The following is a 123,000-nucleotide window of genomic DNA, read 5'->3' as shown; positions in this document are numbered from 1 at the left end:
TGGGCTGCATAGGCTAGAAAAATTCTGATGGCTTCAAGTCTTGCAACAGGAGCATATGTCTCATCAAAATCTATTCCCTCTTGCTGAGAATAGCCTTTAGCAACCAATCTGGCTTTATTCCTTATGATAATGCCATTTTCATCCATCTTGTTTCTGAATACCCACTTTGTGTCAATAGGACTCTTGTTCTTTGGTTTGGGTACCAGCTTCCAAACTTGGTTTCTCTCAAATTGGTTCAGCTCTTCCTGCATAGCTAATATCCAATCTGGATCCAATAAGGCTTCTTCCACTTTCTTAGGTTCCTCCTGAGATAGAAAACTACTATATAGACATTCATCTTGAGTAGCTCTTCTTGTTTGCACTTTAGATGATACATCACCAATGATCAGTTCAAAGGGATGATTCTTGGTCCATTTCCTTTGAGGTGGAAGATATGCTCTAGATGAGGTGGTCTCAGTATTGTCATGATGTGAGACATAGTGTTGATTAGTTGAAACTCCCCCTGAGTTGTTGGTCCTTTGCAGGGAACTTGGAGTTCTATCAACTGATGATGTAGATCGATTATCCGTTGATGAACTATGATCAACGGATGCTTCATTTTGTACTTCAACGGATGATGCACTATGTCTTTCAACGGATACTGCATTGCATCTATCAACGGATGCAGAATTCTGACTTTCAACGGATGCAGTATTTTGTGCATTATCCAAGGGCATGTCTTGAATCCCTTTTGAAGTGTCATCTCCATCAGTCTCCTCTTCACTATCATCACAATATATCTCAATGTTGTCAAATTTGAGTCTCTCATGATGTCCCTCATCTGTTAGTCCATCAATCTTTTTATCATCAAACACAACATGCACAGATTCCATAACAATGTTGGTTCTTAGATTGTAGACCCTATAAGATTTTCCAGCTGAATAACCAACAAATATCCCTTCATCAGCCTTTGCATCAAACTTCCCTTTATGGTCATATTGATTCCTCAGTATAAAACATTTACATCCAAAGACATGAAGAAAGTTTAGAGTTGGTTTTCTTCTCTTGAACAACTGATAAGGAGTCATGCCTTTAGCTTGATTGATCAAAGAAATATTCTGAGTGAAACAGGCACAATTAACAGCTTCAGCCCAGAAATATGTTGGTAACTTTGATTCTTCAAGCATTGTTCTGGCAGCCTCAATTAAAGATCTGTTCTTTCTTTCAACTACCCCATTTTGCTGAGGTGTTCTTGGAGCTGAGAACGCATGCATGATTCCATTTTCTTCACAGAATAGCCTCATTGACAAATTCTTGAACTCAGTTCCATTGTCACTCCTGATATTCCTAACCTTCAAGTCAGGATGATTATTGATTTGCCTGATGTGATTGATAATGATTTCACTTGCTTCATCCTTTGATCCAAGAAAATAGACCCATGAAAACTTTGATAAATTATCTACAATCACTAAGCAATATCTCTTTCTTGCAATTGACAATACATTGACTAGTCCAAACAAATCCATATGTAGCAGCTGTAATGGTTCATCAATTGTTGTTTCAAGCTTCTTTTTGAATGATGCTTTCCTTTGTTTGCCTTTCTGACAAGCATCACACAGACCATCCCTTGAGAATTCAACAAGAGGAATTCCTCTTACTAAGTCCTTTTTGACTAGATCATTCATTGTCTTGAAATTCAAATGGGATAGCTTCTTGTGCCATAGCCAACTTTCAACTGGACTTGCCTTGCTGAAGAGACAAGTAATAGATTCTGCATCTGTAGAGTTGAAGTCAGCTAAGTACACATTTCCTTTTCTAACTCCAGTTAGAACCACTTTGTTGTCTTTCTTACTGGTGACAACACAGGCTTCAGAATTGAAGGAAACTGTATTCCCTCTATCACATAGTTGACTGATGCTCAGTAAGTTATGCTTGAGACCATCAACTAATGCAACTTCATCAATGATGACATTCCTTGTTGAAATCAAGCCATATCCCATAGTAAACCCTTTGCTGTCATCTCCAAAGGTTATTCTAGGGCCAGCTCTCTCCTTAAACTCTGTGAGCAGGGTGAAATCTCCTGTCATGTGTCTTGAACAGCCACTGTCCAAGTACCATAGATTTCTTCTTTTTCCCTGCACACCACCAAATCAATCAAGTTGATTTTGGTACCCAAGTTTCCTTGGGTCCATTCTTGTTAGCCTTTCTCCTAGACTTCATTCCTCCTGCATCTTTAGACTTAGGTAACTTTGAGTCAACCTTGGTCTTAGATGTAGTTGGTTGAGGTATAGGGTTAGTCACAGAATCATTTAGCACATTTGGAATATGATAAGGCATGGATTGTGCAAACATGTTATTCCACATAGGCATATTGTATGGCATTTGAGGCATACTAAATGCAGTAAGATAAGGATTGTTAAAATATGGCATGTTTGCAAAATGTGCATAAGGATTCTGTTGAGACATAGTAGGCATAGCATGTAGAGGTGATACAGACATGTTAGGCATGGAAGAGGGTACAGGCATGGGAGTTTTCTTAATAGACTTGTAATTAGCAGATAGATGATTAACACTACTACAATGCACACAGATTTTTCTAGGAGCATACTTGTCAGGTGTGTAATTGTTATGTTTGTTAACCCCTACCTTCCCATTTCTATTAGATTTCCTTTTAGTTTCCTTTTTATCCTCAACCACTTTGAGCCTATTCTTTAACTGTTCTAAGGTCATGTGCCCTATATTCACCTTACTGACATCTTTGGATGTGCTTGCTTCTTCTTTGACAAAGTTCTTGGAAGTTGAACCAAACTTTTTGTTGAGTTTCTTTAGATTTTCACTTTTAGAAACATCTGCATGTTTTAATTGAGGAACCTTCAACGGATGCTCCTTTTCTTCCTTCAACGGATAACTTTCATCATCCGTTGATTCCACATCCGTTGACAGCCCATCAATTAATTCCAGTTTCTTTTTTTTTATCCCAGGCAGTCTCACAGAATGATTCAATTCCTTGAACCTTGGCAATTTGAGCACTAACATCCCTAGATGTCTTCCAGGCTTTAATCACCTCTTGCTCTCTCTCTAATTGACTAGAAAGTATTTCTACTTTCTTAATAGATTCAGCTAGTTCATTTTCAACAGATATACAATGCAGCTTAGTTTTCTCTAGGTCAATCAACTTATCTTCTAACACAACATTTCTATTACTTAAAAACAGATTGTTCTCTTTAATCCTACTATTTTCTTTAGCAAGAGATTTAAGAGATACACGCAAATGATACAATTCAGTAGACATATCATTAAAAGCATCATTGCACTCTTCTTTAGTAAGCTGTGTTACATCAGTAGTAATTACCTGGTTGCTTGATGAACTAACTTCATTCTCCTCAGAATCAGCCATGAGAGCCAAGTTGACATATTCCACATCTTCATCCTCTTCTTCTCTATCAGCTGCCCAGTCTTTTTCTTGAGTTATGAAAGCCCTCTCCTTTTGCTTGAGCAGATCAAAATATTTCTTTTTGTAATCTACTTGGTCAAATTTTTTCTTTTCAGAAGTTGGCTTTCTGCACTCACTTGTAAAGTGTCCACTTGTACCACAATTGTAACACTTGAACTTGGATTTGTCCACCATGTTCTTATGAGGTTTAGTGGCTCTAGTGTTTTTCCTAAATTTCATCTTTGCAAATCTCCTGGACAGAAATGCAAGATGCTCATCAATACTATCAGAGTCATCTTGACTGGAGTTGTCTTCATTCTCAGCAACTTGCTCTTTACCCTTGCTTGATTCCAGATTTCTTATACCATCTTTGGAGTTTGATGTAGATCTCTCAGTTTCTTGTCTGCATTCTCTCTCATTTTCAGCTACCAATGCAAAACTGAACCTCCTTTCTTTCTCCCCTTCTCCAATACCTCATCCTGTTCCATCTCTAGTTCATAAGTCTTCAAGATTCCATATAATCTTTCAAGAGTGAAGTCCTTATAATCCTGAGAGTTTCTCAAGGAGACAGTCATGGGTTTCCATTCCTTTGGCAAGGATCTTAAGAATTTAAGATTTGAATCCTTCACCTGGTACACTCTACCATACAGCTTCAGTCCATTCAACAGCTTTTGGAATCTGTTGAATGTGTCATTTAAAGATTCATTTTCTTCAAAATGAAAATACTCATACTGTTGAATGAGAAGCTACATTTTGTTCTCTTTTACTTGTTCTGTACCTTCACACAGCAGCTGAACTGTGTCCCAAACCTCTTTGGCAGTTGAGCAATTTATCACATTATCAAACATATCCTTGTCAAGACCATTAAACAAAATGTTCATAGCCTTCTTATCCTTGTGGACTTCTTCTGTGTCTTCCATTGTCCATTCTGCTCTAGGTTTTGGAATGGATTGACCAACAGCAATTGTGGCCGTAGCAACTGTGACTACTTTGTGGGGAATGTGAGGACCATTCTCAATACAGTTTACATAACCTTCATCTTGGGAGAGTAGATGAAGGTGCATTTTCACCTTCCAGTGGTGATAACTGTCTTTGTCAAGAACTGGGATTTTTACTCCAATATCCTTCTTACTCATCTTTGTTAGTTTCCAAGATCTTTAAACTCTTTGTTTGTCAAGAGCTTGCTCTGATACCAATTGTTATTCCTAGTGGACTAACAATGAGATTTACAGAAGGGGGGTTGAATGTAAATCTCAAAACTTTTTCAAGTTTTGAGCAGTTTTAAAGGCTAAGTGTTCAAGATAAACAAGTGTGTGAATTGCTTTAAGCTAATACAGACAGATATATATTCAAACACTAATGAAAAGAACACAACAGACCTTAAAAACTTTTCTGGTGGATTGTTGTTCCACCAGAGATGGTATTTCAGAAATTCCGTGATCTAAGAATTTGATCACAGCTGCGTCCTAGTACAAACTAGATAATTTTTCTCTCAAGATTTTTCTAAACAGCTCTGGAAAAATTCTATTCTAATTACTAGCTGCTACTTGGTTTATATACCACCAAGTTTACAAGTGAAGACAAGGATAGAATAAAATAATAAAATAAGTTCTCCACTTGTTTCTTCTCCAGTTCACTCCAATACATTGTTGACTATTGCCTCTTTATACTAGAGTAGAACGGCTGCTTTTTCTGATGTTCCTGAAATTAGGCTGCCACATCTCAGTTGTCTCTATTCACCCATGTGCCTCTGTCTGCAGTTACAACTACCACTTATCAACTGCTATTTAACAGAACATCCGTTGAAGCCTTCATCCGTTGATGGCTTTATCCGTTGATGTGTTAGCAGTTGAAGCTCTATCCGTTGATGCACTCATCCGTTGAAGGATGTTATCCGTTGAAGCTTTAGAGACATCCGTTGAAGCTTTGTTTCTCATCCGTTGAAGGTCTTTAAGTTATCCGTTGACACCACTTCATTTATACAAATTTACAAGGCATGAAATATTTACAATTGGCCTTCCTATCTGCATATCCTCTAGTAGTCAACATGACTTATAATTTCCCTTAACTTCTAAGAATAATAACTTAAATACAGAGACTGAAATGTGCTACAACACTAGACTTATTTCTAAGTAAAGCTACACCATGAACGGATAACCAAAGTGGTCTTATCCGTTGAGGCTACAAACACTAGACTTCTACTTAAGTGTTTTGTTAAACATATCATCAAACTAATGCACATATATTCCTAACAAGTTTTAACTCGTGTTCCGCTCGTGGGACTACCCGAATAGTGCCGAATATTGAACCGGCACATTACGACGCGAGTCAGACGAATATTTGGCGAGCCGAGTTACGTCTGTGCCGTGCCAAACCGCTCGTTTGGCCGGCTCTACCTCCAACTGATGGATGCTCATGATGATAAGATGCGTTTTGTCAACATGTCTATTGGTTGAAATAGAAGTGTCAAAGATATTCATGGCTTGTATCCAGATGTAGTTGATCCAAACCTCTTTACTGTTAGGGATTCAGGCATGTAAAACGCAACGGAAAACAAATATTTTGAATCCCTGCCGCAGGATCTATGTATAATGACTAGATAATTATGGAGAATAGGATCGTGTACCTTAAATAAAGCTTTTCTTCTGATTATAATGGTAGTCTTGATCTTGATGAACCACAACAACCCTCCTTTCGAAAATCTGCTCTCCAAGGTATCCACACGAACGCCCGATCGTCTAACGATCACCGGAGCCGGTACTAGCCGATTGGTTGCCTCTTCCTCTCTCTCTCTTTCTCTCTAGTCTCTCTCAGATATAGAGCTGCTAGGGTTTTTCTCAAAAACTTAATCTTATCCTAAAAGATATCTTCGATATATTATTTATTTTGATATTTGTACGATTAAATATAAAATTAAGAACACGTAGATCCTCTCCATTAGGAAATGAATTTAATTGATCCAAATCAAAGTCAAAAAGTCAAACTAGCAAAATCATGTCTTTTAAACAGATAAAGGAGATATTCCATTCTTGCAAAATATCAAAACTATATCATTATGGAATATATCTCTAAGGCAATATGATCAAAGAAGAAATATCAAGATATGATATTTCTTAGATCTGTTTTGCAACAGGAATATGGCAACAAGCTCGAATAAGAAATATATCTGAAATATTCTTTAGAGGTATCGTGCTATATCAAAAATATTTAACTCTTCGCTCCAAAATATATATCTACATATATCAAAAGAGTTTTTATTCAAAGTTTATTAATATCCAGTCTGTAAATCATTTATGTATACTTACAGTAATTTTCTCCTGGTTCGTAAAATCAGCATTTTTCGGAGAAAATTATTCAAAAATACTAAAACACATTTTCTATCATCAAAATATATTTTAAGTATTTATTCAAGTCAAAACTTTGGTCAAAAGATCCATCTCCTTTATTTCAAGACCAATGATATTTTCACTCGGAAGAAAGACTGACAAAACAGTTTTATTTTTAGATAAAATACTTCCACATGCTAGAATGACTTGAAATTTGGTATGGGTCATTTAGAATGACTTCAAATTCTGTATATTTATTCAAATATATCAGCTGAGTTTTTGAACCCATAAAATTGTTTGTCTTATATGGCTATGTCAAAGAAACACAATCTACTTGCCAAGTCATCAATCCAAGTGACATACACCATCCACCATTCATTTTCCTCAAATCTCCACCATTCAATCCACCAAACTTCTCCTATAAACAAACCTCCACCCCAACTCATTTTCTTCAATCTAAAGAGCCACAAAGTTGCTGGGATTTTTTCAAGAAGTGTCTCTCTTCATCTCTTTCAAATTCTATACACACACTTATTCTCAAAAACCTTCTCTTTCTTCTATATACTTACATGTATACATGGTTTTTGAAACTCAAGCTTAGCTTCACCCAACCAAACTTTATACCACCAAGTGAGCTCATCCACTACCACTTTCCGGCCTCCCAAAGGGCTGCCCAAGTTCGACCAAAGTGCCAAAATCCGGCCGAACCTCCGGCGAATTTTTCCGGCCGTTCTTCAAAAGTGGTAACTTTTAGCTTCTTATTTGAGTTCTTTTTATCTGAGCTTTGTACTTAATTTCTCTACTTTGTCTTAAGCTCTAATATAAGATCTCTTATAAACAAAGTTCTCAAGAGAACTAAGATTCGAACTCGGAATTCGAATAAGTACTTGATCTTCATATAAATCATCTCAAGAAGAACATCTATAAACAAAAGTACTTCATCTCCAAAAGGGAGATTATATTTGACCCAAGTTCACGAGTTAGCCAATTATTTTTATTATTGGATCTTGGCTAACAATTATTCATGCACATAAAATATTACGAACTAAAATTTTAATCCCTTCTAACATCTTTCGTGTTCCGGGGGATTATAACTCGATCTATAAACACTTCGTAACTTGTCAATTATCAAAACGGATTAAGTTCACGAGTTAGCCAATTACTTGCACTTTATTTAATTGGATCTTGGTTAACACATTTCGTGCACATAAATTATTACGAAGCATAGTTTTAATCCCTTCTAACATCTTTAGTGTTCCGGGGGGTTATAACTCGATCTATAAACACTTCGTAATCATCCGTTAAATTAAGGACGAATCAAATCCACAAGTTAGCCAATTAATTTCACGCTATTTAATTGGATCTTGACTAACACATATCGTGTATATAAACAATTACGAGTCATATCGTATAAGCCCTTTCTAACATCTTTCAGTGTTCCGTGGGGTTATACTACGATATCTATAAAATACTCGTAATTATTCGTCCAAACTTCGAAAGCACAATCTTAAGCCAATTACTTGCACTTAACTTATTTGGATCTTGGCTAAGACTCATAAATCTTATAAACTTGCTTGAAGTTAAAAGAGTATACTTTGACCTTATAATCGTCAATATACAAGTATACCTTAAAATCTTAAGTTGATATACTTAAAGGTAAAATTACAACTCTGAGATTGTAATTAAAGTATTCTTTGATCTGTAAATATATAATCGAAAGAAGAAGAATACTAAAGAAGTCATAAGCCATAAGTGCTTAATATAAAAGACTTCTCATATTACTCCACCTATCTATTTAATCTATAAAGGAGTAATCATAAAAATACTTGGACTACTATTTATTATCTTAAGTCAAGTATTCTTATTTAGTTTTAATATTCTTATTTGAATATTATACTATTTGTGGGCTAGTACAGTAACGCACTAGTTCAAACCATCTTTTCTATATTTGGTTTGTTTCGTGGATTGTCTTATTAGTTTTGTAGTGAGGTGAAGTGACGTGAGGTGATTCTCGTTCTAAGACCCAAGTCCTACACGTACTAACGTGGAGTTAGTAGTCTTCGCACCGTGAAGAGGAAAGACCCAAGACCGGATCACTAAAATCCAAGACCGACAAAAGCTAAGAAAGCCAATGTAATATCCCAAATTTTTAAATATTATTATTATTATTATTATTTGGGAGTGTTTATGTGATTTTTTATGTGAATTTGAGTGAATTATAGGATAAGTAAATTGATGTTTGGATGTTTATATGTGATATATTTTGAATATTTTAATTTTTATATGTGTGCAGAATAAAATATAGATAATTGTGATATTTTTATGGTAATTTTTGGATTGTTATATGATTTTATAATAATTTATGGATTTATTAATTATTTTCTGAATAATAATAAAACTATTTTAAAAAGCCGGGAATCGTTCAACTTCAACTGTTTTTGCGTTTTTACAACCCGAAACTCTTCCGAAAACTCCTTCTAAACCTAATATGGTAATTCCGGACATTTTCCGTATTTTGACTTTTTCAATCCGGATTACGGTTTGACCCGTACGAGTCCCGGCGTGAAATTTTCGATACGCTAATCATTTTATAGATCGATAAAAATCCGAATTCTCGGAAGATGAGATATTATTACTTTATTTCTGTATAAATTATTTTATAGGAAGTCCGGTTTTGATAATTATCCATATCGGGTATTAAATTATATCGTTATATAGTAACTTAGCGACTAAGTAATCTATTTTCAGATCCAATATGTAAATGTGATTCTGAATTATTAAATAAAATATGTGTATGAGTTCAGTTAGCTGGATATTATTTCATTACTAATCATATGTGATTATTGGTGTTCGAGGTTAATTTGTGTAATTAGTTGTGAAGCTGGGTTGTTTTGTTTTTGTATTTAAAGGTGGTTCTATTCAAGATTTATTTTCATAAATATGGGGATTATCTCTAAAATAATTTTTATGGCTTCATAATTTTATTAATTATTTTAGGAGTTTTTAAAATTGAGAAATCAATATTTCACCAATTATTTAGCCATATATGATTTTCTGATTGCAATTATTTGTTAAATCCGTATTTAATTCCAAAGTTCCTCAAAAATTATGAAACTCGTATTTATTTAAGTTTGGAATATTCCGAGAATTTTAAAATTATTTTGGTAATTTTGGGATAAATTTCACATGCGCGTTATTTCGTTTCATTGTAAAAATGCGGATCCAATGTACGTTCTAAAAATAATTTAAAAATCTTGAAGATTTCGTTTAGTTAATTTTTAATTATTGCGATAATTTTTAAAGTTATTCTGGTAACTAGTTCGAATTGTTTTATTCGCAGAAAGTATCGTTTAAATTACAACTCAGTGTTAAAAGTGGTATTATCGTATTAAAATAGATAAAATATCCCCAAATTTTAATTCTTTTTCCTTCCTTATCTCTCCATTCTCTCTCATCCCTTCCACCACATCTCCCCCGTCTCTTTCCCTCCTTCCTCCGCCGCCACCATCGTTTCTCCGGTATACCACCCCTCCCCCTCTTCTTTCCCCTCTGTCTCGACTCCTTTCCCGTGTTCTCTCTCTACTTCCCTCTATCCTCTCTCATTTTATTTCTTCTTCTTCTGTGATGTTCGATTTCGGTTGTGTATGGGTGCGTGAGTGGTTCGTGTGTGTATAATCGCTGTAATACTAATCGTGGCTGTGTTATTCCCTGTTACCGTTGCCCACGCCGTTTTCCGGCGAGGATGGTGGCGCGTGGCGGTTAACTCGCCGCGTTTCCGACCTATTTTAATCAATATGCATGTGTGTGTTTTTATGTTGTGGCGTGTGTCTTGTTGTGTTTCTATGTTCTGCCGTTGCCATGTTTCCGGCGAGTACTTCATTTCCCGGTTATTTTCCGGGCTGTTGTGCTTGAGTTCGGTTGTGGCTTTACTGTTTGTTATTTTCCCAAATTAATATTCGAATATTAACTTGGGTTTATTGAATTTAGTTGTTTCGCCGGAAAATATTTGAGTATATTTGTGATAGAAATAAATAATTTATCATGCGGAAGCAATTATAATTAATCGATGGAATTTATGTAGGATGCCCGGTATAAACGGGAACCCGTGAATTTTATCGCCGTCGGCTATGAGTTTCGGCGAGCCGACGGTGGACTATGATGATTCGATCTGAGTCCTACGATTTAAAAATACAAAATACGATTTAAATTATAAAATACGAATAAAAATATAAAAATGTGAATAAAATTGTAAAATACGGATTAAAACATAAAAACACGACTAACAATTAATAAGTGTATTTAAGTGATATTTGTGAATTTGCGATTTTTCGTGTTGACTGAAATCGGTGGTTGGAATTTGGATTGGGTTGGATTGTGGTTGTGATTGATTTGACGTTGGGACGTTCGACGGGTAGGTCGATAAACAAAGGAGACGCTGCCCGATTTTCGGAAAATTAATTCCAAAAATACGGGAACGTAACATATAATTATCGGAGACGTCAAACGAGGATATATTATTAAATTTTACGAAACCTAATTATGTGTTGGGGCAAAATAATTTATAAATAAACCGTTCGTCCGTTTAATACGAAACGAACGCCTCTAGACACAAAAAAATATTCTGATTTCAATAAAAATACTTTTGAGACCTAGTTTCTTTTGTATTGAAAGGTCATTTGATTTTTGAATCTTTCTGAGTCGATTTTTTTATCGATAAATACTATTATTGACCCGATTTTAGTTTTAAACGTACCCAGTCGAACCTTTTGATGAACCGAGTCATATCTGATATAAATTATGTGATACGTGAATTACGTGTTTACATGCTATGTAAATTATGTGCATATGTGGGTCAAAAGTCTTGTGTTTGACTGTTTTCTTTATGTGTGGGCTATCGTATGGGTAGACGATAGGGTTTTGACGCGCAGTTCGTCGAGTAATTATCGATTAGACGATTAAAGTTGTATCTCTTAATTATAGATGCGGATCATTCGAGTTGATCAGGATAAGACGTTGGATAAAGAGTAAGACGGAATGGTATTAGGTATCTGGATTCTAGCAATCGCAGGAGCAGCATATCAGTAAAGTGTTGAAAAGAAAGACGAAGATGTTTTGAGACAGAATGTCAGAATAGATGCGTCTTTGCGAGTGTGACTAACTGCTAAAAACCCAAAGGCAAGTATTCCTATCATCACTTATTGTTCAAGTGATATTTATTTTAAATCTTTTCATGCAAGTATTGCTTTCCTTATTCAGTTCGTAATAGATAAATATTTTACATATCGCTGAATTAAATGATTCTGTTTATGCAAGTACTCTTCTGCTATTCTATGTTTAGAATAGCTAAGTGATTTTACTTATCAAAGTACTGGATTTATAAATATTTTGGATTTTGAGAAAGATGATTTGGTTGCGAATATTCCTACCCAAGTAAATGGGGGAATAAAATTATTTTGGGTGTCTATTATTATGACCCCTTTTCAATAAAAGGTTTTGAGATTGGATCAAATTACGTAAGTGACCGGGACAGACGGTCCAGCGGAGGGCTATTTCTAAGTGTCATATGAAATATTATGACACAATTTTGCCACCAGCAGGTATATTGCCTTTTTATTTGAGTACTCGTGTTTTTGGGGACATGTTTCTACGAATCATGACCCAGTGCTATCACACGGGCTGATCAGCATGTGATAGTACGTCCGTCGGAGAATGATCCCAATCTAAATTATCATGTCGTTTTTGATATTCATAGAATAAATGATTTATCAAGTGTTCTAGTTTTGAATAAAAGGTAAAATGCAGTTTTGATTCAGTTTCTTATTTATGCTGGTACTTACTTTGTTGTTAAATATCAAATGTGGTATTAGTATAGATGATTGATGTTGACTTCAGTATGGAATGTGGCGAGCATCAAAGTTCGTATTGATATCTAATTTGATATGACGATAAAATAAGTATTAATTTCAAGAGTTCGGTTTTGAATAAAGTTTATGATTCAATTCCATAATCATTGGTTCATGTTATTGTTGTTTACGATATTTCCGTCAACACAGTTTTACGAGTTTTATTCTCGTCAGGATTCAAAGTATTGCTGAAGCATTTCGCTCGAAAATATCACAAAGAGTTTTTAATAGTGTGAGAAACAATTATCCGATTCTTTAATAAATTTTCAGTTCTAGCAATTATGATTTTAAAATGTTATGCGCTATTGCAGATGTCGGTTTTATATCAAAATGACCATATATATATTATAATGATCTTGTTGAGCATTTCTTTTGCTCATACTTGCCTGTTTTTAAATCTAACCTCCAGTGAGGATTAGCTTGCGTTGTTTAACCGCGTAATTCGAGAAAGCAAAGAAGAAGCTCTTGGAAGGTGGTTGATCCCGGGATTGCGAACTACTGTAAGTTCTATTATGTAAAGTTGTTTATATTATATTATATTATAATTGTGTTATTATAGTTGGGCCTAGTATACTCCTTTTCGAAGTTATACTAGTGGGTTAAGTTTTGAGTTTGGGAATGTGTTGAAAAGAGTTTTAAAAGAAAGTGAGAAATTATTTATGAAATTTGGAATTCTTGTTTCTGGAGCTGTAACCTTAAAAGATCTTGAATAAGTTTGGGGGTCATAGATGCTAAATATCTTCCGCTGGCATTTGCATTTTGATTAAACAGGTTAATTTGGATTGAGATTTTATAGTGACGACCAAATCCTCTGACCCCGGATTTGGGGGGCGTTACAGCAAAGTCCACACAAAGGCCCTACAACAACTTTGAAGAAATAGCGGAGAGTTATTGTCTAAGACAAGTTGTGTAGGTATTACATTTATTTTGAGGTGGTGACCCTTGTGTTACGCACCAAGACAAATACTTGTAAGGGTGTAAAGGCTTCTCCGCCTACTAAAGGAGTGAATTTATTATAAGGGAAAATCCCTAGTCCGAGAGAGAAGCTTGGGGACTGAAGTAGGGGTGAACGAATCTATTAGAGGTTGGCCATCGCGAACCAGGATAAAATCACCTTGTGGTATTTTCTTTCCTTGTACTTTATTTTCCGCACCTATAAACTGCATAACCACTCGGTAAAATTTTAAAAAGGGATAAATTATTTTAAAATGCCATAACAATTTTTAAATTGGAATTAAGCTATTTAACCCCCCTTATAACTTAAAATAGCCCTCATACGGGACCTTACATACCCGTAACCCTAAAAATATACTTCTTAATATATATATAGGGGAGAGAGTATTAAGGCCTAACATTAAACCTAATGGGCTTCTGAAAAAGACCCATTCTGATTTCGGGTTTATATTATTATTAAATTCAAATTCTAATATATATATATATATATAATTAATCAAGTCTCACTTAATTAATTAAATTTGAATTAATAATAATAAAATTTTAAATTCATAATTTAAATAATATTTTATTTTAAACGTTCTTTGTGTGTGACACTTTAGGTTATTATTACATTGACAATAATTTTATTATCTAATAATAAAATTATAAACAATGAGTGACATCTAGTAATACATCATTGCTCCCCAAATAATAATAATTGGTGATTCAATTAAATCTTTTATGAATAATGTACAATGTAATATAATCCCTTCAACCAAATATTATAGATTAAACTAGAGGCATGTAATGTGTCATCCTCGTCATAGTTTAATCCAAATTTCCTTGATCAATGAGTAGACTATCATATCAAATCAACATTTGAGTGTGGCCACATATTTCATAGTCTAGCTCACACAAGAGGTCAATAATATCACTCATAAAACAGGAGGGTTAAATCTCATCTAGATCATTCATATTTCTCGTGCGAATCATAATATACCCAATGTCCATTTTATCATTACTCGGTCAAGGATAACTTTTAATGGGATCAATGTATATTAATTCTCGTATAAAAATATAATGACTTCAGGTCTAAGCATGCCAAGTACGAGGCACTTCGTCGTCGTTCAGGGTTTCCAACTTGTAGGATTGTCGTCCTAGTGTCTTCCTGAACTTGTAAGGTCCTTCACAATTAGGGGCTAACTTTAATTTCTCACCAACTCCTGATGCCTTTATCTTTCTCAGGACCAAGTCTCCATATCGAAAGAACTTTATGTTAACCTTTTATTGTAATAGATGGAGGTCCTCATTGATGCTCTACATTACGGGTGTTAAATTCGTCTCTAACCTCGTCGATGAGGTCGAGGGTGAGCCTAATGCCTTTTTTATTGGTCTCTGGTTTATAGGCTTCGACCCTTGGCGATCCATGGGTGATTTTTAGGGGCACCACTGCCTCGACTCAATAAGCCAACATGAATATGGTAGCTTCAGTTGTAACTTTGCAAGTGGTATGATATGCCTATAGTATAGATAGTAACTCATCCACCCGACATTCATCCATCTTCTTATGTCGATCAAGGATAATTCGGTTAGCAACTTTTGCTTGCCCCGTTTGCTTGTGGATGAGCAACCGAGGTGAAGTGAAGTTCTATGTTGTTATCATTACAATATGCCTTGAATTTTTCATTATTATATTGTCGCCCATTATTAGTGACAAGGATGTGTGGGGTCCAAATCGGCATATCACATTTTTCCAAGAGAATTGGGAAATCTGTTTGGTGGTTATCTTGGCTGTTGGGTAATGAATACAACACAGAGGGGGTGAATGTGTTTTCTTGATTTTTAGGCCTTTTAAAACTATTTATAATGGTGAACAAGGTTGTCTAATTTGTAGAGATATTGTGTTTAACTGAATAAACAAAGCACGCACATTAAACACAATATTTTCAAAACTCACTTAAATTTGTATTAAAATTAAGTATATTTTGATACAAATTTCTGGGTTCTTTGTAAGTAAAGAACTCAGCTTCTATCTCGAGAGAGTTACAAGAAAAACTAGATCTGTTTGTTACATCTAAAAACAAAGGACCAATATTTACTTTATAGATTAGTAAACACAGGTTTACACAGCATGCGATAAGATGTACTAAACCTTACTTTAAGTTATCTCCAAAGCTTTCCATTTATGTCTTAGTGAATCTTTGCAAGTCATGTAAGTCTGAGACCTTCCTTTGTCAGTTAATTTTGGTCTTTGATTTTGCACTCAAGCTGCTTTTGTAGACTTTTCAATCTAAGTGATTAGATCGTTTGTTGATTGATAATCTTGAATATTTAACTTGTCTGCATTTTATATTTGAAAAGCATATCGAGATCTCCAGTTTGATCTATAGAGATGTGACATCTCGATAAGTATAATGACTTATCGAGATCTTTGAGTTCTCTATAGCAATGCTTGACTTGTCGAGGTCTCTGAATACTTACACTTGTATTGACTTGTCGATATGTTTGAGATCTCTACATGTGGAACTAACTTGTCGATATCTCAGAGATCTCTATATACATTTTGACTTGTCGATATCTCTGAGATCTCTATGTGATAAATTGACTTGGCGATATCTCTAATCTTCGTGTCTTCGTTTTGACTTGTCGATATCTTCTAATTCTCGATATGTAGAAATAACTTGTCGATATCTCCAATCTTCATGTCTTCATTTGCCTTGTCGATATCTCCTAGACTTCTTGAAAAACCATTAATGACTTCTCGATAAGTTATTATGGACTTCTCGAATAACTTCTCTAGATGACTTGATATATGACTTGTCGATATCTTGACTTAGCATATTTTCCATAAAACAGATTTATTCAACTCCAAGCTTCTGTATCATTTCTCTGAGGCATGATCTGTCTTGATCTTCTTCCAAGGTTTATTCCTTAGGCATTGATTGTTTACAAGAAAATACTCCAGTCTGATCTTTTAACCATTTTACAAACTCAAGTAAAACAATACAAAATACATATTTAGACTATCATACAACTAAATCTTAGGGTTGTCAATATGACTTAGTCTTGTTATAGTACATGTATGTCTTGCACAACAATCTCCCCCAATTTGTGAGAAGATTGATTATCACAAATTCATGCCTGGTAACAAGGCTAACCCCAAATTACAATAAGACAGTAAAGGTTACAAAAAAAATTGACAAAAATACAAGTACAACTTTTATGCATTGAGTGATTGCATGAGTTTGATAAGTACATTCATTACATGAAATCCTCATAGTCTGACTTCTTTCTAATAAGGTCCTTAAGATTTACAAGCACTTAAAGTTCCTCTATGATTTTAGTTCCTCTTAGAGCTTCCATAATCTTGAGCCACTCATCCAATGAATAACCATTCTAGTAACCAACTTTGAATCTTGAGAATCTGCCAACCTTTATGTTCAGAAAGTGTCCATCCTTGGAAATTCTGCTCATCCCCTTTGCCTTGAACTCGTTTGATCTTTGTTCAAGTCTTGCAATTTTTTCTACATACTTTCTATCTTTTTCTTCCTTTTCATCCCTTACTTTTGTATTTCTTTCATCCTTTTCTCTCACCCATACACACAACACACCCTTCCAAGCCCTTGAAATTGTGTCATTACCCTTAATCAAGCTAATCACTCTTTTCAATTATGTGGTTGAAAGTATATCCATTAAGTTACTACCAAGTAGAGTGAAGGTACCATCCTGATAATATATTCTAATTTCTATATAAGATACAACCCAGACTTTGACTATTTCTTCAACTAATTATATAAAGTAGTCATCATCTGTGATGCACCAATTTAGTGGCAGAAAATCAGTTTGATCAAAACAGTTCTAGATAGCCCTCTCAGTAACTTGCAATGATTTTGGTTTTCTTCCAACATATTTGAAATGAATTTTGATTGGTGGCTTGAATGAGGGTAGGTTTGTGATTTTCTTCAAGGTGGGTTGGCTAGATGTGATTGATATTTTGAGTAGGGTATTTGCAGTTGGCTTGTACAAAAAACTTGGGCTTATGGGTCAAAGATAGTTGTTGAGTCTATAATTAGACTTAGTTGGGAGATTTGGTGGACAAGTTTTCAACTTATGATGCAATTAGGACTCTTGTAAGACAACGAATTCTGGATCCTTCCTTGTAAGAGTTAGTTCTCATGTTGGACGTCATGTCTCTACTCTCTAGCCGTATTGGGCCTTGACCACGAACAACCTCCTTCGTGGACGTTGTGGGCCTATGCCATTTTTAAATCGTGACAGGCCTCGAACGACATGGTTTGTATTTAGATTTTGACATAAAATTCAAGTATAATTAATGCAAAATTATTATGTCTATAGGGTTTATTTTCGACCCATATCACCTACTGATAAATGGTCCTCTCTAGTAGACCTAAACATATTCATAGTATTAACATATTTACATTTATATTTTTTAGTCGGAATGAGTTGGCCACGAACAACCTCGTTCGTGGACATTGTGGAGCTAGGTCGTTTTTAGCCCGTGAAAGGCCTGGAACGACATGGTTGTATTGAGATTTGGACATAAAATTTAAGTTAACTAATGCAACATTTATTATGTCTTTAGAGTTTATTTTCGACCTATATCACCTGCCGAAAAATGGGCCTCTCTAGTGGACCTAAACATATCCATAGTATTAACAGATTAACATGTATATTTTTTAGTCGGGTTGAGTTGGATCAATATATAAATATTGAACATGTCTTCAACTTAATTAAATCGGGTTAACATTTTCTCAACCCAAATATGCATCGAATTGAAAAAAAATGATTTGAATCAGCCAAAATATGGTCGGTTTGGAGCGGCATGATCGGGACACATGTATACAACCCTACCCTTAGGGGTGATAAAATATAGGGAAAATCAATTTTTTATCCCTCAACTATTTAGTTCTTTAGAAACCTACCACCCAACTTACATCTTTATTTTTTTCTCACTAACGTTACATTTCCTTTTCATTTTAAACCATTTCGTTAACTCTATCTAAAAAACGCTAATTTTAGTATTTTATTTTGGTTAATCGTTCACTAATTTTAAAGTTATGAATGTATATATTGTTCGATTTTGAATTTGCATGTGCTTATATTGTGATTTTTGGGTTATAATTTTGTGTTCGTCGAAAAAGTAGACGACACTTGTCTTCTTCAATTTTTTGACTGATTAAGTGATTATTTGTTAGTATAAGTTGGTGTAAAGTCTTGTAGGAGTGTATTGGTTCATATATATTAAGTTTTATTGAGTTTTGAATCAATTTTACTATTACCGGATTTTAAACTCGCCGGAATTTTTTGTTAGAACCGACAGAATCATCGAGAAACACTTTGGTTGTGATTGTTGTTACTAGATATGAATTGTTGAGTTTGTATAAAGTGATTTGGACTGAAAAATTATATAAAATAGCCGATTTGTTGGAGTGTATTGGTCGCCGGAACGGTGCCGGTTTCTATACTGCCCAGATTCCGACATTTATTTTTTTCATTTTTCCGGTTGTTTTAACGGAAAGAAGTCAACCTTAACAGAATGAGGTAGAATTCAATACAAAAGTAACGTTAGTGATAAAAAAATAAAAATGTAAGTTGAGTGGTAGATTTCTAAAAAAATAAATAGTTGAGTGATAAAAAAATTATTTTTTCGTGAAATATAAAGGAAATAAAGTAGAGGGATCATTTTAGCAAAAAACCAAAAGCAGATTGTGCGAGTGAAGAGCACCACTGAAGTTGAAGGACTGTCCTGTTTGTTGGTTGAAGATGGAGCTCTCTGTCCAAACTCATTTATCATCTCCACTTTCATCTTCGTCTCGGACTCATTTCTTATATAAACACCACCCCACTATTAAGCCCAACAGTTTGCTCTTCAAATCTTCCACCAACTCATCTTCAATTCAGTTTTTTAAGAGCTGCTCAACAACTGCGTTTAAAAGACAAAACAAGACTCTTTTCATCAGGGTATGCTATTACCCTTTTAATTTCATCTGGGTTTGTTTTAATTCTTGAAATTAATGTTGAAATGCTGGACCAAACAATTGTACTTTTTTAGCCTGCTGTGAACCCTTGCTTATTTATATTCACATTTTGTTATTTTTACACTTATGCCTGCAAGCGTGGAGATTGTTTTTTTGGGTATATGCATATAAGTGTTAGTTAATCGAATATGTTAATTTGTTTTCGGAACCTGCTAGTGCTTTGAGGCCATAGTTTATGTCATGTTATGAGGTCTTGCTACTCAACATTGGTGGAGATGCTCAATTTATGCTCCTTTTTTGTACATTTAATACATGCTTGTCATAATTTATTGGATGGCCTAATGTATTATATATTCTACCTAGCTTGGATAGACAATGTGATTAGTCTAATTCTATACTATACGACTAACTTTGAATAATCTTCATCTCATATAAATTGAACACTCATTTATCTTATTTATAACATGTGGTATGTTAAACTATAAGTACTCAGTTTATATGTTTTACATTAAAGTGAATATATCCAGGCCTGCACTCAAGTTGGTGCTGCTAGCTCTGGTCCTGCGTCGAACAAAATTTCAGAGTTTGCGGATGCATTTTGGAGATTTCTAAGGCCCCACACAATACGTGGAACAGCTTTAGGATCAATGTAAAAAACATTCGTGTTTAACAACATTTTTTAATGTACAAATTTTGTTTAGGATCATGTATCAGTTACATTTACATTGTTTTATTATCTGTAATGTTGACAGTTCTTTGGTTACAAGAGCTTTGATAGAAAACCCAAATCTGATAAGGTGGTCATTATTATTGAAGGCGGTTTCTGGGCTTCTTGCTCTGATATGCGGAAATGGCTATATTGTTGGAATTAATCAGATCTATGATATCGGGATTGACAAGTAAGCAAAACATATACAAACACGCTATCGACTTGCCTTTAATATATTTTTGTCCCTCAAGTATAGCAACAAAAATGTGTTATCAGTTGTCTCTATGTAGGTAGAATAGAAACATTAATCTGCAGTTGGGCTTAACAAATCGCATTTGGTTCCAGTAGCATTTTTTGTTCAATTTTATTTCTCCAATCTCTATATTTCAGAGCAATGTGACATAACAAAATATTTGTTAATTTTTGAAAGTGGTTTCAAGGTTCCCTAGGTTCAGGAAATCCAGTACGACAGTTTGTGAATGGAAGGACTTATCAAGTAGTAAACCTGAATGAATCAAGATATAGCTTCATAAAGTCCAGGGTTCGAGTTTTCACCACAGATGAGTGATGGAGCCTAGGAGGAATAAATCTCTATGTGGATATGCATGATATCTTACCATCTTTAGACTAAAAAGTGTTTACTAATTTGTTTAAGTATTATCCATATTAAATTGTGCACTCCACCCAACAATAGGCATCTATGCCATTAAATTTTTTGATGATGGGTTAAAAATAATTCTTCTGTTGTTCTTGGTTGCAGAATAAACAAACCCTTTTTGCCTATTGCCGCGGGAGATCTTTCTGTTCAACATGCATGGATTTTAGTGCTATTTTTTGCAGTTGCTGGCCTCGTGACTGTTGGATTGAACTTTGGTCCATTTATTACAACTCTCTACAGTATCGGTCTATTTTTGGGAACAATCTATTCGGTTCCCCCTCTCCGAATGAAGAGATTTCCTATCATAGCATTTCTTATAATTGCCACAGTATGTTTCTATCCCCTACACGTCTATGTTTGGTTAAAGAATATGATAGTAATATTTGCACGGCGCATATACGATATTGATAATATAACTAAACCTTTCTTAGCATAGACTTCACAAACTTAACATATGAAGATAGCATAGCCAGCCCAACAACAATTTCTAAGATTATATATGTATATATATTTTGCAGGTGCGAGGTTTTCTTCTCAATTTTGGTGTTTATTATGCTACAAGATCTGCGCTCGGACTCCCATTTGTGTGGAGGTGAGTTATCATCAAATATTGGCTGTGTCTTTGGGAAAGAGCATTGCAAAGGAAATATCCGTCTACAAGGCATTGATGTTGCATGTCAATTGAAAGGCCTCTATCGGGTCCAAAATACTAGTAGTCTAATACGCAAATTTCAAATACATGATTGTACATTCAATAAGAAGACAGTTAATCTGTTTAACTAAAACAGTGTTAAAGTTGCTTCTTGTGTATGTCATCGTGCAAACTGAAAATTGAATTAGCACGAGGTTTCAGGATTGAGCTATGCTTGATTTAATTATCTTCCCATCCTTTTATTATTTTAAAATTTCTGATTCCTTATTATCTTCCTGCAGTTCCGCCGTGGCTTTCATCACAACTTTTGTCACGTTATTTGCATTAGTTATCGCCATTACAAAAGATCTTTCAGATGTAGAGGGGGACCGCAAGTAAGTTGCAAGTCCAATATTTTGCTATATTCCTTTTCATTTACTTGACTTTAGTAGCTTCTGCATGGGAAACTGTAGCTCTATAACTCATTTGTCTATACCCCTCTTTCTTTCATGAAACCTGAATTATAAAGTTGTTACAATCATATATGCAGCCCATAGTTAGATGTCCTGATGAAAATACTGTTTTCCAGAAGCACCAGATAGTTGTAGTCTAAGTTTAGAATATATAGAACACAATGTCACTGTTAGTGCTCACAATTTCCTTTCTAAAAATGAAATTTCAGGTTCCAAATATCTACTTTAGCTACAAAGCTTGGTGTCAGAAACATTGCCTTCCTTGGTACCGGGCTTCTGCTTATAAATTACATTGGTTCTGTATTAGCAGCAGTCTATATGCCTCAGGTGGATACACTTGAAATGCAGCTTAATTATTAATAGTTCTCCTGAGAATTTTGCTCAATTACCTTCTCATCAATAACAACAGAACATGTGTATCTGCTTTTCTGCAACTGTATGTCAATTTACCCTGACAGTCTACAGAGAGATTAAACCTTTGATTAACACATTTTTCAGGCATTCAGGGGCAGCTTAATGATACCAGCACATACCATATTGGGATCTAGTTTAATTTTCCAGGTTCATTAATATGTGTGTGTGTGTGCGTGTTTTAGGCTTTTACTTATGACATGATACCATTTTTCGCAAATCCTTTGACCATTTATTCTTTGTCAGTGTGTGGTATTGCTCCTATGTAAGTTTTTCCTTGTCAATCGTATGTTCGCTTCAGTTTATACTTCATATATGTGCTTGTTGAATATAAGGCATTCTTTTTGGATTTGATGGGTATGTTAATAGAGGAATTTTATGACAATAAATGAGTGACGTAATATCGCAAAGTGGCTCAGTAACTACCAGAATATGAGTAGTTATATAAGTTACGGCGGTATCTATAACATTTCTTATCTATTGCACTTGTTTGTCAAACTGCTAATTGTTGTTGCAAAGTTTTTGTCTTTGGTCTTTTAAGCTGGAACTCGAGTATTACTTTAATTATTGTTGTTACTGTATGTGCATTCAACATAAACATTCCTTCTTGGCTGTGTGCTAATAGATTCTCTCTTTAGTCCTGCAATTTTCTTTCATGTAATTTGACTTTATAGGGTATATAGAAACTTGAGATTGTCATTATGCACTCTCAATATTTAAATTCACACGTTGATGTTTGCAACCGGATAAATAATCTCTTTCTCTTCAATTTTCTGATTTTGACTTTGGTATTATTTGATGTTGAGTACAATCCAATCCTTAATGCTTCTTTGGTCGTATTTTTTAATATTTGATTGAATGAAATGGTATTATTTGATACAGGCATGGTTACTGGAACAAGCAAACTATAGTAAGGTAATATATCAACGTAGATTGCAAGGATATATAGGAATGAGCTAGTAGTTAATTTTAAAACAAATTAAGTGCTTGTAATATTAACTCTTTATTTGTTGTCTCCAAATTATCAGGAGGCAATCGCGGGGTTCTATCGGTTTATATGGAATCTCTTCTACATTGAGTACATCATATTTCCTCTAATCTAATGAGTAATAATAAATCATGTACAAGAACTTCCACCAGTATTACATGGGATGGGAGTCATTCTGACCTGAAAATATGGGTTCTAGGAGTCTAAATGACTAAGCTGAAAGGTCCCATATTGGTAAACCTGCTCGAGATTATAGAGAATACAGCATTTTACTATTTTTTTTGACAAAAGCGGCAAGGAGGCAGAAAGAAGAGTAAATGATGTAGTTGTGGTAATTTGAAGTATCGCCCTTTATATATATATATTTTTTTCCCATTCTGAAATTATTAGCTAAACCCTAAAATCATGTAATTAAGAGGTGCTCCAGTCAATACAAGGTTCTAGTTTTACTTTATATACCTGTCTCAGAAATATTAAGTAGATAGATCTGCTGGTTGGCATTATATGGCCTAAGAGTATCAGTTCTAGTCTTGAAATTTTTTTTCCTCGTATTTTAAATGTAAAAATATGTAGTTTCTGATTACTGCATGCTTATAATTGATGGTAAATGGAGTTTATAAATTAGACAAAGTGTGGACATTCAAATGTTCAGAATAACAAAACCTTCTATGCCAAAAAAATCAAACTGCCTTGTTTCTGTCTCTCTATGCTCAGAACACGTAAAGCGATAAGCTATAAAGAAGTTCCATTCTGTCTCACTCGTAGATTTTAGCATAAAGCTCTATTCTGTCTAAGAAGTACACTTCCTGTTTGAAGGAATAGTTGCTTCAAAGATAAGGTGTTCTTCGGGAGACTCACTCTGAAGCAAGATGACTTTTGCCTGGAGTTGTTTCTCCCCGGGTGTTGGTCGGAGTCGGAAGCCTGGCACTATAAGGCGATTTTCGTGGAGAGTAATGACTGGCTCTTGGAGATAAGCTCACATCCTCCAGAACTCTGAATTGAAGTTCTGAAGGATAGTCCCTCATGCATCCAATCCGAGGACCAGCTCCTGTTGTCCATCTGCATGATACCTGTTGTGCAAACTGGTAAGACATCATTCCTTTGTGGGAAGCTATTCTTTCCATGATCTTCTCTCTGGGAACGGGTTCTTCATATTCCTCTACCTCTTCGTCTTCATCAAATAGATTACGCTTAGAAACTGTAAACTCATCATCAGTTTCCTCTGTTGCTTCATTGTCATCCTCGTCCGACGAACAGTCTACAGGGTGAGGGCAATATCGAGCTCTTTGCTGTTGTCCTTCCTTCTTAAACACCTCGATCAGTCTCTCCTTTTTGGGTATTTCAAGGGTCGTTAATGTTAATGAGATTCCTCGTGAGCGCCTTGCCAAAGTAGAACTCGTGTTGTTATCCTCTTCTTCTCTCATTTGACGAAGATCTGATTCCGATTTGCTGCTATGCAAACCAGTTTCCTTCCGAGGAGGGCCTTCATCATCGTCACTGCAGTTTTTCTGCAGAATCACAAGTAAAAACAAGGAGTTGATCAACCTGTGGCCCCAAATAGTTTTGTTCCTCCACAAGTACCGGAACATATAAAAATATATACCGGAGCATTGTTATTGTACCTGGACTGTATCAAGATCTACATCGTTTTCCAAGAGGAATAACATAAGTGCCTGGAAATTTTCTTCTGTTGGGAGGTAATGTCCACTGTGAGGCCAAACCGCCTGTTGATAGCAAACTATGAATTAGTAACCAAACCATCATGTCAAATACATTCTATGGAGACGTTATAAAGAGAGCAAGCCTTAGATCAGTACCTTTAGAACACCGTTTTCCACCACCAATCTCCCAGCAGATAGTGTTGCACCACCAGCCAAGAAGCTTGAATGTTGAAATTTGCCTTTCTTCTTCGTTCCAACATACAAGGTCTTAGAAGCGCTGAGAACAAATATCCACTTAACATCTGCAGGTCCTTCAGTGGTATGTATAACCTTTCCGCTCTGTTTATAGATGAAACGTCCATTTACCACTTCAACTTCATAATGCTTCCTTTCTGTCTGTAAACGAAGTTGGCTTTATTAGGTTTATAACACTACATACTTCACAGATATCAGAACAGTTTTAGGTTCTACAAGGTTGTGGGTTGTTATTAATGTAATTTTGGTCTTGTCCAAGACTTGTACATTGAGCTGAAATAAAATGTGATGCTCACCGGACCAAGATACTTTATACATTGTTGCAGCAGCTTTGATCTAGAGCATCTTTCATGGTTCACCTCTCTTCCTTCTCCTACATCAAGCCTGAAAATTAAGCGGTAACGATTAAGAGCACTTGAAGTGATTGTTCTCAGGGAGCAGGTAAAGGTCTTTTCTTTGTTCTTTAGTCAAGTAAATGTTACCAATAGAAAAAGGGTTGTTTGCTCGCACAATGCAGCCAACTGACATAGTAGAAATGAAGATTATGTCCATAGCGATGTCGGGGATCAATCTACATAACATAATAGAGTATCAGCAAGTGTCCACACCTATAACTAATGGTAATAGAAAATATAGATCTGTGCAGCAGTAATGCGAAAGCAATATCCTTGAAATGAGGACTTACTGCTTCTAGCCAATGCTGCAAGGCAAGTTTGCGTGCCTTCTCATCCTGTGACAAACCTTTCCCCACCTGCCAATCAAGAGGGAGGCAAAAGTTTATAACTAGAAGAACAGACCATAAAATAGTATGCCTTTAGGACTCAGAACCTACCTTAGCTACTCTGGTACTTGCTCGGGACCAACGTGAAACAGCAGTTTCTGGTTTCTCAACCTCAAAGAATGATACAGAAGTGCGCTCTAGTTGAGCAAAATCCAATAACTTCCACCTGAAAACCACATTAGCATTTAGCATGTTCAAGCTCAAAACATAGACATGTGAAGAATGAGAAAGGATTACAGTATTAGAACACCTTGCTCCTTTCCTTCGTGAGCATATAGTATCCAATAAACTGATAGTCTATACCACTAGTCAGAACTACCTCAAGTACGAGTTCTGACTAGATGGTATACGAATTGAGTGTAAAAATAGCTAATTATACGAGTAACTTGTAGATCTTTCAAAAAACAATAGAAATAAGTTAACTAGACCAACCATCTCTGTTCGGCAAGAACTGCACAATCTGCAAGTTGTCTTCTGATTCGGAAGCTTTTATATGTTTTCTGTAACCTCAGTGCTGCCAGATATTCTGGGTCAATTAACCTAGGCGGTAGTTTAAGGTCATTATCCGCCATGTTCATACTTGGCAGATCATCACAAATTTGTACGGCTCTCCTGCCAACTTTCTCAAGAGCTACATTGTCTTCAGCATGCGCTGGAGGACTTCTGCTAGCTATCGCGATATCCAGATCCACTCCTTTAAAGCTAACAGTTCTTTTAAGTGCTATCTTTTGGGGATCAACTGATTTCATAATGCCAGTCTCAGAATCCAAACCTTTAAAACTAATAGATTGCAGTGCAGTCTTTACGCCATCACGCTCAAAGCTTAGTGATCTAGCTAAAAACGATTCCGTGATGGTCATGAAATAATAAGCCTGTACACTCTAAAACCAGAATATCCAAGATCAATGTGATTACTGTACCTGACAATTGGAGCAAAACTAAACAATTTAATCCCTTGTTTTAAAAATACATAACCTGCTATACTTTTAAAAATACAATTGCACGGTGTATGAACAGAGAAGTTGAATGGTTCTACAGAAAACCATAATTTTTTAGCCTTGTTCCTATTATTACATGTTTTTCGTGTAAGATGAAACCAGATTAAATACAATGGCAGCAATCGCCTATTACCAGAACAATGTAACATTAGGAAAGTCGAAATTTATTGCCAATATCTGAATCAACATTGTATACAATGCCACAATTAGACATAGAAAATAAAAGTAACATAAGCAACTAGGGAGGTTTCTTGATTAAACATAATAGATGCCTGGTTTGAAATCATCTGTTTCAACAACAGAGACAAAGATGATACCTTAATTACATAAATGAACAATGTAGGTTAAATCTTCGAACCAAACAGCTCAAATCATAAACATTGTACAACATAAAGAACTCCAAATTCAAGAAATGAGCAACCCCATTTCTTAATAAGCAAAAAATAGCACCATTATGCATAAAATTGAAGAAAAATCAATATATATTTTCTATAAAACAATATTTGAACAAATCATAGTAGCATGAGACAAGGAGTGATGGTACCTTATTGTAGGAGCTTCACAAGGAGAGTGGAAAATAGAGGAGAGTGAAAATAGGGGGAAAATGGAATGAGAGAGGGAGAGGGAGAGGGAGAGGGAGAGGGAGAGGGAGAGAGAGAGAGAGAGAGAGAGAGAGAGAGAGGGAGAGAGAGAGGGAGAGAGAGAGGGAGAGAGAGAGAGAGAGAGTAAAAAGGGAAAATACGTGTGATGTGATTGTTAGGCACAAAACTGAGAGAGAGCGGATAAAGTGGTGTGATTTCAAGAGGTGTTTAGAGGCCAACCAACAAGTTTGTAGACAGAGAGGGGCTCTCCTTCTTTCTTCACAATGCCATTGCCTATCAAATACTACACACACATTTATAAGTGTAGTAGTCGAGATTTGTCAAAGAAGTGAGGAAGTTTCCATCTAAATCACTTCCATAATCATGTACTCCTAGTATACTACTGTCATTCTTGACATAAATAAATCAATCCTCGTGTTCCAAAAAGAATGAGCTGTTTTTTCAGCACTTCTATCTACTCTTAAGCAGCGGTGGTAAAATACATTTAACCCATTTTTGGAATGAAAGTTTTGGAGCGAAATTTTGTTAAATTTGCATTCATTATAACTTGTTTTCGCTCATTTTAAAAACTAGGTAGCACAATTATGAGTGCAAGTGAAACTAATTTACTTACCATTCACTTATTTTCATTTCACTCAGTATCAAACACCGACATGGCAAACAAACTCAGTCAGATCCTATCCTATCCGACAGCTCATGTACTGGATCCGTACCACATTTTTAACATCCCCCACCCCACGAGCGGTGGATGCTTTCGGTTCTTCGTACGAGTTAATTAATTTTACTATTATTTTGGTGTTTGTACGGCAAGTGTATTTTAGTAGCTGCCTTTGACATTTTGTCACGAACATAGAGTAGGATGGGATATGTGGAAAGCAGCAGAATCAAAACGGAAGTAGACAATGTAATGCTTTGATGTGTGTGTTCAACAACGCGTTTGATCAAAGCAAACCAGAGAAGCCGCAGCTGCTGAGCCACCCACTCTCTGCATTATTCCAAACCAGGTGATGTTCCCTCCTTCTGACAGTACTCCCTCTGTAATTCTATACATTATTTTTCGGCAAGTTTTTTAATATTTTTCGATACTTGTTTAAAACATAATTCCACAATATTTTTAAACTTTTTTTTACTGAATATAAGTTTTATGTTTAAATTTTTATTCAAAAAAAAGTTAAAAAAAAATTATGACTTTATAAAAGCCTGTAAATAGTAAACCTATACAATCTGATGGGAAGGAGGTAGTATTTTATTTATCCTATATAAATTACATATCCATCTTTATAACACTTTTGTATATTTGCTCATGGGAATATTTAGCTAAATACAATATTCTTAGATGATTTTATCAACTTAAACTTCATATTACACTCATTATATGTAATTTTGGGTTAATGGTAATTTTAAATCTATATTTTTTATTAATAAGCCAAATATGTTTTGTTGAAACACAAAAATATCAAATATCAATTTTGATACTCATCCAATAGTTATATAATTATTTTTAAAATTTTATATTATTAAATCCCTAACTACTAACATGAATTATATTAGCTATTATTGAAGTGTCGATTTACTTTTATATTGACACATATATTTTTAACAATAATTAAGTAATAATAAATAATTTTATAACTTTATTTAATTTAATTTTGAATCGAAAATCATTGGTTAGCTATTGTATTTGTTAGGAGTTATTCGAGCGTTTATTTTTTTTTAGTTAAACAATATTTTTAACAACAATGAATTAATGAGCTTGTATTCATATTTTATTAATTAATATTAATTAAGTACAATATTATCTATTTAATTTTAATTTCAAAAATATTTTTTATCAAATATTTTTTATTCATAAACATCGTATTTGTTTCATTTGACAATAATGTTTATGTCTATTTACTTTTAAGTTTAAAAATATTTTTTAATTACAACAAATTAATGAGTTTGTATTCATATTTTATTAATTAACATTAAATTAAGTAAAATATTATCTATTTAATTCTAATTTGAAAAATAATTTTGTTCATATACATTGTATTCATAGACATTGTATTAGTTTTAACTAACTACAATATTTAAGTAAATATAATATTAAATTATCAAAAATAATTATACAAGAGTATATAAATAGAACTTCCAAAATAACTTTCAGAACACACCTGACATGTTTTAACTGTTCGCTTGATCCATGGACAAATCACAAACCATCACAAATCAACATCTCCTTTTTTTCAGTGAATTTAATAGGAAATATGTTTACATATTTAAGAATTTAACTGTCACACTTTCAATTTGTCCCAGCTGAAATCAAGATTGTGCATTGAACAGACCTGTCTTTTATTAATAAATGTTTACATGCTATGCATATGCATCATCACAGTATCCACATTAGCCTGTTTGATTAGGCCTAATCACAGTATCCACATTAGCCTGTTTGATTAGGCCTTAAGTCGGTACTCCATGATTTGTTCTCCCTTGTGTTTAAGTAGGTCCATTCTTCAAAAATAGGTATTTTTTGAGCCATCTCATATCTCCTTAATTATACTTTGGCTAAGATCAATGACTGATATAATCTATCTTGCATTATTATTAGGCTCAAGACTGATCAATAGTGAATGCAGAAGGGGCGTAGTAATGATATTGTTTTCGTTGTTTGTCGATACTTGCCTGTAAGTTTAAGTTGCAACCAGTCAAGAATCATAATTTCAATGTCAGCTAATAGTAATTTAAAATCTGAAATAGTTCATAGTACTATACATTTACATGTACATAAACATCATTTAATGGAAAATATTAAAGCAAAGTGGCTATTCGACCAACCTTATGTTAGTTGGCAGCTCTCTTGTTTTTTGGGGTTTTGTAAATCGGCTTAAATTTGACATTACTAGCATTACTGTTTGGTTGAATAATGCAGAAGCCTTCTTACAGCTTAATCCCTGCAGTGTTCTTCACCCCTCTATTATTTTGCTATACCAAGACTTAATCGTCATTGCCTGACGTTAGACTACTTAAACATTATTACGTTTTTTGTTACTCTGCATATAGACTACAGTCGAGCTCAAAATAAAATTTAAGAAACACGATAATCAAATGTCACACGTTCTGAGTCTTGAACACAATGCATATTACTAAAAGCATTTGATTTTTCGATAAAAACTCAAAAACTGAAACAAATTACAGGTCTGAATCTCACGCCCTTTCTTCTGATTAAATTTCTTGAACAGTCCATGAATACAAGTTGAGTAATCAAACAAGAATAAAAAACAGGGTTCCCGCCAAATTAGACATTGATGAGAAGTGTGAGAAGGATGGCAAAAAGAGAGCCTTATTGCATATTCCTCCTAATTCTCATCTCCCTATAAAACCTCATACCAAACCATCTTTCTCTTCTCATTCTAAACTTTCTTTAAACTTTAAAGATAACAAACCAAAATATTCAACCAAACTCAACTTGTAGATTCTTGTTTGTTTACTTGTTTTCCTTAATGTTTTTTTTATCTTCTTAATTGGTGATGAATAGATAAACTTACCATCTTCCTACCTTTAACCAACCATAATCAACCTGTAAAACTTTAGTTTGTCTCTACTTCTCTTCTAAATCTTTTTTCCCCACTTTTGTTGGAATGATGGAATCTTTATCCCTATCTTCCATCCCCATTGCACCTAAAAAGCCTTCAAGATTGTCGCAAATGCAAAGCCGGTGCCTTTTAACCAAGAGAAATGGCATGATATATTGTCAAAGTGGTAAAAATGTTGTCAAGACAAGTAAGGTGTCATCTGTTTTAACAGAAAGATCAACTATAATAAGCCCGGATACTGGTTCCTCTCTCTTGGATGCAGCAGGGAGCTTGGTGTTGAATCCAAATGGTAATAGGCAGACTGACATTGTAAACAACGACTTGTTGTCTTATAATGGAACTCCTATGGATGTGCATGAGAAGGGTATTGGCATTGTCAAGTATCTCCGAGGAAAAGGTTTTCTAATAACTGGTGCAACTGGATTCTTGGCTAAAGGTGCATTCTCCAAGCAACTATATGCTTCATTATTTTACAACATATGCAACACTGTTTTGCTGAATTTCATTTTTCATATTTGTGTCTGGTCATGGATTTTACAGTTCTTATAGAAAAGATACTGCGAACAGTGCCTGATGTGGGTAAAATTTATCTCTTGATCAAGGCAAAGAATAAGGAAGCAGCAAATGAAAGAATGAAAAATGAAGTGAGCCTATTTTAAAGTCAATTTATATTTAAAAGGTAATTTCTTATTTTCAGTTCTAATTCGAGTTGTATTGCAGATTATTAATACTGAGCTTTTCAAGTGCCTCCAACAAAAACATGGAAAATCCTACCAAGCTTTCATGTTGAGCAAGCTGGTTCCTGTTGTTGGGAATGTTTGTGATTCTAATTTAGGTTTAGATGATGATATTGCAGCCGCTATTATGCATGACGTTAACATAATTGTAAACTCTGCAGCTAATACCACTTTTGATGAAAGGTTTGTATACTTCTAAATATGATATAGTGAAGCCTATATATTAGGTAAATAAATTTCAATGTTGTAATGGAATTACAGATATGATGTTTCTCTTGACATCAACACTGGTGGACCTAGCCGTGTTATGACTTTTGCTAAGAAGTGCAAGAAGCTTAAACTCTTCCTGCAAATCTCTACAGGTAAAGCCACATCCCAACTATATAATTAAAACACAATGTTAATTCTTATCTGCAAGTAAGTAAAGTATAGATTTGTAGACAGATATACAATATAGATGGTTTTAATATGTTGCATGCAGCTTATGTTAATGGACAGAGACAAGGAAGAGTCATGGAAAAGCCATTCTGTGTCGGTGATAGCATAGCAAGAGAGAGTCTCACATTTGGCACAACAGAAACATCCAGTTTCCCCATGCTGAGTGTTCAAGATGAGCTAAAGTTAGTTTTAGACCGGAAACAGGGTTTAGAAGGAAATGCATTGTCTCAAAACATGAAAGAACTGGGATCAGAGAGGTGACGATTTTGCAGACAAACTTTTTAAAGTTTAACTATAAAAGTGCATCATTCTAATTACGTTTGCTGTCTAAATTATCGATTTTTTAGAGCAAAGAAGTATGGGTGGCAAGATACCTATGTATTTACCAAGGCTATGGGGGAAATGTTGATTGATAATCTGAGAGGAGATATACCTGTTGTCATAATTCGACCTAGCGTCATTGAGAGTACGTACAAAGAACCATTTCCTGGTTGGATGGAAGGAAATAGGTCTGATTTGTTTTCTAAACTGATCACCAGCTTTTAAGGACTAAAGCACGTGTCGATTTAAACTCTCTGATCTCTCTTCTTTTATTTCTTAACTCAGGATGATGGATCCAATTGTTTTGTACTACGGGAAAGGGCAGCTCACTGGATTTCTAGTAGACCCCAATGGAGTACTTGACGTTGTAAGTGATACATTTTTCTATCGAAACTTATTATACTCGATGCTTTTGAAAAAAATAAGAACAAGATCGTGAGTTTTTGTAGGTTCCAGCAGACATGGTTGTGAATGCAACCTTGGCAGCAATTGCAAAACACGGGGCAGCAGGAAAATCAGAAAGCAATGTATACCAGATAGCTTCATCTGTTGTAAATCCATTAGTTTTTAGGAATTTGGCTAATTTGCTCTATGAACACTTCAATTCTTCGCCGTGTGTCGATGCCAAGGGAAGGCCAATACGTGTACCAACCATGAAAGTCTTCAATTCTATGGAAGATTTCTCTTCTCATCTGTGGAGAGACGCGATTCATAGAACTGGATTGGCAGACTTACCTAATCCTAAGGGGAAATATTCACGGAAACTGGAATATATTTGCAGAAAATCAGTTGAACAGGCAAAGTACTTGGCAAACATATATGCCCCATACACATTCTATGGCGGAAGGTACTTTAAGCATGCTTCAAGAACAATTACATTTAATCTGCTTTAGTAGTTACCCTCTTAAGATTAAACTTACACTGACATTTACTTCAGCAGCTACTAAATCCCATTTAATATTTTATTTCTTGACCGTGCATTTGTACAATCTTCTTAAAAAGAACAGGTTTGATAATAGCAACACAGAGAGATTAATGAGTTGCATGTCTGAAGAAGAAAAGAGGATGTTCGGGTTTGATGTGGGGAGCATAGACTGGAAAGATTACATCTCGAACGTGCATATTCCAGGACTGCGAAGGCATGTAATGAAGGGAAGAGGAATGTGAAGCTAAACATATATATTATGTCATATTAGTATGTTTCAGTTGATGTCTGTAACACAGGGATGCTGTGTTAGTCTGTTAAGCTTATTGTAATAAATTTGTGTTTAGTATTCTTCTTTTCCTGGTAATTTTATGCTCGAATGCTTTCAGATGAAGAAGCATAAATATGTAATTTGTTTCCATAACTTGAGCTTTTATGTAAGTGAAGTAATTGTTAGATATTTGGCAAACGCAGTTTCTTGCATAGTTTAGCAATCTGTAGAAACTCTCTACAAGACAACATGCTGATTACGCATAATCTGAAATCAAGATTAGGCTTATCTGAGCTAATAACTCGGCTCTGAAATCAAGATTAACTAATCTTGCTAATTAGTAGCTTCACAGATTTAGTAAAACCTCATTTCTCAAGACTTGTAAAATGTATCTGATGCAGTTACTTAGAATGGTTGCCAGGCAAGACCTCACAGACATAATATATTAAGAATGTGACATTTTTATACTTGCAATTCCCAGGGCCACACCGCTGAAGGCTGTATGATACTCGTAACTTGGAGTGGGACTCTCTGGTTTCGGATATGCTAAGAGCAACAAGAGAGTAAGTGCAGAACAAAATGATGAGACTGCAATAGATTAGACACTCTGGAGCCCAAAAGTACTGTCATAACTTGGACATTTCAGCCTCCACAAACTTCTTCCTAAACTATAAATGAATTGGGTAACAAAATTTCAAACAACTTACATAAGCCAAACCATCTATAATCTGATACGAATAGTAACTTAAGTATCAAAAAGTACTAATTTTTGGTACTTATCATTTCTCTTCTCTATTCTTTTTGTTAATTACTGGGCCAGCTTTCGCTCATCTCAACTAATCCGAAGGACTACTATCACACTTGTATCCACCGAAAATGGGTTCGAACTTGTGACATTGGGTTGACAATCCTCTAAGGTCACACTCTAAACCAACTAGAACACTTCTATTCTCTATAAATTTTGTTCTCTTAACACACTTTTATTTACTATAAACTTTATTTTACTATTCCCTCTATTTTTTAATATATGATTTTTGAATTTTTGACTCACTTTACATAGTTAGAATTATTATTTTTAAGAAATTCTTTTTTTAATAAAATATGAGATCAAAACTTTTATTTACAAAAAGAATTTTTCGAAAAAAATTATTTAAGCTATATGGTCAGACCTCTTAAATATATGTGCCACAAAGTCAACGTCCTGTATTAAAAAACAGAGGGAGTATTAGTTAGTGTCCATCCAATCCTTTATTTATTTTTATAAAATAAAAAATGTTTTTAAGCGAATTTATAAATTATATAAAAAATTTATTAAGTTACGTTAGATTAAGTAAAATAACATATATTTACTTTTTATTTGAAAAACTACTAACTACTAACACAAATTGATTTCTATTCTCTATAAATTTTATTTTCTATTAGTTAGTGTCCATTCTAGCGTCAATTTACTTTTAAATTGAATAATATTATTTTAAAAATAATAAATAATAATAAATGACTTTATTGACAATTATTAACTTTTAAACTAAAAATTATTGATTTAACGATTGTATTTGTTATTGTTCATCACAACGTTATTTACTTTTAAGTTAAAAAAAAAATTAAAATTAAGAAATTTATGAGTTGTATTTAGATTATATTAAGTAATATTTAATGAGTATAATAACATCTATTCACTTTTAATTTGATAAATAATTGTTATCAATAATTAAGTATTTTTAAAAAAAGTATATTGAAAAAAGCTTATTATAAGATTTAAAAATATAATTATCAAATAATATCGATTAATATTAAATTATCTAAAATAACAAATGTTTGGTTTATAAGATAAATATATAATTCGTTTCACAAAAACAAAATTAATATGTTAGGTATCTATATTAAGTAAATACTACAAAATTATAATTATACTAGCAAATTTTATAAATGATTCAATTCCTTTTAACCATATAACTATTCTTTAGAAGTACCAATTTAATATTGATATTAATATATTAATTTCAATTCGTGTTTCACACGGATTATGAATTCAATTCTCTAACAATACTCGGTACATTTAATCTCGGGCCCATATTTCGTACGGATTATCAACTATCTATACTAATAAGCTAAATTATATTTTTTTTAAACACAAAAGTACCAAATTGGTACTTACTAGAAAACTATACAACTAATTTTAAAATTTTATGTAAGTATTTTGAAATTTCATGTAATTAAATCTCAACTAATACAAATTAACTCATATGGTCTTTAAACTTTGGTTTCACTTCAATTTTTATTTGTTAGTGTACATTAACTAATTCATCTGTATTTCACATGAATTATGAGGTTTAATTTTATGTAAATAATAATTTGGTATTGTTTTTAATTTCGGACCGTGTTTCGCACGGGTTACCAACTAGTATACTTTAATAACCGTGATGAAATATAATTTGGTACTCCTTTTTTTACTTGGTTTGGTTATCCTCGATCATGACCGTTAGATCTTTTTAATCAATCAATAAGAACCGTTATATCTAAATACTAAAATAATGCAGAGCCGTTCTAGGTTTGAATTTCAAAAAAATTAATTTAAATTATTATCTATACAATACCCAAGTTCTCAAGTTTGAATTCCGCCAATAACAAACAAGCAAACAATTATATTTATTTATACACTACCCAAGTTCTCAAGTTCAAATTCCACCAGCAACAACCATTTATATTAATATTTAAAAAGTCATTTAACCCATTCAAACCAACCCGACCCGACCCAAACCGATATACGACGGGTAGGGTTGGGTTACGAATTTATATTTTATGGGTTGAGTTCAAAATTCTCAAACCGATTTAGTTGGGTCGTGTTATAAAAATGTCTCCAACCCGACCAACCCGACCCATGAACACCCCTAATATTATACTCCTTCCGTACCTAAAAATGTTTTCTGTTTGTGCTGGACACTGCCAATGCATTTTTTTTGATTGTTAATATCTTTAATTTCTTATTAGTATTAAATATAAAAATTTTATTGTATTAAAATACTCATAAATACGAATCCAACAAAATAATACTATGTTTGATGTTATAAATTAGACGTAAATTAGTAGTAAATCGCTTATCATAAACAGTACAAAAAATCAAAATGAGAAACACATTTTGCAGGGAGGGAACCAATTATTTACCACTAAATAGATAATAATGTAGTTACGTCAAAGTACTTTATGTGAATACAACACAAAAATTAGGTTGTTAATCTCACGAGTCACGAGTCATGACAACTATCACTAACTTAATTTTAAAAAATCTTAGAAATACATCAAAATTAATATAATAATTATTTAATATTCTAGAGCAAAGAGCTGGTTATATGTTTATTAGTCAACATGTTTTTTTTTTGAAATCATACCATTAAACATAGAATAAATTAATTATATTTTCTCTATATTATAATATATAAAATAACACATCGATGTTGAAAACTTTTTGAATATCGAAATTAACGTCAATCATACGAAAATTTATATTCGCTACTCTTAATTTAATGTGATATACTTGTTAATATAATTTGAACAAACCGGATGTTGTAACTAATAAAAATAACAACACAACTTTATAAAACTTTTTTAATTAAAAATATAAATCTCTGTTAAACTTTTTAGCTATATATGAATAAGAAAGTGAAAAAAAGAAATAAAAAATGAAAGCAAGAAAAAACCAAAATGTCATGATATAAAAAATGTAAAATTTGTCCGCAAGGTTGGCTCACTTTGTTAAAATATGTTCGAATCTACTAGAGGAGAATTTATGATTATGCTCTTTATCTTGATTCACATGATTTGCAAGTTATTGCGGCTGCGGGTTAGTATGATAAAAAAAAATGTAAAATTTGTTATAAGAAGACAGTCAGACATCTGAATATTGTTTTTCATTAATTACCTACAATTAAAATAAAAAAGCAAAAAAAGAATTATTACAAGGAGCCGAGGCAGACAAAAATCTATTAGTTCCGAAATCTCAGTAATTGTTGTTAGGGTTTGTACTTGTACTACTTCAGCTTCGTCTTGTTTCTTGCTTGTTGAGCTTCTTCTCAGATTCTTAATTTTACACTCTTTGCTCGCTAAAGGTTAGATCTTTTTGCCCCCTTTCTCTTTCTTTATATCCTTTTTCTTTATACTTATGTATGTATCTGTTTCTAATCTTTGATTAGTAGGTTCACATCGTGCTGTGTACTTTCGTATTCGTGTTTTCGATTTTATTGTAAATGGGATCCTGACACTTTTTTGGTTCTTTTTGTTATGAGAAGCTTCAGAATATATTTTCGTGTGTTTAGGATGTTGTGTTTCTTTTGTAAATTTTATGCTTATCAGTTAACTATTCATTGACAATTGATATGTATTTTATGTTTATTTTGTGCATTGATCAGGGGTTTAGTTTCTCGATTATAGACAAGCTAGGAATTTAGGGATTTCTTTAAGTTGGTAAGTTCGATGATGAAATCTTCATGGGCAGATGCTGTTGCTGAAGAGACTGCAGCTTCCGGGTCTTCTGATAGTAATGTAACTAGTGTACCTTTAGCTCCTGTCAAATCCGCCTATGTTCCGCCTCATCTACGCAATAGGCCAGTCGCTGCAGAGCCATCCGCTCCGTCTTTCACTGGCCCACCATCAGGTAATACTGGTGTTGGTTATGGTGCGGGTGGGGTTGGTCAGAGACCTGACTATGGCCGCCAAATCAACACCAGCAGCAGGGGTGGGGGTGGATGGGGCAACAGGGGTGGGAGAGAAAGGGAAGTGAATCCTTTTGGTAATGATGATGTTAATGTTGATGCTGAGAAGGCATTCAGTGAACATCAAAATAGTGGTATTAATTTTGATGCTTACGAGGATATCCCAGTAGAGACTCAAGGGAATAATGTGCCGCCTCCTGTCAATACATTTGCAGAGATTGATTTGGGTCAGGCTCTGAATTTGAATATTCAAAGGTGCAAATATGTCAGGCCTACTCCTGTGCAGAGGTACACAATCCCCATTTCCCTAGCAGGACGGGATTTGATGGCTTGTGCTCAAACTGGGTCTGGCAAGACAGCTGCTTTTTGCTTCCCCATAATTAGTGGAATTATGAGGGGGAATATTGCCCAGAGACCACGAGGGACCCGTACAGTGTTTCCACTAGCTCTCATTCTTTCCCCGACAAGGGAGCTTGCAATTCAGGTCAGTACATGAACCACAATAAGTAATCGGTCAGTTTACATTTCCGACCATATTAACTTCTCCTTTTTAATAAGAAACAACTGTCACTCTGTTGCCTCTTCACATGCAGATTAATGATGAAGCAAAGAAATTCTCTTATCAAACAGGTGTTAGAGTAGTGGTTGTTTATGGTGGAGCACCTATTAATCAACAGGTATCATTATTTTATTTGAATTCAATATGTACCCATGCAAGGACAATATTTTTTTTTCTGTCTTTCAACCCTAGTCCAAATTTTATAAAGATGTAGTGCTAGGCACATGAAAAATCTTTTAACAGTCGAACCTAGTAGGCGACACCTAGATGGGGTTTAGAAGAGCACTAGGTTGTGCAATATTTCATTTTTCTTAATGTTTTACGTAAATATCAAATCTTATGATACGGTTACAGCACACATGAACTATGAGCTGAGATCGTGTGTTTAAACTTTAGCTTAAAGTAACTATAAGGTATTATTACATCTTTTACAAAACTGAAAGCTTCCTACAGAACTGATTGTGAAACTTTTGAGTGTAAAGTGAAAAGTGGAATTTCAAGCAATGAGTATATATTTTAATGCAGATATTATTTACTTGAATTTATGTTATTATTGTAGTTCTTTTAAACAGTTAATTAACTTCCCTTTAAGAGCCGTGTCTTTTTGAAAGCCTTAGTATCATCAACCTATCGTTTTCTTGTTATGTGCTTCCTGCAGTTAAGAGAACTTGAAAGAGGAGTTGATATTCTTGTGGCAACCCCAGGGAGGCTAGTTGATTTGCTTGAGAGGGCAAAGGTCTCATTGGAAATGATTAGATATTTAGCTCTCGATGAGGCTGATCGCATGCTGGATATGGGATTTGAACCTCAAATTAGAAAGATTGTTCAACAAATGGGCATGCCTCCGCCCGGTGAAAGACAGACTATGCTGTTTAGTGCCACCTTCCCGAAAGAGATCCAGGTTTGCTGATTCCCTTCATAGTATGTCAACTTTGATTGGCTGCAACGCTCTAATTTTTTCGAAGCTTTTAAGGTGCATATAAATTATTAGAAGGCGTGTCTTCCATATTGTAATTCTACCAATCTACTTGGACTAGAATAAATTTCCACCACTATGTGAGGGGTGATGTATGTGTTGAACATTAAACATAAGAAAGGCATTTGAAGGCTTTGATAAGAGGATATTGTTTACTCAGGTTTGGTTCCTTATTGTTTTTTCTTGTTGAGAGTAGGACTGTTACAGAGGTCAGTGTATAGGAAGCATATATTAAGCAGCATCTGCTGTGCTCTGCCAAAGAATTGCTAGGTAGTGGCAAGATTTGCTCAGGCATGGTCGATGTCAAATTAGCAGATCTTGACCAAATTCTGAATGCCAATTTAATGGCTAAAATCATTTTATCTGCTGCTGGTCAATTGCTTAAAGGAAGTTAATGGGTGAGATTGAGCTCCCTCGGGGTTATTTATTTCTCCTCTTTATTTAATTGATCTACTACTTCTTCTTAAGAAATTATATTATTAGTTCTAAAGAATACATGCCACTGGTTAAACTATAATTATTACTATTATTAATAGTATAATCTCACGAAGACACGATTTTAACCAATAATTTTTTTTTTAAAACCAATTTTATTACGGAAGCTAATTAATATGACTTATATATATTGAATTTAAATTAAAACAGTTACTAAAAAGGCAGTAATATAGAAGTAATTAAAATATATAACAAGAAATATAATATATAAAAAAATCCGGTTTTAAGCTAGTAGGATATAATTTGTGCAACCATGAGAATCTGCGCCTACTGTACGTGTGTGCAAGCGCACATGTGACGCACAAAAGGATTCGATCATATATATAAATATATAATATATATATATTTATTTATTTATTTATCTAATATATATAGCATTGTAAAATTCTATAATTAATTAAATTATGCCAAATTTCTTTAAATATTTGGCACTGCCTCGATTCTTTTAATGTTGATCGGAAAATCAACATTATCTGTAGTGTTAAACCACTGAACTTTTAGGTAGAAAATCTGTATTCCTCACCACAAGTCAATAATCATGATTGCTGCTTATGTATCCCTGTTGCTATTATTGTGATAAGCACTACTTTGAATTGTTGTTTAGGCTGGTAATGTTCTGAAAAGCTAACTAGGGAGTAGATATATGCTAGAGCCTAGATATTGACTTCTTTCATTGTATGTATTTATTAATATGTTCAAATTTCTTGGCACTCGTGCAGAGATTGGCATCGGATTTTCTTTTGAACTACATATTCCTGACTGTTGGGAGAGTTGGTTCAAGTACAGATCTGATTGTTCAAAGAGTAGAGTTTGTTCAAGAGACTGACAAGAGAAGTTACCTCATGGACCTCCTCCATGCACAAAAAGATGATGGAACTCATGGAAAGGTGTGTTTATGTCATAGTCTCATAGATAGTTCAATAAGTTGAGAATTGGTATAGAGTTGGCTCTATCAATTTAACTTTATACTGCTACTTGATGCAATAATTTTGGAAATGTAAGCGTGAACCATTATTGTAGAGATATCAGCCCGAGTTGATCTGTTCTTTGCGTCAAATGGGTAATTTATTTGTCTGTTATTTACTTTTGCAGCAACCACTAACATTGGTGTTTGTGGAGACGAAGAAGGGAGCAGATTCTCTTGAACACTGGTTGTGCCGTAACGGGTTTCCTGCAACAGCTATACATGGAGATAGAACTCAACAGGTAATTCATGAGTCTTTCGAGATTTATCTTTCACTTGCAGTTGTTCGGGTTACAACATTCAGAGTTTAATATTTAAAGAAGGAAATTAGTTGAGAAAGGAATTTGAAAGGAAGTGCCTGGAGATGGAGAAAGAGGATCAAAAGTATGTTGTCAGAAAATCCTAATTATGTCAGAGAGGTCACTCTCAAGTTATGGTAGGAGTATATATAGGTATACAGTTACCTAAATGTGACGTGTCATCGAGTTTCATGATTGGTCACATGGTATGTGTCAATAGTCCCCCTGCTACTCGATGGCCCCATATTGGTTTGTTCATGCCTACTTGTCTTTCTGCATAATGGTTGATGTTCTTTATTGCAAATCATATCTAGATCAAGTTGTTTAAAAGTACATTCTCTCCCTGTTTTCCTTGTGATACTTTTTTGGCCGACTTGTTTTAATATTGTCATAATTGAAGACAATTTTGGTTAGATGTCCCATGCTTTGTCCCTTGTAAAGTTATCTTGGTTGTAAGCGAAGAGAAACTAACAAAATACCACTGTTCACAAATTGACATTGTTATTCGGTAGTATTTGTACTTAATTTGTTACTACTGAGTTTCTTGGAAATTTTAGGAAATGATAGTCTGGTTACCACATTAAAAAATTATGGATTGGGAGCCGAGGGTATAACTAAAGAACAATGTTTAATTCATAAAAAGATATTTATTGATGGATAAGAGATATAAGGAGTGACATACTTTTTCTCTCTCAATGGAAGTTGACATGATCCACATGTTCTATTATCCCCCATGCTCCTCTCCGCCCTCAGCACCAGTATATCTGACTAAGTTTTAGCAATTATGTAGAGCGTGTTTACTGCAGTTTGCATAAACACAATTCATGCAAAATAGTTCACGCATTGGATATGTGGTAGTTTCATTTATCTTGTTTTCTTTCCTTGAATATTAATGGTAAATGCAGACATCACTAGATTTTTTTGGTTGGGTATGTGCAGGAGAGAGAATATGCGTTGAGATCGTTTAAGAGTGGGAACACACCAATCTTGGTAGCAACAGATGTAGCAGCACGAGGTCTTGACATTCCAGATGTTTCTCATGTGGTCAATTTCGATATCCCAAAAGACATTGACGATTATGTCCACCGGATAGGAAGGACAGGGCGAGCTGGAAAGACAGGATTGGCGACAGCTTTTTTTAATGAGAGCAATATGTCATTAGCAAAATCGCTGTCTGATCTGATGCAAGAAGCTAAACAGGAAGTACCTACTTGGCTTACTCATTATGCTAGCAGAGCTTTTTATGGTGGCAGTAAGAACAGACGACCCGGGGGTGGACGATATGGGGGAGGGAGATTTGGGGGTCATGACTTCAGAAGGGATACTTACAATAATAGTGGTAGAGGCAGTGCTTCGGATTCCTATGGAGGAAACACTGGTGGAAGATACAGCAAAAATTATGGTGGAGGATATGGTTCCGGACCTGGAGCTAACAGCGGTGGATATGGTCCAGGACCTGGAGCAAACAGTGCATGGGACGAGTGAGTCCTGGACATGATATATTGATAGAGCTACCTGGGATCCCAAAATTTTGATAGGATCCATTTTTTAAACATTAGTACGTTTTACAGAGTTTACATAATCCTCATAACAGTCATGTATTGAAGAAGATTAAAAGTTCATTATCTATTTGAATTGGATTTTGCATTGGGAATTTGAAATTTGATCTTATAATTTGGAATGGAACATCTGCTCGGTAACCAGGATCTTGCTGAAGTCTTTGTCAAGTATTCTGATAATTCGAACTATAGAACAGTGACAAATTGACAACAAAGGCTGCAAGTGGATTTCATGACCTAACACCGCATTAAATTACAGAACTATTGCAAACACATTCTGACATTTTCTAAATCATGACCAGAAATCTTTTCAAGTTTTAGTTTTGTGAAGGCAGGCTGCAGGATTTTCACAGGGGATGATCATCGAACCGCACAAATCGTAAAAATTGCCCACACCACATCGCAAAATACAGTTTTTTTAGTGCAGTTGCTCTGTGAATTTTTGATAAACGGCATGTGTGGATTTTTGATAAACCGCATGGTGCAGTGCGGTTTAATATTTGACGTTTTAACATTATGGTTCAAACAGCACCGCTATGTTCAAACAACACCGCAGCGCATCCTGATGTCATATATTTATTTATTTATGTAAATAAGTTCATTTCTTGTTTAATATAATTTTATATTATATTAAATATTACAAATTACCGAAATGTTTTTATTGTTAATCAAATACATTACTTTTAGCCTTCGTACTAACTAATTTTTTATTAAATTTGTATATTATTATTATTATTTTTAAAATATATAAATCGCACAAACCGCATCACACCGCACCGTATTTTCGTGATGCGATTTAAGCAATTTTTGAGGTGTGTGGTGCGGTTTGAAAATTTGACCAAATTGCATGTGCTGATTGGTTTACGGTTTGAGGATAAAACCGCATCATCTGCACCGTGATCACCCCGAGACTTCACACAGACAACTGTCTGACTGAGGTTCTTCCCCTGAAATTCCGTCTTTTTGTTACAAGGGAGACCTTGTTAGAAAGAGACTAGCAGTGTATATCTTTCTTTCGATTTTTCCCCACTGAATTTTGCTAAGCCACTGGCAGGCCATAGTCATATGTGCAGAACACTCAAATTTATAACCGAATTTACCAAAGCATACATTCTTAGCAATTCCAAGATCAGTTTCTAAAGAAGAAAAACAGATAAATTTACCTCAATTTCACTTGACTTTATGAAATAAAAAGCTAGTAACTTATATCATGAAACTCTCCAATTCTACAGATTACCATTACCAAATACATCAAAAATATCACCATCAAACTCTTCTTCCGAATCCGAACAAGCATCAGCACTGCGGTCTTTCCTTGTTGTTTCATCCTTTTCTCCTTCATTGCCATTAGCTTCTCCACAATCACTACTGGATAAACCAGCAAGTTGAGGTAACATATTCAAACCTTTATTCTGATACATCAATCCAGTCCTCATTGCATGATAAAATTTCCCCCTTAACTCAGCAAGCGGACTAGGCTCAGCTAATTTACCACGACGATACCCTTCTCTCACTGCAACAGTCGTCGTCTTACACTTCATTGACAGGTAAAAAATTCCGGGATATCTAGTATAAATCCTTGTAAATCTTTCCGGAAGATTCAGTTCACTCCTCAAGCTTCCTAAGTAATTCCTTTTCGTCATCTTGTGTTCAGTCAAGCTCAAGAACTCGTGTAGTAAACCAACAATTCTCTTCTCCATTAGATCACTATTCATATCAATGCTAGTTGAATCTTCATAAGGGGAAACATAAGGCAATTTCTGAAACTCTTCCATCCAAGCTTTAACCTTCTTCTGACCACCATAGCCCTTTGGAAACCTAAGCGAAAACGCCATCGAAGATTGCCCTCTCCTAAACTTACTAAACTCTTTCTCACCACACTCCACTTTCTCATACTTTTTTTGCAAAACAGAAACAGCAAAATCATCATTCCATTTCAATAATTCCAAACAAGAAACCCCATTTTTATCCTTAACAACCCGAAAATAATCCGAATACTTAAAAATCAAAGTCCTATCGAAATCATCAGGCAAGCCCAAATCCCATTTCAAAGGATAAAGTGACTCAAAAGGCACAATCTTGTTTCTTGTCATCATCAAAACTTTACAAAGCCTTTCCACCAAATCAGGCTCACGGGCCTCCAAGATTTTCAATTCTTGATCATGTAAATTTTTCGCAATCTCCGTAAGGCGAAAACAAGGCAAAGAAGGGTACTTAGAGTGATTAAATTCTTGAAAAAGAGTAGGGTAACGACGGATAAAACGAAGAGTTGGGATTGTAAGGCCAAGAACTTTATGCGAATCAGAGATTGATTTAGAGGTAATAAAACCAGCAGAAGAACGAACAATAGTGTGTTTGAGCAGATACGCAGCTTTGAGATGAGTATGTGTCTCGATTATGTTGTCTAAAGTCTTGTTTTTGGCCCATTTGAGACGGACTTTAACTAGGGTTCTGCACTGGATGTGTGTTGCAGTTGAGTTGAGTTTCACAAGTAATAATGCTTTTCTGCTTCCCCAGTTCATCTTCTAAAGTATTTGTGTAAGTATCTTGTATCTATCTATCAGCTTTTGGGGTTATTGTACTGATCAGTGTGTTTTGTTCTGTCCCTGCTGAAAGTGTGTTTTAACCAAAATATGTTAATAATAGAAAAGTGAACTCCTGACCTATATAGGGGGTGTTTGGAAATCGGAATGGGAATGATATCGAATCCTAAGGAATGAAAAGCGTATTGATTTATCCGCCTCGAGAAAATGAGGTTTTTTTATGTTTCATATGCCGGGATTACTAATCCAAATCCTAAAACATGGAATTGAGATTCCAATTATCGTCAATCGAAATTATTGTCAACCGGACTTATTAACGATGAATCAAATGAGGCCATGGTACTACATTCATTTTATTTCTTTCAATTTTATTTACTTTCTTCTTCTTTTAATATCAATTCTTTCATATATTTTTTTCCAAGAACCTTCTAAGGAATATTTTGAACAACACAAAGAACTGCAAACATCAACTATTTGCAACTGCAAAATTCACAAGAAGTTTGTCTTCAGTATATATAAGTATCTTCTGTCATATAATATATACTGTAGGAAGAAACTTAAGACAGTTAGGTTGCATTTCATATGAAGAGGGTTTTTTCAATATTTAGTAGCTCTATCATTTACACACCATCTCAGCTAACTCAAGTTCTTGTAAAATTATGTAACAGTCACTACCAAGTAGTACCAAGTGAGAGTTGTTTAATGTTAAGTTTCCGCGAAAATGACTTGACTTGAGCATGGCGCATAAAGATTGGAAGTGGAACAACCCATGAATTCTTGACAGACCTTAAAACCAGACCAGGAGACTGTTGCAGGAAGTAAAACTAGTCCAACAATATACCTTCATTCATAGGTTTCATTTATCTCATAAAGGGCGAAATCATTGAATAATCATATAATTTAACATATTCTAAATCATGCAAAACAATATGGAAAAGACAAGAGAGAGTAAGAATCCAATAGTTGAATGCTTAAACTTACAAATGATGCGAGAAAATAAGATCTTTCCTGAATAAAAACACACACAGACACAGTACTCAAGTGCAAGACAAATTTCAAGCTTGTTGGCACTAAACATATCAACAATTGACATAACATATCATCCATGTATCAGGTATCTGAATGCTCTCATTAAATTTTGCTTGTATCAATTTAAAACGAACCGTAGGTAAGCAGCTCTTTGTCAGTTTCAAAAATTTCCATCTCTTTCTCTTCCAAACCTACGATGGCCTTGATACCATCTCCGCTCAGAGTGTCCATCATAATGATGCTATTCACCACCGGCATGTCTACAACTGTGGCTCTAACAGGCCTTCCCCATCCAAAATCCATTTCATATACCGGGAAATTGCAGAAGCTGGTAAAACCATAGTACACGTGGTTACTCTTTACGTACTTCTCCAGAATTGGTCCAGCTATATGCTCATCCATACCTTTACTTCCTCTAAGCTGCATCTTCCCTTTTCTTAATCGCTTCACCAACAAATTCAACTCTGTCTCATTCTCCGTGCTTGTTGGAACGGGATTAAAAGAAATGAAATTACCAAGACTTGTCAGTGGTAGCGGTGGATCAAGCATAGGACGCATGTTTACTGCCTGGCACAAAAAAGACTTTTTATATACCCCGGAATTTGATTTAGCTGCTGCAGCCACTGCACACCTATAAAGGAGTGCAGTCAAAAGCTCGTTTCTTGTGTAATTTTGTTCAACTTCACCCTGTAGTTTGTCTTCAAATTCAACGTTCGCCTTCAATTTTTCTATGCTTGAGTTGTGAAACACCATCTCCTTAGTGATCCAGTGCTTTTTAGGAAACGAAACATTGGCTGTAACAAAGTCATCGACATGTGACTGGGGTAGCAGGTCATACACAAAATGCGGACAAATATGTACTAATTTCTGGTGATCACAGGAATGGCGTGACAAACTTGCCCAGTAAGTTATGAACGAGAATAAAGTAAGAGCATCACCCATATGGTGTGAAAGGCTCACTGCTAAAGCTATTCCTCCACAAGTAAAATTGTTTAGTTGAATCCGCATTAGACTAGAATCCTTATCATCAGATAATGTATCCCAGATTGAGCGAGGAGGAAAGAGATTACCTAGACCTTCTTCGTCCTCCTTGGCAGGAGCTCTTTCGAGAAAACAGGATAACTTGCTTCCAATCTGTGCCTCAACAAATTGAACACCTTCGTCGTTACAGTCAACATAAGATCCGGAGGACCTTAGCCTTCCAGCAAATAGGTAGTACCTGGACAGTGTCTCGGATAGAGAGTTCTTAAGTAGATCTGAAATGGTTGATTTACGATCTGCAGAGTTGTTAATGCTGGGATAGAAAAATATAGCTGGAATGAACATAGTTGGCATCAGGCGATCATGTAAAGGAAGATTGTATCGTTTGAAGCTTTCTGGAGTTGGAGAAGCTGGTTTAATGCAGGTAATTGATCTTGAGATGACAGTAGCCATGCTTCCTGGTTCTTGCAACGCCTTACTCTATGCTGAACACTAATGTATGTAGTTCTATAACTTGAGAAATGCAACTATTGTATATGACATAAATGTCGAGGAACCAGTTACTCTAAAACCTCAAGGTGTTAGAGAATGACCCTTTCCAGGATCTTATATTATTCTAACACTCCCCCTCACTCGAAAGCCCATTTATGGGTTGAATAGTGGATCACGGACATCCATCTTTGGGGCATAAATTTGTCCTCTACCTACCTGAGCTCTGATACCATGTCAAGGAACCAGTTACTCTAAAACCTCAAGGGGTTAGAGAATGACCCTTTCCAGGATCTTATATTATTTTAACACTCCCCCCTCACTCGAAAACCCATTTATGGGTCGAATAGTGGATCACGGGTGTCCATCTTTGGGGCATAAATTTGTCCTCTGCCTACCTGAGCTCGCTCTGATACCATGTCAAGGAAGCAGTTACTCTAAAATCTCAATGTTTTAGATAATGGTCCTTTCCAGAATCTTATATTATTCTAACGAAAAATACTCGAACTACTAAAACTTACAATTATTTTATTGTAGGATGACATCTCAGAAAAAGATTCTTGTTTAAATTAAGGCCTTGTGGTGTCATGAGTAGACAATAACTATTTGTTGCTCAACTACTTGGAGTAGATTAGCTTATTTCTCCACCTGTTTCTTGTCAAACCAAACTAGATAATTGCAAACTTGATCTCCAGTGTAAAGAAAGATTGCATTGTTTGGAGTTATGTGCACTTAACACAAATAATCAAACTTAAATTGATACGAACATGATCTTTACAGTTCAAGCAAAGCACTGATGTACTTGAAAAGAAGACAAACTTTAGGATTCATGTAGAGGCATAAAGAACTGATGCACTAGAAAGAAGCGTAAATAAGCAGCTCTTTGTTAGCTTGAAAATATGTCATCTCTTGCTCTTCCAGACCAACAATAGCCTTAATCCCATCCCTGTTTGCGGTATCCATCATTGTAATGTAATTAGGCAAGGGCGTGTCCACGATTGTGGCTTTAACCGGCTTTCCCCATCCAAAATCCATTTCATACATCGGTAGATTACAGAGGCTGCTGATACCATAAAGTCTTTTGTTACCTCTCGCGCACTCCTCAAAAGATGCTAACGTCGTAGTTAAATCCATACCTTTACTTCCTCTAAGCTGCATCTTCCCTTTTCTTATTTGCTCTGCCAGGAAATTTAAGTCTGTCTCATTCTCGGTGCTTGTTGGAATGAAACTGTAATTAATAAAATTTCCTAGACTTGTCGGTGGCAGAGGCGGATCAATCATAGGTCGCATGTTCACTACCTGGCACAATACAGACTTAGCATACACCCCGGGATTCGTTGTAGCTGCCGCTGCTGATGCTGCTGCTGCTGCTGCTGCTGCACACCTGTAAATGAGCGCACTCACAACCTCATTTCTTGTGTAATTTATTTCTCCTACACCCCGCAGTTTGTCTTCGATTTCCATGTGTGCCTTCAATTTTTCTATACTTGAGTTGTGAAACATCATCTCCTTGGTTATCCAATGCTTTTTAGGGAGCGGAGCATTTGCAGTAAAGGCATTCAGATCATCATCTGACTGAAGCAGCAGCTCAGGCACGAAATAGGGACGAAGATGTAATACTTTTTGGTGATCCGGGAAGTGGTGTGACAAAGCTGCCCAATAAATTAGGAATGAGAACAAAGTGAGAGCATCTCCAATGCGGTGCGAAAGGCTCACTGCTATTGCTATTCCGCCGCAAGTGAAACGGTTTAGTTGAACAAGCATGAGACTCGAATGACCATCATCGGATAATTTATCCCAAATACCGTGAGGTGGAAAGAGATGACCTAAACCTTCTTCGTCTTCCTTAACCGGAGCTCGTTTCACCACATCATATAACTTGCATCCAATCCGTGCCTCAGAAAAATAAACACCTTCGTCATTGCAGTCGACATAAGATCCCGATGAACTTAGCCTTCCAGCAAAAGGGTAGTACTTGGATAGTGTCTGTGACAGAGAGTTCTCGAGTACATTTGCCAGTACTGATTCTGTTGAGAAACTCACTAACAAGTATAGCAACATAGAGGCAAGTGTATAAAGAATTTAACAAGTTTAGGCCAAGACCACAGTTAACAAAACAAAACATGCAGGTAAACAAAATCAGTAACTGAAATAACGAAGAGAGAAAGAGAGATGTACCCGAAACCATAGCTTTCAACAGTGACTGAAAAAAAAAAAGGTTTACAGATACAAAATGCCAAGAAAATAATCACAGCTGAGTCACCAGGCCTTGCTCGAAGTCCTGGCTGCTCTTGAAGAGATTATTGCCCCCTACCTGCTGCGTTTGGGATGTGCGCAATATCTCCACCAGGATAAAACAGCTCGGAGTTTATGTTAACAGCAGCAACAAAACCTCCACTTCGACCAGCACCTCAGTCACCGGAAAATATCAGCACTTCAGGACTTATGGGAGAGAAATGCAGAGAGGTTGAAGAGAAGAGATAAGAATGTAGTGTGTTGTATTCATTCAGTTTAGCCTCTATTTATAGGAGAGGAAAAATGAAACTGTCCACACACTTAATGTCTGAATTAAACTGCTCCATTAATGAAAAAATCAAAACTGATCAGATTTTGAATTCATAAATGAAAAAATCAAAACTGAACAGCTTTTGAATTTAAATTATTTGTAACAGCTTTTCACATTAACACCCACATTATTATCAGAACTTAAGTTAAATTCTGATTTGACTCATCAGTACTTAAGTTCTGATTCGACTCATCAGTACTTAAGTTCTGATTCTGATATCAGAACTTATTAAGTTCTGATTTTATTCATCAGTTCTTAAGTTCTGATTCTTATATCAGAACTTGTTACAGATCAGATTATTTGCAGGTTCAATATATTTAGACTACTTAGCCTATTTCAGAACCCAGCCTAATAATCCAATCACCGATAAATAAATTCGAATTAAAATAATTCTCAAATAAATAAAATCCTCGCCCAGGTCGCCTCGCGTACGCGAGACGCCGAGACATTCGCCCAAATCGCCCTTCGACCCGGTCCGGTCCGGTCCGGTGCAGTGCGGGGCGGGGCGGGGCGCGCGTGTGTGTGTGTGCGCGTGAAGCACACAACAACACAATGGACCATCACACATCTTAGTAGTTGTATACTACTCATGTGGGTAATACCATATAAAGCACACAACCCCCTTTATTTATTTCAATGTGGGACAAACATTCTCAAATTTTCCAAGCTTTTCCAAGCTACTTTCATCTCTCATTTCATATGGATTTCATTAAGAAAATTCTTAAAACCATACATGAAAATTTAAGTTCAAATATCATTGAACAATTTCCAATCATTAGATTTTAGGATTAACATCAAGAACATAATTAAATTAAGCTCTAAAATCCTAATTTTCTAACAATCCCCCACAAATCCATACAGAAATGTGATCAATTTCCCATCATGACTTGTTTTTCAGAGTCGGTACCCTTCCGGGTTTGAACCCTCCTAATTCCTCTACTTCAATGGCTAACGGACTCAGATGGAATGTTTCACCTTGAATCTTAATCCGTTTAGTATAACCATATTCCATAGACGACGACAAGTCAAAGGTTATGGTGCCAATCTACGGCTTTGAGACATTAATGGTCATGTCTCGATCCTGTTCGTCGAATGCTTCAAGGATTAACCCTATCCTCTAATTGCGACCACACAATTACATTCGCTTAGCTGGGCATCTCCAGAGATATACTGCCTCTATCTCGTCAAATGACTTGATCCCATTCAGAGTTTCAACACTCTTGCTTTTCTGGCAGTGTCAGTACCTTCTAGGTTTACAGGGGATAGACTCAGATACTATAGTATCATCTATGTAGCAAAGGTACTACCAACTCATCCTTACAGCTTGTTATTACCCATTGAATACACTTCAAGGGATCTCCTCTCATGTGTATTGGGTTCCCACTGTTTATGAATTATGATGGGTTGACAATCCCATCCCCAACCTTGACTTAAGGACCACTGCAGGTTCCAGTCCTTTAGTAAGAGGATCAGCTATATTATTCTGAGTTCCTATGAACTCTATAGCTATGATCCTATCAGTCACTAAACCCCTTATAGACTTGAGTCTAACTTGGATGTGTCTCTTAGTTTTAGCATTATGCTTTTTACTGCTAATCTTGTCGATAGTTGTTCGACTATCACAGTGAATAGCAATAGCAGGAAGCGGTCTGCTTACTACAGGTATTGCAGACATAAGTCCATGTAACCATTCAGCCTCCGTCCCTGTGGCATCAAGTGCACACAACTCAGCCTCAAAAGTAGACCGAGTAACAATAGTCTGTCTGCTTGACTTCCAGGATATTGCTCCACCAGCCAAGGTGAACACGTATCCAGTCACTCCATTGGAACCAGACTTCTTAGCTATCCAACTTGCATCACTGTACCCTTCAAGCACACCAGGAAATCTCCTGTAGTGTAAACTAAGGTACATTGTGCCTTTTAGATATCTAAGTACTCTATCAAGAGCATCCCAATGAGTTCTGTTTGGACAGCTTGTATATCTCGCCAATTTAGACACAGAATATGAAATATCTGGTCTAGTACAGTTAGCAAGATACTGCAAGCTCCCAATAATCTGAGAATACCTTAACTGAGACACAGGCACTCCTGAAGTATTCTTGACAAGGGCAACTTTCGAATCATAAGGTGTACTAGCGATTCTACACTGTGAATAACCATATTTCTCAAGTATAGATTTCTCTATATAATGAGATTGAGTCAAGGTTATTCCTTCAGTGGACTGAATCAATTTGATTCCAAGAATCACACTTGCCTCACCCATATCCTTCATTTCAAAATGCCTTTTCAAGAATTCTTTAGTCTCGTTAATAATCTCAATATTGGTTCCAAACAATAAAATATCATCCACATATAGGCACAAGATAACACACTCATTACCTTTAACTTTAGTGTAGACACACTTATCACTTTCATTAATCTTATAACTGAAAGGCAATATAGTTTCATCAAACTTTTTATGCCAATCTCTGGGAGCTTGTTTCAAGCCATAGATGGACTTGATTAACTTACATACTTTCCTTTCATTGCCTGATGCAACAAATCCATCAGGCTGATCCATATAAATCTCTTCCTCAAGTTCACCATGAAGAAAAGCTGTCTTTACATCCATCTGATGAATGATAAGACCATGGACTGAAGCCAATGCTATAAGCATTCGGATTGTTACCATTCTTGCAACCGGAGAGTATGTATCAAAATAATCAATTCCTTCCTTTTGCTTAAAACCCTTAGCTACCAGTCTAGCTTTGTACTTATCTATTGAGCCGTCAGGATTCAACTTCCTTTTAAAGACCCATTTGCACCCAATAGTAGAACACCCAGGAGGGAGATCAACCAACTCCCATGTTCCATTGGAAACAATAGAGTCAATTTCACTCTTGACAGCGCCCTTCCAGTCCCTTGACTCAGAAGAATCCATAGCTTGCCGGAAAGTTAAAGGTTCGTCCTCGATATTGTAAGTGATGAACTCACCTCCAAAATCCTTGACTATTTTTTCACGCTTACTCCTCCTTGGTTCCTCTAATTCCTTAGGAATAGAGCTACTACTAGGTTCCGCCCCCACATTTGTCATCTTTTCCACATGATCAGGAATAGAACTTGATGTGTGAGTAGGATCTTCCTCAGAAGTCGTTTCAGGTATTCCAGTCTTCATAGGGTAGACATCCTCAAAGAATGTCGCATCTCGAAATTCAACTATCGTGTTTGCCACTATACCATCTATGTCAGATTTTAACACTAAAAATCTCATAGCTGTAGTGGTTTCAAGATAGCCCAGAAATATACAGTCAACAGTCTTTGGACCTAGTTTCTTTCTCTTGTGTTCAGGAACAAGCACCTTAGCAAGGCACCCCCACACACGAAGATACTTAAGACTAGTCATCCTGCCTTTCCATAACTCCAAGGGTGTTTTATCCATGTGTTTCAGAGGGACTCTATTCAAAATATGGCAAGCCGTATTTAGAGCCTCTCCCCACATGTATTTAGGCAACCCAGAGTTAATAAGCATACTATTAATCATATCTTTAAATGTTCTGTTATTTCGCTCAGCAACCCCATTAGACTCAGGTGTGTATGGTGGAGTAACTTCATGAACTATACCATTGTTTGCACAAAATTCATTAAAAGCATTACTCGTATACTCACCACCTCTATCAGATCTCAATCTTTTAAGTAACTTACTAGTTTGTTTTTCTACTTCAGTTTTATATATAATGAATTTACTAAGTGCTTCATCCTTATGTCTAAGTAAATAAACATAACAATATCTACTACTATCATCTATAAAAGTAATGAAGTATCTAAACTGGTCCTTGGTCAACACACCACCAAATTCACAAATATCAGTGTGTACTAAATCTAACAAGTCTGAATCCCTAACAACGTTATGAAAAGGTTTCCTTATCTGTTTAGCAGACACACATACTTGACATTTAGAATTCTTTTCTATGGTATATTTTGGAATCAACTCTAAGTTCATCATGTTCTTAAGAGCACCAAAGTTTAAATGACCTAGTCTAGCATGCCATATATTTGAGGATTCAATACAATTAACAGTAGGAATAACATTATTATTCAAACTTCCCAAAACGGGATCCACATTAATAACAAATAAACCATTTGACAAGTAACCCTTGCCAAAGAATGTACCAGTGTGAATAAGAACTACTTTATTACACTTAAACGAAATTTCAAAACCACTAGAAACTAAACAGCTTCCACTTATTATATTTCTACGCATGTTGGGAACATGATGCACTCTCGTCAGAGATAGAATACGTCCTGAAGGGAACTTCAGATCCACGTTTCCAACTCCATGTACTTGAGCAACACTAGCATTCCCCATCTTCACAGTCAAGCTATGACTCTGTTGATAAGATACAAATAAACTAATATCAGCACAAATATGTACATTAGCTCCAGTATCTATCAACCATTCATTTGACAGATAGGTAGAAAATATCACAGGGTTGTAGGATACATACCGGTCAACGTTGGTTTCAGAAGCCGTAGCCTCACCAACAACCATGTTCACTACAGGCCCACTTGCGGTTCCAAGCACAACATTTGCTTGTGCTACCTCGGTTTTCTTCGCTTTCTTCGTAGGGCAGTCCTTACTCCAGTGCCCAACCTGCCCACAAGACCAGCATGGTTTGTTTGCCTTGGGTTTCTTGGCCTTGTCCTTGTCACTCTTAGGTTTATTACTATTAGCTTTCTTAGCAAAAGCCTTCCTCTTTTGTCCTACAGTTGCTATGTTTACCTTCGAGGTACCGTGTTCAGTTGGCATCACATGTCCCTGTTCGGACTTGTGTTGTTCTTGTACCGAGATGTCCAGCATAAGGTTGGTCCAGGTGATCTCTCCTTTCTGTCTTTTCAGGGAGAGAGAGAACTCTTCCCAAGACTTCGGGAGCTTTTCAATCACACTCATCACCTTGAACTTCTCCGGGAGATTCATTCCAGACTCCTTCAAAGCATGCACTATCATCTCGAACTCATGCACCTGCTCAGTCATGGACTTATTGTCCACCAGCTTGAACTCGAGGAACCTTGCCACAGAATACTTTTCTAGACCTTGTGAGTCAGTATTATGTGTCTGGTCCAGCTTCTCCCATAAGAGTTTTGCAGAGTAGGCATCAGAAGAATAGACATCAAACAAAGTGTTTGTTAGTGCCGCCAGAATGGCCGCCCTAGCCACTCCATCCTTCTCAGCCCACTTCGCAAAAGCCTTAACTGTGTCAGCCTTCTCTTGATCCACTACTGGTTTCTCATATTCCACAACCGGCCACAGACCCTTTATAGTCAACCACAACTTCATCCTTTTCTGCCAGCGAGAAAAGCCAATGCCACCGTTGAATTTCTCCGGTAAACCGGTTAGTTCAACAGCTTGTGGGAAACTATAGGTGGTCCAATCAATGGCCCCAGCAGTTACACCCGAACTGCTACCACCACCAACGATAACCTCACTTTCGTTAACCATTATGCTAAATTCTATATAACCAATAATCTCTTCAAGAATGTTGAGAAACTCACTAACAAGTATAGCAACATAGAGGCAAGTGTATAAAGAATTTAACAAGTTTAGGCCAAGACCACAGTTAACAAAACAAAACATGCAGGTAAACAAAATCAGTAACTGAAATAACGAAGAGAGAAAGAGAGATGTACCCGAAACCATAGCTTTCAACAGTGACTGAAAAAAAAAAGGTTTACAGATACAAAATGCCAAGAAAATAATCACAGCTGAGTCACCAGGCCTTGCTCGAAGTCCTGGCTGCTCTTGAAGAGATTATTGCCCCCTACCTGCTGCGTTTGGGATGTGCGCAATATCTCCACCAGGATAAAACAGCTCGGAGTTTATGTTAACAGCAGCAACAAAACCTCCACTTCGACCAGCACCTCAGTCACCGGAAAATATCAGCACTTCAGGACTTATGGGAGAGAAATGCAGAGAGGTTGAAGAGAAGAGATAAGAATGTAGTGTGTTGTATTCATTCAGTTTAGCCTCTATTTATAGGAGAGGAAAAATGAAACTGTCCACACACTTAATGTCTGAATTAAACTGCTCCATTAATGAAAAAATCAAAACTGATCAGATTTTGAATTCATAAATGAAAAAATCAAAACTGAACAGCTTTTGAATTTAAATTATTTGTAACAGCTTTTCACATTAACACCCACATTATTATCAGAACTTAAGTTAAATTCTGATTTGACTCATCAGTACTTAAGTTCTGATTCGACTCATCAGTACTTAAGTTCTGATTCTGATATCAGAACTTATTAAGTTCTGATTTTATTCATCAGTTCTTAAGTTCTGATTCTTATATCAGAACTTGTTACAGATCAGATTATTTGCAGGTTCAATATATTTAGACTACTTAGCCTATTTCAGAACCCAGCCTAATAATCCAATCACCGATAAATAAATTCGAATTAAAATAATTCTCAAATAAATAAAATCCTCGCCCAGGTCGCCTCGCGTACGCGAGACGCCGAGACATTCGCCCAAATCGCCCTTCGACCCGGTCCGGTCCGGTGCAGTGCGGGGCGGTGCAGTGCGGGGCGGGGCGGGGCGCGCGTGTGTGTGTGTGCGCGTGAAGCACACAACAACACAATGGACCATCACACATCTTAGTAGTTGTATACTACTCATGTGGGTAATACCATATAAAGCACACAACCCCCTTTATTTATTTCAATGTGGGACAAACATTCTCAAATTTTCCAAGCTTTTCCAAGCTACTTTCATCTCTCATTTCATATGGATTTCATTAAGAAAATTCTTAAAACCATACATGAAAATTTAAGTTCAAATATCATTGAACAATTTCCAATCATTAGATTTTAGGATTAACATCAAGAACATAATTAAATTAAGCTCTAAAATCCTAATTTTCTAACAGATTCATCATCTGCAGAGTTAATAACTCTATGATAGAAGAATATAGCTGGAACATACATATTCGGTGTCATGCGATCGTGTAAAGGAAGATCGTATCGTTTCAAGTTGTCTGGAGTTGGAGAAGCTGGTTTGATGATGCTGGTCTTTGATCTGGATAGTATCAGTCCCCTCGTGGTCATACTTCCTCCACAGAATGCCAAAATGTGATGTGTTTATTTAGAGATCTTTCTCAATTCAACTCTGAATATATTCACAAAACTTGCTTGATCCAGCTGTAAGTCTAAAAGAGATTCTCCTAGATATTGTATGGAAAAAAGGCCCAAACGTCCCTGTTCGAATAAAATGGTCGTGAATGTCACTTTTTAAATTGTCCGCCTTTAATGTCACTTCAAAATGGTGTTTCAGTTGAAGTTTTTCAAAATTAGAAAAACGTAATTTCGTTTTATATTTTTGTTTAAAAATGTGGTTTCAAACTATGTTTTTTATTTCAGAAATTATTTTAGTAAAAAACGCAGTCTCATCTTTAGTTTATTGATAGGGGTTTCAAACTTAGTTTTTCGTAAAAACGCAATTTCTAACCGAGTTTTTCTCAGGATGCGAAAAAAGAAAAACAAAAAACGCAAATCCAAAATGGGTTAATATGAAAAACTAATCTTGAGATTGCGTTTTACTTCCTAAACATAAATTGAAGTTGCGTTTTCAATTTTAAAATAAAATTGAAAACGAAACATGGAATAAAATGAAACACGGAACTCCATTTTTCATTAAAAACAAAAATTTCAACTGAAACTCTGTTTTGAAGTGACATTTGAGACTAATTTTTTTCAAAGTAATATTAAGGATCATTCTCATTCAAATAGTGACATTTAGGGCTTACACCCTTTTATGAAAAAAAGGTCGATGAAAATGGGAATGATAATAAATTGTAACCAAGCAGTCAAATTACAAATATACGAGGTGAACGGGCAACAAGCTGCGACCTCCTTGAATTACAAAATCTAATAGTCGAAATACATATTCAGCCGAACCCCGAACCTGCGACGAGAATCCGACCAATAAGAATATTGAAAATGAAAATATCAACCAAAGTGGCTATGAAATAAATGAACATGCGTTAAAAACATAACATGCACTGTGTCTCATTCTTTAATTTTCACATTTTTATTTGATATCTACCAGCTCCGAAAATACATAGTCAAACAAATAGAGATATATACTATATAGATTGTTAACATTCCCCAAAACCCTGCTAACGTTGACATTCACACAAGACATCTTAGCTCACACTACTGATATCACATCACAACTTTGATAACTCGTGTTTCACTCCACCTTAGAACTATACCTGGTAATTTGTTTGTGTCGTATATTTTCGTATCGTATATTTCCGTGTTTCGCGTATTTGAATGTCAAACACAAAACCAACATGTATAGCGTTTGTGTACATTCGTGTCGTTTCGTGTCGTGTATGTTGTGTTAATTGAATATTAATATATATTAAATTTAATATTAATATAAATTAAAATATAAGATTTTTAGGTAAAAAAATATAAAGTATATGAAAAATATATATTTAGATCTCAATTCAATACAATATAATGAAATTAAATAATATTTTAAAAATAAATATACATACATTTATTATAATTCTACATATATTTATAAAAAATATTAAAATTTAATTATAATATTTATTTATGTCGTATACTTCGTGTCGTGTGGTGTACTTGAAGGTTAAACACAAAACCGACACTAAATCTCGACCGTATACTCTCGTGTTCATATACTTTCGTGTCGTGTACAAAAAATGCAAATACAAACACTAAATTTTCGTGTCATTTCGTGTCGTGTAAGTCATGTCGTGTCCAAAATTGTCCGGTCTACTTAGAACCTACCTTTATTTTCATTTTTCTTCTAACATAATTGATTTTATAAATTAAATAAAAATGTCACTTTTGAGTAGGATCATATACCTTTCTTGCAACAGTAAATCACGGGCTGCCAAGATTCGCTGGATTTTTAGTCAAAATCAGTTTATGAACAATAACATAGATTGATGTTATTTTTGATAAAAAAGGGACAAGGATATAAAATTTGGTCCAAACTTAATTTTTATTTATCTAGGGTACCTGTCACGCCTAAAAGGCATGCCTATAGGCATTTTTGACAAAAAGACATGCCCAAATGACATGCCATTTATCGATTACTCATATAGAGGGAACTTGAATATAAAATCAAAATTAATTGATATTAAACAATGAAGATTCTAACTCATACACGCATGAGGACGACCCCAAATTACCGATGTTACATGTTTGTATAATGAACTTAAGAATTGATCGACAATATATTTCGCATGGTACAACTCAAAAAATTGACACATCACATGTACAATATTGTACACCAAATCCTATAAGCTGAGGGGCTTCAAAAACTATACTCTCTGCAGCATGTTCAGAGAAGCTTGTCAGTGCCTATGGGAATGCTTTCGATTGCTATAGTAGGCCTCTCCTCTCTCCCTATTTCTTCTATCTATTATTCTAAAAGTGAAAGCAACAATCCCTGTGCAGGCCATTGCATAAAATGCTCCATAAGGAGCCATTGTCAAGGCATATAAACAACACGTGAATCCACCAAGCAGGTAGCCAAAACTTTGTTTCACTTCCCATCTGTCACTACCTGGCAAGGGAAACCAAAAACTGTACTCGGGTTTTGAACCACACACACCATGGAGGATGATGCCGATTGTTAGAGCTGAATCTAAGAACCATGGAAATCTCTGGCCAGTACCGACTCTCTGGAAGCAAGAAGGATACCAATGAGTGCCACCAATGGGCAAAAATGAGAAAATATGTTGCAGAAAAAACTTAAGAGATACAGTTAAGAAGTTAAAATGCATGTTTTAGGGTTCATGTACACAATCAACTCTTCGTAATAATTCAATAACAGCAATCTATAATAATTGTAACACAACATCTTAAACCCTGTAACATGCGGAGTGTATACAGGCACATTGTCAAATGGTGAGATTAAACAATAATGCAACATTCAGTACTCCGCTTCAAACAAAGGAACAGATCATACCTGGAACCAAGCCACAAGTGACGGAACAAACATCAGCATAGACATAAGATGCAAAACCAGCAAGCCGTGCTGGTGGTGGAAGATCTCCAGCTGTGTATCACCATAGCTTCTTGCAGAGTCAGGACTACTGGAACTGTGCTCATCAACAGGCCAACTCTTATTTGTTTTACCATCAGACTTGATTAGTAAATTTTCAAATTCATTGCTGCCTCTATCACCAAAATCAAACAATTCCTTACTTCGAGCATGGCTGCGAAAGGAAGCTGTCAAAAAACTGTCACAAGATAACAAGTGACTCTTAGCATAAATAGACGCTATGATCATACGGCTGGTCTGTATAACACCGCGATACAAAAAATAGAGAGCTGACAAACTTTTGTAGCTACCACTGGATTTTAATCAATAATGTATCTTCAAAATTTTTGACGATGCTAAAATGCAATATTGTAATGTGAATAAGAGACTATAATACATAAAAGTTATCTGCCTGCTAAACAAAGAGAAATGACCATGCCTCCACATTCTTTCTAGTGATTGAACTCTTGATGTAGATGTATAAGAAATTCATTCATAGAGACTTGCATATAGGACAAATAATCTGGCCCTACATAAATTGCAAAACTCCTATTTTTGGGTAAAAAACAATACATACTTAATAAATAGATGTTTGCTAAAATTAGTGAGGAGCTATTTATGTCGCTCGAGTGCCTTTCCCAGACCAAACGTTATAATTTAAGATTAGCAAAATCTAGGAGACTTATCATCACCCTAAAATATTCAAAACCACAACTCAAATGGCACTTGTTGCTGCTAGCAATCCCTCAAGTCACCACATGAAGGCTCCAATTTTGGACGAGTTGTGATATCCAAAATTTTACCAGCTATAATCAAAAGAGAAAATATAGCACTTTTTGGTGATTAAGAACCACTATCGTATTTGGGAGCTTGGAAATACTCCAAATACTTGCAAGTGAGAAATTCGCTTTAAAGTCTTCATATAAACTTCCAGTACAACAGCAGGTCACCTAGACATACTTTCGGCGCACGATTGATGCTGTCCAAGAATTTTAATAGCAACCCAGTTCATCCAATTCCGTTATAATTAAATTCTACAGGTCACTTAATAACAGCAAGAGAAGTGCTCAATACTAAAGCAGTACCTGGACAATGCACTATGACAGCACAAGGCATGAGTCAACAGCAATATAGCAAGACCAAAAGCTGGATGAACAAAACAAGCCAATGACATTGCCGCAAACACTGTGACAAGTGAAGGATTGAAATTGACAATCCTTACCACCTGTTCAACATATAGATCAGTAATAATTACGATTCTCAACAAGGGGGGGGGGGGTTATACAAAGAAACCTTCATCCAGTGCATCCTTTTAACCAGCACTTTAAAAACAGATCTATAAGCGATATCTTGCTCCAACGTATTTTAAGCTTCTTTTTTTTTGTCGGTACATCAATTTTAAGCTTATTTTAGAAAACAGGAGAAGAAATCAAAGGTACCTTATATGACAATACATTAGTCTCCCACTGCCACCTGCAAGATATTTCCTAGTTTCATTAGCTCATGACAAAGATTTTTTCGACAATATATAGAATGTGAATTTGAACTAGCTATCTAAAGGTTTAAGCAGATTATGCGAGCATGCAAATACTTTATCACAGCAAAAAACAATAACAAGTGGCACTGAGACGTGTGTGTGTGTGTGTGTGTGTGCGCGTGTTTGTGCTTGCATGCACGCGCTCTGGGGTAACTGATAAGGGAAAGAGAGATAGATCACTCTTACCATTTCCTGATAAAAACATGAATGCTGGCGGCCATGTAGAAAACCCATTGGGAGATCAATATAAGCATGACAACAATCCCATTAGCAAACGCATAGCAGAGTATTGAGATTATAAAAATGCTTATGACTGAAGGAAATCGCTGAGAACTTAAAAAGGAATAGAACAAGGAAGCTGCTATGGGGGTAATGACTAGGGAAAAAAATGGCAAAGGCATTTTCATATTTGATTCCAGTGCTTTTAGCATTGAAGGAATAGGCAGATCAAGTTCCCATGAATATGCTTGCTGCATCAGTGCGAAAAACACAACAGCGAAGGAGAAACCAATGATCTGCATGGTAAGCATTCAAGATCTGATGAGCCCAAATATTTACCTAAGAAAATCATATAAAATTTGAAAGAGAGAACAAGTCTATAATATGTTTGTAGGACGCAACTATAGTTGCCATAACTATGTACGGTGTGCCCCCTAATTTAAGGACATGTGTGAATGTCAGTGACTTTGTATAGTGTAAAATGCGACCTGAGTCGCTGGTCCAAGTTCTAAAATGAACATTTTAAGTAGTGGTCCCCTATGATTATATATCAATATACACGTGTATTAGAATAATTTTGGGCAAGTCTGGCAGTATTTAAATCTATAATAAGGGACAGATCAAACGAGAACGGAGTATTCATAGTATGTTATTATGTAAAAGGTCTTCATTAACTCATCATTTAAAAAGAATGCATGATTCTTTAATTTTCCATTAACTATAAAAATTCACGACATGTAAAAAAGTTAATATTTCAGTAAAGACTAAACCCTCTTAATATTGGACGCGAATTTTGAACTTTGTGAATCACTGTGTTGCTTCAGTCAAAATCAGAAAATTATTCTGCAAGGTCCAGGTATATCATATACTAAGTTAAAAAGATAGAAATGTGCAAGCTCTGCAAGAGGTGGACTTTTCTACTCAGAAATTTATGTGATGATCCTAGAATAATTGGTTTAATCTAATATAATATATAATAAATATTTCTAGAATCGTAAATAGAGGAACTACTCTTTTATTGATATCAAATTATCCAACCCCTCTTTAGTGAGGCAAATATCCCATATATATAGGGAGTCCTTTCTGGACCTCCTAATTGGGCTCTATAACAAATGGGCCTCTTGGGCCTTTTTCCAAAAATACAATCTAATCTTATCTTTAGTTCTTCCAGTCTTCTTTGGATCTCCTATTCTGGCTCTTTGGTCCAACATTATGTATATACAATTTCTTGACAATTTTAGAATTCAAAATTTCTGAACAGAAAAGACTCGTGTAAACATAGAAAGTCGAACAAAAATAATCATATTCATGATACCCAAGACCCAACACCTTAGTTGTAGAACTTAATGATATAAACAGCATGCAAAAAAGCACTATTCTGAACAGGAATAGTGCACTTAAAGACTAAACCATCTCAATATTGGACAGGAATTTTGAAAAATGTAAGTTACCGAGTTGCTTTAGTCAAAATCAGAAACTTTTTCTACGAGGTCCAGGTATATCATACTTTATAATAAAAAGATAGAACTGTGCAGGCTCTGCAAGATGTGAACTTTTCTACTTAAAAATTTATTAATGCGCCTCTAGTTATCCAGGAAACAATTTCTTAAAAAATAAAGAATTTAATATTTCTAAACAGAAGAGAGTTGTGTAAGCTTAAAAAGTCGAATTAAAATAATCATTTTCATGATACCTAAGACTCACACCGTCATTGTGAACTAAGTGATACATACAGCATACAAATAAGCACTATCATCACCTCACCTGTGACCAATATAAAAGCAGAAATCTACCAGCAGCAGCAGTAACAGATACAGAAATACTAGTTTTGTACGAACAATGCGGGTCAACCTACAGAAGATGCAGAAGTCAAACAATTTAATGAAATCCAATGATCACAAAGAAAAGAGATTACTGGTGCTGAAAGTTCTCCTATCAGATCTAAATAATAAAAGACTATTCACATACCAGTAATAAAAGAGTGGTCTTCTCAGAACCCTTGGGTGAATTCCAAAGCCCTGGTGACGAATCCACCATTATTGTCTGAGAATACAAGTTTGGAAATATGTGCAGACCAGAACTCACATCCCAAGCAAGCGCTACAGGTGGAAAACATCGACGTTTGCAAAGCTCTGCAATAAAAGTAAGACTTTGCATTCATAATGGTCCAAACACAAATCTGAAATTAGTCCTTAGCACGACATAATAGATCAAAATAAATTGAAGTGTAAATTAATTTAATTCTGCACCTTAAGAATTATTTTTGAATAAACACCGGAACTAGATATTAATTTTTCTGCTATATGCCTACATTTCAGCTAGTGAATATGCAGGATTAATGATTGTTTACACTTCACAACACTCCTTTTGAGCCTCATCTAGCAGGTTCATTGCTTGACCAGTATTCTAACAGTAAGCCTCAAACATATGTTTAGGCCATAGAGATTTTAGAAATCGAGGGTGTTGGATTTCACAATAACCTTTGTACATTTTACTGCTGTGAAATTTTTCTAGGCAGTCACTAGCACCAAAAAATTAATGAAGACAACTATAGTATTTTTCTTCATAATACAAGTATGTGCATAAGAGAGACAGATGTTAAGGACAGGCATATCAGGAAATATAAAGGAGAAGGGACAGGCAGCAAAATGCATTCATTATACTGCTTTAGAACTAGAGCCTGAAAGGTATAATTTACATTCATTGAAAGCAAAAAAAATTACAAAACAGTGAGGTTTGATATTAGATAGAATCCTTACTGCTAATTTCCATGTCTTTAACCTCTTCAACAAGTTCTGACTTTTGTATCCCACAGCCTGTTGGTTCTAGAGAGAATTTAACAGGCAGAAGGCCTAAACTAACAGAGAAGGATAAATCTAAAGCAAGAGGATGATCTTCCTTCAATATTTTGTCCTACAACCATCACATAAATGTAAACTCAGTCAGTATAATTGGATGGAAATAAATCAAAATTTTGACTGGAGATTTTACATGTAATCCGATAGATTTTTTAAGTACTAACTCGTTGAGAAACCATCGATTGAAGTAACAAGTATGGTGAGAATTCTGTTTTCCCTTCATCTGGATCAAAAAACTGTCCCACTGCCATGGAAGTTGCCGGTGGAGGTCTTCCTGAAAAAACCTGTTTTTAACGTATCACACAGTCAGTCTATGTAGTGATGTTCACTGCGAAGTGCAAAGTTTTTCGATTTCTAATAAAAATGTGGATGTGTATCAGATTTAATAGACTGGAGCAATTGTATGTCATATACAAAGACCAGCACAAGAATTAAGTATGTATACACAATAAACCAATCACGCAGCAGCTATATACAAAAAGTTTGCATCACCAGGATAGCAAAACCAATTCAATGCCTGGCAGTTGAATACTTTCAGGATAATAACTTTACATTTTCCTAAGATGAAAACTATTCACAGGGATTCAATCGGACATTCTCACTTTAGCTAGAAGTTAGAACTGCAAGTAGACGGGTCACTGAAATGTGAAGACAGCAAAATATAAAACCACCTATCACTTTGGACCAAGGCTTATCCCCTCGTACAGTCAGAAAATTTGAGATAAATCTTAAAAGAGTGTCCAGAGGAAAATTTATAAAGTCAGAAATCTAAGAAATGGCACCAAGCTGTTTGATATTTGATACAGATGCTTGGCAAATATGACAGCAAAAATTCTAGGACTATGGAAACACTACCGGAGGAGGTGCAACTGAGATAGTTAAGAATTTAAACCCATGCATATCCTTCGGATCCAGCTTAAATACGGAAGATGGAGGTGCTTGTTCAGTCTGACTACCTGGTTCAACCTATAAAGAAACAGCATATTTTCATTTAGAAGACCATTGCACACAGAACTGCAATAAAATGATCTTTTGCCTTTGCATATACATTTAGTACCTGCCTTGGAGCTGGACCTGAAGGGATTTTTATCATCTTTGATGTCACTTCTAGAACCCTTTTAGTAAGAGGCATGTCTGAAGCAGAACTGCCCTTTTCAGGCCAAAGATGAAGTCTAACACCAGAACAGGGAACAAGGTTTGTAACAAATACAAAGTGGCCTTTTCCATTCAACCCCTAAGCAAAGGAAAGGAAACACAGAATGAAAAATTAACATACTAAAGTGTCAAGTTCATTCTGGACAAAAGCATATGATAATTATCAAGTTTAGACTTCTTAAACTTTTTATATATTCAACGGGCATAATCTCATTACTACAGAACTAACACATTCCATTTTCTAAAACTGTGAGTTCAGCCTAAATCAAGAAAATATGAAGGTAAATATTAATATCTGGTAACAAATAAACCTTATTATAGAAGGGGAGAGGCAGTTTGTAAAACCTCAAACAAAATTGACTCAGGGGCCAGGGCATTCAGATCCAGGGAAAGACCAAGATAAAGTGAGAAGGTACTTTACTATTTTTTATACAGTAAGCTGGGAGCTTAGACTGACCAGTTTATTGATGTCCAGCCACCGTCTTCTGCCATCCATTGCTAAAACAGTGACAGTAGCGGTTTGAATGTATAGATCCCTTTCTAATCCAGCCTCGTTCCAACGAATGTTACTAGGGCAAGCAGGTAAAGTGTGTACATGAGATCCTGCAAAATAAGTAATTAGTAGTCTATCGGTCTCTGGTCGGATGTGCAAAGCTAGCGTAATATGTATATCTGCCACTTTTTTTAACTAGCCTGAATTCGATTTATATCATATGACAACCTACACACTATGATTGGCTAAAAACTAGAAAACACTGATATTGGCATAGACAAGGAATTTTAAATCACGGGAGCAAGATATTTATTTTTAAATCCGCAGGAAAAGTCTTCTTTGTTCTCCTGTCCACAAAAAAGTGGTGATTATAATTTTTATTAATCAGATTATATTTATTTTTGCAAACAAAAACTGTAACATATCAAGTATCATTACCTGTTACATTTTTTCAAAAATATTATTAAACTATAAGATATCGATCCAAGATTTAATATTTTACCTTTTTTCAATCAGACAAATTGACCAATCAATTTTATAAACCGCCACCTCTTTTTGTGGACGGAAGGAGTAACACTCAAAATATATTATGATTTTATATTTTCCCATGTTTAATATATTAATAAATTAGAGAAATATTAACATACTGAATGAAAAATTACGGACCCCGCGTTGTATTGTACCAATAAATACTATATATGTGCAGAACTATTTAAACATGTGAGATATTTATATGAAGCAACCCTGAGAAGATTAAAAGATAATATTAGAAAATTTATAAGAAAAAGTTCATATCTATTACTCCAATATCAAAAACCGACTCTTCTTTTAAGCATGTTTGGTATTGTACCAAGATTTTTCAAACAGGCTTTACTTATCCGAAAATTACGAACTCGATATCTGTAATAAAATTACATTATTAGGCACATATAAATGAATTTATACTAAAATTCTCATCCCATTCAACTGATGTTGTTACAATGTACATTTATGTAATACCGAGAATAAATCTTTTTTTCAAAGTGAATTAATTAGGCAATATTAAATATAAGAAAATGATCAAAATATAATAATGTTACAGATTTGTTCAATTGTCTCAATGTAAGTATCTCTTTGGTACAAATAACTCAAGAACCCTTTCTCATATGAAAAGTAAGTGTCACTGATAATAAAGTGAAGAACTCAACGATTAGCATCAACCTTAGCTTAATTACCAAATTCTACTTCAAGATCACATAGTAACACTTTAATCTGATTTTAAAATCAAGCTAACAGTAGAAAAGGCTGAAAATCAATGTAATAAACAAAAGATAACCATATTCAGCTAGAGTTTCTAGAATTGAAATACCAAGTTGATTCCAATAAAATCAACTTTAAAAATGTGTGGGTGCAAATGTTACAATTTATGATACAATTTCACATACTGGACAGTTTTATATACAACTCTAAAGGTCCTACCACCACTGCGTCAAGGGACTCAGATAAGCACATATCAGATAGGTAGCTGTTTACACAAAAGAGTCGCAGATTGATGATACCTGTTAGAATTTCATTCTTTGAAGAAGCGTGTATAGACTTCTGAGATGATTGTGACTGCTTCAACCAACTCTCTGGTACCCCACTATGTAACATTTTTGTAAATATTGCAAGCCTTTCTTTTGAGTCCATAAATGGTTGGCTGGTTTTAGAGTCAATTAGATGAAGCAGAGTATGTGCCACCTTAAACATCACTTCAGAAATTCAGTACTAGCTTTGTCCAAAAGAAAGATAATACTACTACTAATGATAATATTATAGATAATGGATGCTGATATTACTTACTTGCACAACGACTTGATTGCACCATAAAATAACTTGGTGCTCCATTGACAGCCAAACATTCTGCATGCTTGTAGTACTAATCATAAATCCATTGCTAGGTGGCACAATGCCATCAAGGGATTCTAATTTTGACCGTACCTAAGATCAGAAACTAAAGAATTAGACTTGCGCTATCAATCCTACAGCTCAATACGTTTAAAGCAGCTGAACCAGTAAATGTTACAGTACAAAAGAAGGAAGGATGCAAGGGAAATATGTATATGTGTATGCGAGTGCGTGTGTGTGTCTACAGCATTTCTTTCTACTAAAAACCCTTATGATACAAAGTACAAACTAATCTTAGTCATTAAAATACTAAAGCTAGTGGCAACTGTCAAAAGAATATTATGCCAGTGTTTAATAAAAAAAAAAGAAGAAAAAAGAAGAGATTCACTTGGCTTTATTTCATCAAGATCATATACGATCAGAGTTGCAAGTAAACCTAACTAAAACTTGTGGCTCAATACCATCACTTAAATTGCTAATATTAACAAATATGACATACAGTGGGATCACTAATCACTTGTTACTCTGGAGTAAAAGGTATAACTTAGCTTACAGGTTAACCATCATTAAACGTATAATTTATCACTGCATAATGTTTATATAAAATGAAAACATTTATTTCGGTCATAGTTTATTGAAGGGAAATGGTATTGCTACTTTTTGTACTAGGTCGAGTAGCATGTCCGGCATTGTATAAGTTAAAAATGTTCAATATCATATAATGTTGCATCCATCGACCTATAAAATAAGGATCACAAGTATTGAACATGCAGTGTACTCATTATTCTTGAGAATGTATCACTTGCATAAGAAATTTACCTGATAAAATATGATAGTATAATATATACTAATAATCTTTAGCTCTCATTCAGACAAATGATAGACTGAATTGTTGCTTCACAGGTTCAAACTAAAAATTGGGTTACTGAAATAAATAGTAGATGATTACTATAGTAAGCCCTCAATTTAATTGCCAGCAATGAATAATGTGATAATTACCTACCATCTTGAAAAATGATACTAAAAACTGAGAAATGTTGATTGTTATTTTATTAAAAAAACGTAGGGTCCAGAAGTATTTTTACATACGTATGACCAATGCATAAATGAAAAAAGGTGGGTGTTAGTAAATTACCTAATACATCATACATGTTTAAATATATCAATAATCCTGAAACAACTGTTTCATCCAAAAAAAGTGAGATGTGCCTCTGCTAATAAGATAGGTACTACGAATGAATGTCTACATAGCGGAAAGCAAATTATGACAGAATCTGTTGCAGAATTGAAGTATATAAGGGAACATGTAAAGGGCATCAAAGCCTAAGTGAAGAGTATTACAACTCCTTAGGCTAGAAATAGGAAAAGGAATTTTGCAACCCCGTCTATTAAAAACAACATGGATACACGTGTCTAGGTTTAAGTTTTAAACATGTAATAGTTTCCATTAAACATGTAATAGTTTCCATTAAAAGTATCAAAATAAGATTCAAACAATACCTGAAAATCATTGATACCACCTGAAACGGAAACAACAATTATGTGTTCAAGTTTTGGACCAGATATGTACTGTCCACTTCGAGAGGTATAGACCTCGTATCCCTTCTTCCATTCCTGATTTACGTGTGTATAATAGCGACCTAAGGATGGCTGCAATGTCACAGGAGGTGACCTGAACAGGGTAGGAGAAACACATAATTATGTAATAACCAGTTAATAAATAAAATGCAGCCTTGAGAGAAACCAAGAAGCTCACTGGTGAGGGGTTGACAGTGTCAGTAGAGTTCCCACAGCAGACTTCCTTAAATGCGGGTGAACTATTGCAGCTCTTGCAACAAAACCGCCCATAGAGTGACCAACTAGTATGACACTTTGGGGTAAACTACCATAAATGGCTGCACCTTCACTTTTCCGAGCATCACGAGATTCTTTATATTGATCCAAGATCTATAAGATGAGACAAATAAAAGGAAGTGGAAAGGAATACAGTAATCAGAAACCAAACAAGAGTACACATGTCACAAACCAGATAAAGGAGTAATATGAGTTGATACGTGCATTGCACTATAGCAAATCGAGTAAGTGGCTTATTAATTTCAAGAGTCAACTTCAACTATCTTGATTGGGAACTACAAACTTTTAAAACCAACTTTAGTTGTCTTCAATACGATATCTACTCTTAACCTAGAAAAAAAGTACTTGTGAAAATCAACTCAGAGTAGTACAGATTAATGGAAAACGTGTAACAAAGTATTTCTTATATATAAAGACTACATATTAATTGCGGAAGTCAGCAATAAGCCCGTGTTCAACAACCTAATGTAAGAAATTATTGCAAAGTGGAAAATGTGATACCCTGTGAATAGCATATACTACGTATTCTGTGTGTTCTTCAAGTATTTGACCATCCATTGCAGAGTGTTCACCTTCGAGATCTACAGCAAACCAGTCCATGTAGGAGCTATATTGGGTAGGTACTGAAATATTATTTACATTGATATACCCTCCATCCTCTTCAAGTGTTAGGGTAGCTTGTTGGTAAAGCTCATTTTCAAGTGGGCCTCCTTGATAAGCCCTTTCAGACTCTGCTGCCAAAGACCTTACCTGTATATGGATGAAATTATCATGTAAAAATAAAGATAAAGAAACGCAAAACATGATAATTTGACAATTACTACCTGACATCGAAGGTTTACATTTTTATCACAGAAAATATTTGAAGTTTAAATATCTTAACCGATTGAAGTACTTGGTTCACACTGAGTGTCAGATGTGGAGCACCTATAAAAAAATCTTATTTTTCCACAAAAAAGCATCAATAATAATTTGTCACGAGTTTTCGCCTTTTTGGTCTCTAAAGTCCAAATACAGCCAGCTGAAAACAGTAAATGTGGATGGTAAATAGAAGGTATGTCAAGTATAGAAAATCACTACCAGGCCTATCGGGAAAAACTTCTTATCTATTCTATTATAGCTACATGCCTGCCTTTGTGAGTCCAATTTTAAAGTGTCTATATAGGATTTTCTCCATACAAAGTTAAAATTGATTTTCGGTTAGTATTTTACAATTTAGTTATTAATTTGATTAGGCAACACCAAGCTACTAAGAAATTATGACTTTGCTAATAAAATAGATTTAACATAAACAGAAGCAAGCATATTTGGTCTAGAAGCACCACCATTGATTGACTATCTAAAAGATTGAACGACACCGGGAGCAAAGGGGTTGAGATTCTACAATTAGCAAAGGAGATACATACGCAATTAAGTTTGGACAATTCGAGATGTACCTGTTTGTAGCTACCCCCATTCCCTGGAATAAACAAAACGGGGGTACCGCTGAGCTGCTTGATATGGTCAGCAAAATCAATCTTCTGCCATCCTTCGTGATACAAGTACAAGCCATACTTTGCAAATGACACATTAGTGGGTGTCGAAATGGGGATATAAGTAGGATACATGTAGGTCATAGTACAACCATTCGAAACCGGTTTAAGCAAACCATATATAGAAGCAGCAGTGATCCCTAAAGTAATAATTAGTAGAAGCACTACACTGAACTTAGCTTTGAGACACTGCATTACTGAATTAATCGCCATCTTAATTTCACATCAGATATCTTATATCTTCTCGCATCAATCCTTCACAGCTGCCAACCCTAATCGCAACATTCAGCAGTCTGAATATAATTAATTAAAACATCGGCATGACACAATAACTTGATTCAGGTCATAAAATAACATAAGACAAAAAATGATTAAAAAAACGAGCTGGATCTAAACAAGAAACATACATACACATATACATATATACATACAGACCTCAAACATACAGACCTTTGAGATTGTAGTAAAAATTAGTGATGAATGAATCTAAGAACAAGTGCAGTTGGGAGTTTACACGGCGGATATTCTTAAATTCTAAGACTTACAAAGATATAGATTGATATTATTACTCTTATTTAAGGAATATAATATTATATCCTCTGAATCTTGTAAGCTTCTCCGAGATCTCAACTCAGTTTTGTGTGTGTGTGAGTGTGTGTGTTTCTTTAAGACCAAATTTTTCAAAACAGTCCTCCTCCCATTTCTTGTGCTAGCAACTTCAATAAATTAAACTTGTTAAATAAATAATTTTTCTCGATCCTAATATAATAAACACAATATATTTTTAATCTTACTCATTAAATGAATGAAATTTCTCGATCCCGACTGCATTCATTTATTGAGTTTTTTTTTTTTAACAAACTTTTCTATGATTAAAAAAAATAAACTTTTCATTTTTTTTAAAGTACCAGTACCTTTTTGCTAATGTTGTTGGGGCTTTTAGTTGAAAAAATTGATGTAGCTTGGTCCTCAGTTTATGATTTGGGCTGGTAGGTTCGGCCCAATATAAATTCATGACAATTTGAAGTCCAGTGAAATGGGGGATAGGGTCATACGCAGACAGACTCACAGGGAAAAAGGGAAGAAGATCATCCCCCTGAAGCTTTCACCCTGTACTCAAGGTAAGTTGTTTTATATATTTGTATCTATATATTATATGTTTGCAAGTTTTAGAGTTTGAATAATGCTGAGTTGTATGAATCTAGTACTTGTATGCTGCTTATGTAAATGTTTAATCATTTGCCTTGTTGAATTTGTTAAGTAATTCAAGCTAACCCATGTTTATTATCCAGGATTTTTATACCCCTTTTTGTAGTTCTTGATTCTGAAACATTATTTATTTAACTACACAAAAAATATAATAAAACCAGTGAAACAATTTAGCTACCCCCTTATTTCCAGACAGGAATTCCGTACTTTTGTTTCGACTTTTTCAACGTTGTCCTTCTTGGTATTGCATTTCTCGTATTCAACTTTGTTTACGCTCCCGCTGCTAAGCTTCACAAGAACAATGTTTGTTGCAGGAAAATTGATTGATTAGCTGAGTGAATTTAGAATCTCAGTGTAGTACTACTGACCAACAGATAAGGACGGGCCTTTAAGGGGTTGCCAAAACATTATTATTTTGGCAGTAAGTATTGGGCGACTTCCTCAACTAATCGAGGAAAATTGTTTGAGAATTCTAACCTTACACCTAAATTTGCCCCTTCTTTTTGCGTTTATTTCATGATGAGTTCTCTTGTTTTATCAACTCCTTTTCTCCACTGTAAACTATCAGCGTCTAGTCATCATTCACAGCTTCAGTATACTTGTTCTTATTATCGCTTGCCCATAAGTCGTTCTTCCATCTCACATCGTTCTTTAAAAAATGGTCACTCGTCCATTCGTGTGGTAACTCCTGCAAATGAAGGTGCCATCCCTGTCATGAATTTCGAAGATTTTTTAGAGAAAGATTATTCATTTCTTGAGACAGACCGTACAAGTGCCACTGAAGTTAATAAGAAGATGGAGAGGATCATATCTGCGGGAGAAATTGAGCAGAGTTCAATGGTTTTGGTTTCTATTGGTTCGGAAGAATTTGTGGATAAGTTGGTTGATTCATCACCCTGTCAACAATTGCTTGTTGTCCATGACTCACTTTTAACATTAGCCTGCATCAAGGAGAAGTATGACAAGGTTAATTGTTGGCAAGGAGAACTAATCTATTTACCAGAAAAGTGGGAATCTTTTGATGTCGTGTTCCTCTATTTCTTGCCCTCTTTGGCACATGAACTTGATCAGGTGTTACAATCACTTGCTAGTCGCTGTTTGCCAGGTAAGCTTCACCTTGATGTACATTGTCTTCTCTGTTAAGTTGATGTTTGTATAAAACTTGCAGTTTGTACATTGTCTTCAGCTGATGATGGGATTAATTTGGTTGTTTTAAGTTTATGCCTTGTGTAAGTAAAACTGTAAGTGCATAAAAGTGGAGGGATGGAGCAGACCGTTTTTCCCTTCTTAGAGATCAAAAATTGAAGTTCGCAAGTTCCATTTGTTAAATAATTTTTCTTGGTTAAGAGAACCTTTTGTACCACAACTGAGTAAACAAACATGTTTCACAAAAGTAAGATAAGTATAGCGGGATGCTGTATTGGAAATTTGGAGTACTTATATTATAGTAACTTATTGGCATCATATGTTGTAGCCTCTTCCTGAGCAGCAAATAGTTTATTATGCATGATTACGGCTAGGCTAAATGTTGTTTTTGTACCCTTGATTCTTTTATATAGATCACGTTGTACTCTTCAATGTATGGGCATTTCACTGAAATCCATCCAAGTCCAATTAACTCATTTGCTTTACAATTACTGTTTTATCTGTTATTGAAACTCTTTAGCATCTACAGGTGCAAGACTTGTAATCAGTCATCCTGGCGGGAGGGAAGAGCTTGAACGACAGCGGCAACATTATCCTGAGGTCATAGTCGCCGACTTGCCTGATAAGATGTCCTTGGAAAATGCCGCAGCTAGTAATTTATTTGAGGTGATCGAGTTTGTTGATGAACCTGGTTTTTACTTGGCAGTTATAAAATTCAAAGCAAAATGTTGATAATTTGGTAACTAGCTGGAACTGGTGACTTTTATAATAGATGAGGTTAAACTTTAAAGTTTAACACTAAATAGAAATTTTGCATATTCTAGTTAAATCCTTTGTCTTCATTAATTAATTGGTTTCCTCGAGTATATATGGGGGTATCCCTCTAAGCTCTCAACCTTATTGGGATGAATGAGTTGAACTTGTAATCAACTGGTTCTCATAATTCCATCCCCTTAAACTACACGAAGGGCCTGTTTCCCTTTTTATTTTTATTTTGAATCAACAAAAAAAGATGAAATTTAGCTAAATTGAAAGGAGATGATAAAAGCGAAACAAAAAACCTGATGTCATAGGTTCAAATCCTACAGAGGGAGGAAATGAAGACATTATAAGTGGAAATATTTGGCTTCAGGTTCTATACTTTAGCTTGTATATCCGTTGAGCATGATCATAATATAATTTTGGCAACAATATATTGCAGCGCACGACATTGATTGTGCAAAAACAAGATTTTTAGGAATTCTCATGAAAAATGACTCTTTATCTAACTGTAGTCTATATATGTTAGCATTTGGTTAGAACTTATGCTAAGCTATTACAATTCAAGAGTAACCAAAACCCAATGCATTTCAAGGCTATCCTTTTGATCTGTCACAAATTTGAAAGTCACAGAAAGCTATTATATGTTTGTATTACAAGTTATACAAATTTCACCAATTTGCAACAGTTTTGTTACATGGTCCTAGTTTTTCCTGTTCATCCTGTGCATCGGTGTTTGCTTCATTGTTGGTGTTTTGCGCAACACCAACAATGAAACTAGAGCTCTTGCCTCTATCTTGAGAGGTAAATGTTTGCTATTGTGAATACTTTGTTTTTTGATGCACAGAATCTCTTGATTCCCCCTCCCCCCTTCTTAGAGAGACTTGTGATGGTACAAAAATGACATCAAATAGCACAAACCGGGCAGTATAATAACACTTGAATTACAGGACAAAATTCTAAATAAAATATAGTTGAACCTTAATAAATTAATACCAGATAAAGTAATGACCTCAATTAAGTAATATAATGATAAATTGAGAAAGTTTAAGATTTAATCTCTCCATGACATATTTACAATTATGCTACTGACAGGACATTACTGTGTACTATGCTGAGGAAAATAAGTACATTTATAATTATTCTTTTAAAATATAGCAAAACACAAAATACAGCAAAAATGAGCACTGGAAAGGCGGAAACATTAAAAACAATGTCTTTTTTAGATTCTCTCTATATTTGAAAGGAAAAATAATGAGATAAAATCAGACGAAACTAAAGCACAAACAGATGCCAACTTTGATCTTTGGGGGAAGATTATTGTGGTAACTAGGGGTGGGGTGAACAAAAAACAGACCAAACCGCAAAACCAACCCACCCCTCCCTCCCCTTATTTCGGCCGACGGAGCCGAACTATCCAAAACCCGAATTTTAATTGATTTAATTTTTTGTCGACCCGAATATAATGGGTTGGGTCAAGGTTCAAAAAATTTAAACTCTTACTAACCCAACTCAACCCGATTTTTTAATTATAATATTATTATTTAAAATTTTAATTTATGTATTAATTGTAGTAAATAATATATTCAAAATAAAATAATTATTTTACGGGTAACACACCATAAGTTATTGAGTTTAAACTTGAAGAGTACACTGTACATATAATATCCAATAATATTTATCTTCTGTTAAATTATAGGGTACACTTTAACTTTTGATTAAAAAGTTTTGTAATTTGGACTCCTAAAAATATTTAAATAATTTTATTCGAGTTTTAACCCGAACCAACCCGACCCAATGTATAACGAGTAACGGGTTCATTTTTTAAAAACCGAACTAATTGGGTTGGTTCGATTTATTACCTTTAAACCGCCCAACCCGACTCGCGTTCACCCCTAGTGCTACCATAACCAACTGATCAAACCTCGGTTACTTGAATATGAAGATAGTAAGAACCGTCTTTGCTGGTAGCCTCCTCACTTCTGTCGCACTAATTTAGAAAAAGGAGAACCTTATTCCATTACTAGCAGCAAATAGATTGTATTCTTCAACAGCATCGTCCTTGTTTGAATTTTGATCACCAGCGACATGATCAGATGACTTGCTAAAAGAAAGGTGGCCAACTGCTTCCTTTGGTGGCAAAGGACCTGACTTATAACCATTAGCAAGAGCAACTGGACCGCCGCAATGGAAAACAGAGAAGCCTGCATTGCTAGCTTCTGAATCTCTTTCAGATTTTCTATCTGGCTCGAATCCTGCATTCTTCTGTGCTTCAACTGGCTCCCGTTCTGTTTTGGTGGCTGCTCGAGTATCAACTTCTTGATGAGCTTTCATTAAGCCCACCATAATCGAATTTGTTGACATGAACCATGGAGTTCACGTCATTAATATGGGAAACTGGCTGGTACACTGGAACACTGGCCGTGTTAAGAATGGGAGGAGGCATATGTGGTAGGCTACTATATGGCATAAATTGGGAGTTTCCATTAATATCATATCTGAAAGGGCAAGGGAATACATAGTGATTACGGTGGGGCAAAGCCACCAACCCGTTCGAAGCTGCTGGCCAAGAAACTGGAGTTTGATGATAATAACCAATCGAAGCAGGCTGAAACAAAGGATAGTGTATGCTTTGGGAATGCAATGGAGGAAGCACCGCATGATGTTGGGGATTCATATTACTAACATTAGGCATTCCATTTTTGTACTCTTGGGCAATTTTCATTGAAAAAGTCCCTGGATTGCTGTTTCCTCCATTATCCATAACTTTGCTTTTAAAATGCTCTGCACTTTGCTTATTTTCCATCCCAACATCTTGATGCTCATGAAAGGATTTTTGAAGGCTTCTTGACTGTTCTCTTCTTTCTGAGTGTTGGCTGGCATCATCTGAATCAGACGAAAAAGAGGTTTCAGGATGACCCATTGCTGTCTCCCTCGCTAAGGCATGATGAGCAGCTGTCAGAGTTAGATGTGCTGCTTATAGATGGGTCAGAAGTACCGGTTAAGGATGATGATGTCATGGGGCTTGAATCGGCCTCTTCATCGGGCACTTCCTTTTTATAGTACAGAGAGGATTTCGTTTCAAAGTTGAATCCACCTTGGCAGTTTTTCTCATTGTCATCGTTTTTGTCTGAAGCAGTATTCACATTAGCTGCATCACAACTAATGGCACCAGATGATTCAAGCTGTTTATTGGGTTCCTTTGTTTCAGCCCCAAAACTAGATCTCATGCTAACATCAGAGTATGAAGTGCTTCGAACGTACTTCTTCTGTGAGTCCATAGGTTCCCATACTTGCTTAATATGAGGTGAATCTCTTATATAAGAATTGCTCCCCACAACAAATTTAGTTTTGGGTCTCCCCACATCCTCGCGTGTGTGATCTACTTGAGTGTACTTAATGCCACGAATATATGGTTTCAAAACATCTGAAGAAGATTCAGACTTGCAAACTGATTTTCCATCCCGACCTGTTCGGGCAGAACGCTGTGACTCTATCTTTGTTCTGTAATCATTGTGCTGGTAACAACTATGAAAGTCATCTCTCTCGTTCATCCTGTTGGAACCGTGCAACCTCTCAGCGAATTTAGACCCACTGGTCCTGGGATTGGTTTTCGCAGCATTACACCTTGATGGCTTATTCGGTCCAATGATAGTCCTTGAAGTGTCAACATGATTTCCCTGGTAATTCTGGTCCAATCTGTTATTCATGCCCCCATTCTAAAATGTCAGATTTTCCTTCTCCGGTTCCAACTGCCCATTCAAAATGATGGTATGTTGCAAAGCTTTCTAAGAAAGTTTGATGCCAATCAGCTTGGACGGTAATGTGTGACACCTATAAACCAAGAGTGAAGATACGTCACACTTAAAAATCTATAACAAATTATGGTAACAAGACTGAAACATGTAACCATTTGAATAACAGTGAAAAAACAGTAAGTACGACAAAGTTGCAAATCCAAGCATGTGTGATGTATGCCCAGGTAAGCAAGTTTCTAACAGATCAGTAGTACGCACCTCATATTGGAAGCTTGTATCTGCTCCGCAAAACCAACTAGTGCAGTGAGGTTCTTTTCGTATGCGCTTCAGCTCCTTCAATTCTTTGAACTCTCGAATAACATTCCTTCTGCAATCTCTACAAAACCTCTTGCTGTCAAACCTGTCATATAAGACTAGTCATTTGATTGACAAGATATAAAAGCATAGTATTCAATCTTCTAACTTACCTTGACATATCTCCCATTCTAATCTCTTTTTTACAGGTTTATGTGATATAAATCTCATAATTTATAGTATTGTACCACTCAAATAATTCTCTGACGCAATCACAAGGTTCATTAGCAACTTGATCACGTATATAACTATACACGATGCTGTACTTTACCAAATAAATATGCTTCATCAAGGCCGACCTCTTCTTTCTTTATAGAAGTAAATGAAAAGTGAAATCTACCAATAATTCTTCATTCCTTTTACTGTTTCCCACCAATAATTCTATGAAGCCTCAGAGTCCAGGATAATTTCACAATGGATGTCAGAGATCTAGGAAGCAACTCTTCAACAACTATACTTGACACAAAATACTTAAGATACTGATGACGACTACTAAAAAAGTATAGACAGGACTCACAGACCAAAATGCAAGATTCTGTTTAAGCATAAAAATAAACTAAACATATATCTTTTGCCAATATATGGTAGACAGTTGACATGTTGCTTTGTGGAAATAATATACCACGTGATAATCAATCACTAACTCAATTACCATATCTTGAAGCTAAATTATACTCTGTTATCAATCCAGAGTCCAGACTCTAGGCCCTAGAGCATGCTTGACATTTGATCAGAACTATCTCTTTGACAGGGTTTTACATTTACCCTTCTAACAAGTTACATTGCATATGTTATAATCCTTGCCCACAGTAATTCTACTCTTTATTCAGATTGTTATCACTATCCAGTCACTAGTAGATTCCTTGTAAGATGTCCCACTTTGTTGTCATCATTAATTGTATAGAAGGCTTCAAAACAGAAGACGAAGAGAAGTGCTGATGCAACTCTGAGCAAATCGCAATACTATACCAAATAACAGTAAAACTAGGTTTTAGCTATAGAACGAATCTTACTTGTAATTTAAGCCCATATTGGCATAAAAAATTATATTACACATATAATAATATAGTTGCAGGTAGATGTGCAGATTAGATAGGTAAATGAATATCGTGACTTCCCTTGGTCTTCCTAGTTTATGTAACTAATCTTTCAAATAATTACCCTTTCTAGAGCTGCTGAAATTGGAGGCCGCCCCTATAGGGCTAGCAAGAATTTAAAAAAAGAAGAAGAAAGTAGAATATGATCCAATTAGCCACAGGAAGCTTTTCAGGAGAGCGATAGTAGAGAAAGCAAGCCACAAACCTGTACATTAGCCTTTCAGTGAAATCCTCTTCTTTCATTCTTAGTAGAGAGTGTCGAGACTCGTCTCTTAGTGCTGACCAGAGATCAACCAATGTGTCAACAGAAAGCCTGGCAGTATGTAGTGCACATGTTTCCCTAGTCCCATGCCCTCTGCCATAACTAATCACTGCCTGACTTATCCATCCTCGACCTCCACCGCCACACGCATCTGGATAAAGCAGCTCCCTTTCTCTTTCTCTTGCTCGGGCACTGTCGAAGACCTGATTTAAAAAAGTTTCTTATTATTTTTATGAAGTTATTTATTTTTCTTTCATTTGTGCTTTAAAGCGGTGTCCTTTTTTATTACCATAACTTCCGTTGTCTTCAGAGTATCCTCATTGTCAAACTCATCACTTCCGTCTTCAGAGTATTCATATTTCATAGAAGTCTGAGATGGAGCCCAGAGAGCACAGATGACACACAAGAGAGAGGCGATGGTTTTATAAGTGTCAATGTATCCTCATTGTCAAACTCATCACTTGAAAACTCTCATAGAAGTCTGAAATGGAGCCCAGAGAGCAAAGATGACACACAAGAGAGAAAAGGATACAAATTCCCAGAATGCGGAGATGATCCAAGCATTCCTCCATGAATTCCTTTAATGCTCATTGTACATGTCGGTTGACTTAAAATACGGATGATAACATTTCCATCCGATGGACACGAGGACAGCTACAGCCAAAGCATTAGTGAACTTTCTGTACATATCCAGTTTTACCATCATTCTTCTTGCCTGATATTTGAAGTTGGAGGGAGGTAAATATCCCAATAACAAAGAATGCATCCAAGAGTGATACAGGAAGAACAAAGAATAGTCTTGCCTTTCCAGAAAGATCACTGATAGCACCAACCTTTCTACCAGTTCGAGAACTTCAGATGCAACAAAGAAGGTAACTCCACGTATCATTACTTTCTTAGTCGGACCACCTAGGGTAGATCTTATACCACCATAGCGGATAGAAATCATTATGATGATTAAACGTGAGATGGGGTGTTTAACAGTGCCAAAGGTAACAGCCCATGCCGTAATCCCATTTGGTCGCACTCCAATTTCATTGAATTTGGCATAATCAGAATACCACAAGGTCATCTCAAACATGCCTGCATAATAACTAATGTCACACAATTCTGCAATGGAAGAACCTCTTTCCAGAATTTCGCATATTGAGTGAACTAATATATACCCAACAAAACAAAGCCTAGCGACATAAAGCCATAAAAGTTCCATAAGCTGTGCCATTCTACCGGGCAGGTAATCTGTAGGATTTTTCCATATAGATTTACCCTCAACTACAAGTTGCTCAAGACGAGGATCACAGTGTCTAAAAGACAAATTATAAATCCCAGTTCTGGTAATTTCTATTGATTTTGGAGGCAACATTGAGGAATAAGAAGTAAAAGGAATATTTTATCTTTTCTTCAGAATATGTAACAATAAAGATCGAATTATTCATATTCATTAGCCAAAAATATTACAGCATCATGTTTAACATGGGTACTTTGTGTGTTTTTGTATACTTAAGAGCAAATTGTATCAATTTCATAGGCTGAGATGGTGCTACCAGGCACAGCGTGTGAAGAAGCCTATTTAAGAGCAAACAGATGATAAATCTTCTCCGGCTTAGATTTATGAGGAAAAGAACGTTTGTCATCACTAATCGAGCCTTAATTTATAAAATTTTATCGAACAAGAAAAGAAAAGCATCCACTTGATTAGACGGGAAATGTTAAAAATGCGTTAACTTCAACTATATCAAGAGAATGGTAAGCAAAATCCGTAATGGATATTGTTTAACATTCCATCAAGAAACCCGTAAAGCGGTACACATGCATAGAGGATTCCAAATCTGAACCTAAATTTAAACATTTACTGGCGAAAGAACTTCATAAGCAGGAATGCATAAAAACACTATGAAAACAAAAGAGTACACATAATGTAAATCATCTTGCCCAAGTTATTACATCACACTTATAAAACATGAAAATCATACCCCAAGCGACGTAACAGGCCTTTTTCTCTGAATACAAGAACCTGAGCCATAGCCTAGTTACAGCATCAAGTTTGCAGCTCTCTCTCGATTTGTATAGTTACATGGCTGATATTATACTCTTTTTTGATATAATCCACAACCTTGTCCAGTACCATGTCAGCATCAGCTTCAGGCTTCACCTTTACATGACAAGCTAGTAGCACTTTGCCTACTGTAATTGCCCATATATGCAACTCATGTATCGCAACTACCTCGTCCATCTCACAAAGTCCTTTCTCAAGCCTTGTTGCGTCGATTTCTCGGGGTGTGTTCTCCATCAGAACCTCCCATATGTTGCCCAACATGTTGATAGTAGTTCCCAGCACAATCACAGAAAAAATGAGTGTGCATATCAAATCAATAATCTTCCATTCAGGTTTATACCATATAATTGCTCCACCAATCATCACCCCAATGCTCTGAATTGAATCCCCTAATACATGAAGATATGCACCCTGAACATTGATGTTGCGTTGCTTCTTTTGCTTGTGTTCACCTTCAGATTCAGAGGAAGGGCGAAGCAGAGGTACGGTATGATCTGTTCCATGAGCATGGTGATGATGCTTGTCATGTTTGGAATGCCCAGCTTTGTTCACCACTTCTGTTGTGATTGTCACTCCATGGGTGTGCATATCATCAGAGTTCCCATGGTTGTGCTCGTGCGCATGACCATGATCACGATCGTGGTCATGACTGTGGCCATGACCGTGGCCATGATCGTGGCCATGACTGTGGCCATGATCGTGCCCCAACAGAACAGCCATGATAATATTAACCACTAGACCGAAAGCAGAAACAAGAAACATAAGGAAGCCCTGAACTTCACCTGTTTCATAAAAGAATCTTGAAATAGCTTCATAGACAAGGATCCCAGCAAGAAGCCATATCATTTGAATTGAGACCAATGCTCCAAGAATCTCAATCCTGAAAAAACCATAAGACTGACGAGGTGTAGCTTCCCATCCCGATGCCCACAGTGAGAACAATGAAATTGCAAAAGCAGCAACATCTGACAACAAATGAGCCGCATCTGTCAAAATAGCTAAACTGTTGGCCTTAATACCTCCAACAACTTCTACGGTCATAAATATGATGCAGAGAGCAACAGCAATCAAAAGCTTTCGCATCGAATCGCTACGTTCCTTCGCTTCTTTGGGACTGGATTTAGAATCAGAAAATCCACATGGTGCTCCATCACAAATTTTATTCACACCTGATGTCCTCTCTTGAACTTGAATATCTCCACATACCTCCACGATGTGTTCTTGTTCAGAATGTTGCATATCCATCTGAATGTTTACAATAAAAATGTGTTAAGTGTGACATCCATGAATTAGAACTTAAAGCTGAATATATAAACTATCCACAACCTAATAAACTATTCTACGGAGAATAGTTTATTAGTTTAAAGCTGAATATATACATTAAGAGTTTTTTGTGTAAGCTGAAAAGACCTAATGCACACAACACCCTTACGAGCTGCTGTCTTAAATCGAAGCGTTGATTTTCCCTTTGGTTTCGGTTTCTCCTGCTATTTAAGAAAAAAGTCATACATAAACTTGTGAACTACAAATTAACATGAATGCTAACTATCCAGGGGAGGACCACTAGGGCATCTCATTATGACAATAATTGGATGGATAAACCTGAAGTGCATACATATGATTCAAAGATATCATAATCACAGGACTTTGGAAGTATTCGATTTATTAATACTTGGCCCAGCACATTTGTTTTCATAGAAGGTTCTACTAATGTGTTTCGCTTTGTTTAAACTTAATGGACAAGAATTATCATGTACGTAAATCGCAGCAAGAGTAATAATCAGACAACTGAACCTGCATAACACTAAATTTAAAGAGTAAAACATATAGATTACATCTGATTACAGCTGATAAGTATCGTATATTCCCAGCAATAGAAGTTTAATTATTGACAAATTCTATTCCCACAGGATTTACACACTATAAACTTAGACCAGCACATCAATGCTCAACGTAAAACTATTCGATTTTCGATAACTAAATTCTCCAGCCTCATTCATAAAACGTAAAACTATTCGATTTTCGATAACTAAATTCTCCAGCCTCATTCATAAAACGTAAAACTATTCCATTTTCGATAACTAAATTCTCCAGCCTCATTCATAAAACGTAAAACTATTCCATTTTCGATAACTAAATTCTCCAGCCTCATTCATAAAACGTAAAACTATTCGATTTTCGATAACTAAATTCTCCAGCCTCATTCATAAAACGTAAAACTATTCGATTTTCGATAACTAAATTCTCCAGCCTCGTTCATAAAACGTAAAACTATTCGATTTTCGATAACTAAATTCTCCAGCCTCATTCATAAAACGTAAAACTATTCGATTTTCGATAACTAAATTCTCCAGCCTCATTCATAAAACGTAAAACTATTCCATTTTCGATAACTAAATTCTCCAGCCTCATTCATAAAACGTAAAACTATTCGATTTTCGATAACTAAATTCTCCAGCCTCATTCATAAAACGTAAAACTATTCCATTTTCGATAACTAAATTCTCCAGCCTCATTCATAAAACGTAAAACTATTCGATTTTCGATAACTAAATTCTCCAGCCTCATTCATAAAACGTAAAACTATTCGATTTTCGATAACTAAATTCTCCAGCCTCGTTCATAAAACGTAAAACTATTCGATTTTCGATAACTAAATTCTCCAGCCTCATTCATAAAACGTAAAACTATTCGATTTTCGATAACTAAATTCTCCAGCCTCGTTCATAAAACGTAAAACTATTCGATTTTTGATAACTAAATTCTCCAGCCTCATTCATAAATCAACCAATCAAATCCGCATAATCATCACATACATAATCATATAATCATAATCAACCTAAAAAAGCATGCATAATTACATAGAGATATACATACATATATAAGTATGAAATTTAGATATTTGTTACCTCGGAGGATAAGGAGCTGGAGCGAGAGGGATGGAGTGAATTACTTGTGTGTATAGGTGTTAGTATAGTATAGGTGTGTTTATAAAACAAAGAATTGTTTGTTGCGAGTTCTTTTTTTATAAAAGGGGATATCCGATAATCGGAAGGAGGATCAGAATCGAATCCTTTACCCTCTAGGGATTTATTTCCGGTTTTTGGATTAATAAAATTTGAATACGTATCTATATGGTAAATTTAATTTAATATTTTAAATTTGTAAAAATATATCGATACATTTTTAATTGCAGTTTGACCATTACTAACATTTTTTTGCAAATTTATATATTTGTTATAATCTTGGATCATGATTAACTCAAGTACATGATTATATATATTGGGTTCATTATATATTGATTCAAGAATATTTTGTAACTAACTTGAAAATTATATATTACTGAAGATCAACATTTTAACTTATTTTACTCAAATTTACTACATTCAACGTTCTTTTATAAATTTATGTATTTTATTTAATTATATAATTAAAAAGTAATAATCTTTAAATTGACTATAATATATATGTTCATACAATCTTGTTATGCACACATATTGTTTTTATTCTAATTAAATTATTTTTTGCATTTTTAAATTTACAAAAAGAATGTAGAATATTTAACCGATGAAAATATATTTTGCATTTGTCAAATCTTATTTTTTAAAACCTCACCATAGTTATTAACATGTAAGACGTACATGGACAGTAGGATGTACATGGACAACTAGATATACCAAAGTTAATATAATAAGACAAGCCGTTTTAGCTAGTGTAATTATGAGAAATATTAATAAGAAATAAACATGACGAATATATATATAATGTAAACAATAATTATTGTATATTTTAATAATATTTTTTAATCATAATTTTCTTAATTTAGAAATAAATAATTTAAAAAATAATAATACACACTACATGATGTTATTTTTATTAGATCGAATTTTTTTATTATATTTTATGTAGTGTTAGATATTGAGTGCAATGAAATATAACATAGATGAGGGTGAATGTGTTTTTTTAGATTTTAATTAAGTTATAAAGTGTTTGGCTTATAATTGAACAAAACAGATATGAATTTATAGAGATAAGTTGTTTAACTGTAAGCACACAAACAAATTATCAAAAACTCACTTGATTGTATTAATCAAATTTGTTTTGCTACAAATATGTGTTCTTCATAATAAGAACTCAACTACAAATCTTCAGAGAGAATACAAGATATTTTCTAGATGTGTTTGATAACTTCTAAACTAAGAACCCGTGCATGCTTTATAGACCAACAACACGGATTTACAAAATTTACACTAAAATATACAAACACGGTTTCTAAAGTTATCTTGTCTATTTCAATTTCCGGTGTTAGCAAATCTGTGCAGAATCTTGTAGGTATGTAACCATCATTTGTCCAGTGATTATTGGCCATTGATCTTATATTCTTCAAACTGCTTTTGTAAACTTTTTAATTCAGTGATAGAATTGTTTATTGACTGATAATTTTGAATCTTCCACTTGTCTGCATTCTGAATTATGGGATATGTGTCGAGGTCTCTTTTGTTTTGTAGGGATGTGACATATTGATATGTAAAATGACTTATCGATATCTTGAGTTCTTTACATGTGTTAATGACTTGTCGAGGTCTTCAGTTCTCAATATGTAGAATAGTTTGTCGACATCTTCAGTTCTCTACATAGACTTTTGACTTGATGACATCTTAAGTTATCTACATGAAGATTTTGATTTGTCAATATCTCCAGATCTCTACATGAGAAAATAACTTGTCGATATTTCCAGTTCTCTATATAGACTTTTTGACTTGTCGATATCTGAGACCTCTACATGCAAATTAACTTATCGATATCTCATGTGACTTCTCGACAAACCATTTTGGACTTCTCGACATACTTCTTGATATCCCTTGATCCGTGACTTGTCGATATTCGGCTTAGAACATTTTTCTTATAACAACTTTATTCAAATCTAATCTTCTATATTTCTCTATGAGACATGATCAAGATTTGATCTTGTTCTAGAGTTTATTACTTAGTTTGAAGACTGTTCACAGAAAAATCCTTCAGTCTAATCTACTACACATTTTTACAGACTCAAGAAATACAATTGTAGAATAAAAAATTAGATTATCATACAACTAATCCTTAGTTCTATCAATATGACTTAGTCTTATTATATTCAGGCATGTCTTGCACAACAATCTCTCTCAATTTGTGAGAAGATTACTTGTCACAAATTCATGTCTGATAACAAGACTAACCCCAAGGTAAAATCAAATACAATTAGACTGGCAGATTTACAAAGTACAACTTTATACATCATGTAGTTACAATCAATATTGAATTACATGACTTATCTAAATTTCTCATAACCAGTTTCCCTTCTACTTAGATCCTTGAGTTTGACTAAAACTTCAATTTCTTCAATAATCTCAGTTCCCATTAGAGCTTCCACCAGTCTGAGCCATTCAACTAATGAGTAACTGTCACGCAAATGAATCCTGTATCTCGCAAATTTATGAGTCCTAATATTCATAAAGCGTCCATTTTCAGATACTCTGCTCAACCCCCTCGTCTTTTAGTTCATTAGACCTTTGCTCAAACATCTAAATCTCCTGAGCATATTTTCTTTCATTTTCCTCTCTTTCATCCATTTCCCTTGCCTGCCTTATGTCTCTCTCTCTCTCTCAATCTCTCAGCCAACTCAGTCTTCCTCATTCTTGTAAATGAATCCCTTGCATTCATCAAACTTATTACTCTCTCTAATTCTGCAGTTGAAAATGTCTCAATAACTTCTCTATTCAGCAAAATGAAGGTGTCATCTTTGTAGTAGATCATGACTTCTCCTAATATACCAACACAAACTTTGACTATCTCCTCAGCTAACGGTTGTTATTCCTAGTGAACTAACAATGAGATTTACAGAAGGGGGTTGAATGTAAATCTCAAAACTTTTTCAAGTTTTGAGCAGTTTCAAAGGCTATGTGTTTAAGATAAACAAGTGTATGAATTGCTTTAAGCTAATACTGACAGATATATATTCAAACACTAATGTAAAGAACACAACAGACCTTAAAAACTTTTCTGGTGGATTGTTGTTCCACCAGAGATGGTATTTCAGAAAATCTGTGATTCAAGAAGTTGATCACAGCTGCGTCCTAGTACAAACTAAATAATTTTTCTCTCAAGATTTTTCTAAACAGCTCTGGAAAAATTCTCTTCTAATTACTAGCTGCTACTTGGTTTATATAACACCAAGTGTACAAGTGAAGACAAAGATAAAAAGTACAATAATAAAATAAGTTCTCCACTTGTTTCTTCTCCATTTTACTCCAGTGCATTGTTGACTATTGCCTCTTTATACTAGAGTAGAACGGCTGCTTTTTCTGATGTTCCTGAAATAGGCTACCACATCTCAGTTGTCTCTGTCAACCCATGTGCCTCTGTTTGTAGGTACAACTACCACTTGTGAACTGCTATTTAACAGAACATCCGTTGAAGCCTTCATCCGTTGATGGCTTTATCCGTTGATGTGTTAGCAGTTGAAGCTCTATCCGTTGATGCACTCATCCGTTGAAGGATGTTATCCGTTGAAGCTTTAGAGACATCCGTTGAAGCTTTGTTTCTCATCCGTTGAAGGTCTTTAAGTTATCCGTTGACACCATTTCATTTATACAAAATTACAAGGCATGAAATACTTACAATTGGCCTTCCTATCTGCATATCCTCTAGTAGTCAACATGACTTATAATTTTCCTCAACATTTAAGAATTTATATCTCAAATTCAGAGACTGAAATGTGCTACAACACTAGACTTATTTCTAAGTAAAGCTACACCATCAACGGATAGCCAAAATGGTCTTATCCGTTGAGGCTACAAACACTAGATTTCTACTTAAGTATTTTGTTAAACATATCATCAAACTAATGCACATATATTCCTAACAATCTCCCCCTATTTATGTCTATAAGAATTGTAGACATAAATTCAAGGTTAACTTGATGATAACAAAACACTTAACAATTATATGAACTGAAACTAAGTAGAAATTCAAAAGTGCTGCAAAAGTGTATGTACTAGAAGGTAATTGAAGATTTACAGTATTTCCAAGGATGCTCCTCTAGCCTGAGCAAATTATCTTTTTCTTCTTTGATCCCTTGTTTTCTTTCCTAACCCTTTGTCATTTTCCTCAATTTGGAGTTGGAGTTGTCTGAAGAATTCAGCTTCATCTTCATCACTGATATCCAACTTAGATTGCATTTCTTTGAGAGTTTCATTGCTGGCAATCTTGAGTTGGTCTTCAAGTCTGAAAAATCTTCTGACTCCTTTATCATCTCTGAATTTCATCAACCAATGAGGTGATTTGTGAATTGTAGTTCCCCTTTCTTGAATGAGTAAGGTTCTGGGCAAGGCATTGGGCTCCCTCCAAGTTTTCCTTATGTTGGCAATCTTGTTGAGAATTTCAGTCTTGGCAGTCCTGGTAAAGCCAGAATCCTTTTGTATGGCTGAAAAGACTCTGATCAAGGTAGAGTAGCCTTCATTTAGAATCCTGTAGAGAGGCCATGTTCTTTCCCCAGCTCCTTTGTATCTGAACACCAATCTCTCTGGTAGCTGTCTGTAAGCAGCAATTCCCCTTACATCCTCCAGCTCATCCAGATAGAGTTCAATGTCTGAAATTTCTTTTATGTCACAGATGTGAACATAATCATCTTTAGAAATGGGTGGCTTAGGGTTAGGTTTATGTTTTTGAGTGAATTTCTTAGAGTTTAGGGGAGGTGTAGATTTGGATTTTCTTTTCTGTTTCTTTGGTAGTGGAAGAGTGGTTAAAAAGGTAGGCAAATTGATGGTGTCCCAATCAATAGGTTCCTCTTTTGGGATGATTGGTTCACCATGGATGTTTATAGTGGGATCAGCAACAAAGGGTTCAGGTATGGAAGGTAGAGATTTAGTTTCTTCAGTGTTGCCTTCACTTCTTCTATGTGCCTTGGCCTTTCTTCTGTTTCCCTTCTGCCATTCCTCTTTTTCCTCCATACTTTCACCAAATATACTCCCAAAAACCTCATCTAAGTTTGCAATCTTGTCTTCACCCCTGACTTCAATTCCTTTCTCATTTTCAACTAGACTTGACTTTAGCTTTTGTTCAAGCTTTGCTTGTGCTCTTTTGTCAGCCTTGAGTTTTTCAGCTTCTTTCTTTAACCTTTTGGTTTCTTCCCTCTTGGCTATTGAGAATTTGGGATGTCCTTGCATCACACATATGCTCTTTCCCTCTCTAAAGATAATAGCCATGTTTCTTCTTACTGCCTCATCCATGGTCTCCTTGAGTTTTATGATGCTAGTACCCAAAACTTTATCTTCATCAGGCTTTGGAAGAGGAAAGTCCACTTATTTCATCTGAGCAAAGTCTAGAGGGTTCTTTGTGGAGTCCTTGCTGGATCTAGTGTTGGGCTTGAGAACCATAAGTTTTAGATTCTTGAAAGAAGTCTCTCCAACCTTATTTCTCCTTTCTGGCTTGTGCTCCATATTGATTGGTTCAACCTTTGTGCTATGTTTCACATATATTGATTTATCTTGTGTAGAGCCAAACAGCTGTTGCATCCTTTCATCAATTCTCCTCTTTTGCTCTTTCACTTGAATTTCAGCTGCTGCTAGCTGGATTAAATCAATTCCATCAGGCTTTCCTTTGATTTGAATGATTGGAGAAGTAGTGATGGCGGGAACTAGCACTTTAGATATTTGGATTTTTGTAGATGGCTCTCCTTCCCCTTCCCTTTTACTCTCCCCCTTTTTGTTATCATCAAGGAGAGGGGTCAAGCCCTGTGCTTTTGCCAGCTGCATAAGTAGATTTATTTGAGATTGTTGGTTGTGAAGAATGGTGGCCACAGAATCTTCAATAACTTGAACTCTGTCTTCCAATTTGGCTAGCCTCTTTTCAGTATGTGATTCCTTTTTCAATCTCAACAAAATGTCCTGCATTGTACCATAGGGCATGACTGAATCCAATTTTTCAGAATTGTAGGATTTCAAGTCAGCAATATCCTTTCTGAGTTCATCCACACTCAGATTCTGTCTTACTTGCTGCAACTTCATGAGATGCAGTGAGTCCAAGTGAGCTGTAAGGATAGCCTTTGTACTAGCATGAGAAGTTTTCTGAATGGCCTGTTTGATAGTACTGATTTGTTTGACTAAGGAGACATTGAATTGCCCTGTTGTAGACTCCTTTGTGAAGGCCCATTCAGGTAGATTTGGAATAGAACTAGGGCCTTCATCTCCCCCCAAGTTCATGCTTCCATCAGAAGAAACAAAGTCATCATCATCAGAATTTACTCCAAATTCTTCAAATGACTCACCAGCTGTTGAAGGCATCTTGTTAATAGCAGCTTTGTCCCTTTGAAGAGATGTTGTTGTATGTACTAGATGTAGTGTCTTTTCTGCCTCCACATTGCCCTGTGCAGCCAATAATTGATAGGCTGAAACAGGATGAGTAAAAGTATCAGCATCCAAGGAAATGTTATCAATAACAGCTTTGTAATGTTGCTGAAATTGTCTTTCCTTTTCAGCATCATTCACAATCATTGACTCACTAGCAATGGCTGGATCCATCCTTATTTCTGCTGTACCTGCCTTTCTCTCATTTTCTCTATATTCTTGCATCAGGGGCTCCCCCTGGCTCACACAACTCACTCCCTCACCTTCACCTACTAAGGTGGTACTCCTCTCACTTACTTTTGCCATGCTGGAAAAAATAGCATGCATGTTTGAGCTCTCAATCTCTTCTTTTGCCTGGGAGCAACCCAGCCTCTCACTCAAATTGTCACTCCCTTCCCTCAGTCCTAGAAGTGATTTTACAGTAATCAAGTCTTCTACACTTGAAATTGTTTCAGTTGTGTGTGTAGAGACTATCAACGGATGAGGAATAGCCGTTGAAGGTGAAACTGATGGTATCAACGGATAACTGCTGTTAAGCTTATCCGTTGAAGAACAACCACTTGTCAACGGATGAGTGATATCCGTTGAAGAAGGAAAAGAAATAGAAATTGAAAGTGATATAACTGTTGAATCTGTGTAGATTGATATGAGTTTTGGTGACACAGATCCTTCAATTACATCTGAAAGAATTTGCGGGTGATCCAACAAATCATCTAAAAGATGATGATCACCTGTATTTGAGTGGGGCTCCTCCCTGAGTTGTAAAGAGGGAGAATCAGGAATTAATGGAAATAACATATCCACATCTAGAGATGGTGAAGAAGTGTGTGGTGATTGATGTGTGTTAATTGTGAGAGAATGGGGCTGTGACTCCACATTTGTTGGAGCCACATCAAACTGAGTTTGAGAAGGCATAGATACAGATGGATGAATCTGTGCAGTGTGTGCACCCTGTGTAGAAGATTGGGTTCTTGCTCTCTTTCTTCTAATAAAGGCTTTTGTTGGTGAGTGTTTGGCTTTAGTGTCCCTCCCTCGTTTGTTCTGTGTTCCTGGTTGGGAACTATTTTCAATAGTTACATCCTTTTGGGAGGATGCAGCTAGGGATATGCTAGTAACCCTTTCAACCACCACAGCTTTTTGAGAAACTGTGGCTTGGCTAGCTTGGGAAGCACTTAACTCTCCTTCCTTATCCTGGGGGTTTCTTTGAAGTTCACCCCTCCCCTCACCACTCACACCCTGTTCACTCCCTTCAAGGTTAATGGTAGATGTTACAACTGTTGTCTTTTGAGAAACAACAGAGGTAGTTTTCTTTGTCTTTGATTTTGAAAGTTTAGTTTTGGTGACCTTGGTAGGAATCTGTTGGGGCATTGTCACAGATTCCATGGCCACACTAGAAGATAAAGAAATAGAGGGGTTGGAAGAAGTAGGAGTTGTAGAAGCAATTACCTCACTTACCTGAGGTGCATTCATGATTGGTAAATATACCAATGGCACACTGTTGTTGAGATCCATTCTCAATAAATCTGCAAGAACTCTTTTCTCTTGTACCCAGCACTTGAGTTTATTATTCTCATTGGTTATGACCAAACCTTCAGCAACATGGTTAGCCAATAACATAAAGAATCTAGCATAATAGATGTTATTAGATCTATTAGCTTTGTTACCTAATCTAGTACCCAATTCTAGCATAACATAGTTGCTAAAATTAAAATACCTATCAGAAACAAGCATATAGAGCATATTAACAAGAGATGAAGTTATGACATCAAAATTGCTAATTTTCCCAGAGAAAACCTTGATAAAGGCATCCCCAAGAAAACTCCATTCTTTCCTAAGGCCTTTTCTTTTATTACTCCCTAAACTAGCAGAGTTAAGAGAATAACCTATGGAATCTAACATGCTGGATACATCATTATCAGTGTGTGGTGTCATGGCATTGTTCTCAGGTAATTTAAAACATGCTAGTAAATCATCACAGTTAACACAGTGATTTTCACCTTTGAGAGTGAAGGAGATAGTCATATCTATTGAGTTGAACTCAGCAGTTGTCCAAATCTCCTCAACTACTTCACAGTAAATCGTTGGGGCTTCCAGCATTGCATAGCTAAGTTTACAGTTTTTGATGAAGTCCATCATTTTGTGATAATCGGAGTGGGCTTCATTCTTTTCTACCAAAGCTATGAAATTGTTCTTCTCATAGATGAATCCGGATTGAGACATAATCTTTACTACTGGTGCCATTGTTGTGAGTAGAATTTGCAGAGAATAACTTGAAGGTTTTGCAGAGAGAAAATGGTAAAAGCTTTGAAATTTCAAGAAAGCGTAAAGTAAAAAAAAATGAAAAATCAGAAGGGCTTATATACTTTCTCAAATTAAAAAGCATAAATAAGAGATTAAACAATAAATATATGTAAGTGAATTTCAGCCGTTTAAGAATAAACTGTAAGTATTCTAAAAACTACCTTTAAAACAAATACATACAGCTGTATGTATGAGTATCAACGGTTAAGACAATAGAATCAATGGCTGTGAAACACCTGAATCGACTGATGTGATATTTCAACGGATAAGGTAAACTGTCATCCGTTGAAGAGCACTTCAGTTTTATCCGTTGACGGATAAAAATTCCAGAAATGTATATGACTTTCAACGGATAATGAACATCCGTTGACAGAACAATTTTGACTTTCAACGGATAGGGAATATCCGTTGATGAAATAATCTGTGTTAAAAATCAAATTTGTTCTTGCAGCTAATACATTTCAGGCTTCAATTCAAATTGCAATAAGGACATGAATTTTAAGAGTAATTAAGCATACCTAGCTCACTTACCAATCTTGTGAATGTTGATTCATCAAGTGGCTTGGTAAATATGTCTGCAATTTGTTGTTCACTTGGAACAAAATGAAGTTCCACTGTACCTTTCATCACATGTTCCCTAATGAAGTGGTACTTAATATCAATGTGCTTGGTTCTTGAGTGTTGCACTGGATTTTCAGTAATGGCAATGGCACTTGTGTTGTCACAAAATATTGGAATTTTGTCAACAGTCATACCATAGTCAAATAACTGGTTCCTCATCCATAGTATTTATGCACAGCAACTACCAGCTGCAATGTACTCAGCTTCAACTGTTGATGTGGAAACAGAATTCTGCTTCTTGCTGAACCATGATAGAAGCTTGTTCCCTAGAAATTGACAGGTGCCTGTTGTGCTTTTCCTGTCTATTTTGCAACCTGCATAATCTGCATCTGAGTAGCCAATTAGATCAAAACCAGACTCTCTAGGGTACCAAATTCCTAGATTTGGAGTCCCCTTGAGATATCTGAAAATTCTTTTAATGGCCACTAAGTGAGATTCTTTAGGGTCAGCTTGAAATCTAGCACATAGACATGTAGAAAACATTATATCAGGTCTACTAGCAGTTAAATATAAAGGTGAGCCAACCATGACTCTATAACTTGTAATATCCACAGACTTTTCAGCCTTGTTTAATTCAAGCTTAGTGGCAGTGGCCATGGGAGTTTTGCAGGTGAACAATCCATTAAGTCAAACTTCTTTAAAAGATCATAAATATATTTAGTTTGACTAATGAAAATTCCACTACTAACTTGTTTTACTTGTAACCCAAGAAAGTAAGTTAGCTCTCCCATCATGCTCATTTCATATTTACTTTGCATTAATTTAGCAAACTTTTTACAAAGCTTATCATCTGTAGATCCAAATATAATATCATCTACATAAATTTGTACAAGTATCTTAGAGCCATTAACATTTCTAAAGAAGAGAGTTTTGTCAACAGTACCTCTTGTGAAATGATTATCTAGAAGGAACTTTGACAAAGTCTCATACCAGGCTCTAGGTGCTTGCTTTAGTCCATAGAGTGCTTTCAACAGATAATACACATGGTCTGGAAAATTTTGATCTTCAAAACCTGGAGGTTGGCTTACATAAACTTCTTCCTCCAATTCCCCATTTAGAAATGCACTCTTGACATCCATCTGATAGACTTTGAAATTGGCATTAGCTGCATAGGCTAGAAAGATTCTGATGGCTTCAAGTCTTGCAACTGGAGCAAATGTTTCATCAAAATCTATTCCCTCTTGTTGAGAATAGCCTTTAGCAACCAATCTGGCTTTATTCCTTATGACAATGCCATTTTCATCCATCTTGTTTCTGAATACCCATTTTGTGTCAATGGAACTCTTGTTCTTTGGCTTGGGTACCAGCTTCCAAACTTTGTTTCTCTCAAATTGGTTCAGCTCTTCCTGCATAGCTAATATCCAATCTGGATCCATTAAAGCTTCTTCCACTTTCTTAGGTTCCTCCTGAGATAGAAAACTACTATACAGACATTCATTTTGAGTAGCTTTTCTTGTTTGCACTTTAGATGATGCATCACCAATGATCAGTTCAAAGGGATGATTCTTGGTCCATTTTCTTTGAGGTGGAAGATGTGCTCTAGATGAGGTGGCCTCAGTATTGTCGTGATGTGAGACAGAGTGTTGATCAGTTGAAACTCCCCCTGAGTTGTTGGTCCTTTGCAGGAAACTTGGAGTTCTATCAACTGATGATGTAAATCGATTATCCGTTGATGAACTATGATCAACGGATGCTTCATTATGTACTTCAACGGATGATGCACTATGTCTTTCAACGGATACTGCATTGCCTCTTTCAACGGATGCAGAATTCTGTGCATTATCCAAGGGCATATCTTGAATCCCTTTTGAAGTGTCATCTCCATCAATCTCCTCTTCACTATCATCACAATATATCTCAATATTATCAAATTTGAGTCTTTCATGATGTCTCTCATCTGTTAGTCCATCAATCTTTTTATCATCAAACACAACATGCACAGATTCCATAACAATGTTGGTTCTTAGATTGTAGACCCTATAAGATTTTCCAGCTGAGTAACCAACAAATATCCCTTCATCAGCCTTTGCATCAAACTTCCCTTTATGGTCAGATTGATTTCTCAGTATAAAGCATTTACATCCAAAGACATGAAGAAAGTTTAGAGTTGGTTTTCTTCTCTTGAACAACTGATAAGGAGTCATGCCTTTAGCTTGATTGATCAAAGAAATATTCTGAGTGTAGCAGGCACAATTAACAGCTTCAGCCCAGAAATATGTTGGTAACTTTGATTCTTCAAGCATTGTTCTAGCAGCCTCAATTAAAGATCTGTTCTTTCTTTCAACTACCCCATTTTGCTGAGGTGTTCTTGGAGCTGAGAACTCATGCATGATTCCATTTTCTTCACAGAACAGCCTCATTGTCAAATTCTTGAACTCAGTTCCATTGTCACTCCTGATATTCCTAACCTTCAAGTCAGGATGATTATTGACTTGCCTGATGTGATTGATAATGATTTCACTTGCTTCATCCTTTGATCCAAGAAAATAGACCCATGAAAACTTTGAGAAATCATCTACAATCACCAAGCAATATCTTTTTCTTGCAATTGACAATACATTGACTGGTCCAAACAAATCCATATGTAGCAGCTGTAATGGTTCATCAATTGTTGTTTCAAGCTTCTTTTTGAATGATGCTTTCCTTTGTTTGCCTTTCTGACAAGCATCACACAAACCATCCCTTGAGAATTCAACAAGAGGAATTTCTCTAACTAAGTCCTTTTTGACTAGATCATTCATTGTCTTGAAATTCAAATGGGATAGCTTCTTGTGCCATAGCCAACTTTCAGCTGAACTTGCTTTGCTGAAGAGACAAGTAATAGATTCTGCATCTGTAGAGTTGAAGTCAGCTAAGTACACATTTCCTTTTCTAACTCCAGTTAGAACCACTTTGTTGTCTTTCTTACTGGTGACAACACAGGCTTCTGAATTGAAGGAAATTGTATTCCCTCTATCACATAGTTGACTGATGCTCAGTAAGTTGTGCTTGAGACCATCAACTAATGCAACTTCATCAATTATGACATTCCTTGTTGAAATCAAGCCATATCCCATAGTAAACCCTTTGCTGTCATCTCCAAAGGTTATGCTAGGGCCAGCTCTCTCCTTAAACTCTGTGAGCAGGGAGAAATCTCCTGTCATGTGTCTTGAACAGCCACTGTCCAAGTATCATAGATTTCTTCTTTTTCCCTGCACACCATAAAATCAATCAAGTTGATTTTGGTACCCAAGTTTCCTTGGGTCCATTCTTGTTAGCCTTTCTCCTAGACTTCATTCCTCCTGCATCTTTAGACTTAAGTAACTTTGAGTCAACCTTGATCTTAGATGTAGTTGGTTGAGGTGTAGGGTTAGTCACAGAATCATTAAGCACATTTGGAATTTGATAAGGCATGGATTGTGCAAGCATGTTATTCCATATTGGCATATTGTATGGCAATTGAGGCATACTAAATGCAGCAAAATAAGGATTGTTAAAATATGGCATGTTTGCAAAATGTGCATAAGGATTCTGTTGAGACATAACAGGCATAGCATGCAGAGGTGATGCAGACATATTAGGCATGGAAGAGGGCACATGTATGGGAGTTTTCTTAATAGATTTGCAATTAGCAGATAGATGATTAACACTACTACAATGCACACAGCTTTTCTAGGAGCATACTTATCATGTGTGTAATTGTTATGCTTGTTAACCCCTACCTTCCCATTTCTATTAGATTTCCTTTTAGTTTCCTTTTTATCCTCAACCACTTTGAGCCTATTCTTTAACTGTTCTAAGGTCATGTGTCCTATATTCACCTTACTGAAATCTTTGGATGTGCTTGCTTCTTCTTTGACAAAGTTCTTGGAAGTTGAACCAAACTTTTTGTTGAGTTTCTTTAGATTTTCACTTTTAGAAACATCTGCCTGTTTTAATTGAGGAACCTTCAACGGATGCTCCTTTTCTTCCTTCAACGGATAATTTTCATCATCCGTTGATTCCACATCCGTTGACAGCCCATCAATTAATTCCATTTTCTTTTTGTTTTTATCCCAGGCAGTCTCACAAAATGATTCAATTCCTTGGACCTTGACAATTTGAGCACTAACATCCCTAGATGTCTTCCAGGCTTTAATCACCTCTTGCTCTCTCTCTAATTGATTAGAAAGTATTTCTACTTTCTTAACAGATTCAGCTAGTTCATTTTCAACAGATATACAATGTAGCTTAGTTTTCTCTAGGTCAATCAACTTATCTTCTAACACAGCATTTCTATTACTTAAAAATAAATTGTTCTCTTTAATCCTACTATTTTCTTTAGCAAGAGATTTAAGAGACACACGCAAATGATACAGTTCAGTAGACATGTCATTAAAAGCATCATTGCACTCTTCTTTAGTAAGCTGTGTTAAATCAGTAGTGATTACCTGGTTGCTTGATGAACTAACTTCATTTTCCTCAGAATCAGCCATGAGAGCCAAGTTGACATATTCCACATATTCATCCTCTTCTTCTCCATCATCTGCCCAGTCTTTTTCTTGAGTAATGAAAGCCCTCTCCTTTTGCTTGAGCAGATCAAAATATTTCTTTTTGTAATCTACTTGGTCAAATTTCTTCTTTTCAGAAGTTGGCTTTCTGCACTCACTTGCAAAGTGTCCACTTATACCACAATTGAAGCACTTGAACTTGGATTTGTCCACCATGTTCTTATGAGGTTTAGTGGCTCTAGTGTTTTTCCTAAATTTCATCTTTGCAAATCTTCTGGACAGAAATACAAGATGCTCATCAATACCATCAGAGTCATCTTGGCTGGAGTTGTCTTCATTCTCAGCAACTTGCTCCTTACCCTTGCTTGATTCTGATTTGCTTGTGTCATCTTTGGAGTTTAATGTTGATCTCACAGTTTCTTGTCTGCATTCTTTCTCATTTTCAGCTACCAAGGCAACTGAACCTCCTTTCTTTCTTCCCTTCTCCAATACCTCATCCTGTTCCAGCTCTAGTTCATAAGTCTTCAAGATTCCATATAATCTTTCAAGAGTGAAGTCCTTATAATCTTGAGAGTTTCTCAAGGAGACAGTCATGGGTTTCCATTCCTTTGGTAAGGATCTTAAAAATTTAAGATTTGAATCCTTCACCTGGTACACTCTACCATACAGCTTCAGCCCATTCAACAGCTTTTGGAATCTATTGAATGTGTCATTTAAAGATTCATTTTCTTCAAAATGAAAATACTCATACTGTTGAATGAGAAGCTGCATTTTATTTTCTTTTACTTGTTCTGTACCTTCACACAGTAGCTGAACTGTGTCCCAAACCTCTTTGGCAGTTGTGCAATTTATCACATTATCAAACATATCCTTGTCAAGACCATTAAACAAAATGTTCATAGCCTTCTTATCCTTGTGGACTTCTTCTGTGTCTTCCATTGTCCATTCTGCTCTAGGTTTTGGAATGGATTGACCAACAACAATTGTGGCCGTAGCAACTGTGGCTACTTTGTGGGGAATGTGAGGACCATTCTCAATGCAGTTTACATAACCTTCATCTTGGGAGAGTATATGAAGGTGCATTTTCACCTTCCAATGGTGATAACTGTCTTTGTCAAGAACTGGGATTTTTACTCCAATATCCTTCTTACTCATCTTTGTTAGTTTCCAAGATCTTTAAACTCTTTGTGTGTCAAGAGCCTGCTCTGATACCAATTGTTATTCCTAATGAACTAACAATGAGATTTACAGAAGGGGGGTTGAATGTAAATCTCAAAACTTTACATTCAAACTTTTTCAAGTTTTGAGCAGTTTCAAAGGCTATGTGTTTAAGATAAACAAGTGTATGAATTGTTTTAAGCTAATACTGACAGATATATATTCAAACACTAATGTAAAGAACACAACAGACCTTAAAAACTTTTCTGGTGGATTGTTGTTCCACCAGAGATGGTATTTCAGAAAATCTGTGATTCAAGAAGTTGATCACAGCTGCGTCCTAGTACAAACTAGATAATTTTTCTCTCAAGATTTTTCTAAACAGCTCTGGAAAAATTCTCTTCTAGTTACTAGCTGCTACTTGGTTTATATAACACCAAGTGTACAAGTGAAGACAAAGATAAAAAGTACAATAATAAAATAAGTTCTCCACTTATTTCTTCTCCATTTTACTCCAGTGCATTGTTGACTATTGCCTCTTTATACTAGAGTAGAACGGCTGCTTTTTCTGATGTTCCTGAAATAGGCTACCACATCTCAGTTGTCTCTGTCAACCCATGTGCCTCTGTTTGTAGGTACAACTACCACTTGTCAACTGCTATTTAACAGAACATCCGTTGAAGCCTTCATCCGTTGATGGCTTTATCCGTTGATGTGTTAGCAGTTGAAGCTCTATCCGTTGATGCACTCATCCGTTGAAGGATGTTATCCGTTGAAGCTTTAGAGACATCCGTTGAAGCTTTGTTTCTCATCCGTTGAAGGTCTTTAAGTTATCCGTTGACACCATTTCATTTATACAAAATTACAAGGCATGAAATACTTACAATTGGCCTTCCTATCTGCATATCCTCTAGTAGTCAACATGACTTATAATTTCCCTCAATATTTAAGAATTTATATCTCAAATTCAGAGACTGAAATGTACTACAACACTAGACTTATTTCTAAGTAAAGCTACACCATCAACGGATAGCCAAAATGGTCTTATCCGTTGAGGCTACAAACACTAGATTTCTACTTAAGTGTTTTGTTAAACATATCATCAAACTAATGCACATATATTCCTAACAACGGTTTATGATAATCATCATCTCAGTTGTTTCAGGGCTTTCCATATGAATGAAGGGTTCATGCCTTAGAGTTTCAATGTACATTGGATTGGTCATCCTTATGAACAACATCATTTTCTTTTTTCAAAGGATGTAGTTTATCTTGTAAAAGACAGGAATCTTAATACTGCTAATTTTCTGTGCACTCATTCTTCCAAGATCTTTATCTAATTTTTTTTCAAATTTTGCTCTGATACCACTTGTAGATATTGATTGCAATGAAATATAACATAGAGGAGGAGAGGGTGAATGCATTTTCTTGAATTTTAATTAACTTTGAAAGTGTTTGGCTTATAATTGAACAAAGTAGATATAAACTTGTAGTGATAAAATGTTTAACTGCAAGCACACAAACAAGCACACAAACAAATTATCAAAAACTCACTTGATTGTATTAATCAAATATGTTTTGCTACAAATCTGTGTTCTTAGAAATAAGAACTCAACTACAAATCTTGAGAGAGAATACAAGATATTTTCCTAGATCTGTTTGTTACTACTAAACTGAGCACCCGTGCATGTTTTATAGACCAACAACACGAGTTTATAAAACCTGCACTAAAATATACTAACATAGTTTCTAAAGTTATCTTTTCTATTTCCATTTCCAGTGTTAGCAAATATGTGTTTGCGACCCTCCTTTGTCCAGTAAATCTTAACCCTTGATCTTGTATTCTTCAAGCTGCATTTTTAGACTTTTCAATTTTGTGATAGAATTGTTTGTTGACTGATAATATTGAATTTTCAAATTGTCTGCATTCAAAATTATGAGATAGTTTGTCGAGATCTATTTTGTTCTGTAGAGATGTCACATATCGATAAGTAAAATGACTTATCGATATCTGAGTTCTCTACATGTGCTAATGACTTGTCGAGATCTCCAGTTCTCAACATGTGGAATAGCTTGTCGACATCTCCAGTTCTCTACATAGACTTTTGACTTGTAGATATCTTGAGTTCTCTATATTAAGATTTTGACTTGTCGATATCTCTAGATATCTACACGAATAAATGTCTTGTCGATATCTCCAGTTCTCTACATGGACTTTTTGAATTGTCGATATATGAGATTTTTACATGCAAATTGACTTATCGATATCTAATGAGACTTCTCGACAGACCATTTTGGACTTCTCGATATCCCTTAATGTGTGACTTGTCGATATCTAACTTCAAATATTTTTCCTAGAACAACATTATTCAAATCCAAGCTGCTACACTTCTCTCTGAGACATGATCAGGATTTGATCTTCTTCCAGAGTTTATTCCTTATCTTGAAGACCGTTTACAGGAAATTCCTCCAGTCTAATCTACTAAATATTTTTACAGACTCAAGAAATACAATTGTAGAATACGAAATTAGATTATCATACAACTAATCATTAAGTCTGTCAATATGAATTAGTCTTGTTATGTTCAGGTATGTCTTGCACAACAATACCATTTTCCTGCATAAATATGATCATAAGGTGACAGTAGGTATTTAACAATAACATGATAGTCAATGGTTGAAAAATTATTTGCCTTAAACACATTCCTTCTTGACCATATAACCTACTTCACGTCACCTGATTTGACTTTTCCTTTTCTAGGCCTTACATTCTCGCCTTTCGAATTTACACGCCTTAAAGACACTATTTCGGTATCTTCTATGACAACCGACGTTCACCCTAAACGTCTAAATCTAACTACCCTTCTGATTCTCATATAATAAACGCATAAGTCAGATCATACATATACTTTACATATATCCATAATGGTATATACATATACAATCAACATGTAGCAGATAACACATAATCTCGTAAAGTCATACATCAACACTTTAAAAATTATCATATTCTTGTAAAACTATTTGAATCATATAAATTGGGTTTGAACCCTTTTGGTAAAAATGTTCAATAAAAGTTAGATTTAAGATAGTTTGACTTTCAATAGAAACATTTGTGAAAATAAAATAATTTAACCTAATTGGAACCGATTAATATTTAGTTAACCATTAGCCGATAAAATTAATCGATCAACTCATTTTTAATCGATTAATTAAATCAAATAAGGATTAACTAAATAAAATTTGACAATGATATTAAGTTGATTTACGTATAAAAAACTATTTTCGAAAAAAAGAAACTAATCATTTGAGTGCTAAATAGAAAATCAATAGAACATAAAAGTATGCAAATTCGACATCACTTCCTTTATTTTATTAACATCCGGTCGGTCTTATTGACCCACAATCACCATACATGTGATTTTTATACAATTTTTATATGTGTTTCTTTCATTCCATATTCAAATCTCACACATCTCAATCCAAAAATATTGATATTATTAAACCAATTACTTTATCGTTATACCGCTTTGAGTAAACATTCTCAAACCGAAACACTCGTGTAAACCAAGTCATGGCCAAATTTATGATTGAAAGTCATGACCAAATTTATGATCATAAAAATATTTCGGCCTTCCCCTTTCATTCAATACAACACACAACATCCATACCATTTGTCTAATAAACAACTATTCCTATTTTAGTATTTTTTTTCGCCCAAAATTCTTATTAATTAAATTTAAAGCCTTAAAACCGAACCATTTTACTTACAACCGAACTAATTTACAAGAACAATTCGGTTCATAATTTTTTTATTCAACATCCCGACCACTCATAAGTCATAACCATGAACAAACAAGAAACTTTTAAAATCAATCAAGCACAAATAACAAAATAATTTAGAAAAAGGAGAACCTTATTCCAATACTAGCAGCAAATAGATTGTATTCTTCAACAGCATCGTCCTTGTTTGAATTTTGATCACCAGCGACATGATCAGATGACTTGCTAAAAGAAAGGTGGCCAACTGCTTCCTTTGGTGGCAAAGGAGCTGACTTATAACCATTAGCAAGAGCAACTGGACCGCCGCAATGGAAAAGCGAGAAGCCTGCATTGCTAGCTTCTGAATCTCTTTCGGATTTTCTATCTGGCTCGAATCCTGCATTCTTCTGTGCTTCAACTGGCTCCCGTTCTGTTTTGGTGGCTGCTCGAGTATCAACTTCTTGATGAGCTTTCATTAAGCCCACCATAATCGAATTTGTTGACATGAACCATGGAGTTCATGTCATTAATATGGGAAACTGGCTGGTACACTGGAACACTGGCCGTGTTAAGAATGGGAGGAGGCATATGTGGTAGGCTACTATATGGCATAAATTGGGAGTTTCCATTAATATCATATCTGTAAGGGCAAGGGAATACATAGTGATTACGGTGGGGCAAAGCCACCAACCTGTTCGAAGCTGCTGGCCAAGAAACTGGAGTTTGATGATAATAACCGATTGAAGCAGGCTGAAACAAAGGATAGTGTATGCTTTGGGAATGCAATGGAGGAAGTACCGCATGAGGTTGGGGATTCATATTACTAACGTTAGGCATTTCATTTTTGTACTCTTGGGCAATTTTCATTGAAAACGTCCCTGGATTGCTGTTTCCTCCATTATCCATAACTTTGCTTTTAAAATGTTCACCGCTTTCTGCACTTTGCTTATTTTCCATACCAACATCTTGATGCTCATGAAAGGATTTTTGAAGGCTTCTTGAATGTTCACCGCTTTCTGCACTTTGCTGTCTCCCTCGCTAAGGCATGAAGAGCAGCTGTCAGAGTTAGATGTGCTGTTTATAGATGGGTCAGAAGTACCGGTTAAGGATGATGATGTCATGGGGCTTGAATCGGCCTCTTCATCGGGCACTTCCTTTTTATAGTACAGAGAAGATTTCATTTCAAAGTTGAATCCACCTTGGCAGTTTTTCTCATTGTCATCGTATTTGTCTGAAGCAGTATTCACATTAGCTGCATCACAACTAATGGCATCAGATGATTCAAGTTGTTTATTGGGTTCCGTTGTTTCAGCCCCAAAACTAGATCTCATGCTAACATCAGAGTATGAAGTGCTTTGAACATACTTCTTCTGCGAGTCCATAGGTTCCCATACTTGCTTAATATGAGGTGAATCTCTTATATAAGAAAAGCTCCCCACAACAAATTTAGTTTTGGGTCTCCCCACACCCTCGCGTGTGTGATCTACTTGAGTGTACTTAATGCCACGATTATATGGTTTCAAAACATCTGAAGAAGATTCAGACATGCAAACTGATTTTCCATCCCGACCTGTTCGGGCAGAACGCTGTGACTCTATCTTTGTCCTGTAATCATTGTGCTGGTAACAACAACTATGAAAGTCATCTCTCTCGCTCATCCTGTTGGAACCGTGCAACCTCTCAGCGAATTTAGACCCACTGGTCCTGGGGTTAGTTTTCGCAGCATTACACCTTGATGGCTTATTCGGTCCAATGATAGTCCTTGAAGTGTCAACATGATTTCCCTGGTAATTCTGGTCCAATCTGTTATTCATGCCCCCATTTTCAGACACAGATGAAAACCGCCTTCTGTCAAACCGTTTTGGCTCCAGTTGCAAGTCTTTCCGATGCTTCAGTTTCTGGTGAGAATTATTAAAGTGCTCAACTCCAAATGAAGCACTCTCGTCTTTGAAAGTGGCAAACCGATCATCAGGACAGCCATCAGAGTTGTTCAGCATGTTTAAAAGCTGATACCCATCTAAGACATGCTCATCTTCAATATCTGGTGATACAACCCTTGATGACACTACATCACCAGTTTCACTATTTCTTAGATCCTCATTGCCGGTGACATTAGGCTCCTCCTCAACACTGGGTGTTAATTCTTCTCTTGTAACATCAGGAGCCACATGCTGGTCAGTTTCAGAATTATTTTTCCCTTTGTCCTTTTTCTTCTCCCTTATTCTCTCTTTTCTTCGGAGTTTTTTTTCCTTTTCTTTCATTCTCCTCCTTTCCTTTCGCTCCTCCTCTTCACGCTTTTCCTTCTCCTCTTCTTCTAGAAGTTTTGTCTATAAACAAATATTAAACTAAAAATCAGGATGGTTACATGGGGAATTATCAGCTGCCTACAAATAACCATTTTTAACTGTTTCTCTAAAGTGACAATTTCCTTGCAGGCAACAAGAATTTTTTCTTCCAGCAATTTTAATGCAAGAGAAACAAAAATGCTGTGTGCATTTTGACGTGCAGTACCCTCCCTGAAAGCCTTTTCAACCAGCAAAAAATGTCAGATAGCTATAATTAGCCACATCTAATCCATTATATTGGGAACACAACTTACAAAATTGACTAGTACATGGATACAAGAGGAAAAATCCATATCGATGCACTCATTAGCACAAACAACATAAGAAAACCAATAATTTAGCACCCCCATTGGCTCGATACATACATGGGCATGGTAAAGAAAGTTACTAATATGATATAGACACCACCATAGGCCCATAACTACTTCCAGTTTATTCTACAAGTATTAATTCTTATTATGCACTCCAAAAAATTCTACCTAATTATTTAATTGGTCACAAAAGTTGGTCGAATGGCTTCCACCTTGAGAAAAATTCTTATTATGCACTCCAAAAATTTCTACTTAATTATTTAATGGGTTAAATATCAAAGTGGTCACTCAACTTAACGCCATATATCAGTTTAATCATCAAAGTTAACGGGGTATCGTATGAATCACTAAAGTCATAATAAATATCATATAGATACCTCAAAATATGTGTTCGAGAATTAAAATTTATTTTATAGAGTTATATATATTTTTATTGAATCCTATTACAACCAAATAAAAATGTATGAATTCTAGTATTTTCTATAATATAGTAAGATTTTTTAAAATTTATCTACTATTTATTTTAATTTTGTAGTCATTTGCTTACTTTAAATAAAAATAATTAGTAGATAAATTTTTAAAAATCTCAAAAAATCATCTAAAATAATATGAATTCATAACTTTCATTTGGTTGTAATAAGATTTAAAAAAAATGTTTAGAACTCCATAAAATAAATTTTAATTCTCGAGCACATATTTTGAGTTATCTGTTTGATATTTATTATTACTTTAGTGATCCAAATGATACCCCATTAAATTTGATGATTAAACTGATATATGACATTCAGTTGAGTGACCATTTTGATATTTAACCCATTATTTAATTGGTCACAAAAGTTGGTCGAATGGCTTCCACCTTCAGGAAAACTCTGAAAACAAGAAGCCGTAGAACATTCTTAGTATACTGTACATACCTGTTCTTTGAATATAACAGTTGCAGCATCTAGAAGAAATTCTCGGGCAAGTTCAGGACTCTTGGCATGTTTTTGGGGACGGGAGCAGTCTCCATCTAGGTCATTTCCATCCTTATCCATGGAATCATCATCCTGTAAATAATATGTTATATATAATGGAGAAATAAAGCAGCACCACTTAATTTTTTTGAATAAACAACAAAGTAATTAGTCCCACAAAACTTGCCTCTTCTTCCTCAGCCTCCTCAGCATGTTCAAAAAACCTCCTAATGCTTTCTCCTGTAGTAATTGTGACAAAACCATCACCAACCACAAGTCTACAATGAACACATTGCTGCCCTTTTAATGCATGAGCTTTGACATAAAGTTCAGTGCAACGTCCGTCCATTTTCCATGCTCTTAAAGTGATATAGCATGCATTCAAACCACATAGATCCAGACCATTTACTTGCACCCTTCCACTTAATCCAACATTTTCAAACTCTAAAATGTCAGATTTTCCTTCTCCGGTTCCAACTGCCCATTCCAAGTGATGGTATGTTGCAAAGCTTTCTAAGAAAGTTTGATGCCAATCAGCTTGGACGGTAATGTGTGATACCTATAAACCAAGAGTGAAGATATGTCACACTTAAAAATCTATAACAAATCATGGTAAAAAGACTGAAACATGTAAACATTTGAATATATTCATTGAACAGTGAAAAAACACTAAGTACGGCAAAGTTGCAAATCCAAGCATGTGAGATGTGTGCCCGGGTAAGCAAGTTTCTAACAGATCAGTAGTACGCACCTATTGGAAGCTTGTATCTGCTCCGCAAAACCTTTTAGTGCAGCGAGGTTCTCTTCGTATGCGCTTCAGCTCCTTCAATTCTTTAAACTCTCGAATAACATTCCTTCTGCAATCTCTACAAAACCTCTTGCTGTCAAACCTGTCATATAAGACTAGTCATTTGATTGACAAGATATAAAAGCATAGTATTCAATCTTCTAACTTATCTTGACATATCTCCCATTCTAATCTCTTTTTTACAGGTTTATATGATAAAAATCTCATAATTTATAGTATTGTATTTGTACCCCTCAAATAATTCTCTGACGCAATCACAAGGTTCATTAGCAACTTGATCACCTATATAACTATACACGATGCTGTACTTAACCAGATAGATATGCTTCATCAAGACCGACCTCTTTTTTCTTTATAGAAGTAAATGAAAAGTGAAATCTGCCAATAATTCTTCATTCCTTTAACTGTTTCCAACCAATAATTCTATGAAGCTTCAGAGTCCAGGATAATTTCACAATGGATGTCAGAGATCTAGGAAGCAACTTTTCAGCAACTATACTTGACACAAACTAGCACATAATCTTAAGAAAAGAATTAAAAGTTAAATATAAAAATTACTCTTCTCTTCTGTTCGCGAATAAAGTGAACTTCCAGTTGACCACTTTACATACTGACTTAAAACATCATAATTGCCCAAATACATTTCACAGTAAAATAGACTTGTAATATGAGCATTTGGAACAAAAGACATGAGCTTAGTTAGATCAAACTCTGGATACTAGACAAATAAAATCAAGTAAACAACATTTCAAGTATCTAAAACATTTTCCCATCTAATCCAATCTTGTGTCTGCTATGCCACTCCGCCGCATGCCCACTCCATTTAAGCCTTCAACGTTCAACTGTTTTTACAAACAAGTTATCAAATCTTAGCGACAAGAGGAGTTGAACCAATACAAACACAGAGCATGTTGAATCACATTCAAAATTATGCTTAAATCTTTTTCTAGAATATGTAATAAATACGAGGGAAACAGAATGAAGCATTTTTCACACATCTATTACATTCACTACATCTTTAGGTTATTTGATATAATGTATTGACTCTGTAGAACTGTAGGCTGCACAAAGACCAATATTGTTTATTTTCTAAATTATACTAATTTATTGCGGTGATCTCAGAGGAAGGAGCTGTAGTACAGAGTAATAAGGATAAATTTTGATGACATTTATGTGTCGATCCCAGGATATATATCAGACAAGTTTGGAAAGGACTACTTTATCTGCGCACGTCCAACTTCAACTTTACTAAATCAAGTGATCTATTTTTCTCTCTGAATAGATATAGCCCCAAAAATATCAATATAATGTTAATACCTAGAAAAGACTAGGTGACTAAGGGTTCCTACAATATATTATATTAACCAGGTTTTGATAACATGGTGAACAATCGAATGATAAGGACCTGGAAGTTGAAACTGGGAATTAGGAAAATCTGAAAAAACAGAGATCAGTAGTCTTAGATTTCACTTTTTCAACAACCTAGATAAGTTCCGGAAAAACTAGTTTTATTTAACCACTCAAAATCCATACATCCAATTTGGAAAAAGAGAGGAACATACATTAAGATTCAAGAGAGTTGCACACAAATACAAAATAAATTGACAACCAACCAAATAAGTCAAATATACTCAATATAGATCTAACCAGGGTACTCGTCAATGTGAAGTCTATGAATAAGAAATTTCGAACTGATGATATAAAATACTGCCCAAGCTGCTTCCATCCTAACATCCATCCTCACATCATCAGACACGAAATCATAATTGCATCCCCCAAGAGATTTAATCGTCTCCCATATAGCATCTATCTATAATTTACGGTCACGATATTAGATAGTTGCAAATGTGCAATATATCAACTTAAGTAAGATGCACAACATAATCCAAAAAGCAACCTTGAATGGTATTCTCTTGGCAGCTAAGTTTGAAATTATCTGTAAAGCTTCCTTTTGAAAATTCTCGAAAGAATATAACATTCCCTTGAGACAGTCCCAAAATCGAGGAACTTCAATTAAAGACTGAAAAAATGATGTCACAATAAATAATAAGCATGTATCATCAAGAACACTGCAGTGACCAACACATATTTTAAACTTACAGATAAGACAATATTTCATAATCATCAACTAGTACAATGCATATTCAAACAATAGTTTTTATTTTTAAAGATTACTGAGAGAACTGCAAGCATGCTTTGCAAAATAAACTGGTACCACCAGAGATGCTGCAAAAAACATTTTAATTTTTCAAAACTTTTATGAACTTTAACAATGATTCATTACGTGTGATATCTATTGCTTGAACATACCTGCATCTGGTCATGATCTCCCCATCTCATAATATTACCAACTACTCCAAGGGCAGAACCAGCAAGCATCTGGTCTAGATTTACCTTTCTCGACACACTTGCTCTAATTCCAAGTCGACACTCAGGACTCGGCGTATCATGAAAACTGTAGCACCAGTAAACAGTGTAAATAAAAAATAAAATTCAATTTGGCAACAAGAGAAAAGTACCAAATCCACTTACGCGATATAAACAACAAGTCTTTGCCGAAGACTCTGCCAAACCTTTTCTTCAAGTACAACACACTTTCCATAAGTAAGATATGACAGAGCGTAGCATGTGAATATGTGGACCATCCGATACTGATACGGCCACTTGAGACAGATGCTCTCTAAAATGGTAAGAATGTTTGATACCTGAGTTGATTTAAAATAAAAATAATCGAGTTACTATAACCAGTTGTCCTGAAAAAACATACAAACATACACACAAGAGTGAACCAACATATAACCTTTTCGGAGGAAATGCAAGGAAAACTACTGTGTCCACGGCAGATTGTTACCAAAAACTTGGCTAAGTGTTCCATACCCCAGTACACCTCTAAATGATTGCAAAGTGTTTCATGTGCCGCATCTACAACACCCAAATCGATGATTACTTTTACACAATCGGGGAAATCATAAGTTATACGTGTCAACGCAATCACAGCCTACACATTTAGGTGGATATTATCTCAAGTTAGACATGCAAAGCGAATATATGGAATGCAACAAACTAAATTAGTAAAACATTACCGAAACTGCTAATCCATTCTCGGGATCATGCATAAACTTTATAAGTACCGGAAACAATTTCATCTGCATTTCTTTTCCCCATATACTCAACCTTGCTCGCGAGAGTATAGAAATAATTGGCCGCTGAAAAGAAGTGCTTACACATAAGTATCCTTTAATATAAATTAAAAGAATAAAAAGAAGTGCACAATGCATCAACAACAAACCTGAATGTCATTCCTCTTGTTTATGTTATAACGAGTGTTGTCGAGGATTCTAATAAGGAACTCAACTACATCAACACTTATACGACAAGCTGCCCTGGGGTCTGCTTGATAAAATTTAACAAAATTTAACAAAATTTCATTAATATGCCATGTTTCATCATGCATTAAAAAATATTACCTGCACAAATGAACTCTTCGAAACTGCATGTGTCCACCAACAGCTCCTCTAAGTTTTTGAAATTCACGATCTTGCGAAAATGCTTATCAAAAGCGTCTTGCTGAAATTTAGTAATAACATAAGATTTCTTATAAAAAAATTTACACCGGAGAAAGTTGCATAGAACCGGAAGTTAGAAAACTGTGATAACTTAAAACAAACATGTAATATGTTGATTTTATTAACTGCCAAAAACAAACACAAATACGATTACAAACATATATAAGTACGAATTAGTATGTGTATGTGTATACAAACCCATGTTTTGATGAAGTGCAGCTGACTAAGAACAAGACGAGAAAAATGCACATCTAAAAAACCCGAGTGATTTATAAATGTGTCTTTTGAGCGACTCCTCAACATGTGGCTGCAATCATCCATATCATCCCTATCCTTACAGAATCTACATAGACAACAAAATTGTCAATTGCATAACCAACTAATTGCACGATCATGAGAAACAAACCACTAACTAACTTGTACAGAATCCTAGAATTGTACATATATAATAATAGGGATTAGTGATAACAAACCCAGAATCATCAATTTCCGCGAGGAAGACACTTTTCGCGAGTAAGAGACATGCCATATCCATGAGCTTTTTGATCATAAGAAAGTGTGCTGCCTAAAAAGAAAGAGAATAAAAGATAAATAACTCCATTTTATGAGCTGCGAGAGGTAGTTTAAATGCACAATTACAAATCACAATATTTGTTTCCTACAAGGCACAAAATACAAAGAATATTAATAAATGTTCTTGAAAAGAAATATACTTGCTCTGTCAATAGAAAATACAACATCGAACTGCATGAAAAACTATGACCTAGAAACTCTCAAATGTCAAATCTATGATACACAAAAGTATCAATCAAGCAGCAACCCATCTTTTAAAGACTATGCAAAATGGAATAGAACAGAAAAGAATGAAATCAACCTGAATGAGATTAACCACAACAAAAGGGTCATTTGGGTGCCACGGCCATAATAAACGAAGATCTTGAGGTTTATTTTCACAGTAAGCAACAACAATGGATAAGATGTGCTTGCTGATGCCAGGAATACCGAAAACAAATAGCTTCTTTTCAGGATTTTTCTCTTTTTCTTTCAAATAACGAGCCTTCATTAATGGGGACTCCGAAACCGCCTTCTCTGTTATCGGAAAATCTGTGTGATCTTTGATACTTTTGTATATGATTTTAGCTTCTTTCATCTCCCCAAAAAGGCCGCTGTATTCCAATAAAAACAGGAAAATGAGTTTAAGTAAAAATCAGCAGGATTTTTGTTGGGCCAAGTAACTAGGATTATAAAAAAAAATAGAGTGAGCAGCCAAGGATCTATACACATAAATAAAGCATTAGACTTCGAGACAAACCCTAACAAGTTAACAATATGAATTCCATGCAACGACGAATCATCTTTTACAAGGATTAAAGTGGATAATACATACACAAGCACACGCAAATATAATTATTACAAGCATTGAAAAAACAAACAAAGCATGCAATTCATCGGTGCGTAACTTTATGAGTTTAGGTAAAAATCAGCAATTTGAATACAAAAGGCCGCAATTTGAATACATAAGTTTTAAATTGAACTAAAATAATGAGAATTAGATTAATTTGGAGACGAACCTGGAAAATATCGATGTTAGGTGTGTTTAATACGAGGACAACTAGTGTTTTCAGATATTTCAGCTCTGGATGTTTTTTAAATATTAGTCTAGTTATTACTCCAAACTACCGTAAAAGCCCATTCCTGCACCGAAATTATTTCTCAAATAAAATTTTGTAAATATATAAATAATTTATTATTTGAAAATGTTAAAATATGTTTTTTTGCTTCATTTAATATTTTTATAGTAATTTTGTAGCATCGGATTTGGTTTTCATGAACCAAATTTTTTTATTAGATTGTATTTAATAAAATTTGAATAAGAATCTATATGATAAAATGTATTTAATAATTTTAAATTTGTAAAAATACATCGATACGTTTTTAATGGCAATTTGATCACTACTTATATTTTTTTAAAAAAATTATGAGTTAACCCTCCTATATTTGTTATAATCTTGATCTTGATTAACTCAAGAACTTGATTATATATATCGGGTTCATTGTATATTGATTAAGAATATCTTATAACTAACTTGAAAATTATTAATAATTGAAGACCAAAATTTTAATTTATTTTACTCAAATTTATTACATTCATCGTTCTTTTATAAATTTTTGTATTTTATTTAACTATGTAATTAATGAGTAATAATTTTTTAATTGACTATCATATATATGTTCATAAAATCTTGTTATGCACACATATTGTTTTTATTCTAATTAAATTATTTTTTGCATTTTTAAATATACAAAAAGAGTGTAGGATATTTAACCGATAAAAATATATTTTGCATTTGTCAAAACTTATTTTTTTTAAATCTCGCCATGGTTATTAGCGTCTATGATGTACATGGACAGTTAGATATACCAAAGTTAATAAAAGAAGACATGTCGTTTTAGCTAGTCTAACTATGAGAAATATTGATAAGACATAGACATGACGAATATATATAACGTAAACAATAGTTATTGTATATTTTAATCATAATTTTTAAAATTTAGAAATAAATAATTTATAAAATAATATTACACACTACATGATGTTATTTTTATAAGATTGAATTTTTATATTATATTTTATGTATTGTTAGATATTGAGTGCAATGAACTATAACATAGAGAAGGGTGACTGTGTTTCTTTAGATTTTAATTAACTTGGAAAGTGTTTGGCTTATAATTGAACAAAGCAGATATGAACTTATAGAGATAAATTGTTTAAATGTAAGCACACAAACAAATTATCAAAAATTCACCTGATTGTATTAATCAAATTTGTTTTGCTACAAATTTGTGTTCTTGAGAATAAGAACTCAGCTACAAATCTTGAGAGTAATACAAGATATTTTCTAGATCTGTATGATAACTACTAAACTAAGGAAATGTGCATGCTTTATAAACCAACAACACGGGCTTACAAAATTTTCACTAAAATGTACAAACACAATTTCTAAAGTTATCTTGTCTTTTTTAATTTTGGGTGTTAGTAAATCGTGCAAAATCTTGTAGATCTGTGACCATCCTTTGTCCAGTGAATCTTGACTCTTGATCTTGTATTTTTCAAACTGCTTTTGTAGACTTTCCAATTCAGTGATAGAATTGTTTGTTGACTGATAATCTTGAATCTTCCACTTGTCTGCATTCTGAAGTATGAAATATGTTGTCGAGGTCTCTTTTGTTCAATAGAGATGTGACATATTGATAAGTAAAATGACTTATCGATATCTTGATTCTTTACATGTGTTAATGACTTGTCGAGGTCTCCAGTTCTCGATATGTAGAATACCTTGTCAACTTTTCCAGTTCTCTGCATAAGCTTTTGATTTATCGACATCTTGAGTTCTCTACATGAAGATTTTGAGTTGTCGATATCTCTAGATCTCTACATGAGAAAATGTCTTGTCGATATCTCCAGTTCTCTATATAGACTTTATGACTTGTCGATATCTGAGATCTCTACATGCAAATTAACTTATCGATATCTCATGTGACTTCTCGACAAGCCATTTTGCACTTCTCGACAAGCCATTTTGCACTTCTCGACATACTCTCGTTATCTTTTAATATGTGACTTGTCGATATTTGTCTTGGAACATTTTTTTTAGAACAGCTTTATTCAAATCCAAGCTTCTATACTTCTTTATGAGACATGATCATGATTTGATCTTCTTCTAGAGTTTATTACTTAGCTTGAAGACTGTTCACAGAAAAATCCTCCAGTCTAATCTACTACACATTTTTACAAACTCAAAAAATACAATTATATAATATAAAATTAGATTATCATACAACTAATTCTTAGGGCTGTTAGTATGACTTAGTCTTATTATATACAGGCATGTCTTGCATAACAATCACCCCCAATTTGTGAGAACAAATTCATGTCTGATAACAAGACTAACCCCAAGCTAAAATCTAATACAATTAGACTGACAAATTTACAAAGTTCAACTTTATACATCTTTTAGTTACAATCAATATTGAATTACATGACTTATCTAAATTTCTCATAACCAGTTTCCCTTCTAGTTAGGTACTTGAGCTTGAATAAAACTTTAATTTTGTTAGGTCACACACACTGCAGAAGGGGGTTGAATACAGTGTTTAGCACAATCAAATCGAATTAAAGAACACAAGTAACAGAAAACAAACTTTATTAAACTCTGTTACAATATGGAACTGTCATCTCTCAGTGATGAATAAATTATCACGAGAGCTGCTAGGGTTACAAAGAATTTTATTCTCGATAATGATAACACATATAGTGTAAACCCCATGTATGTATTTATATATTACACAGTTACAAGATAAGTTCTAATTGATATGGAATATAATTCTGCTTCCTAAAATATATCAATCAGATATCTTTTCTTCTAAGTATTCTATTCTTCATATAATTCCTTATTCATGCATATCTCTTCATATGTTTGTCTTGATCTTCTTTCCTTTCAATCAGCCTTTCATTAACTGTTCGTCCTCCCGCACTTAAGTTCTTATATCCATCTTCTGATAATTATCTCCTGATAATTTAAGTACTGATATCCTTAAGTTCCGACTTCCAGTAAATGTTGATTTCGGTTAAGTACTGATATTTCTTGTTTGTTAAGATCTGAAAACTAAACATGAAACATATCAGACATGACATTATCAAATATATCTAACAATCTCCCCCAACTTGTAAATTAACATAATATACAAGTTCAATTAGATATTTGATGATGTCAAAAACATTAAGTACAAATGCATGAGAATTTGACTAGATAACTACAACTTACAGTCCTTAAAGCTTTACCAACTTTAACTTCTGATAACAACTTTAGTCTGTATACACATCAGAATTTGAGCAGTTGTAGATCTTGACTTGGCTTCAATTACTGATCTCTCTTATGTCAGGAGTTGTTCTGAGATAGTTCTTTAACAAACATCTCTCAGCATATCTGAGTTCATCAATCATCCTCCTTTTAGCATTTTTAAGCTCTGCAGTATCTTCACTAGTTTGAAAGATAGCATATCTGAGATCATTAATTTTTGCTTTTCTTATCTCCTGATCTAGTCTGATGACATATGCTTTGTCAGACTCTAGATTGAACTCAAGCCCCTTAATACCAAAATATGTTTTAATTTCTGCAGTATTAGGCCTCATCTCAACAATATTACCCTTGTGACCTCTGTACTTAGGACAATATGAGCTGTCAGACTTTACAGAGTAGAGCTTCTTATGCCTTGAATTTGAGACTTCAAATAACCTGCAGCACTATCTGTAAATCTGTTCTTCACCTGAAGTAAAAATAATACATGTTCTAGTTCCTCATAATACTTCAGTGGTATATCTCTCTGCCTAAGATGGTATACTCTTCCATCTGTCATAAAATATAACATGACATATTCTTTCAAGAATGTATGGTAAACCATTTGTACAAATTCCAATAGGTTCAATCTTTCAGGAGTTGCTCCAACACCTGGTTCACTCAAGGAAGTTGGATCATTGGTAGTGTTGCTTACTCTTTTCTCTCTTGAACTACCCAACCCAGATTTGTCTTTAGCTTCCTTTCCTGTAACAACCCTTGCTTCAAAACCACTTGTTGCAGTTTTCAAAGGTTGAGTTTGTTTGGCTTTAGTGAATCCTGATAGAAGACTTGTAGTAGGTTTAACATGAGCAATATCAGAGGTTAATTTACCTTTCAATTCATCTTCTTATATCAAGCCAACTTAAGCTATGTCAGAGGTTGCTTGCTTCACTATCATATCAGAACTTACCATATCTTGATTTTGAACAACTTGAGCTCTGTCAGAGGTTGTTTGAGAATCTTTCTTGTTCCTCAAAATCAGATCAGTATCTTCATCAAATCTATTTGTTCATCCATAGTTGGCATGTAAACCCTTACAGGTTCATCAACTTTACCTTTGCCCTTAAACTTTGGATCATACTCCACTTGTGATTTGGCTTTAGATGCCTCAGCACTTGTGTTATTCCTAGAGGACTAACAATGAGATTTACAGAAGGGGGGTTGAATGTAAATCTCAAAACTTTTTCAGGTTTTGAGAAGTTTATTAAAGCAGTGTGTTCTAGATGAACAAGTGTATGAATTGCTTTGAGCTAATGCAGACAGATATATATTCAAACACAAAATGTAAAGAACACAACAAACTTTAAAAACTTTTCTGGTGGATTTGTTGTTCCACCAGAGATGGTATATTAGAAAATCTGTGTTCAACAATGTTGATCACAGCTGCATCCTAGTACAAACTAGATGAATTTTCTCTCAAGATATTTCTTAACAGCTCTGGAAAATCTCTCTCTAATTACTAGCTTCTTCTTGGTTTATATATTACCAAGTGTACAAGTGAAAAACAATATAAAATTACAATAGTAAAATAAGTTCTTCACTTGCTTCTTTTCCTGTTCACTCCAGTACTTTGTTGACTATTGCATCTTTGTACTAAAGAAGAACGGCTGCTTTTTCTGTTGATCCTGAAATTCGGCTACCACATCTCAGTTTTCTCTGTCAACCCATGTGCCTCTGTCTGTAGGTACAACTACCACTTATCAACGGCTAATTAGCAGAACATCCGTTGAAGCTTTCATCCGTTAATGACTTCATCCGTTGAAGGATGTTATCCGTTGAAGCTTTCATCCGTTGAAGCATTTATCCGTTGATGCTCTCATCCGTTGAAGGATGTTATCCGTTGAAGCTTTAGAGACATCCGTTGAAGCTTAGCTTCTCATCCGTTGAAGGTCTTTAAGTCATCCGTTGATACCACTTCATTTATACAAAATTACAAGGCATGAAATATTTACAATTGGCCTTCCTATCTGCATATCATCTAGTAGTCAACATGACTTATAGTTTCTCTCAACTTCTAAGAATTACATTTTAAATACAGAGACTGAAATATGCTACAATACTAGACTTATTTCTAAGTAAAGCTACACCATCAACGGATAGCCAAAGTGGTCTTATCCGTTGAGGCTACTGACACTAAATTTCTACTTAAGTATTTTGTTAAACATATCATCAAACTAATGCACATATATTCCTAACAATCTCCCCCTATTTATGTCTATAAGAATTGTAGGCATAAATTCAGGGTTAACTTGATGATAACAAAACACTTAACAAATATTTGAATTGAAACTAAGTAGAAATATAAAAGTGCTGCAAAAGTGTATGTACTAGGAGGTAATTGAAGATTTACAGTATTTCCAAGGGTGCTCCTCTAGCCTGAGCAAATCATTATTTTCTTCTTTGTTCCCTGGTTTTCTTTCCTAGCCCTTTGTCATTTTCCTCAAATTGGAGTTGGAGTTGTCTGAAGAATTCAGCTTCATCTTCATCACTGATATCCAACTTAGATTGCATTTCTTTGAGAGTTTCATTGCTGGCAATCTTGAGTTGGTCTTCAAGTCTGAAAAATCTTCTGACTCCTTTGTCATCTCTAAATTCCATCAACCAATGAGGTGATTTGTGAATTTTAGTTCCCCTTTCTTGTATGAGTAAGGTTCTGGGCAAAGCATTTGGTTCCCTCCAAGTCTTCCTTATGTTGGCAATCTTGTTGAGAATTTCAGTCTTGGCTGTTCTGGTAAAGCCAGAATCCTTTTTGATGGCTGAAAAGACTCTGATCAAGGTAGAGTAGCCTTCATTTAGAATCCTGTAGAGAGGCCATGTTCTTTCCCCAGCTCCCTTATATCTGAAAACCAATCTCTCTGGTAGCTGTCTGTAGGCAGCTATTCCCCTTACTTCCTCCAGCTCATCCAGATAGAGATTAATGTCTGAAGCTTCTTTTATGTCACAGATGTGAACATAATCATCTTTAGAAATGGGTGGCTTAGGGTTAGGTTTTTGTTTTTGAGTGAATTTCTTAGAGGTTAGGGGAGGTGTAGATTTAGATTTTCTTTTCTGTTTCTTTGGTAGTGGTAGAGTGGTTAAAAAGGTAGGCAATGTGATGTTGTCCCAATCAATAGGTTCCTCTTTTGGAATGATTGGTTCACCATGGATATTTATAGAGGGATCAGCAACAAAAGGTTTAGGTATGGAAGGTAGTGGTTTAGATATAGATTTGGTATCTTCAGGGTTATCTTCACTCCTTCTGTGTGCCTTGGCCTTTCTTCTGTTTCCCTTCTGCCATTCCTCTCTTTCTTCCATATTTTCACCAAATATGCTCCCAAGAACCTCATCTAAGTTAGCAATCTTTTCTTCACCCCTGACTTCAATTCCTTTCATTTCTTCAACTTGGCTTGACTTTAGCTGTTTTTCAAGCTTTGCTTGTGCTCTTTTGTCAGCCTTGAGTTTTACAGCTTCTTTCTTCAACCTTCTGGTTTCTTCCCTTTTGGCCTTTAGAAATTTGGGATGTCCTTGCATCACACAGATACTCTTTCCCTCTCTATAGATAAAGGCCATGTCCATTCTCTCACCCTTGTCCTTGGTCTCCTTCTTCTTTATGATGCTTGCACTTAGAACTTTGTCTCCATCAGGTTTTGGAAGAGGAAAGTCTACTTCCTGCATCTGAGCAAAGTCTAGGGGATTCTTTGTGGAGTCCATACTGGATCTAGTGTTAGGCTTTAGAACCATAGGTTTTAAATTCTTGAAAGAAGTCTCTCCAACCTTATTTCTCCCTACTGGCTTGAGCTCCATGTTGATTGGTTCAATCTTTGTGCTAAATTTCACAGATGTTGATTTATTTTGTGTAGAACCAAACACCAATTGCAACCTTTCATCAATTCTCCTCCATTGTTCTTTCATTTGTATTTCAGCTGCTGCTAGCTGAATCAAATCAATTCCATCAGGTTTTCCCTTGATTTGAATGATTGGAGAGGTAGTGATGGCAGGAACTAGCACTTTAGATATCTGAATCTTTGTAGAGGGCTCTCCTTCCCCTTCCCTTTTATTCTCCCCCTTTTTGTTATCATCAAGGAGAGGGGTCAAGCCTTGTGCTTTTGCCAGCTGCATTAGGAGATTGGTTTGAGATTGTTGGTTGAGAAGAAGGGTGGCCACAGAATCTTCAATTCCTTGAACTCTGTCTTCCAACTTGGCCAGCCTTTGTTCAGTAACTGATTCCTTTTTCAATCTCGAAACCAAGTCCTGCAAAGTACCATAGGGCATGACTGAATCCAATTTTTCTGAAGTGAAGGATTTCAAGTCAGCAATATCTTTCCTGAGATCATCTAGACTCATATCTTGCTTTACTTTCTGCAACTTCATGAGATGCAGTGAGTCCAGGTGAGCTTGGAGGATAGCCTTGATATTTGCATTTGAAGTGTTCTGAATGGCCTGTTGAATAGTGATGATTTGTTTGACCAAGTGGACATTGAATTCACCTGTTCTATGCTCCTTAGTCAAGGCCCATTCAGGTAGATTAGGAATGGAATTAGGGTCTTCATCTCCCCCTATGTTCATGCTTCCATCAGAAGAAATAGAGTCATCATCATCAGAATTTACTCCAAATTCCTCAGATGGCTCACCAGCTGTAGAAGGCATCCTGTTAATAGCAGCTTTATCCCTTTGAAGAGATTCTGTTGAGTGCACTAGATGTAGTGTCCTCTCTGCCTCCTCATTGCCCTGAGCAGCCAACAGTTGATAGGCTGTCACAGGATGAGTAAAAGTGTCAGCATCCAAGGAAATGTTATCAATTACAGCTTTGTAATGTTGCTGAAATTGTCTTTCCTTTTCAGCATCATCCACAATCATTGACTCATGAGCAATGGCTGGTTCCACCCTTGTATCAACTGTACCTGCTTTTCTCTCTTTTTCTCTATGTTCTTGCATCAGGGGCTCCCCCTGGCTCACACATCTCACTCCCTCACCTTCACCTTCTAAGGTGGTACTCCACTCACTGACTTTTGCCATGCTGGAAGAAATAGCATGCATTTTTGTGCTCTCAATCTC

The 123,000-nt window shown here is 35.3% G+C and overlaps 15 protein-coding genes across 33 annotated transcripts; 4 read left to right on the top strand and 11 right to left on the bottom strand.

Annotated features, from left to right (window-relative positions):
- The first annotated feature begins 19,291 nt into the window (after positions 1-19,291).
- Positions 19,292-23,900, top strand: LOC141713722 (homogentisate solanesyltransferase, chloroplastic). The gene is made up of 10 exons (XM_074517280.1): positions 19,292-19,559; positions 20,104-20,225; positions 20,329-20,475; positions 21,046-21,271; positions 21,462-21,535; positions 21,877-21,969; positions 22,257-22,374; positions 22,546-22,608; positions 23,341-23,373; positions 23,487-23,900. Exons 1-10 carry the CDS (start codon positions 19,362-19,364, stop codon positions 23,559-23,561), a joined length of 1,149 nt encoding a protein of 382 aa, XP_074373381.1. The 5' UTR covers positions 19,292-19,361; the 3' UTR covers positions 23,562-23,900.
- Positions 23,901-24,043: 143 nt separating this feature from the next.
- Positions 24,044-28,364, bottom strand: LOC141713721 (IQ domain-containing protein IQM6). Its single transcript, XM_074517279.1, has 9 exons — positions 27,686-28,364; positions 26,576-27,063; positions 26,195-26,309; positions 26,048-26,113; positions 25,845-25,933; positions 25,659-25,746; positions 25,264-25,503; positions 25,069-25,170; positions 24,044-24,954 (listed from the first exon to the last, which is right to left on the bottom strand). The coding sequence occupies exons 2-9, from the start codon at positions 27,001-27,003 to the stop codon at positions 24,301-24,303; spliced, it is 1,782 nt and encodes a 593-aa protein (XP_074373380.1). The 5' UTR covers positions 27,004-27,063; positions 27,686-28,364; the 3' UTR covers positions 24,044-24,300.
- A 2,746-nt stretch (positions 28,365-31,110) lies between these two features.
- Positions 31,111-34,208, top strand: LOC141713720 (fatty acyl-CoA reductase 2, chloroplastic-like). Its single transcript, XM_074517278.1, has 9 exons — positions 31,111-31,754; positions 31,859-31,962; positions 32,039-32,238; positions 32,317-32,417; positions 32,537-32,750; positions 32,841-33,002; positions 33,100-33,181; positions 33,264-33,661; positions 33,822-34,208. Exons 1-9 carry the CDS (start codon positions 31,364-31,366, stop codon positions 33,979-33,981), a joined length of 1,812 nt encoding a protein of 603 aa, XP_074373379.1. The 5' UTR covers positions 31,111-31,363; the 3' UTR covers positions 33,982-34,208.
- A 3,741-nt stretch (positions 34,209-37,949) lies between these two features.
- LOC141713718 (DEAD-box ATP-dependent RNA helicase 37-like) lies at positions 37,950-43,640 on the top strand. Its single transcript, XM_074517277.1, has 7 exons — positions 37,950-38,113; positions 38,414-39,200; positions 39,310-39,393; positions 39,934-40,176; positions 41,466-41,633; positions 41,839-41,952; positions 42,949-43,640. Exons 2-7 carry the CDS (start codon positions 38,478-38,480, stop codon positions 43,492-43,494), a joined length of 1,878 nt encoding a protein of 625 aa, XP_074373378.1. The 5' UTR covers positions 37,950-38,113; positions 38,414-38,477; the 3' UTR covers positions 43,495-43,640.
- Positions 43,641-44,643: 1,003 nt separating this feature from the next.
- LOC141713717 (protein WHAT'S THIS FACTOR 9, mitochondrial-like) lies at positions 44,644-46,287 on the bottom strand. The gene has a single exon (XM_074517276.1). The coding sequence runs from the start codon at positions 46,088-46,090 to the stop codon at positions 44,795-44,797; it is 1,296 nt and encodes a 431-aa protein (XP_074373377.1). The 5' UTR covers positions 46,091-46,287; the 3' UTR covers positions 44,644-44,794.
- Positions 46,288-46,934: 647 nt separating this feature from the next.
- On the bottom strand, positions 46,935-48,724 carry LOC141713715 (acyltransferase-like). Its single transcript, XM_074517274.1, has one exon. It carries the CDS (start codon positions 48,572-48,574, stop codon positions 47,264-47,266), a length of 1,311 nt encoding a protein of 436 aa, XP_074373375.1. The 5' UTR covers positions 48,575-48,724; the 3' UTR covers positions 46,935-47,263.
- Positions 48,725-49,314: 590 nt separating this feature from the next.
- LOC141713716 (acyltransferase-like) lies at positions 49,315-53,013 on the bottom strand. Its single transcript, XM_074517275.1, has 2 exons — positions 50,925-53,013; positions 49,315-50,813 (listed from the first exon to the last, which is right to left on the bottom strand). The coding sequence occupies exon 2, from the start codon at positions 50,669-50,671 to the stop codon at positions 49,466-49,468; it is 1,206 nt and encodes a 401-aa protein (XP_074373376.1). The 5' UTR covers positions 50,672-50,813; positions 50,925-53,013; the 3' UTR covers positions 49,315-49,465.
- Positions 53,014-60,304: 7,291 nt separating this feature from the next.
- LOC141713714 (uncharacterized) lies at positions 60,305-73,514 on the bottom strand. 9 transcript variants are annotated; one of them, XM_074517268.1, is made up of 19 exons: positions 73,186-73,504; positions 72,655-73,022; positions 71,720-71,968; positions 71,121-71,311; positions 70,865-71,036; positions 69,320-69,457; positions 69,037-69,217; positions 67,463-67,608; positions 66,908-67,084; positions 66,706-66,816; positions 66,015-66,134; positions 65,752-65,905; positions 64,961-65,124; positions 64,757-64,843; positions 62,960-63,288; positions 62,676-62,709; positions 62,322-62,461; positions 61,162-61,435; positions 60,305-60,874 (listed from the first exon to the last, which is right to left on the bottom strand). In XM_074517268.1, exons 2-19 carry the CDS (start codon positions 72,961-72,963, stop codon positions 60,545-60,547), a joined length of 3,306 nt encoding a protein of 1,101 aa, XP_074373369.1. In that variant the 5' UTR covers positions 72,964-73,022; positions 73,186-73,504; the 3' UTR covers positions 60,305-60,544. The 9 variants fall into 9 exon arrangements, with proteins under 9 accessions (XP_074373369.1, XP_074373368.1, XP_074373367.1 ...); XM_074517267.1 differs by having other exon boundaries at positions 72,655-73,043; positions 73,186-73,503; XM_074517266.1 differs by having other exon boundaries at positions 72,655-73,043; positions 73,201-73,503.
- A 207-nt stretch (positions 73,515-73,721) lies between these two features.
- On the top strand, positions 73,722-75,914 carry LOC141713713 (uncharacterized). Its single transcript, XM_074517264.1, has 3 exons — positions 73,722-73,871; positions 74,274-75,064; positions 75,635-75,914. Exons 2-3 carry the CDS (start codon positions 74,476-74,478, stop codon positions 75,835-75,837), a joined length of 792 nt encoding a protein of 263 aa, XP_074373365.1. The 5' UTR covers positions 73,722-73,871; positions 74,274-74,475; the 3' UTR covers positions 75,838-75,914.
- Positions 75,915-77,068: 1,154 nt separating this feature from the next.
- LOC141713712 (uncharacterized) lies at positions 77,069-81,757 on the bottom strand. The gene is made up of 4 exons (XM_074517263.1): positions 81,625-81,757; positions 81,279-81,538; positions 79,881-80,022; positions 77,069-79,698 (listed from the first exon to the last, which is right to left on the bottom strand). The coding sequence occupies exons 1-4, from the start codon at positions 81,697-81,699 to the stop codon at positions 79,567-79,569; spliced, it is 609 nt and encodes a 202-aa protein (XP_074373364.1). The 5' UTR covers positions 81,700-81,757; the 3' UTR covers positions 77,069-79,566.
- LOC141715253 (uncharacterized) lies at positions 77,860-79,418 on the bottom strand. Its single transcript, XM_074518726.1, has 3 exons — positions 78,863-79,418; positions 78,208-78,819; positions 77,860-78,164 (listed from the first exon to the last, which is right to left on the bottom strand). Exons 1-3 carry the CDS (start codon positions 79,416-79,418, stop codon positions 77,860-77,862), a joined length of 1,473 nt encoding a protein of 490 aa, XP_074374827.1.
- A 158-nt stretch (positions 81,758-81,915) lies between the features above and the next one.
- On the bottom strand, positions 81,916-82,698 carry LOC141715251 (uncharacterized). The gene has a single exon (XM_074518725.1). It carries the CDS (start codon positions 82,696-82,698, stop codon positions 81,916-81,918), a length of 783 nt encoding a protein of 260 aa, XP_074374826.1.
- On the bottom strand, positions 82,279-86,455 carry LOC141713711 (metal tolerance protein A2-like). Of its 8 annotated transcripts, XR_012572025.1 has the most exons (4): positions 86,301-86,438; positions 84,802-84,878; positions 83,309-84,636; positions 82,279-82,418 (listed from the first exon to the last, which is right to left on the bottom strand). XR_012572025.1 is itself a non-coding variant. In XM_074517259.1 (3 exons), exon 3 carries the CDS (start codon positions 84,634-84,636, stop codon positions 83,374-83,376), a length of 1,263 nt encoding a protein of 420 aa, XP_074373360.1. In that variant the 5' UTR covers positions 84,771-84,878; positions 86,301-86,437; the 3' UTR covers positions 83,201-83,373. The 8 variants fall into 8 exon arrangements, 7 of the variants coding, with proteins under 7 accessions (XP_074373360.1, XP_074373357.1, XP_074373362.1 ...); XM_074517259.1 differs by lacking the exon at positions 82,279-82,418 and having other exon boundaries at positions 83,201-84,636; positions 84,771-84,878; positions 86,301-86,437; XM_074517256.1 differs by lacking the exon at positions 82,279-82,418 and having other exon boundaries at positions 83,201-84,636; positions 86,301-86,437.
- An 18,615-nt stretch (positions 86,456-105,070) lies between these two features.
- On the bottom strand, positions 105,071-109,932 carry LOC141713709 (uncharacterized). Its single transcript, XM_074517252.1, has 4 exons — positions 109,446-109,932; positions 108,882-109,253; positions 108,656-108,787; positions 105,071-107,412 (listed from the first exon to the last, which is right to left on the bottom strand). The coding sequence occupies exons 2-4, from the start codon at positions 109,041-109,043 to the stop codon at positions 105,949-105,951; spliced, it is 1,758 nt and encodes a 585-aa protein (XP_074373353.1). The 5' UTR covers positions 109,044-109,253; positions 109,446-109,932; the 3' UTR covers positions 105,071-105,948.
- Positions 109,933-110,080: 148 nt separating this feature from the next.
- On the bottom strand, positions 110,081-114,738 carry LOC141713710 (uncharacterized). Of its 4 annotated transcripts, none has more exons than XM_074517253.1 (13): positions 114,640-114,738; positions 113,943-114,234; positions 113,542-113,633; positions 113,267-113,411; positions 112,970-113,069; positions 112,792-112,892; positions 112,586-112,708; positions 112,303-112,500; positions 112,035-112,207; positions 111,813-111,957; positions 111,400-111,522; positions 111,150-111,312; positions 110,081-110,344 (listed from the first exon to the last, which is right to left on the bottom strand). In XM_074517253.1, exons 2-13 carry the CDS (start codon positions 114,216-114,218, stop codon positions 110,334-110,336), a joined length of 1,650 nt encoding a protein of 549 aa, XP_074373354.1. In that variant the 5' UTR covers positions 114,219-114,234; positions 114,640-114,738; the 3' UTR covers positions 110,081-110,333. The 4 variants fall into 4 exon arrangements, 3 of the variants coding, with proteins under 3 accessions (XP_074373354.1, XP_074373355.1, XP_074373356.1); XM_074517254.1 differs by lacking the exon at positions 114,640-114,738 and adding an exon at positions 114,529-114,622; XM_074517255.1 differs by lacking the exon at positions 114,640-114,738 and adding an exon at positions 114,381-114,500.
- Positions 114,739-123,000: the final 8,262 nt, after the last annotated feature.

This window comes from Apium graveolens, chromosome 3, assembly GCF_009905375.1.
Source record: "Apium graveolens cultivar Ventura chromosome 3, ASM990537v1, whole genome shotgun sequence".
NCBI lineage: Eukaryota > Viridiplantae > Streptophyta > Magnoliopsida > Apiales > Apiaceae > Apium > Apium graveolens.
This window is presented reverse-complemented; position numbering and strand designations above follow the sequence as displayed.

Excerpts from the sequence above, each read along its gene's own strand:
- LOC141713722 (XM_074517280.1), top strand. The coding sequence starts at position 19,362 with ATGGAGCTCTCTGTCCAAACTCATTTATCATCTCCACTTTCATCTTCG. Across the intron at positions 21,536-21,876 it reads GGACTCCCATTTGTGTGGAG|TTCCGCCGTGGCTTTCATCA; the intron begins GTGAGTTATCAT and ends ATCTTCCTGCAG. Across the intron at positions 22,375-22,545 it reads CAGCAGTCTATATGCCTCAG|GCATTCAGGGGCAGCTTAAT; the intron begins GTGGATACACTT and ends CACATTTTTCAG.
- LOC141713721 (XM_074517279.1), bottom strand. The coding sequence starts at position 27,003 with ATGACCATCACGGAATCGTTTTTAGCTAGATCACTAAGCTTTGAGCGT. Across the intron at positions 26,310-26,575 it reads GTTCTTGCCGAACAGAGATG|GTGGAAGTTATTGGATTTTG; the intron begins GTTGGTCTAGTT and ends TGTGGTTTTCAG. Across the intron at positions 25,504-25,658 it reads GTATAAAGTATCTTGGTCCG|ACAGAAAGGAAGCATTATGA; the intron begins GTGAGCATCACA and ends CTTCGTTTACAG.
- LOC141713720 (XM_074517278.1), top strand. The coding sequence starts at position 31,364 with ATGATGGAATCTTTATCCCTATCTTCCATCCCCATTGCACCTAAAAAG. Across the intron at positions 32,239-32,316 it reads AATACCACTTTTGATGAAAG|ATATGATGTTTCTCTTGACA; the intron begins GTTTGTATACTT and ends ATGGAATTACAG. Across the intron at positions 33,182-33,263 it reads CCAATGGAGTACTTGACGTT|GTTCCAGCAGACATGGTTGT; the intron begins GTAAGTGATACA and ends GAGTTTTTGTAG.
- LOC141713718 (XM_074517277.1), top strand. The coding sequence starts at position 38,478 with ATGATGAAATCTTCATGGGCAGATGCTGTTGCTGAAGAGACTGCAGCT. Across the intron at positions 40,177-41,465 it reads CCTTCCCGAAAGAGATCCAG|AGATTGGCATCGGATTTTCT; the intron begins GTTTGCTGATTC and ends GCACTCGTGCAG. Across the intron at positions 41,953-42,948 it reads ATGGAGATAGAACTCAACAG|GAGAGAGAATATGCGTTGAG; the intron begins GTAATTCATGAG and ends GGGTATGTGCAG.
- LOC141713717 (XM_074517276.1), bottom strand. The coding sequence starts at position 46,090 with ATGAACTGGGGAAGCAGAAAAGCATTATTACTTGTGAAACTCAACTCA.
- LOC141713715 (XM_074517274.1), bottom strand. The coding sequence starts at position 48,574 with ATGGCTACTGTCATCTCAAGATCAATTACCTGCATTAAACCAGCTTCT.
- LOC141713716 (XM_074517275.1), bottom strand. The coding sequence starts at position 50,671 with ATGTTGCTATACTTGTTAGTGAGTTTCTCAACAGAATCAGTACTGGCA.
- LOC141713714 (XM_074517268.1), bottom strand. The coding sequence starts at position 72,963 with ATGGCGATTAATTCAGTAATGCAGTGTCTCAAAGCTAAGTTCAGTGTA. Across the intron at positions 71,037-71,120 it reads ACACTGTCAACCCCTCACCA|GTCACCTCCTGTGACATTGC; the intron begins GTGAGCTTCTTG and ends TACCCTGTTCAG. Across the intron at positions 63,289-64,756 it reads TGCTTTTATATTGGTCACAG|ATCATTGGTTTCTCCTTCGC; the intron begins GTGAGGTGATGA and ends CTTACCATGCAG.
- LOC141713713 (XM_074517264.1), top strand. The coding sequence starts at position 74,476 with ATGATGAGTTCTCTTGTTTTATCAACTCCTTTTCTCCACTGTAAACTA. Across the intron at positions 75,065-75,634 it reads TGCTAGTCGCTGTTTGCCAG|GTGCAAGACTTGTAATCAGT; the intron begins GTAAGCTTCACC and ends TAGCATCTACAG.
- LOC141715253 (XM_074518726.1), bottom strand. The coding sequence starts at position 79,418 with ATGAACGAGAGAGATGACTTTCATAGTTGTTACCAGCACAATGATTAC. Across the intron at positions 78,820-78,862 it reads GACATCATCATCCTTAACCG|CTGCTCATCATGCCTTAGCG; the intron begins GTACTTCTGACC and ends TAACTCTGACAG. Across the intron at positions 78,165-78,207 it reads TGTCAACAAATTCGATTATG|CCACCAAAACAGAACGGGAG; the intron begins GTGGGCTTAATG and ends ATACTCGAGCAG.
- LOC141713712 (XM_074517263.1), bottom strand. The coding sequence starts at position 81,699 with ATGAAATATGAATACTCTGAAGACGGAAGTGATGAGTTTGACAATGAG. Across the intron at positions 81,539-81,624 it reads TGAAGACAACGGAAGTTATG|GTCTTCGACAGTGCCCGAGC; the intron begins GTAATAAAAAAG and ends TTTTTAAATCAG. Across the intron at positions 79,699-79,880 it reads ATACAAGCTTCCAATATGAG|GTGTCACACATTACCGTCCA; the intron begins GTGCGTACTACT and ends CTTGGTTTATAG.
- LOC141715251 (XM_074518725.1), bottom strand. The coding sequence starts at position 82,698 with ATGTTGCCTCCAAAATCAATAGAAATTACCAGAACTGGGATTTATAAT.
- LOC141713711 (XM_074517258.1), bottom strand. The coding sequence starts at position 84,636 with ATGGATATGCAACATTCTGAACAAGAACACATCGTGGAGGTATGTGGA.
- LOC141713709 (XM_074517252.1), bottom strand. The coding sequence starts at position 109,043 with ATGGACGGACGTTGCACTGAACTTTATGTCAAAGCTCATGCATTAAAA. Across the intron at positions 108,788-108,881 it reads AGGAGGCTGAGGAAGAAGAG|GATGATGATTCCATGGATAA; the intron begins GCAAGTTTTGTG and ends TATTATTTACAG. Across the intron at positions 107,413-108,655 it reads CTGTTATATTCAAAGAACAG|ACAAAACTTCTAGAAGAAGA; the intron begins GTATGTACAGTA and ends ATTTGTTTATAG.
- LOC141713710 (XM_074517253.1), bottom strand. The coding sequence starts at position 114,218 with ATGAAAGAAGCTAAAATCATATACAAAAGTATCAAAGATCACACAGAT. Across the intron at positions 112,501-112,585 it reads AGAATGGATTAGCAGTTTCG|GCTGTGATTGCGTTGACACG; the intron begins GTAATGTTTTAC and ends CTAAATGTGTAG. Across the intron at positions 111,958-112,034 it reads AGACTTGTTGTTTATATCGC|TTTTCATGATACGCCGAGTC; the intron begins GTAAGTGGATTT and ends CTGGTGCTACAG.